The following is a 136639-nucleotide window of genomic DNA, read 5'->3' on the forward strand; positions in this document are numbered from 1 at the left end:
CAAAAACTTGGCTGAATCGCAGCTCCGTTGCACGCACACACAAAATAGCATGGGATGGGGCTTAGAAGTTAGCGTTGGCGGATCAGAAGGAGCTATATCTGCAGTTGTGCTGAGTTGCTTGTTGGCATTATTTTTTTTCGCCATTCGAGTTTGCCTTTGGTATGTTCATTATTTTTATCTCTCTTGCAATGAATGCAAAACTACCAAACGAAACAAAAACAGCAACAAAACGGCAAACTAAGGACGCAGGAGCATGGACTACGGACAGAGGACACAGGACTCCGAGCTTCGGACTCCGGACTCAGGACCAAGGATCAGGCACACAAATATGCAAAACAGTTGGAGGATTCATGGCGCTCAAAATCTAGGCGTAAAGTGTGAATAACGCGTGGAAAATGTGAATGAGCCGAAGGCGCTTTTCAGCTGGAGCCCAAAGAAAATCCTGGAGAGAGTGGGCAATGCAATCAGCGGAATTGTAATTTGGCCCAAAAGTGGGCAAGTTCCAGCAGCGCAATTTGCGGTTTCTCCACGCTGAAGACAAAGAAGAAATGTGGCCAAGGAAAAAAGAGCCCGGGAAGTAAACAACTTCCGTTGGATAATGGAAAATACCATGCGGATCGGTGCGTTTTTGAAGCTTACACAAAACAAATGATGATAACTAACCGTGATTAACTTTAATAAACAATATTAAATTAAATATGGACTTTAGGAGAGCATACAAAAATATAAGCATAAAATATAATTCAGTAAAAATGTATTTGTAGAGTATACCACTTTCTAAAAATGCTATATTATTTTTTAAATTATATTTTTCTGTGTATTTCTGTTCTCTATCATCACCAAGATTTCCTCCATTCTTGATGGCAGCTATGTCATGTTAAATGCGCTGCAAAATTGCATTAACTACGCACGCTTGTCACTTTCTGATAAGGGAATTAAATTTTGCGGTTTTACGCCGGCGGCAGCACACAAACCAAACTGAAGCCCTTCGGTCTGCGTCCTTTCCCGCCAGTCCCGCCAATCCCCATGATTTCCCTTCTGGCATTGGCCGTGTTTATGGCCAGCATGTCAGCGGAGCTGTCAACACTGAAAGCGAGACATGGCCATAGCCATCGCAGTCATCATCCTTTCATCCTTTCCCTTAGCTTGAATTCAATTTTCTCGTCTTGGCTGCCTGGAACAAAAAGATATTGTGTCTTACTTTGCCAATGAGGGGGTCCTTTAAGATCCCAGATTTGGATATAAAGTTTTGGTTATTAAGGTGAATAAAGGTATTTTTATAATTTCATAATTATTTTATCCTATAGAATATAGGTAATTTAAAAATCAAAAAATATTGATACACCCAGAAAAAAAAATTACCTTGATTTAAGTCCACGCTCCTTAAATTAAGGAACGATGGACTAAAAATGGCTAAATAAGGCTATACATGGACTTAAAAGTCCTGTTACATGGACTTAGATCCATTTTTAGTCCATGTAGACTTAAAATGCATATGGGATGAAAACTTTTAAGTCCATGTATAGCCTTATTTAGCCATTTTAAAGCCATTATTCCTTAAATCAAGGTCAATGGACCTAAATTAAGGAATTTTTTTTTTCTGAGTGTAGTTATAAGACATCAATTTGAAATCTTCCTAAAATAAAAATTGATTTAAATTTTATATAGATTAAAAAAATTTGTGATACCTTTAAGCAGTTTAAGTTCCGTTTTCTCGTTCGCCTGTTAAATTTAAAGTAGGGTTAAAACTCTGATTTCCCATACGATTTCAAGATTTTAACCCCACTTTAAATTTAACAAACGGATGAGAAAACGGCCCTAAGTCTTTAAATAACCAAAAGAAATATCTTTATAGAGATGTGGCAGACCTCTCCCAACAGCGAACGCATCGAGGCCATCGGATGGCATTTACGTGGCGATTGAAACAGCAGTTCCAATTCCGATTTCCCGTCCAAGCGGATTTACATAGAAACGCAATTGCGCAAGTTGGTCGACGGTGAGTGGATAATTACCGCAGAACACAGGCGCTATAGGAAAACCGCATCGTTCCGGCCTCGGGAATAAGTGGGCCATAAAGTAAAGTTTTTTCCACACTCGCTCCGGAAAAGTTCTCGTTGTGCGGAATTAATGTGCATATGGCACGCACAAATGTCAAAGGAAAGGGTGAGGAGATAAAAAATGAGAAATAGCTGGGATGGGCAGCCAAAGGAATCTATACCGAAGGCATTAAAAAAATAAAAGTCGTTGCAGCACTGCGCCAAAGTTTAATGATATTCTGATTAATTTGATTAATTGCCGTTGCTCATAAATCATCAAATTCAGTATGCGGCATATTATTGGTTCCACACAAACTCACACACTCGCACTGACATGAAGGATATCAACGATTTCCCCCGAGCCTGACCCGAAGAAATCTGCTCGGTGGGACACCGCTTGACAAATGGCATTTTGTTGCCTTGGCATGCCGCTGAGCTTGGGCTAAATATTTTCGTAATTACATTTCCACGTCGAGTAATTAATTTTGTCTCGCCCTGGCTGGCTTTCTCCATCCCAGTCCCCTCAGTTTTCCCTTGATTTCCCGATTTTCTCTCGCCATGCTGTTGACATTTGCCATTATATGTTGCATACTTTTGTGTGCTTTTTCTTCGCTTTTCTTCGAGTGTCACAGAGCCTTTCTCCGGGATTAGTTGCACCCCTCGCCATATTATTATTATTATTATGTTTCATTATTTTATGGGCCATCTTGTCACACTTTTCATGTAATTCTCCCCGACTTAAATCTGTTTTATTGCCAAGTTCAGGTTTGGTCTTTGGGGACCGCACACGTAGACCCGGTCACATAAAAACTTTTCTGGCTACTTAAGCCGTTCGCAAGCCGAAATTGTGGCCTAAATTATGCAACAAGGTGGCCGTAAAAACGGACAACCGTCCGGGGCATGTCAAACGGGGCGTATGTGTAATTAAGCATGAAACCTGGGCAATGAAATTGAAGATAAGGGGTCTTAATGCAAAAAGTAAGGCCATTTACAAAGTTTAATTTTATTTAAAGGAGAGGGTGGAAGTTGGAAAAGTCCTGTAAAAGAAAAATAAAAAAATATGGTAACTTCTAAATCTTTTTTAAAAATATATAACAAAAGAAAATCATGCGTGTAAAAATGAAAACATATCAGACAACCTTTTTTTTTGGTTTAGATTAATTAGCTACTTTGACTTTGAATAAATAGACAATAATTTGTCAGCATTAAAATGTTTAAGAGCAAGGGATAAAATCTGATCAATTTTACTTTCTACCTAATTTAAACTCCCTTTCGTTCACCTCATATGCGACAACATAATTTGCTGTTAATGTACTTGGAACTCGGCTCCTGTCCAGCTGAAGCTGACAACTCTGCCACAACACAGGTGCAACCGACCTACACAGACTGGCTGACATTTTTAAGGTCCAGGCGACACATAATTAACCCAATTAGAATGTGTGTGTGTCAACGCTAAGCTAAATTTATGTGAATTTTTAATTATGCTCGGACGGCAAGAGGTGTCGTCGGTTGTCCACTGGCAACCGCAGACCAAACACCAAACAGCAAACAACGGACAACAAACGGCAGGAGCAGCAGCAGCCAGGAAAAAGCAGGACAAACGACCTGAACCCAACGTTGGTTAAATGAAAAACGTAGTAAACTGTGCGCAAAACACCTGAGGATTCACCATGGCGACCGACAATGAGTGGCCAAGTGGCGTCTGCTGTTCCAGCTCCTGAATAGAGCTCCTGATTCCCGCTCCTGCCGCAGGATCTCATTGCAATTGCTGTTGTTTTTGTAGTCGAGCAGCTTTGCCATTTCCGGGCGTGCCTTTTGTTAGCCACGTTTACCTTTTGGCCATTGTTGTTGTCGTTGCACCTAGAAAAATCAGATAAATTTAGAATTTTAATAGACCATAGTTACTTTTAGAGTTTCCTATGTTTAATTTTTATTATTATTTTTAAACTATTTTATGTTTAATTGATACGGATTTTTCATAAATTACTTTATTAAATGAGTTAACTTAACTGAATATTTGTAAGTTAAATGTTATATACTTTTATATGAGTTCAAATCACTTACTGCATCTAAAAAAAATATAATTATAATAAATAGATATTTAAAAAATCATATATTTATTAAATATATTAAAATAAATAACAACAAATTTAAATTTTAAACATTTATAGGTTTTTGAGTTTAATGAGAAAACCTCTTCTCCGTATTTATTTATACAATTATATTTTTTTCCCCAGTGTATATGAACTGCTACTGGTGCTGTTGTTGGTTTAACTGCATAGTGCCGGGTGACTTTTTGTGTGCAGCAACCGCAACTAGGAAGCACACGCTTCCCTTCCGAGTCCCGTTCTCCATCCCCTATCCCCCGGAAAACCCAACCCCCAAAAGTCAGCGGCTGGCAAAAGTTTTAAGCAAATGTTGCCAAAGTGTTTAACATTTTGTACGGTGTCAGTCGCTTCCTGTTTGTGCGAGAGTGTGTGTCTGCGTGCCAAGGCACCACGGGGACTTTGGCCAGGAGCAAGGACCAAAAGTCTCCGGCAAAAGTCCAAACAGGCAAATGAACTCCACCTGGAGTCGGGGGCAGCAAACTGGTTAAACGTGTGGATAAATGTAAATTAAACTGAGCCTAGAACGGGGACACAAAACTCACAGGAGTCGGTCCCTGAGGTGGAAACAGATTGCATATTGGCAGGCTACAACGGCCTGAAAAGGAGTTGGTTTAATTTAAGGTCCGATTTGAAGCAAATTGGGCATGCACTAGAATGCCAAGGGAAGTGAATATTCCATGCAATTTGTAAGAAATTGTAGTAATTTAAAATCGGATTAAGATATTTTACTCTTTATAGTCAAATTATGAAAAGCATTTACATTGTTATTACCTGGAATATTTTTACAATAGAGGATCTCAAACATATTAAGGTTTTTTTATTTTTAATACTTGGCTATAGTCATTTCTTATAGTTAAGTTCACAGGATGTTTGCCTGAAATAATTGATTTTATTTGTAGGTGTATTAGGAATTTAACATCAGTTGTTTGTGCTGTGGCTTTTTAGTTACTAAAAAACATTTGGGGCAACCCTCTGGTTGACTAAATTTGGGTAGTATGAGCCTGAATAATTTACAACTTCCGTTCAATCTTGTCGCCGCTCCAGTGGCAAGTGTTTGGTCATAATTCTGGTCATCCGGGTGCTGGATTTTGATTACCAGGTTATGGAATTTCATTAAAAAGTTGCATAGGAATCGGAAATGGGGGAATAAGGTTTTGCTTTAAGCCAAATTCTTGGTGCTTGCGTGTGCTGGGCAAATGAAAAGCAGACGATTCGAAATAAAATTTTATGAGGACAAAAGCCAGAGCATTAATTTCTATCAGGAAAGTCAAAAAGGTTGAGTGTCTGCTGGCCGAGAAAGGAGACAAAGGCCAAGCCATGGAAGAGGTGAGGGTTGCCCTCCTCTCATGCTGTTTCCTCTCCTTCTTTTCTGTTTTATTTTGGTTCAAGGATAATCATCCGACATCGCGTGCTGTTGAAATTTAAGGAGTGTATGTGATTTTTATCATGCAAACAGCCGGAAAAAAGGACCTCCCTGCGACACCCACCCAGCGACCCTCACTCAAAGGAACGTGCTAAATGAGTAAGGTAAATGAAATTACCTGACCGAACACACCTCAAAAACAGCAGCAGCAGCGATGAGGTGGGTGGCGAGTGTCCAGCTGTGTCCTGGATGTCCTGCGTGCGTGTGCCCAACAGCGGAAATTACAAATTTGTCCGCCGCTAATGGATTTCCATTCGGAATTGCTTTCACCTCTCTCTCCTCCGCCACTTTAAAGCAGCAAGTTAAATAATTGTAGGATTTCAATTTTTAAGTCTCCTCTGGCGGATGCAGCTGCTCTGCTGTTGCTGCCACCCTGAAATTAGCTGCAGAATTTATGCGAATTGTGGCGCGAAATTTTGGCGAAAATTAAATTTTTGCCTGCTGTTGTCAACGTGGCGCGTCGTCATCGTCCTTGCCACAAAACGCTAACGACTACAAAATTGCAAGAAAATTACCCGTTAATGTCCAACATTTATGTCTGCCTCCCAAGACGCTCAACGAGGTGGAGGCGTCTGTTCTGTTTTGGCCTGCCCTGCTAGATGTGGTCTAGTCTACACAGGGAAAAATAATTGAATCTGTTGAGGAATTTTTAAATAATAATAGCAATGTAGTATGAAATTAAATCTATATTTATTTACCTCGATGATTAGCAGTATAGTTAAATATGGATATGGAGTATAGAAATCTAAAATGAAATATATACAAAGAAAATTCTTTTTTCTATATATTGATAGGGAAAAATCTGATATCTTTTTTTTATTTATTTATTTGGGATCTCTGGCATATCAATAATATTTTAAATATTTTCTAATTGATCTTCTTAGATTTTATGTTCTCTGTAGTAGGAGCAGTTGGCTCTTGGTGGCTTCCAAGTCAGGGCCGCGTAATCGTGGCGGAATTTCGGGCGCAAATGCTTCTGGGGAGAGAGAAAAATAAAATAACTGGCAAAACTATTATGGCCCTTGTGCTTATTACTTGCTGACATGCAAACACTTGCGCTCTCGCTCGCTCCTGCAGGGTCCTTATTTTTCCTGTAGCCAGAGTGCTATCATGTCCTGGCGAGCGGATGGGCGGTTGGGCTGTTCGGCGCTCCAAGGACAAGGACAATGTAGGAAATGTAGCAAAACTCAGCAACTTCAACGCCAACTCACGTGTGGGGGCGGCAAACTTTAAGTAGACCTGCATTAAATATTCAACGTATTTTGGCATTTAATTTGCAGCACACAATAAATAATAACATGACACATAGCAGCCCCAATTTATAAGCACAAATCGAATATCAACAGTAACAGTTGCTGTTGCAACGGCACGGAATAAAAGTAACTAAAAATTGCTTTTCAACAAAACTTGGCGAACCTGACACACATGTCGAAGAGTCATTAATAATGAAGGTGGAAGACGTCGTTGCTGGAGGGCTGGGGATTACATACATGCCAGAATCAAGTGGTCCAAAAGAGCACAATGAAAGGCGACGGGCCAAAAGTCAACCCCGGGATGTCAAACTAAATTTATGCACCCACACGCCATCGAGGAATGCGGGACAGCTAAAAGTGTTTTGTAGTTCGAGCCCCGCATATAATTTACCAACCCCCTGCGGAGCACAAAACACAATACTACCCCTCCTGATGGAGGTCCTGAAATTTGTGGCTCTGCCTGCAACTAATTTCAATATCATCAAAAATTAATTCCACTAATTCGATTAGGGGAATTTCTCTTTAAGAGGAAGTGAGCTCGGGAATTCATTAATTCCGGGCAAATTTTTTCTTGGTTCAACCTAAGATATTGCTCCACTTGTATGAGGTGGCAATGGCGTGTTGGGATAGTCTGAGATCTGGTAATATATGGTGATGGGATAATTGTAATTGGCACGCCTATTTCCACACGTCTATGTGATAGTAATACTTAAGATACATTTTTTGGTTTTCTTTTTAAATTATATTATTAAACCATTCAATAAACTTCTATGACTTTTCTTTACTTTTTTGTTTGTATTGTATGTATTTTTTTTATTTTGTATATAAATTTAATAAGAAATTTTAGGTAAAAGAGTAAAATCTAAAAAAACTTTTCTCGTTATTTGTAGGTATTTCCCATTCATACATTCTATATTTTTCATTTAAGTAAATATTCTCAAGCAATTAGCTTTTATTTCATCAATGTAAACGCTTTAATTGAGTTTTCTATTTGAGTTGACTTTTCTGTTTGTTCACTCCTCAAAATGTACACACTCATACTGGGGGAAATCCAATTGTTCTTATAAATGTACATGCAACCAAGACGAAGCCACAATACCGTAATCGCATTTTTAGAGCTCCACATTTAATTAGGTCTCAGAATAAACTCGATTCGAGATGAGGAACCCAAAAATGGCACATTACGCACCGCATTTGAGAAACATTTTTAACGAAAATTAAATCTCCAGACAAAGAGTGGCGTATCCTTCGGCATTTCCCCTCGTTCGGATTGTTCCTCCGGCTTTTTATGTAAGTATTTTTTATTTAATTTCGCTTTATGGCCTCAGCCGCACCTTATTTCATTCGTTCAGCTCGCATTGTGCAAATAAAGAAATGCTCATGTGTGAACAGGGAAAGCCAGGGATATTTCTTTGGAGAGGGTGCTGGGGGAAGCCCAACATATTCAGGATGAAGCGCCAAAAGTCACGAAACGCGCTCTTGCCTTACACTAATTGTCTTTACTGTGCGTGCGTGAGGGGTGGCAGAATGTCTGGGGTTTGCATATATTTTACGGTTGTTTAGCTACACGTATCCCGCATACGGCAGTTGCCGTTTATAGCCGTCATTTCCGCCGGATCCCACGGAACAATCCGCATTGCCCACCCCTCAGCCACAGAGTTTACTTCAAAAATTTGTCGGCTAAATGAAATGCAAATTATTTTTTTGAGAAGGCCCCTTCCTTTTCCCCTTTCTCCTGAACACCTGAGCAAATATTCAAGCTTCGTATATATCGTGCATTATGCTATTTGCATTATTCTCTTAATGATCAAAAATAAACTTTTAATAAGATTTGTGATTTGCACTTCCGTTTGCGCTGACTCAGAACAAAAGTGTTCACTTACACATCAAGCTAATTTTAGTTGAACGTACATATCTAATAATTAATCTAATATTTCAAGATTAAAAATAAATTTATTACACACTTAGTATTCTTACTTATTATAAAATATATTTAATATTTATAAATATTTTTATATTGCAGCAGCAATCGATGCTTGATAAATTCTACGCTTAATATCTATAATTCTACTGAAAACTTTAGTTCCTCTCAGTGCACATATGAATTCAATTTTCTGAAGCATTAAGGTTGTGACACGCACTGTCTGTATTTAGGACATGCCAATCAAAAGTCTCCAACTGTGACTAGCACTGCAGGAAGACCCGCATAAGTGCAGGAGAAGTCAGAAGCGGAGTCATTGTCATTTCTCCGTTTGCTGGCTTGTCATTCCCACTTCCACTCCATTCTTTTACCGACTCCGGCGAATTCCCAATGCCAATTAAATGCGGCTTTCACATTGTCATCCGGCCAAGACTTTCCATATGACAATGCCCCGGGTAACCGTAATGAGCCGGCCAGGAGGCAAGGACACCCCCTGCGGTTCCGCCCGGCAGGCAGTCGCATGTCCTGCCAAAGTAAATTAATTGCTGAGAGAGACCCTTGATCCGGCGACCTGCTCCTGTTCTCGTTTCGCTACACGTGCAACTTATGTGCAAATTAACATTATCATCAACAAGGACTGCTCGCTGGCTCGTGTCCTCCGCCTTGGCAAAACACTTGCACTCGTCCTGCGTAGATTAATCGGACTGATTAACCACACGCAGCTAGCCAGCAGGAATATTTAGGGTAACTGAAACTGGAAGTAGAACTGTAACTGGAACCGGAACGGAAACAGGAGCCAAACCCGCTGACCCCTCTCATTGTCCTGCCTATTCATTATGCAATTATTTCGAATGACTTTCGTAAGTGATATTTCCTTGGCTTTCGTGCCGTTAGAAAAATGCATTCATCAAGGCAAACGGGAATACATTTAGGCCAAATGGGTTTACTGCTGAGCCTGCTGAGATGGATGGGTGGGAGGATTAATAAATTAGATCAGAAAAAAAGAACATGGAATTAATGTGAATAAGACATTTTGCTAAACAACTCCAACTTTATAATTGAAAATAACAAACATTTATTTATAAATGTTATTAAAAAATATTTGTTCTTGGTTTTATTTAAAACATTAAAATTGGTAACGAAGAAATAAAAATAAAATAAACCGATTTAGCTATAACTTGCATTTGACTTTGAAATTCAACCTTTGTTTATTTAGTTCTCTGATAAAGTTTAGGTATATTGAAACATAAATCTAAAATCGATCCAGAACTTCTCTAAATTTATCATATAAACAGAATTTTTTTTTTGAAACGCGCGCAACTAGATACCAATAAAAAATCAGCGCACAAGCTTTTTCGAAAAGATTTAATATCCACTTAGTCATTTGGAAAATATGATTATCGCGCTATTGAAGAGGCCATATATCACCGCCAAGTATAATTTACAGCCATAACAATTAAGTCTTAAAAATGCTTCGCATATTTCAGGGCACGACATGAATTACAGTTGGCCAATTTACAGCCGAATTCTCTTGACGCCATGCCCAAGAAGTACGAAAGGTAGCAGCACAAACAAACCGCTCTTTCAGTATCCCGGTGAGAATTTCTGGCCCACGGGCTGGCCAAGAAGTCACGGCCCACGAAATCCCTTTGGGGCAGAGTGCGGTGAATTGGCCGAGGCTTTGTTCCGAACGTATTAATTGAGGCAGATAAAAGACAGATTTATTGTACGTGCTCAAATGGATCGTACTGCAAGAGGTTCAAAGGTTTTTGGATGTAAGGGGGACTCCATTGACCTTAATTGGAAAAATCTTGTAATTGGCGGAAGATTAAAATTACATTTTTATTTAAGGGGGCACATATGTTAGGTTACGATATTTCAAAAATTTTAAAAAGTGCACTTAGTTATACTGATTAAGAGAAAAACCTTTAAGTGACTTTCAAAGCATTTTTTATAAAAATAAAATACATATTACATATATTACAATGATTCTTATTATTATGGTGGTTTAAGAAATTGTTCATTAGCACCTTCCTAAAATTATTATCCTAATGCTCATTGCATTTTCTTTCATTGTTTGAGGAAGTTTAATGTAATTAACGGCAACTGGCTAGAGCAACAATAAACAACAACAATTAGGCCAGCATAGGCAAAATAAATAGAATCAAGACAACTAAATAAATTCTAGGGAATGTGCATAAAAAATTATTGGCCGCACGCATCAAGGCACAGACAAAAATACTGTGCGTTTCGACATCTTACGGAATCTTAGGCGAAATGAGCTTCGAAAAATGAATTTTTAATTAAGTTAAATTTTTTCATTATTAAAACTCATTAAATATGATAGTTTCGTTCTCTGGATTATTAAAAATATAGATACCTATTTTTAAGGTATTTTTTAATGATATAAGTCACCTTTTGCAATACTTACTGTTTGCCTTTTATTTTGCATAGTCAGTCGCTTTTTTGCTGTTCGCCTGTTTGGCAATGAACCAAAAATACGTTTTTGGCCAGCAGACACTACAATAAGACCAAAAACAACAACTGATTTGTACAGGTGCGAAAAGTCTGTGATCATTCGGAGGTGAGGCGAACTCTGCGATCGCGTCATCTCATCGATTGCCCTTTGGTGGCGCCTGCTGGCGACTCTCAAGATTTCCCCCAAAAAAGAGAGGAAGACGATCTTATTTACGTCTTAGCCCGTTCGATGTTCTACGAAATGGATAATAATTGGAAGGGGAGAATCAGTCGAAAGTGTGTTTTGTATTTCTTGGCCTCTTATTCCGCAGGCCCCTGCTCAATTTGCTTTGTCTGCTTGTATACTGCTCAGTGTTTCTTCGTTAATTTTAGGCTATGAGATATTACTTGTGTATCTAGTATTTTTGAGTACATTAAAAAGACTTATTTTTTAAATCTTAATAAACCTTAATAAGTTTATTAATGAAATATTACAACAATGGGTATTGTTTAGTTCATATAAATAGTACAAATAGATTAGCTCGCTTATTTCGGGTTTTGTTGTTTCCCCAATTTAAATTTGGATTTTCCCAACGTTCAAGTTTTCTTTTAGCTTGAGTATATTTTGAATCAATAACAGCGGCGGATGCTCATTGTTGTTGCAACTTGTAATTGGACAGGGACGGTAATATAAAAATAATTTCCTCTCGATTTTATGAACAGAAGCAAAATGTATATATGGTATATATAATTTGATTAAATCAAACGAATGAGCATATAATCACTCGTAATTGAGTCACATAATTTGGTTTAAGATTTAATGAGACGAAAATATTTATTTTAAAGTTGAATTCTGCCAATATAATATAATAAGCATAATTAAATATTGCAGTTCATGTGCAAATATGCAGATATATTATTATTGTCGATGGAAACTAGAGCACATAATTACTTTTAATTGGTAATTTAATACATTTATGTAGTTTAAATTCATGTGTTTAGCAGCAGAAAGCGATATCATTATGCGGTTATTCCACTACATCGTTCGGATCATTCATTAGTACAATTTTTTCTCAGCCCATACGATTTTACGTAGGTGCGAGCAAGATCCGATTTACAGTAGCTCTAATAAATGAGCAAAATTGTACTTTTTAGATTCAATTTTGCTCATACAAAAAAAAATAAAATGGTGGCCTTCGGTTTTTAAAATTTTGCTCATTAATTGCTCATTGCAGCTGACATATATCTGTCTTGCTCGCACCTACGTAAAATCGTATAGGCTGAGAAAAAATTGTTCTAATGAATGAGCCGACAAATGTAGTGGAATAACCGCATTATGAAAATTATGAAAAGAAAAATCACAAAAATCTAGAAATACCCAACATTTTTTATCTATTTTTTAAAAATATTAGAATTGTGAATTAAATTTTTTAAAAATAAATGTTGGTTTCTTATGGGCAATGAAGTCACCAGAGTTCCTTTCATCTTCTACTTATCTGCAATTACAAATATTAACTTGATTGAGATTGTTCAACGCACGCACCGTTTGGCCACGCCCACAGTGTGTCAAACACGCTAATTTACTGTTACATTATTTATACACACATACACACACTCTCTTGCCAACATTGGCACACACTCACAAACATACAAACCATGGCTATGTAGAAGCGATAAAACTGAAAGGTTGTCACTTTGGCAGCGTTAGGCAGTCGCTCGTGTTGGTTGGGATAGGCAATGGTGTTGGTAACTGGATGGTGAGGGGTGACCAAGGGGTGGTGGTGCAGGCAGGGGGCGATACAGAAGGCGGGAGGCAAGGAAGAACAACGAAGAACTCGGCGAATGGGACAACAGGGCGCATGAGCGATGCGAGTTGGCAACATGTATGGCGAATGCAACATGTTGACAAGGTGGAATGTGAGTTAACAAGGATTCGAAAAATATAAATAAATATATAAGAAATCATGGATTTTTTATCTTAAAAAAAACGAAATACTTTATTTATTACATATACGTAGGTAGTAATTAACGCTTTCATAAATCTTTGAGGACAAATCTATAACTTACTTCCTTTTTATAATTATGATAATGAAAGGTCGACAAAACATAATTATACAACATAATAATATAAAAAATATTTTTATTTAACACTATAATTAAACAATATATAATTTAGGTATAGAAAGTTTTTGTTCCATTTGGACTACATTGTATACCAATTATCATCAATTAAATATAAAATTCCATTTTATACTTATGTTACGAACTACAATTTGTATTATTTATTTTTAGGTAAAAAAAAAAGTGTATCTACAATTAAAAAATCGAATGTTACAATTTGTCGATTTAATATTAGGAAATCCAAACAATAAAACTTAATTAAAAACATTTAATTTAAGGTTATTTATGTAAATTAGTTTACTTAATAAGATTACATTTTGGTTATTAAAAAAATTGTAAAATATTGATGACTTCAAAGGCTCACTGCGAATAGCATCCACAAATTTTCCCGCCAATTGCAGGCCAAGCCGAAGTATCTACAAACAAACACTCGCTCACACACAGACACACTCTCTAACAACCCCGAAAAGCCACAAAGCAAACAGAGCGGGTGGGGATGGGGATGGTGGGTGGCATGGGTCGGGAGCAGGGGGCATCCATTCGTCTGACGTTTGGTCGTAAGGCGTAAAATCTGCAAAGCTCAACACTGAGACCAAAAGCCGGTTTCCCCACCCCCAACCCTTCGACACACTTCCCTCCCCACTGTTATTTACATTTTGTTTTGCCGGCTTTCCCGTACGAAGCAAAATCCGACAGATAGCCGAACCAAAACGAGCGGAAAATCCGAAAGATACACGAGCCTTTGGCCCACGATTCGGGGCTGGCTTTATTTTCCGATTCGATTCCCATCCACCGATTCAGTTGGCAACGGCCCGCACGCTGAAACGGTCATATGCGCTTTTCAGCCCGCTAAAAGGAATTCAAGAAAAATCTCTGTGTGTTTTTGAATATTTTTCTTAAAATTTGGAATCTCGAGTGCCGCGTGTGTTATTTTGAGTTATCGCGATCGCGGCTAAGTGCAATTAGTGCCACAAATTTAGTGCAATGAATTGGGAAATTTCTTCCACTGGCCAGGCGCATCATTAGCAAATGAATTAACAAAAAGATATTATTAGTGCTGTTGTGAGTGCGAATTTTTAAGTGTTCAAATTCCAGTTGCTCTAAGGTAATTTCCCCGAATATCTTGTACTCTAGCGTCAGACCGCAGAAATATGTCCCCAAAAAATAACAGAACGTCGCGCATGTTAATTAAGACATGGCATAAAAAAAGAAATGCCGAATGGCAGTGGGGCCAATGCCAATCCATCCATCACTCAATTGCCAGTTCAGCTACGGATTTTCTGGGTTCTCCCCCCATAAAACTCTGATTTTCGATTATTTTTTTAGCAGCTTCGAAGCCAAATGTGCATTAATTTTAATTTGAAACTCAAGAGAGTCGAGTGCACATGTGTTTCATTATTTTTTAATTTTGCGTTAGGCGATAAATAATCAGCTGGCTGGCAGTGCGATAAATATTTATGCAAGTGGACTCAATTGTCTAAACAGATGCCGTAGACAATCTCAACCGAAGCGATCCCCGGCACTTAATAAAATCTGTGGAACATCAGAACATATCAGACTTTCAATCCGGTACCCGTCAACTCCGTTTCCTCTTTGGCCGATTTCAGTTTCGATTTGTTTGTTTATCTTGATGCAATTTGTCCGGCCACGCCTCTCAATTAAATCGCAGCCCCAAAAGTTATTCCTCTGGGGATGGGATCCTTTGTTTTGATGTTATCAGCTGAGACTTTACCGTTGTTGCATGTTGGCTAACAGAATAATTGACAAAACAAATCATTTACGTGGCAAAAGTTTTCGGCCCTCCCCGCATTTCTGCACCCCCTTAACCCCAGTCATCGCTTAAATTGCACACGGCGGCAAGACACGCAACATGTTTGATGACAAAAAAGAAACAAAATAAAAACACGAAAATTGTGCAACATTCGGGGGCACAGAGAATTTCGCGCTGCAATATAAATAACAGCATAATAACTAGACGGCCGGTCTGTCTGAGTGGAGAGATAAATGAGCATAATAAGTAGAAAGCGCACATAGGATGGGATCATTCCCATACTCATGTATGCGCCGAAAACAATGAATTATTTCACCAAAATAGTTTTAGTCTATAAACATTTTTTTACGAATAGAGAATTTAATTTTAACAGATCAGAAAACAATTTCAAAACAAGAATCAAAGACAAAATAAAAATACGTGAATAACATTTAGAACCAAATAACACAAATAACTTGTGTTTCTTAATTTGTAATCGTTTAAATTACTAGGAATTAAAATTCTAATATGAGATGATTAATTATTTTCTTATTATTAATTTCTTTTCTTCTTCAATATTACTTACCTTATATGGAAATCGGTTTAATTGCAAAAGGTTTCTTTAAAAAATATTAAAATAAATGAACGAGTAGCTAGCCCAAAAAGTCACAAACTAATCCCAAAATCGAATTCGGTAATCAAACCAAATGCAAACTTGTATTTAACCGCAAGTTAAATCATATTATGGGCTGTCAAACCGCAAAAGAGCCCAATTCTGCGGGGAAACAGATTGTGGGTTTTCCGGGGTTAATGTTTGGCTTGTGGCTCACAGTCGATTGCCTGATTTACGGACCAGCCCGCATACGAAAGGCTCATTGCAATAGTCAACATGTTAACATGTTGTTAAACACACGGTGGTAAATCGGAATGAGGGCTGAAATTATTTTTACGGCCCGTTTTCGGCTAGAAATCCCCACATTTATGGCTATTCGATTTTAGGTTATTGCCACGCCGCGTTGAATAGTGCGATGATATGGGGGAGTCCTTCCTGCTGGCAGGCAAACAGCGCCTGGTGCTTTTCGGTTTATTAAAAACGTATTACTCCCTATTGAACGCCTCGCCATAGGCAATGGTTTTATGGCTATTCCTTACACATTTTCACATGCACAGCATAACAAGTAGATAAAACTACATGAAAATAGTAACAAAGCGTTGTCCTTGGCAATCCGAAAGTGACGATTGCTCAAACAAATGCTGGGCCATATAGTTTTTAGCTCCGGTGGATTCTCATTCAAGTATACGCTTAGTTTATGTTCCGGTGATTGGCGTGTGAACAATTTTATAGCATTTTAATTGCTCCAACTTTCGATTGCCTCACTGGTCACATGTGCTCAGCTCCTGAAACTTATTCATCTCGATCGTGTTTATTTATGTGCGTCTAATTTATGCGAGTAGTTTTACTTAGGTTCGATTTCATCGACCTTGCTCCTCCGAAATTGTGATAATATTATAAAAATTTCAACAACTTCGTCGTCGTCACCTAGGCTGAAGTTTTCTAAAGCACTGCGTAGAAGTGAATAGTATAAACAAAATTTGTATACTCTTAAGGAAGGGGAAAATTCATGGGAAATTTAGAAAATAGTTTTATATAGAATGTTAGCCTCAGAGATCAGATTAAAATATTTATCGTTTCATATATTATTATGAGTACTAAATAAAAGTTGTTACAGTGCTCTTCAGCTTTCCAGTGCAGAGTTCACCTGCAAATATTTGGCAGCTGACGCATCAAAGGCCACAGCCGTATTAACTTTTCACCTAAACAGCCAAAAACCACAAAACTATTTAGCGCTTTCTGTAGTCAAAATGAAAATCACTGTTTATTGGGGGGTCGGAAGGAAAATTCCGAGCATATTAAAGCCATCTGCCCGGGGGCGCTGCATCTGCAACTGCAATTCGCAGGTGTTGAGATGCCTCCTAATTTATGAGCTGTGCATAGTGGGTTAATGTAACAGCAAATGGCCCATTGCGATTTGAGTTAAACAAGATGGCCCACCCCCCACCCAAAGCCACAAGGTCGCCTGACTGGGCTTAGATTGCAGGGGGTGGTGGATTCCAGTGGGCTGCATTTACATGCTCCATTTGGCTGAAACGAGGAAGCGAGTTTAAAGTAAAAGAGTTCAATTAGAGCTTACGGAGCACGAATACAGGAAACGAAAAACCAAGAGAAATCGGTCGATAATTTCATTGCTCCGGCTTCCCACCTGATTAGCATTCCTTTGTGGGACAGATGTCTGCGATTATTTATCTAAAGCGAAAAAAACAGCTCTACCCATTTTAAGTTTTGTTTAAATATTTAAACGCTTTAAAATGAATCTTGAGTCCCTTAAGTCCAAAAAATGAAGCAAAAATGTTTAATGATTTTTTGAAAGGCTTATATTTAGTAACTTTATTTGGCAAATAAGTAGAACAAAACCTTTGGAAACAAACAGTAATTTTAGTTTAAAGATCATACTCATAAAAATATTTTAATATTTAAAAACCCTAATAAATTTGTGTGTTTCGAATGAAAAACTTAATAATTTCTCTTCATCTTTAAATTAATATTAAATAGCTTTTATTTCAAAACGAGCCAAAAATGCCAAGCCATAAATCATATTTGTTATAAATTTATCGTAAATGGGAAAAATATTTATTTTTACGAAAACGTATTAGGTCTATAAAAAAGTTGTCAGCCACTAACTTTCCGCCATTAAATCTTTAAATTTGCCTACAATTAATTACAAACTAATCGGATAAACTTGTAATGTATTCAATAAATTAGACTGAATAAATATTCCTATTAAGGGAGCTGAAACTGTGCAACTATGCGAATTCAATGAGCTTGTAATAAACCGCTGAAATATTACGCATACGCCGGGGACGCATAAATAAGTAAGCAGAACGAAGTATTTTCCGATCTGATTGATGCCTTCCTGCCGGAAAATCGTTTTGGCCAATGGCGTGAAATTCACTTTCGTTCGCTTTTGGACTCTGTTGTTTTGGCCTTTTTGTAGATGCCATGCACATTTGCAGGCTTTTGTTTTGGGGCTTACGTGTTTGAATTCATGTGCCACGGGATTTTATTGATTCCAGGCTTGAGTCACTGCCAAGAAAAAAAAGACAAGGAGTTGTTGAGTGGGTGAAAGCCAAGGCAAAACACAGCAAAATAATTAGCTAGGGAGCTCGTAATGTTGGGCCATAAATCCAGAGTCTGGCATTTCGTGTCAAGGCTCGTCGGCGAATCGATTGATAAATTAATCAGAATTAGTCCTTGAAAAGCCGTACTAAATATTTATAGCATTCGAATTAGCTGCGCCCAGGAATAATCGACTGTAAGTGCTTCGTTGGAAAATTTTCAATTTCAATTGTAATTTTAAATGTCCCAAGGGATGGTGTAACATGGAGAACCTTTAAAGCTTAGCCTAAACAATACTCGCTATATATACTATATCTGTGTCCTCCGCCCAACAACGAAGCCACTTAAGCCCTAACTTTGGATGTAGCTGACAAATGAAGACTGACATTCGCCAAACAATTGAGCTGCGGAAAAAATAAGAAATGAAGAGAGCTGAAAAACAGAAAAACCAAATTATTCCGCTTACAACTTGTCGCGACTGCTGAGTTTTCAAAAGCAACTTGTTGTCACAAGGCAGCAGATTTCCGCGCTTCCATTTTTTTCGACTCCGTGCTAAACGTGAAAGATTTAAAATAAAACCACTTAGCCGCTGAGCTCCATTTGCAACAATTGTTTGAGCCTCGCGAGCCATGATAAAGTGTCCTCAGAGACATCAGTTACGGAAAAGGGCGCGGGGAATCCCCGAGTTTACGTCAACTGCATGAATTTTCGGGGGAAGAAACATTTTTGAATAATTTATGCACTTGGCGGTTTTAGGGTGACAAATATATGCTTGGGTGCGTCGTTGTGTGTTATCATTAATGGTATAAAATTAATTTATTGTTAATATTAACTATAGAATTAAAAACAATTTTTTTTATGTTTTCCATGTCTAATGATTATTTAATTCAGATATTTCAGTGTTTCTGGATAATTCAAGAAAAGGTCTGAAAAATTGACCAAGTTTTCTAAGTTTATTCATAAATTACTCAGTGTCCGAATTTCCGGCAAAAATAATTTTGTTATTCTTACATTGTTAATAATTGCGTTACTAAATCTTGAATTTCCCCATTTACTTATTTCCTCTTCAATAAATTCGTACTGTTCCTGTAATTACTTAAACCCTTCAAGTAAGTTTCCGAACTCACAACTATCCAAAGTCCATTCTTGTTCATGGGATGCGTAAATCCTTCGAGGGAACTCACCCGTGCCGGAATAAAATTTATAAGAATTCCGCTGGCTAGCCAGGCGTATCCGCCTCAATTTAAACAATTAATGTCAATCTGCGCCGAGGGTGAATAATTTTTGTCTGCTCCAGATACATTTATAGTGAGGAAATTATATTAAAAAGTGTGTTCATTTGATTTCATTTGATTCGATCCCATAGAGAATAAAATCTATTTACCCAACGTTTATTTTATGCGAGTGTAAATACTAGAAAAACCATGACGGCGTGTGTTTTGTTTATATATTTTCAAAAAGCCAAACATAAATAGGAAAGGGTGTGGGGAAAATCTTTGAACTGTGTTACAGAGGGAGGTGGTCGAAAATAGAGTGAGGCGAAAAAATCGGATGCTTTTGAGAACTACCTGGGGCGCAACTAAGTGGCATCTATTTTGGTGATGTTGGCCTATGTTTTTTTTTTGTTCATTATTAACTGAAAGCTGACAGTTGGACATGTAATTGTATATAATTGAAAATGAAAAGCCTCACATAGAATCACACTCAAATGCCGAATGCACACCTGCAATCTCGCACACACATAGCCATTCGGGCGATTTGAATGTCAGACTGGCAAGTTTTCAGCTTTTCAGCATCGTTCGTTGTCTGGCGGAAATTTCAACGTGTTCGGGATGTCAACATTTCCCCGGCCACTTTCCCCCGATCACCATTTTCCTACCATTCAAATGCAGAAAATGCAACAAGTTGCCAGCCAGCCAACAAAATGGCGGAAACGTGTTGCTGTCGGCGTTGACTGGAAAATCAAAGCTCCCCTGGTGGATTCATGAATTATGGAATGCATATTTAAACGCAACTTTAAACTTTTTTATTGCCACGAGGAGGAGCGACGACGAGGAGGACATCCTAATTGTGGAAAACTTTCGCACACGCTTCATATCCTGGCAGCCGGTCCACGTCGCACGTCGCTGTTCATTGACTTTGGCAGCGTACAAGGATGCAGGACACACAGTGCGACTTTGTTTTTAATACACTCGACTCGACTTGCCTCGACTCCAGCTGCATCGATCGGCGGGACAAACAAGGCCCGTCGCCTGTCTGGTCCTGCCGCAGTTCATTACTCCGTCGGCCGGCTATCCTGGTCCTTTCTTTACACAGAAGAAAAAGGGAGATTGTGCTAGTTTCGATTTTACCTTAAAATTTTTAAGAAGGGGATTCCTATACGCACATATTATTGTTTAAAAAATTTGTAAAGTTAGGGGAATGATAGGTCATATTCTGATGAAAACCGATTTGATTTTATAGTTAGACAAACTTTTAAACATAAATAAATATTGTTAGAATTTTGATAATATTCTAAAGGTGAAGACGATTTTTTAAATAATTTTCCATAATGAAAATCTTATAAAAATATGATGAATAAAAAATATTCCCATCATATTCAATATTTATTGATTATAATCAACAAAAAAATATTGCATTTTTCTTAAATCTATGTTCTTTTTTTTAATTAAAAAAACAAATAATAAATATTAAAATTTTGTCGACTGCATCCTTTCCTGGCTCGCTGCTGTCCCGTGACTCCTTGCTTTTTTGTTAGCCGCTGTCGATGGTTTACGTGGAGCCATGACAAAGATTATCAATAACAAGTCCAAGGAAGATATACACATGCGTTATCCCTGCAACGGATATTGGCTTCGCCACAAGCTGGCATGGCTTCTCTTGCCACTGTCCATCGAATGTCCTGTAATGCCTGTTCGCCACATCCATATCAATTGTGTCCTCACGCCTTTGTTTGCTCGCTGCAAGTAAGCAGTGCTGCTCCGTTTAAATATTCAAGAACTTTATGTGGAATTATCGTTTCCATACATCGAAAATTATTACGAAAATACTATACTTAAATTTTCTTATTGGGCTAAATATTTCCGCTACAAATAAAATTAAATTAATTAAAAAAACATTTTTTTTATTATCTGAATTTATTAAATAAACTTTATTTTCCTATTTTCAATTTGAGTAAAATCGTTTTGTCCTATATTCCTTTGTTTTTCCATGAACAGCCAAAACCAATATCAACATCAACGCACAAATGATTTTTTTTTGTTGGCAGAATGAAATACTCAACGTTCGACCATCCTCCGTTCGCCACTCGTATTCGCATCATAATTTGCAATGTGTTTTCTGGCAGGAAGTTGCCGCCGAAAATATGCTGAGAAAATTGAGGAGAGATGCGGAGGGTGAAAAGGTGTCCGAGCTTGTCATATCCTGTTGGCAGCGCCGACAGAGGTTCAGGTGGAGCATCCTCTCCACCGGAAGTGTGAAATATTTTTACCAGCCCCACCGCCAAACTCACCTGAATTTACCTTCTGCTTATGTGGAATGGAATTTTTGCGCTGGAGCGTATTTTATTGGCATTTTGTATGAAATTTGTGGCCAGGCCAGCTAGGAATTCTTTCAGCAATTTTCGTATTAAATTTTTCGACTTTCCCGACGGCCACGATTTCCCTGGAAATCTCGCAATTAAGCTTAAAATCCCCACGAAAAAATACTCAAATTCGCGTTGTTCGCCGTGCGTATAATTGATTTAGCCAAATTGTTAACCGCATGAAACTAGGCAAATTGCGCAAGCCTCTATTGGAGGACCCAGTCCAAAAATCAGGCCCAAATCGAGCTGTAAGTCCGCCGGGGAACCTTTTAATTTCACGCATGCAGTGCATAAATTTAGCATTTTACCATTTGCATTTACATTTGGCATGGGGCATGATTATGCGACACTTGTCAATGGATTTGCATGGCATAGCAGTTGTCCTCTTTTCGGTATTGGCCATTCTGCAGTTTTCCACTTCGATTCGGTGGGAGGATAATCAGGGGATAATCCCGCTCGCATCCCGAAATTCTAGTTGCGGTTGGGGATTTGAAATTAAAGGGAATTCAAGGGAAATTCGGACTAACTTTATTATATGGAAATTATTTGTGAGATCTTCCGAATGATTTTGTTTATTGGCGAAAAATGTATTTGGAATTGGAAAATCAGAATGATTTCTTCTGAATCTTTAAAGTTTAGAATCTAAACTTTAGATGTTCTATGGAAAATGTATTAATCTTGTTGGGAAAAGTTTTTTATGGAACATTCAAATAGGAATCAAAGGGAATTTAACTTAGAGGCATTGTAAAAATGATGAAAAAGAATGTAGGAAAACTTTTTAATTAAAAGATTTGTTGGTTAGAAATTTTTTTTTGCTTTATTAAACAAATTTGATTTATTTATTATAAACATTTTATCTTTCATTTTGAACTGCATTATTTCGTACAATGTAGTAGGGCAATTGTAACTGAACATGCCGAGCATTCCACGCCTGTCAACGCTTCTTCACTCAGCGGCTTTTTCTTAGACGCAATCTAGCGCCAAAAGTGCAAATTCTAGAGGTGCAGTTCTAGATGCTAGCCAAATGTTGCTGCTAATTAAATTGACTTCGTAGGTCTCTCTTTACCTTGCTCCTCTCTGTTTTGATTGCTGGCCGCGGCGTTTGTTCAAAATGTGGGTCAATTATGCGATTCGTCGCGTCACAGACAAAACCAGGATGGTTGGGGGGTGAAAAACATCCATCAGAGGCCATTGAAATGTGCGGGAGGATGGGCAGAGCACAATTCGCACAGCAGGTTGTCTTATGTAATTATTTGTCAAATTCACACTGGGCAGTGCGACAGTGCGGGGCCATCCACTAACGAGCCACTGACACACGGTAACCGCAAAGCCACCGAAACCACCCACCTCAAACACCCCAACAGCCCAGCCCCCCATCGTTTCCCCGGGCAATCAATCAACAGCTGGCTCATTATGACAATCGAAGTATACTATAGATAGAATTGATCGAAAACGAAGCGAAACGAAAATGAAAATATGATGTAGCGTAGCCCAGTTTATATATATGATTGGACCTGGCAAATTGCTTAGTCAACCGGTCCGGGGATCAGAACTTCCGGCCGTGTCCGGCAATAGGAAATAATTATCTAATATTTGTGACAAATGCGGGTGCAGATAAGATTAAAGTTGCCATGCGTATTGAATTTTCCGCAATCGCCGAAAAGTATGCAGCCCTCCAGTTGGTAAATCCCATCGCATTACCATACCACCTTTCAGCATCCATAAACATTAATCTCCAATCCATTATGGTCCACATATAATTCACTCGAAATCGACCTATTTAGCTTTTTACAAACGGTTTTTTTTTGGGTTGATTAATATTACACTCTTTATTGATAAATTATGTGTTAATATAAATAGTGTTTTTAATTTTTTTCTCTTCTCTTTCGTTAAAAACAATTTGGCAAAGTGTATGCATTTATTTACTATAAATATCAGTATATCATTTAACGTCATAGTAGAGGCTAATTGTGCATTTAGTATACATTAAATCAATTCCAGGCAAATGCATTGAGTGGGAAGACCATTGATCAGACGCACATTCACACGTAACACTAAATACTATATATAAATGACATTTTATTTTTTCGTCTTGCCATATTCCCCGATTCCCCGTCCGATTGTTCAGATATTGGCCATAGGCGGGGCCTTGCCTGGGTTTTGCTCCCGCCCAGATAAGAGCTATCTGGTTTCTGTTATAGTGACTGTGTTTGGGGCGCTGAAGGCTTTAAATCGCCTAGATTTATTTACAATTAATTTTATTTGATTTGTCATACATTTCTCCGGCCCAAGTTCCTTTTGCATGAGACCTCAGACCCCAACTTATGTGCAAATACAGGAAAAACAATAGTTTTCTAAATTTTTTTATATATATTAATGTTTATGTTTTTGTTGCGATAATAAAGGTTTCTGGTACATAAGTAATATAGTTAAAGGTTCTAAACTCAAACATTAGAAAATTAAATTTTCTTTTTATCATTAAAAGGCAATTATTTTTATGTTACCCATGGTTATAAATTTTTTAGTGTAATTAATTGCTTCTGGTTTTTTTTATAAAATTACTGTGGCAGTATCTAAAAGTGTAGCTAAAGCAAATTAAATTTATTTTTAAGTTGGACAGTTATTCAACATTTATTTTTCCCGTGTATGCACAATATCATACTTATGTGTTTATGTGTATATCTCTCTCTATCTGTGATCTGCCCCCCCGGAGACCCGCGCCAACCCGCAGCCCCCTTGCTAATAGCTGTTGCTGTTGTTTTTGTGGCTGCTGCTCCCCCACATATGACAATAAAAACAAAAATACGCTCACTCATTCACACACTCATGCCGTCGCACTCACACCCTAAAGACACACACTCACACTATCGGTAACAGTAAACCCAACAAAGCGAATGAATATGAAAATTTTGCACAGAATTTTGCGCTTTGTTCTCCTCCAGTTTTTGATGTTCTTCTCTGTGTTTTTTTTTTCCGTTTGGTGGGTTCAAAGTTTTACAGCAGTTCGCACTTGTGTCGCTTGGGGCCTCGAACCACCGGACATAGAACCGATCGGATGGCCTCATCGAAGACTGTCTTCAGACCCTTTTGGGTCAGAGCCGAGCACTCCAGATATTTGACCGCAGCGATTTCCTTGGCCATCGCCAATCCCTGGGGATAGGTGATCGGCGTCAGTTTCTTATCCTTCAGCTTCTCGATCGTCTGCTTGTCGTCGCGAAGATCCAGCTTGGTTCCAACCAGGATTATTGGAACACTCGGGCAGTGATGGCGAACCTCGGGGAACCACTTGGCCCGCACATTCTCAAAGGAGGCCGGATTAACCAGTGAAAAGCAGATGAGGAACACGTCCGTCTGGGGATAGGACAGGGGCCTCAGGCGATCGTAATCCTCCTGACCCGCAGTATCCCAGAGTCCCAGGTTGATGGGCTTGGCATCCACCATCACATTGGCCGAGTAGTTGTCGAATACGGTGGGTATATACTCGCCGGGAAAGGCGTTGGTCGTATAGCTGATCAGCAGGCAGGTCTTACCCACCGCTCCGTCGCCCACAACCACACACTTGATGGCCTGCATGATGTATGCTGGATTAGAATGGATACGGTAATCGATGAATTCAGCCGCTCAAGAGGTCTTCGTATCTTCTCCAGTAGATCAGCTGGTTTTCAGTAGCTCAACTGGTTTTATGTATGTTTTTTGTGTAGGTAGTTAATTATAATGACTCTGTGGTACTTATTAAATTCAGTAGGTCAGCCAGTTTTTTAATGTGTTTTATATTTATTGTTTAATGTTATATATTGAAAAGGGGTTTTTGGTAGCTGCTTTCAGTGAGGATTTATTTCAGTTCCTCTTCCAAAATGACTATTTTGATTGTAGTTGTTTGGGCGTAATTACTGAGTTAAATACAAACTTTAGTCATTAGTTTTTGTTTTTTATTTTTTTTTTTTTCTGAATTCCGTTTGGCAGCTAGTTTTTCTGATTCTATAGCTTTTGGTTCTCGCGTTGGCGTTTCTGCTTTTATTATTTTGTTTTTTTTTGGCGATTATACAATAATTTGCTCACGCACAAATACAAATGCTGTCCATACACACACACACGGGTACAATGAGAGACATGCGAATTTAAAGTCCACTTCAAACTTCAGTTTTATTTGATTTATCACGAGAGTTTTTCAATCAATATTCTTAATTGAAAGCAGAACTGTGACGGCGTGCTTCCTGTTTGTCGGTATGGTATTTATGAATTAATTGAACCCGCATATGTGGATTTTCTAAGGCAGATACGGAAAAACACGCCCAAACGCTGTGAAATCTTCGCGGCGAGTGAAGAAAATTTCTGCCTCTGCTGGCAGTTGTTGTACTTGTTTTTTCACTGTAGTTTCCTCTCCCAACTTGTTTGAGGGCCACCCGACGTGTGGCTGTCTCGCTTGCTCGCATGCGCCAGCCGCTTGAGCCAAGTACTTTGCGCATACGCTCTCCCACACAAAGAGCGAGAGAGAGCACCACAGTGGCCTCCCACTAAATTAGTCACAGTGAGTCACTCCGGCGGTGACGTTAGTCGTGGCAATCCAGAGAGCAGTATTAGAGAGAACGAGAGAGAGAGATCGTGTGGGAGGGGGAGGCACTCTCTTCACTTGACCTTGCTTTGGTCTTTTTTGTAAATTTTCTATATTTGTTCGCCGATTTTCCATGAATTTCCCTGCCATCGCTTGTTGTTTTGAGCCAATTTCCACGCGACCAGTTTCAGAGATGGGCATTACCCAACTTAGGTACTCACTTTCTTTGGCTTATCTTGGTACAATAAACTTTTAGTGCCGCACCAAAAATAATAACACCGTTGATATAACGAGATAAATATTATTTATATCATTTATATGGGTGAATAACTGATATTGTGACGCAAGTTTTAAATAAAATTATAATTTTATAATTATAAACCATTTGTAAAAAAAAAAAATTATTTTTTTTTATTTATTAGTTTATAGTTGGACATTTTCAAGTAATGATTTTCACTCCATACTTCATACTTTACCCTATGAATGATAAATAAATCACTCGTCTATCACTAACCACCGTACGCAAGGGATATTTGCTGCCATTGACTGTTTTAATGGACCACAAAATTGCGTGTGTTGGCAAAAACCAAAACCCAAGGAACAACAAACAAATAACAACGGCAAACAACGCCAAATATCGACAGTAAAAACCGAAAACCAAAAACAGAACCCAAACAAAATCCGCCGCATCCGCATTCAGTTAAAAGCGATAGTCGAAAAATTTCGTATTTGTGTTTTGGCTTCCGCCTGTATCACCCCCCTGTGCCACGCCCATTTTTTGCATGGATTTTCACATTGAAAAGTTTAAAGAGCCGCCGGCGAATATTTTCGCGTTTAAGTTAATTTCTCGCACTGCTGATGTTGCTGCTGTAATTGGATAATTAAATAGGCGCCACAAAATTTGCTCTTCAGCAATTCGAATAGCCCGGCATGAATATGAATTTCAATAATATACATTTCAAAAAGTTTTTAATGGAATTTATTGTAAAAAATCGGCAACAATTAAATCGCCAATGAAGTCCGTTCAAGTGGAATAAATGTTTCTGTTTGTGCGTGGGTGAATCATTCGATTTCGTATTCGATTCCAAGTGGGTGGGAGGTGCAAGGTTATCTGCCGATCAGGGGTTATAAAAAAATCTAGGTTGGTATTTCAAAAGGGGAATAACAGACTATTTTCAAATTAATTATCAAATTACAGAGGAATTTATGATTTACCAATCGAAAGCTTTAATTACGTAGAAATGCGATAAGTACTAAAATTGTGGAGGCACTAATGTACCATTTTATGTAAGAGATATCGATGACAAAGCAAATCTCAAATTATTATTGCTATGAAAATGATAGCTGCTCGAAAGTCCGAAATAAAACAATTTATTTATTGTAGTGTATTTATATTTTCCATTCCTTTCTTATTGGTCAATGGCATTGTGGGTCATCGAAGGATATTTTCCAGTTAACAAGTGTTTTAAGGTGCATCCGCCACACCTCTAACATCCCATATTTTAGTTCTCACATAATTTTGGCTGCACTCATTTTCTGCTGTTTTTTCTTCCAATGCGATTTGGCATTACCGCTCCGGATGGTCTTGGACTTTTCAGAGACCTTTCGGAGACTGCGAGAACTGCGGGTACTTGGAGTACTGGGCATCCGCCGCACAGTGGTTTGCTGGGCTGATAGCAAATCAATAGTTAGTCTTATCGCAGAGTTGCTGGATTGACCGAATCGGGCCGTCAGATAGGAGGTCTCCTCGAACAAGCTCTTCTCCTCGGGACTAAGCGCCTGCCAGGCCTGGGCGGCTTCTCCAATCAGAGTCATCGCAGGTATTTCGGTATCATCGCACAATAGACGGTATTCCCGCAGAAAGTTGTACGGGGCGGAGTGGCTGATGAACACTGGCGATTTGGAACCAGTGCAATATTCGTTGACCATGGCGAAGCGAGGGAATGGACACAATTTTGATATAAATGGCGAGATCTTAAATTTAAATTTTACTTGAAATTTCGCAGAACGGTGTTATAGATCGAATCTTTAAGAATACTTGATTAAGACAGTTGCACACTGATGAAGATTTGGATGGCTGATCGCGTTGTAAAGTGTATTATTTCACAAACACTGGTAGAGTTCAGTGTAGTTAAATGTGTGTGTATGTGTGCACTGTGAGGAAATCGGTTAACAAAAATCTATGCCCTATTTCTATAAAAAAATTAAAATACAATACGCCACATTTAAAAATTTTTTAAAAATGAAAACTTAAAATATTTTTGGTATGGCCCAGTTTGTTAGTTATCACTTTTATTTAGAACTCTCCATGCGTGTTTACTGCTGCGAGTCTGTGTAGTAACTGAAGGATTTTATAGACAAGCTCTAATGACACAATTCGAAAATAAATTTTGGGCTACTTAGATCTGGAAATAACACTTTCAAATCGTATAAGTATAGACACATCTTAACGTTCAAAACAATCGCAATATATAATAATAGACCGGTTTATATTATGTTTAAATTCCAACGCATTAATAGAATTTCTTAACAGACGTTAAAATATATAATTTCAAACATTTGATATATTTTGGTTCGCTATAATGGTGATAAATGGTTGCAATAAACAATTTCAATTGCGAAAGTAAGAGTAAAAATTAAGCGAACTTGCATTGAATTGCAATGATAAACGTTGGCATATTCAGGCCTTTATCCGCATATCCTTATTACGACGTGTCCATTACGGAGTGGAAAATTGTGCAAATAATTAAAGCTAAAGAGCGATACATATGACAGGGAGTGCAACAATTATTTGATTACTGTCGCCGGGACTGCCAGTTGCCTGTTCAGTTCCCTTTGCTTTATAATTGGCGGAGTGATATATATATATACGTATTACGTACACCCACCCCCCAGTAATCGATCCAGGAATTCCATAGGAACAGCTTGCAGGCCATTATGCAGCGAGTTATTCATAATTGTTGTTGCTGCCCAAGTGGCAGGGAAATGCATAACAAACTGAAAAATATTCAAGCCATTTTTATTGCCACACCAGACGGACCGCACAACAGATATATATATATGTATGTACAATGTACATATAGGGACTGGCGATAATGAATGAATGCGCGCTAAAGAACCGCAGCCTGAACCGAAAAGAGCGAAATAAAACAAATACTGAAACTGCAACTGCAACTGCGAACAGAGGCTACAATAACAATAAATTAAACACTTTAACGGTCGTGCGAGGAGCGGCTGAATATAATATCCCGAAATCGCATTAAATTATAACATTACAAACGAACCAAATTATGTTAGAGTGGTGTAAGTTTAAATTGTGTAGCCGACTTTTAGGGTGGATTTCATTAATCTCAAACTGTAAAATTATAGCAACGAAATAATGTAGTTATTATACAATTTAATCAAATATAACTTTGTTTCCTATAATTGATTTAGTATTATATAGTTAATCTTCTGTATATTAAATTATATAAAATTATTTGATATTGAAGCTAAGCAGTCAATGATTTTCTTAGTTCTTGTAAGCAAGAATTCTAGAAATGATCGGGCCTATCGAATTAATTTACGTGTACATTCCTCGATTCCACGGTTTATAATATAATTAATAAAGTAATATAAGGGAAGGAGAATTTTTGTTGTACTTATTCCTTTTTTTTTTTTGGTTCCAGTTGAATTATTGACTACATCTTATTTCTTAGCTTATGCTGAAAATAATTAAAACAATAATTGTTCTTCCTTAGCAATCAAATATCTAAAAAGTTCGATACTCACGGATGTACACTCCAGATACTGACCGTATCCACTTTAAGTGATCGCTGACCCGGATGTGTATCGATGGATAACCACCGGAACAGTTGTCGGGCCTAAGGTGTATAACCCCGATCAGGGTGGGAGTGCCGTCGATCAGGGCCACAGCGCCGCCAAAGTCACCGTCACAAACACCCTTGCCGCCTTCGCCGGAGGTGCACATTTCATGAGTCTCCAAAGGGGGGTAATACTTGGCGCACTCCCTATTCGTTATGACCTTCACTATCGTGCAACGCATCCAATCGGGCAGCTCCCCATCAGATTTTGCATTTCCCCATCCACATATCACGGTCCTTCCTCCCGCGAAGCGTTCCAAAGCATTTGCGGAGCGTGGCACGCGTAACCGATTCAAGCGATAGTCGAACTTCTGATACGGAACCTTGACCAAGGCAATATGGCGCTTTTTGTCATAGTGAAAATAAAAGTTTTGCTTGTAGACCCTCAAAATGTCATAGCCCCAGTACGCTCTCTTTGAGCCGAGGTGGACCTCAATATACTGATACATAAGGACACCCCTGACTGTGAGGATCCATTGGTTCGAAATTATTGTGCCGGCCCCAAACTCAAGTGCAGACAATTGAGTTCTGGCATAGACGATCCCAACGAGGAACACGATCGTATAAGGTCTGGCTGGATAGCCACCGGCGATCCTGGGTTTAATTTTCGGTTTTGCACTGAACGACAAGATAATGAACGATAAAATTAGTAATGTCACGACGAGCCTCATCGCCAATCAGTATAACTCTGGACATATAACTTTGACTACAAACTAAGTTATGATATTCTTGGGTTTTTACTACCAACTGGGGGTGTAACGAACCAATTTATATGGAATGTTCCGTGTGGCCAATAATATTTTTAACGGTTTACTTTGTGTAAAGCTCACTTTTTTAATTTTTTATATTTTAGGATCCAATTTTGATGTTTTTTTATAAGAAACTATTTAATTTATAATATTTTTTATTAGTAAATCAATTAAGCTTTTTACATCTATAAAATTTATAATTTTAGCATAAATATAATTTTAACAGAATTAATTAACTTTTAAGTTTTGTTTAGTTTCTTATATTAATACTTAAGCAGAAATTGTTTACCTTCGTAATGGTATTTGCTTAAATTATTTGACTATTTATTATTTATCAATAAAAAGTTGAATATCTGGAGGTAATTAATATTATTCTGTTCGCTTCTCGTAATTGTAAAGTTCGAATTCCTTGGCGATTTAATTGCTTAAATACTTTTCCGATTTCCCGTTTCACTTTATTCGCTTGCAAATTTAATTTATTTAATGAGCAGCGCAATAAAACGCATTTACTGTCAAGTGATAAAATGGTATTCCAGCTTCGAAGCCCCATGTTTTCTTTTTTTCCCGCCGCCCCTGGCATATTTTTCATTTATATGTGGTCCACATGTCAGTAGCATTTTCCACCCATTTCCACAGCCTGTTGACATGCAGCAATTATTAACTTTTGTGCGGCTGCTGCCATGGCGCCGTGTGTTTGTTATTAATTTCTTGTTATTTATGCAAATAGTTGGCACTTAATACGCGTGCAAATATATTTAAATATTTGTTTCTGTTTTTCACTCACTCTCTTGCAAATTGCTTTGTGCATTGCGATAAATTAACAGCAAACAAAAAGCAACAATGATCGGCTGGTGACACGTTCTCCGCTTATCGATAATTTCGAGTTCCTTTATGGAATGTTAAACTTTTGAGCATGGACAAAGTATGAATTTCAGACCATGGAAGTACCGAAAGTTGGACTCGTTCGAGTCTGGTCTGGTCCGAGTTCCATAAACTCGGCAGAGTTATCGCCAGCAGACGTGAAGTCATCTCTGGGCACATTCTGATGCACTGTGAAAAAAAATTAGCATCTAAAAAAATATTACAGCTTTTAATAAAATTAAGGAATTTTAGGAATTAATATATAATATTTTAGGACATAGTTTCCTTCATTTTCTATGAACTATAAGTTGCGAATTTAAAATTCAAAGCTTACACATTTTCCTACTTTTGTTTATCACTATTCTACATATTTCTCTCAGTGCATGCATATGCATTGCCTGCTTTTCGGATCGGATTCAGTTTGGCTCGACGGGGGTCACGTCTGCGGGTCCTTGTTGGCCCGGTCTGCCATGTCCTGGCCCGACTTCGTCCTGTTTGACTGCTTATGAATAAAGTTGTTTGCTGGCTTGTCAATACACACATGGCATCATCATCATTCCTCCTCCGTTACCGCCCTCCCACCCCCTTTCAATTGGGGTTATTTGTCGCTCTATCTGGCCCCGAATCGGAGGGTGTGGGACCCCCTTTGTTGACTTTTCGGCTTTCAATGGGCCACGACGTCTATTCATTTTTTGTGCTGCGCTATTAGGGTTGCCATCAACACCCCTCCATTTGCCCCGAGCAATTTGAAATGAAAAGTTGTCTGCCGTATAAACATATGTAGAGATGGAAAAAGAAAACACAAGATGATACGGCGAGGTAGGCAGTAAATAGCAACAGGCGTGGTGACGAAATGTGTCCTTTGACATTTGATCGCTCGCCTCCGATAATCCTGACAGCATCGCATCGTTGGCTCTTCAACAACTCCGCCAGCTTAATGGCTTGCTGCATAATTTATAGCACATCGAGGTCCCATCAAAACGCTTTAACACGAACCGGGTGGCGAAAAAAAGACGGCTAAAATACTTGGAAAAGCTGCGGCGAAATGTAGTCCACAGAGTCGTTGACTTTAAGCCGTAGACAATGCGGGGCATTAGGCATCCATCCCGATCCTGAGCGGATGCAGCAAAAGTAATTAAACACTTTGTGGATGGGTCCATTAACTGGCCTATAAAGGTCATTCGTTAAAAATCGAGGTAACTTAAAGCCCAAATTAATAAAAATAATAATACCTGATGGCTAACAATATAATACTATATATTATATACTATACACAAGAAAAGAAATTGATACCACATAAGATCAAATCGATCACAGTTTCTTATCATGTTTTTTTTTTGGGTGTATCGAAGACCTTATGTGCACTTTTAGTCTTTAATTAGTTTTACTTTAGTTGCTTTTATTTTTTTTTTGAGAGCATTAAATCTCCGTCTTCTCCGGACTTCAACTCCTGTTTGTGTGCTTTTCCCTCACTCAATTACAAAGTTCAGCTCACATGTGCCCACAAGGAGTCGCCTCCTGTGTTGGCATCCTGGAGTTCTGCCTGCGACGACTTTTACTCACACACTTGCCACGAAGCGTCTTAATTTACTTTTGCGCTCAGGCGTCTGGAAAATAAAAGTGCCAACGGTGCCTGAGCCTTTGTCCTGGGCCTAAAGAAAAACTAGCGGGAAAATAGTGTGAAACGAGAGAACTACGGCAATTTCCTGCACATTTTCTAGCGGTTGAACTTGGGCTGTCGACTTGCTCCGTAGTGCAGTTAATTATAATTAAGCCGAGTTAACTAACCACTTGCTGGCACTTGGGAGAAACTCTACAGCCCCCCGTTCAAGTCCACAGGATTAAGCGCAGACACCTTAAATATATGTCAGCTAACGTTATGGCTGTCTTAATTAAAGTTGCGTTCATTAAAATGCCGACAGCCCCGAAAAGTAGGCCACCAAAACTGTTGCATATTCAAACATTTATTCAATACGCCTTCACCAGGGATTGTTACTTCCTGTGGTGGTTACAATTGTTGTGGGATTTTCACAGTGACGAACATCAGACTTCAAGGAAGCTGCAATGCCGTGCACTGAGGAAAATTATACAAAAAAATTACTAAAAAACTAACTAAGAAATTTAATACAAATTCTGTTCTCTAAATTTAGAGCCAGATTTCTCCCAGTTTTATTTGTAAATCTGTTAGAATTCAAATGTACGTAAGTCAAGCGAAAAGGAACTTATTTATTTAAATTCAATCTTATCAACACGGAACATCTTCCGTTTTTGTTCTCTGTGCTTTTGCCATCGGCGTTGTTCCTTCATTTGCAAGGACAATGCGACACAAAAATAGAAACCGTTGAATGAGTGAATGAATGCCTGAATGGGTGAATGAATGGATGGAAACCAGACAGAAGACTGGCAGGGCAGGCAGGAATGCCATTATAATAAATAAAGAGCCTTTCACTCATAACTGGCGCACAATGCAGCCAAAGCCATGAATATCCCAACTCCTTGTTACCCCTTTTCTGGTTCCTCCGTTTGATTTATGCCAAACAATGCGAAAAGGCTTTTAATAAAACTGATGGGAAAAGCTGTAGATACCGATCAATGAATATTTACCAACTGTATGCAGCTGCCGGCAATGTAATAGACTTCCGACGAATGTGAATGACTCGTTTTTCTAAATACTAAAATAAGGATAGAATACTGGGATTCACAGTTTATTATATCATTTTATTGGGATTACTACATCAGTTTAATAAGCTGTTAATTTGTTAATGATTTATATGCTTTTACAAGAACTTTTGTATCATCATCTAAATTCATGTAGCATTATATAAATTCACTAAAAGTCAGTTTTTAAATTTATAGTTATTTTTGCTGAAAATCATAGTTCATTCTGATTTTTTTCTGCATATCAGCCATTTCTCCCCCTATATTAGATTCAAGTTAAAGCGCCAAAAGCTTTCACAATTAACACCAACTGGCGCGCCCATAAATCCGCAATAAATTCCTAAGGGTTGGGGATTGCATAAAAATCACATTAACAATTTGCTAGTACACGAGTATTTTATTTTTATGGCTGCATGTTTTATTTTTATTTCATGCACGTCTTTTGTACATTTTAATGCCCTTTAACACCCACACACCCCATCACCCCCTCCCACGCACACTATGCAAAGGAGCCGCACACGCACACATTGAACACACATGTTGCCACAATGGTGTTGGTGGGTAGGAGTGAGAGGGCCGGAGTGTCAGACAAGGAGGCACTGCACTGTTGCCATCGAAAGCGCAATAAAAACGCTTAATTTTTCACTTTTACACGAGCGAGAGCAAAGTTTCTTTGTTGTTGTTGTTGCCACGTCGCTATCTCTTCTTCTTTTTATCCCTCTGCCTGCTTTTTTTGAAGCAAGGATAATGGGTGTGAAACTGGGAGAGTCCTTGTATGTATGTGCAGGCCATTTGAAAGTTATTTAATTTAATAACAAGCTCAAAACATGTTTCCAGTAAAAGAAAATGAGCATAAATATGAAGAGGTAATCGTGAAGGAAGTATATCTATAGATTATAATATAACCAAACCTTTGCGTCGTTTAACCAACCATCTTAAAGCAGATTAAAGTATTAACCGATGAAAAAGTTTTTTTTAATTAAAAAGGCATTTTTGCATTTTAATTGGCAGGCGCTAAGATAAAAATTCCCAAAAACAGCGCGAAAACGCAGAACCCGAGCCCACAAATAAATGAAACACAAATACGACCGTTGATATCCATTTGATTTTTAAGCCTGACGACAAACAAAAAAATATGCAAAAGCGAATGCGATTTTTATTTATTGTACGATGCGCTTTTCTCTTATTTTGCAGATTTTTTAACGATACCGCACAATCTGCAGCCGCTCACATATTTGGATTCGTTAAAAAGTGAAAAATCTGTTGCGGAGGGAAAACAATCGGACTGCAAATCCAATAAGCCGTCGACAAAAGCCCCGTCTAAGCCACAAAAAATAGAAGGAAAGGGAAATTAAACGCAGCATCGAAAACGAGGACAACAGAAGGGTTTTCGCCAGGATTGCGTTCTTGTATTTTGGACACACGTGCGCCGCGGCTGCGCCCGTGCCCGTGTCCTTGGCAGGACCTGTGACGTCGCCAGTAGGCTCCGGGTCCTCGACAGCCACCATGAAGCTCTCCAAGCTGTCCAACCAGACCAACTCGCAGGACCCGCAGGCGGTCAACTCGCGCATCTTTGTGGGCAATCTGAATACCTTCCAGTGCTCCAAAACGGACGTGGAGCGCATGTTTCAGATCTACGGCCGCCTCGCGGGTAAGTCCTTGTCATCCGACAACCAGCCTCCTAACTCTACTGACTCTCCTCTTATATCCCCCAGGCATATCCATGCATAAGGGCTATGCCTTTGTGCAGTTCACCACCCCATTCGATGCCCGAAATGCCTGTCACGGCGAGGATGGCAAGACGGTCCTTAGCCAGACATTAGGTAAGGATTTATATCTTTGACCCCGAGGGGTGCGTGTCCTGGATGTCCAGTGAAATCACATGAATGACACCTGTTTCTGAATATTTATTTTAATTTGTGGTGTTTTGACTGTCGGAATTTTTATGGTTAATACGTATGCAAACTTAGTTTCAGTTAATTTAGGGAAATTTTACAAAAACTTCAGACAAAATATACCCTGGAAGAACAAATTTTGTTTTGAAATAATCGAATTCGGTGTCCCAGTTTGAAGGTCTCAATTTAAAATAAATTTTACTTGGAAATAACATTTATTGGCCTTCAATTCAATTCTGGAAATTAAGTAAGGTTTTTTTTGGTAATTTTAAAAACTCTGGATAGATCTATGTCATAGTTTTATTAATATTGAAATATTGAAATATTATTATTGAAAATATTATTCAATAAAAATTTTTTTTTTTTTTAATCTTAAACAGAAGTTTATAGCTATATTTATTAGAATTGTTAGCCTTTAAAATTCCCACTACTTGTAGTTAAAAGTCAGCTTAAATCCGTGCAAAAAATCGGCGTGTGCCTTAAAATCCCCGCTAACGAAGGCTGCTGCTTTGCATAGACATTCCAGACCTTAACCCTCGTCCTCGCCTGGGCCAAAGTTGCATGTCCGTGGGATATCGCCAGTTACGTGGGTCTTCTGAAAGGAGTTCCGGGGGGGCAGAGGGATTCGTCAGGTTAATGGCCGCCGGCAGCGGAAGCGTTGCACTAAAATCGAACAAACGCGCGAAAAAAGCCACAAAGGCGCCGTGAGGGCGAAGGAAGGTGGTGCGGATGGGTCGGTTTGTCCTGGCTTATGGCTTACATAGTTGGCAATAGTAATGAAGGAGCCCCGACGATCCTGGCATGTGTAGTGGCCATATCTCCAGGCACCCTCCGCACTAATGTCTGAGTATTTCGACGGGCGGAAGTCGCTGCCGGCCGCAAAAACTTAAAGTGCGGCCGACATAAATCTTGGCACGATACTTTTAATGAAATTTCAATGTTGTGCCAGCAGACAGTCGACTGTCTTGTGTATCTGCCTTTGCCCCGACTATCTGAATATATCTGACTATCCGACTATCTGACAGTCTAGCAGTCGTTCGGCGTTTAATGAAATAATTCAACGCCAGTTGCAGCTGCCATGTTGACGGTTCTGCGAGGCTTCTCTTCTTCCCTTTTTCATATTTTTTTCTTCTTCCTCCAGTGCGTATGTCTCGTGTGGAGAACAAGTTAATGCACTTAGTGCTCTGTGTCAGCTGATGATGCTTCTGCTGCTGGCGGCAACGCTGCGGATGCTTCATATTCATACGCCCCGTTCGCCGGCGAACGAAATGGAAAATACGCAGATCTCATGAAAAAATACTACCGCTTATGCAAATGCGAATTGCTAAATGTGGAATGCTAATTCCACTGATTAGGAAAAGGAGAGCCAACAACGAAGTGGCCGGCGTAATATTTCATTGCTACGCGCCATTGACTTTGAAGCGCTGGGAAATGCGGCCAGGCCAACTAAAGCGATTTACACTGGGGGAAAAGGGGGGTTGGCTGGCTGGAACTTGTGCAAATCCTTCTTACGCTTTTATCCTTAATCTTAATTATAGCCTGCCAGCCCAACAGTCGGACAGTGAGGCGGGAAAAGGAAAGCACAAATAACAGAAAGAAAGCCAAGAAGAAAATAGAGCAGCTGAAAAAGGAAATCTCAAAGCCATCACGCCCGCTTTTCTGTTTTTTTTTTTGTAAAAACCAAACCCACCAATTTGTAGATAGCTCTTGGTTCCCATGAATTTTCCTCCTTCTATTTTGTTGTTTTTTTGTAAGGGATTGGAGGCGCAGCCGTCGCACTTCAAACTTTGTCATGAATTATGATGAACGAGCGTGGGCTGCAAATGGATGTCCTTTCCCCTAATCCTGGCTTCCTGCAAATAGCTATGCATATAAAAACAGCCTCTGTCGCACCCTTTTCATTGCAAATTCAAATGCGGTTACCATTTAAGAAAATATTTGTATACTCTAATTAAATAAAACGGGCAGAACTTTTTAAATCATTTAGAATATATAAAGTCTTTAAAGTCTTTAAAATCTCAGTATCTTTTTAATTTTTTAAGCGCTTCTGTCGCAAAATCGTTCGCTTAAAGTCTTTTAAAATATTTTTTTTAAAAATTTAATAAAGAAAGCATATTTCTAGTAGATACTTTTTAATATAATTTTGTTTAAACTTATTATACCCGTTACTCGTAGAGTAAAAGGGTATACTAGATTCGTGCAAAAGTATGTAACAGGTAGAAGGAAGCGTTTCCGACCCTATAAACTATATATATTCTTGATCAGGATCACTAGCCGAGTCGATCTAGCCATGTCCGTCTGTCCGTCTGTCCGTCTGTCTGTCCGTCTGTCTGTCTGTATGAACGCTGAGATCTCGGAAACTATAAAAGCTAGAAGATTAACATTTTGCATGCAGATTCTTGGAGTTCCTACGCAGAGCAAGTTTGTTTCAAAAGGGTGCCACGCCCCCTCTAACGCCCACAATCGCTTAGATACGATTTTAAAAATTTCAATATTTCGGAAAAGTAAAAATGCAGTTTTATGGTGTTTATCAATACCTATCGAAAAGTAGAAGAAATTTTTTAAATCGGACCATTCGTTAAAAAGTTACGGCGGATCAAAGTTTTTATCTCCACCTCCTTCGCACTTCCTTTAGCTGAGTAACGGGTATCTGAAAGTCGGGGCACCCGACTATAGCGTTCTCTCTTGTTGTTATTTATTTTCAATATTTTTAAATTTTTCTAAGCTTATTTCCCCCTATATCTATACCATCGGCATAATTCGTTTTTATGCTTTAACAAGAACTGACACTGCAGCGCACTTTTATTAAGACTAATGATTGGGTTCCAGCGAGATTGAATTAACCGAGGAATGCAGTTGGCCAATGGACATGCACATAGGAAAAAAACAAAATTTTTAATCACTCACAGCTCGTCTATTCATTTGCCTAATGAAAGGAGTGAGGGGTGATAAAGGACTGCCTTTGAGGTCCCGGGCTCTTTGTATACTGCTTAGACAATGGCTTCAAAGGACACTGAATTTTTGTACTTATTTATATTTTCGGGATATAAAGCAGATTGCCTTTTATCATTAAGAATTTCCCATTCCCTTAATATCTTTTGCAGATGTCAACATGGTGGCCGAACCGAAAGCGCATCAGATCGGAAGAAAACGGCAGAATGTGAGCAAGACCGGAAACGATTGGTAAGTCTCAGGCAGAATAACCAAAGACTTTATCCCGGAATTCCCGACAATATTTGGCTCATTTCAATTTAATCTAAAAGTTAACTTTGCTCAATTTAACGCCGCCATGTGGCATTCACTTAGAATTTATTTACATATCATTTAACGGTTGGGGTTTTCGGGTGTTTTGTTTCGGAGTTTTCTGGGCTCCGCAACGCACAACAAATAAATAAATAAATAAGAAAGCATTCATCAGGCGATGGGGTCGCCCTTTGTTTCAATGCCCGTCCTGCATAAAATATTTGGCTGTCAACGGCTAGCCGTTGGGTTTTTTGCACCCAACCGGAATACTTCAGGCCAAGTTTTCGTCTCCATTTCTCCATTTACTTTCCGCTTTTCGCTTTTCGCCGGCGAGGGTCAGTTTGGTGTTCGAGTGCTGCGTCAACACACACAGTATATGTGGGTATCCGTATCCTGTGGATCCTGTGAGTGACAGTTGCAATGTATGCCATAATGTCCTGGCGCTGACATGTGCACTTGTTTGTCTTTGTCGTGGCGCGACGGCCTTAATGATGACTGAGCGACATTCACAATTTATTTGGGCCTTGAGCTCCAGATCCATCTGAATCCCCGCCACTCGTGTGGAAATATTTAATTTAAGCTTAATGACGCCGAAACGAAATGCGTTGCGCGTTGGCTTTAAAAGGACATCGAGCAGGCGGAGGAAACCCAACTGACAGCGACTTGATTGTAATTAAAACGCAAACATGTCAGCCCCCCGCCGTCTATCGAAAACCATATATCCAGGTGCTCTCGTGTTTGTCATTAAACGGCTGCTCACCTTTTCCCCCATCATCCTCCCCCCCTTTGACCACACACAAACTGACCGAAAAAGCCGCAATTGTTGCCCACTCACCCTCCCCCATCATTTGACCACAATTGGTTGGCTTCATCGGAGTGGGGTTCGTCCTGTTTCGGCATTTGTATCAATCACTGGCAACATAACCCAACGGGAGGGCCGGCACACAAACACAATTGCCAAATGACAATTCAAGCGGCGGCAATGGCAGCCTAAACAAATATTGACAGACTGATGGGCGGGTTGAGGAACTGACGGACTGACAGTGCGGTCGGGCAACAGTTGGCAGGTTGTTCATTTCGGGTTAATGAGAGGGTGTTTGAATTGAGGGGAGCATTTTTGTTAGGTAGGAATTATTGGCTAAGAATTAAATAACATTTTATTTGGTATCGAAGATTGGGAAATATATTTAAAGCATAGCTCGCAAATAACTGTTGACCGATTCGTCCGGTCCCCAAATAACTGTTTTTCTCTGAGACTTTGAGCAAACAATCAGAGAGCAACCGATTGAATTGTTCGTACTGAAATTTTGCTCGCACTCAGCCGACGAGCAGTTTTTTCGGCTTTCTTTTGCTCGGCTCGCTTACAGACCGATTGCTCCTGAACGACGTTTCAAAAAGTCTTTTGTGCATGTGTTAACGTTAACGTGCTTGGGCGATATTGCTCTCCCTTTCACTCGCACGTACTTTCAAAGGGAATACATTGTATAGTTGTATTAGTGAAAAGACTTTTTGCGATGACTTTTTCAGTCAATCGGTCTTTTAATAAGTCTCCCTGTGCGAGCAACATTCGTATCTCTCATTGAACGAGGTTCGTAACAGAGCGTCTCACGAACAGCTCAACGTAAAAGGCTCAACCGAAAACCAAAACGAAAGGAAACGAAGTGTGCTGCGCAGAGAGAGAACGAGGTGCATGCTATTTTTCGGTTGTTCTCGGGAGTAGAGCGTAAGGAAAAAAACGGTTAACAGTTATTTGCATGCTTTGATTTAAAGTAAAGAACTTGGAACAATAAAATTTAAAAGTAAATTTTAAATCGTCATTTTCTTTTCAACTTTTTATTTTTACTTTTTGTAATTATACAGGGTATACACAATTCGTTGCGTTTGCACGAGAAGAACTAAACTTTTTCCTGTACTTTTGGAAGCCTGACGTTGCTGACACTTCAATTAGCGAGCAAATATTTACTGAGCAGATTACAGCGTCTAAATTGCCATTTATTTCCTTAATAGAGTGACAAACAAAATTGATTATTAAGGAACTCAAATATTTCGATATTAAATTAGGAAATATTAAACTAGGAAATTAATTAATATATTTAATAATATATATACTATTTTTCCTTATGCAGGGACTACTTCTACGACAGCTACTGCTCCTCGGCGCTGTTGCGGGGCAGCGGCGGTGGTGGTGGGGGCGGTTCGAACGGAGTGCGGGCCAAGAAGCGAAAGCGCCTTATGACCAACGGCGGCGGTCTGGCGGTGGCCGTGCAACAGCAACAACAGCAGCACGGCCAGCATCATCACAGTGCGGCCGCAGTGGCCGCTGCAGCGGCGGCAGCAGTCCATCAGCAGCAGCAGCAGGCGCAGCACCAGCAGCAGCAACACCACCAGCAACAGCAGCAGCAGCACCAGCAGCAGGTGGCCGCCGTTGCCATGGCGGCCATGGCCAATTTGTTGCCGCAACAGCAGTTGCTGCTGCATCAGCAGAATCTGCTCTCGAATGCGGCGGTGGCTACAACGGCAACGGCGGCGCCGGGATCCCTCCACTGGTCGCAATACAAACAGGAGCAGCAGCACCACCCCCATGCGCATCCGCACCACCCGCACCACCAGCAGCCGTTCGGATTCCAGTTGAAGAGCAGCGTGGCTGTCCAGGCGACGACATCGCCGCAAAATGCAAAGTCTGCAATAATTGCTAATCAAACGGCGCTCGGCGAGCCATATCCGGTTGGAGCTGCCGCCGCCTTCGCCACCCATCAGCATCAGCAGCAGCAACATCAGCAACAGCAACATCAGCAACCGTTGCTGCAGCCGTTGACTCTGGCATTGTCCCCACAGCAACCGCAGCCTCATCAGGCGGCAACGCCACTACAATTGCACAGCCAATTGATGCAGCAACATCAACAGCAGCAGCAGCAGCAACAACAGCAGCAACAGCAGCAGCAGCAGCAGCTACAACAGCAGCAACATGCTCAGGAGCAATTAAGTTTGCATCAGCAATGGGGACCATTCAAAGTCTACAGTGAGTATTGACTCTAGTTTGCTCGGGAGGATGCTGGAAAAGCTGAGGGATAAAGACAGAAAAGTATATTTTAATGATTGTCTGTGGTTTCACCTTGGGAGTTGCCAAAAAATAGCAGTAAGCTTTTAAGGGGCAGTAAAATAGTGGTTGTACTTCCTCATTTTACCTCAATTCTTAGGGTCAGTAATAGTAATATAACAGAAGGAAGATAATAAAATTTAGTAAAAATTAAATTAAAATCGTAATGGATTTTTTCTAAAATATTTTTTTTTTATTAAAAATGATTTAAAATTGAGATCATCATGGGAAATTTAAAAATTATTTTATTTATTATTTAGTTTTTTATAGAGAAGTTTTGAGCAAACTTAGTTTTTTATTTTATAGGGCAGTTTATATTTTCTGAGTCCATTTTTCTCTCAAATTTTCTTTACAAATTATTTTATTCAATATTTTTTGTATATTTATTATTTTGTTTTTTATTTTATTGGGCAGTTTATATTTTCTGAGGTCATTTTTCTCTCACCTCTAAACTTTATAGCCTTACGATTAAAGTCTAGTTTTCCTGTTTTGAAGTGTCAAAAACAAAGGTTTTTGAAAATGAGAAATGTGTCAACGTGAAGCGCGTGGCCCAGCTCTCATCGTCTTCCTCTCAGCCATTGCAACCTTACTCGGTGTCGTCCAGGGTCAACGGCAGGTTATGTCCTTGCCCCTGGAGGAGGCCCCGCCGCAGCAGCGTCTGCCGCCGGATTATGTGAAGGGAGTGCTCAGCCTGAAGAGCAGTCTGCTGGCCAATAAGCCCGCCTTGGGTTACGGCTCTAATCAGCAGGTGGAGAACGGCATTCGATCCGGCGGGAGGTATACACCCCAGCTGGATGTGCAGCAGCAGCCGCAGAATCCGCAGAGCCAGCAGCCCCTGCAGGAGATTCAGGTTGAGCCCGTTGCCAATCTGAGGCCATCTGCTCATCTAGCTCACCGACCCCCTATTCACTCCCAGATGCCGCCGGCCAAGTTGAGTCGCTATAACCAGGAGTTTCCCGCAGCCCACCTGTTCCAGCCGCCCTTTGTGCCGCTGCCCAAAAAGCAGGAGTCGCAGGATGCCCCGCCGACGGCCGAGCAACTGGAGTTGCTGCAACAGTTGTCCGAGTTTTTTGGCCAGCGGCAGCAGTGGCAACAACAGGTGCAACCGCAGGAGACCGTCAACTGTGCTCAGATGGATCAGAATGAGGGCAAGGGACAGTGCGAAGCTGAAGTGACTACCGACTGTTGTGATACCACGAGGGAACCCAATAAAAATGAGGACGAGGATTCGGTTACTGTGGATGTGAAGAACAAGGAACCGGAAGAGAGCACCACCACAGCCCAGCCGAAGCCTCCAGTGGCCCCGAAAACAAAACCAACCAAGCCAAGTGTCACCAAGACCACCACCCACAAACCCCTGACGACGCGTACTACCAAATCAACTACCAGAAAACTGCCCTGCTGCACTAAGCCACGTAATCAGGGCATTGCAGAGGCGCCCAATGTCATTAGCTTTTCGCTAAATATCCAAAATGATAATGCCGAGCAGGCAAAGTCCCTGCAACAGCTACCTCGAACTGGTCGACATGTGATTCAGCCCGATTTACGCATCAATGCCATCACAAACTTACTGAGATATCGCAGAAAAATAGCTCAGGGTGCAGTTAGCACCTATCCCAAACCCTTTTCCCCTTTAAAGGATCAAGAATTGCAGGATCAAAAGAGTCGAATGAAACGAAAAAGAGACAAGATCCTGGACAAAAAGCAGCTACTTCAGGCTGAGCTTAAAATTTGGCCCATTAGCATACGATCGAATTTGGTGGAACGCTTACACTGAGTTATAAATAAATATATATTTTTTAAAGCGTTGAGATAAATAAATATTTTAGAAAATATTTTGGAAAATATTTTAGAAAATATTTATTTACTAAACTAATTGTTCGATTGCGGGGGTGCCACAGATCGCTTTTTTTTTAAATCAGTTTTATAGGTGTCTAAAAGTATGCAACAATATATTTTAAGGTCGTAAGTTAAATGTATTCAGTTGGGAAGATGACTATTATTTTTCGCAGAATACTTTCAGTCATTTATTTTTTCATTTGAAGTATGAATTAAAGCAAACATAAATATTTGGAAGCATAATTTAGGTTATTAAAAAATAAATAATGAAGGCTTACTTTTTCCAGACCTTTTTCGACTGCCTTCCCAATATTTTCAACATATGCTCAACCCCCTTCCAATTCCTTTTGCATATTCGCAGGCAATCCGGACACATTAATCTGCGGCAATTGCCGGGAATCCTTTGGCGAGCTGTCTGAGTTATTGGACCACAAGAAAAGTTATTGCAAGCTGAGGTTCACATGCAAGTGCCAGGATGTTGCCTTTGCGGCAAGTGCAAGTAAGTAAGGGCGCTCCCCTTTTCGAGGGAGTGGCGACTTGTCTGTCTGTCGGCTGGCAATTAATTTATGATTGTTAAACACTTTTTGCCCTTGCCCCGGCCAAAAGTGTTTGTCTAAGGCTGCTCTCTCTGTTTGCCAGTCAGCAACATCTGCCGGCCCGGGCGGCAGGATCAGGATGTCTGCGGATATTCATGTCCTGCGGCTGCTTGCAAATGCATTTAAAATTGAGTTATTTATGCGCCAGAGCCTCCGATGCCTGTCCTTGTGCAAATTCCAACTTAAATAACTAATTAATTCTCGCATGTTTCGCCCCTCTCTCTGGATATTCAGAGACTCCGCCGACGAGCGCCAAATTGCTGTGCGCCGTTTGCAAGGATGCGTTCGCCAATCCTTGGGATTTGATGGTCCACGCACAGGCCGCCCACATGGTTAACATTTACGAGCTGGGCGATGATGAGGGCAACCCCACTGCCGCCGCAGCAGCCATCACCACCGACAACAACAATATTGCAACGGCAGCCGTGGAGAATGGACATGCAATCGCTGATGAGACTGCCGCAAAGCAGCAGATGCCGCAAATGCAACCGGCCTCATCAACACTTAACAAGGAGCCCAATAACAATAATAAAATTAGCAACAACAATACAGAGGCCACCAACAACAACAATGGCCACATGTCGCCCTCGGGAACAGGCATCATTATGGCATCTTCTGGCTCATCGGCATCGGCCGACAATGGAACGGCCAGCGACATGGAGACCAACTGCCAGCTGGACATCAAGTTCAGCCCCAGTGCCAGTCCCAAGGAGGTGGGTGATATGGCTGACCCCTCACCGCCTGGCAGAGACTCCCACTCCCTAATGATTCTCTTGCAGGATCAGCACAGGGACGATCTCTCGCTGGACGGGCGCATGTCGAGCAGCTCCCAGCAGACCCATCACTCGGATGAGCTGAACGTCAAGTTGCTGAACGGCTCCGTCTCCTCGAGGGGCAGTTCGCCTGGGCTGGAGGCGGATGAGCCGCCGGCCACCAGGGCTTGTATTGTCCGCACTCTGAGCATTGTGAGTATGGAAGATCCTTGGAAGATTGCTTACATAAACTTGTATGTGGGGTGATATAATGTAGAGTCTCTATTGGTTTTCTAACACTGTTTGGTATAAAAATATTGGCTTAGCCATTAAAAAAACACAAGGTTCTTGAAATCGTTTATAAAGGTGCTTAAAAGTATGCAACACTATTTATTAATCCGAAAATGCAATGTATTTATTTTATCTATGGTTATACTAGAAGTCTCTATTGCATTTCTAAAACACTTTGGTATAAAAATATTGGTTTAGCCATTAAAAAAATGTGTTCAATTGTATGCAACCCTATTTTTTAGTCCGGAAATCCAATGAATTAATTTTATCTGTAGTGATACTAAAAGTGTCTATTGGATTTCTAATACACTTTGGTATGAAAATATTGGCTTAGCCATTACAAAAACACAAGGTTCTTGGAATATTTGATAAAGGTGCTTAAAAGTATGCAACACTGAACCGGAAGTCCGAAGTAGGAATTAAGTTACAAAACTTATTGTATTTTACTGCATACTTTTAAACACCTTTTTAAGTGGTTTTAAAACCTTAGTAAATTCTTTTTCACTCTCCCATATTAAATTGTTTAAAAAATATTAAAATTTATAGATATCTAATACATCTTCATCTCCGTATCCTTCCATTTACAGGAGGCAACCGGCCCAGCCGCTGCGCAAACTGCCAACGCTTTGAGCTTGATGTCGAACAGCTTGAGCCTGGCCCTCGCACCGCAATAGGTCCAAGGTCAAGAGGAGCTCCTGGAAAGGACAAGCGGGCTCAGAAGACTCCTTTTGGAGTGGTGTTTTGTGCTATCGTCATCCGATACAAGTGCAATTTCTTCAGTATTTTTGTAACAGACTAATCCCGGCGGGAAGTTAATAAGTCAGAGGGAAGCGAAGGGGAACGAATAACGTAAATTACAGCAAACATATCATTTTAAATTAGCCATAGATATGACAAGCGAGCAGCTAAATATATAGTGTACTACGGTAGCTATAACAATTACAGCCCATGTGTACGTTTATATGTAATGTAATGTATTTGTATTCGTAATTGTAATTGTAACTGTAATTGTAAACGCCTTTGTGTTTGTGTTGTTTGCATGTCCTTTGGGTTTTGCGTTTCAAACGGGAGAGTATTTATTTATTGGGTTTCAAAACTGCATAAGTGAACGTATAGGTAAAAAATATGGAAAGCTTAAGCTGTCAACGCCTGTCGGCAGTGCGAATTGAACGGTAATCGAGCTTTGTATATAGTTAATACCAATTGCAAGGATACAATTTACGGAATTATAAGATCATTGTTATTAACCGGACGTTTGTCCGGCGGCGGCTTTAACCGATGTTTATATTTTCGATATAATTTACGGAACAAATTAATCGTAGTCGGTAGCAAATTAACCCACGCAAATTGTATATCAAAAGTAGCATAGTGACAACAGGTGTTTCAAAAACAAATTCGGAGAAACTTGCTATACATTATCATCTAGAACCATAATCAAATATGCGTAATATTAATAGCGACTGTATTCTGAAATAACTATATCAAAAGTAGCTGCTATGTAAATAGGTTAATCAACGTATTATGTACTTACCAAGCAAACAATTTGTAAACAGTAACAACATTCAATTCAATGTCCTCCAGCTAAAGTATATAAACCAACAAATGAAATGTATTATGCAAAATGAGAATACCAAATATATATTAATATATATAAAACGATACTTATTTCACCCAGTCTTTTAATGGTTTTTGGAAAAACGGAAAATCTATACTAAAGTAAGTTCTTTAAATCACAGTCTCATTTTGGGCCAGGTATAAGAAATTCTATTTCGCAGCTCATTAAAATAAATGATCGCCAGACTTTGCCAGACAGAGAAGTGTGTAAATGTTTACGGCTGGCAAAAGGAACAGGTAACAGCAAGTGCAAGGACAATGCCAACATTGTTGAAGGCAGAGTCACAATAATGAAAAGCCCCAACAAAGGCTGAGTTAAGGTGGGCCACTCACTCTCCCCCTCCTTTTCCGTTCCCGTTTTGGTGGCAGTTTCCCAGGACCTCCGAAAAATTTAGACACAATGCCCCGAATGCAGTTGACTTTATTAAAATGCGCACCCAAAATGGTCGCATCATGTTGCCTTTTTTTGTTGTGTCCTTGCCGCTGGCCACTGCGATTTTTCACTACTCTGAATAACGGATACTTAAAATTGACAAACATTTTGGTAGTCGAAAGTTTTTTAAAAATGCTAGAATCACCTTTGAAAAAGTTTTTAAAATTAACATATTAATTTAAAATTTTTGATTTTCTCTTTATTGTTCTTTATGGCTTTAAATCAGCAACATACTTGAACTAACATTAATCAGCATTGGAGATTAAAATATTTTTACTTTTTGGGGTCTTTAAAACGGCTATTTAATTTTAGAATGGTTTCTCTGATAAATTAAAATATCAAGAATTTGTTTGGATAATCTCTTCTTAGAAATTTTTCTCCTAATCGGAGAATTAATATTTTTAATTCGGATATTTAAAAATTATTTAAAATTGGTTTCTAAGGAAAAAATGAATGAAAAAATTACAATTGGAATAGATTACGGGGTATTAAGATAAGTCTAGCCATTTTTTTCTACATATTCAATAGTAAAAGAAGCAGCTGTAAAACTGTTAAGAAATTTACAAAATTGTAATGGCCTCAATTTTTAAAATGAAAAAAATAGGTGCTTCATTTTATACATATAAAATATAATAAGTCAACCTACTAACTTATTTAGCATAAAAAAAATATGATAGTATAAACCCTTGATTTAACAGTTAGAGTATATCCAAGTCACTAGTAAAAATCCGGCAGCTTTTCCGTTGCGGCCTCGTGTTTAACCTGAGGATTTAACTCGACATTGTCGGCGTCTGCAGCCGTTTGCCATTTTGTTTCGAGGTCGAGTTAAGCGCCTGCAGTCAAGTGGCGTCGAGCGGAGGCCGGGATTTAAAATGCATTAGCCCGTTTCGCCGGGAAGTTGCCGTTTTCAATTTGGCCATGGCCATTCGGCTGCACCTGCCGCGGTGGCAAGTTGCAGATGATGAGGATGAGGATGTGGTGACCCGGGGCTTGGCGAGCTTAAAGTGCGCGCTGGCTAATTAGAATGCCCCGCCTAGTGCAGGCTCAAAGGTAACATTTAACCGAGGCAATGGGTCAAAGTTGACAATTACGTTGGCGGGATGTTAAGGGCAAACCCCCCCCGGGACTCCAGGGCTCCAGAGCGAGCTTGCAAATTACGCCAGCTTAGCGAAATGAAGTAATTGAAACGCCACAGCCGAAAAATACGTGGAAGTGGTATGCATGCCGCAGTCACAATTCTCCGGGGCTCTCCGAATTACCGACTTCCCAGGGCAGCCGCACCCCGCTGAACGGAGGGTATATAAAAGCAGTAGTCTTGCGTGCGCACCGCTGACTTGGTCAACGCATCTCCAGGACGACGGACCGGATGTCGACGGACAGCACACAACCCCATACGCCCAGTCACGAGGTGGCGGTCCGTCCGCCGCCCTCGGCCGCCAACCAGTGGAAGCGGGCCGCTTTGATGGCCCGCATGGCGCCGGCATTCCGGGAAACCGTATCCGATGACAGCGAGGACGAGGTGGACACCAAGAAGCAGATCAAATACGGCAGCGGCTTCCAGGCGGCCAAGGCCATCATACACGAGTACTGCGACTACACGACCATCCATGGCATCCGGTATCTGGGCGAGAAGAAGCGACCCTGGCTGGAGCGCCTCTTCTGGATCAGTGTACTCGTGCTATCCGTTTTCACCTGCGTCAAGCTGACCCTGAATATCTGGGACAAGTGGAACAACAATCCGGTGATTGTCAGTTTCGCCGAGAAGTCGACGCCCGTGTGGGAGATTCCCTTTCCCGCCGTCACAGTTTGTCCAGAGACCAAAACACGACGTGCGATATTCAACTTTACGGATTCGTATCATCAAGTGCGGGATTTCGGCAATAATGTCAGTGGCATTTCGGACCTTACCGATAAGCAGTAAGTTTTGGGTTGCGAGATCTTGATTGGACTGGGTTTATATGGTATTTTTTCCTCTTCATAGAAAGGGACTTTATGGCGCTGTATCGCAGGTTTGCGAACCCCACTTGCATGATGTAACGCTGGGTAATAAAACCAGGAGGGGCATGGAGATCATCGACGCCCTGACTGAGGTGTCGCCCCATTTCGATGACACCTATCTGAATTGCAAGTGGCGAAATACACCTATTAAGTGCAATGAGATATTTCACAAATTCGTGACGGAGGATGGCGTCTGCTTCAGTTTTAATTCTCTCAGTCCGGCTGAGATCTTTAGGGCAGAGGGGTAAGACTTCCTATTTAGCTTACGAAAAAGTAGAAATCTGATTTAGAAGACCCGTTCCAGCATTATACCCGACTTTATATTCCGTGAGGAGAACCGCCTGTCCATGGACTGGAATGTGGAGGACGGTTATAGCGCCAGTGCGGATACTTCACCGTATCCAAATCGAGTTCTGGGTCCCGGAGCTCGAGCTGGTCTTTATCTATTTATGGGTGGAGCGGAAATCGATTTCGACGACATGTGCCGTGGTCCCGTTCAGGGTTTCAAGGTGAGGGTCTCATAAATATCCCTCAACCAGTGAGTAATTAAAAAGTAATTATAATTATCATTAGATTCTACTACACACCCCTGGAGATGTGGCCCAGGTGTCCAAGCAGTACTTCCGCATTCCCTTCGACCAGGAAGTGCTCATCTCCATTCGCCCCAAAATCATTACCACCTCGGATGGTCTGAAGCACTACGAGCCCAATCGAAGGCAGTGTTATTTCCAAAAGGAAAGGGAACTGCGTTACTTTAACATCTACTCGCAGAGTAATTGCGAATTGGAGTGCCTGGCTAACTTCACCTTGACCAAATGTGGTTGTGTTAAGTTCTCTATGCCACGTAAGTTGATTCCACACTGTCCATGGGGATTTATTTAATTAGTTTTTTATACCCTTGTTTTCAGGTAATGTTAATATGCCTGTTTGTGGTGATGCCAGCTTAAAGTGCTATAACCAAGCGGAGGACGAGCTGCTGCTCAGGGAATTCACCCAGGGTTTGGTTAACGCTGGGGAGAACACTCGGGGCGAAACTGAGTGCAACTGCCTGCCGTCTTGCACTTCGATCGCCTACGAGGCTGAGATTTCGCAGGCTGACTTCGATTACAAGACGGTGATCAATACTGATACGCCGGAGGGAAAAGCGGAACAGGAAAAGAGAAAGGGGTAAGTTAAAGAGATTGGAAAGGGTTTTAGGGTGGAAAATTGTAGCCTATTAAGTAAAAAGTATTTTACCTACATATTTAACATTTTGGGCTAATAGCAATTTATTATGAAAATTTAAAAAAGTTAACTTTTCCCTTTTTTAAATAAATTTATTAGTTTTGCCAGGAAAGTTGCCTTACTATTTTTCTAATTTTGACTAAAAAAATCGTATATTTTAGCATGAAAATGTCCCGAGTGTCGATCTTCTTCAAGGAGGCGCAGTTCTTGACCTCTCGGCGCTCAGAGCTCTATGGTACCACCGACTTTCTTGCCAATTGTGGCGGTCTACTTGGCCTCTTCATGGGCGTTTCCATGCTGAGCATTGTGGAGCTGATCTACTTCTGTACGGTGCGTCTTATTTCCAACTTAAGGATGCGCCGCAAAACCCGCAAGGAACTGCTGAAGGCGGTCAACAAGGACGCCTAATCGAAGGACCTCCATTCGGCAGGGGCCATAAATAATACAGAGTGCTGAACCGAAAGCCAAAGTTGAGCTGACTCTGCTGCTCTGTGTTTGTGTTGCGTTAAATGTTAAATCTGCAAACAATGAAAATAAAGTTGTACTCAGCACTAGACGGCAAATGCAGTCCTCTGTCTGTTCCGATACGACCCGCATATACTGCCGAATCTCTTCTCTGTGTGTGTGCATTTGAAATGGAATCAATTATTTTATTGTGTGATTTGCTGCTGCCTTCGATGCGTTGCGATTCGATTCCGAAAGTCAATAGACAAGATAGTCGTCGAAGAGTCGCAGACAAAGTCAAAGGGAAGCTACGAGCTACGCATCTCATCTTCCAGCTCATATGTTATGCAGGGCCAATCCTTTGATTCTGCCATCCTGGATATCCTGGCAGTGGCATCCTGGAAGGGGGCAGGATACCTTGGCTGGGCAAACAACGAGGCAATCTCAGCACTCCTCCGTTCAAGTTGTGCGTGCGGCTCTAATGGAAATCCAATTGAATTAAGTTAATTATGTTGGCAAATATTTAAACAATAGCAGCAATTTATGCACACCCAACCCTGGAGCTCTGGCTTTGCCAAGTAGGCTTTAAAACGTAGCCATGGCTGTCATTTAGTTTAATTCAATTGTCTGTGTGCATTATGAACGCCGGGGATTTTCCACCAACATTTGCGCAACAGTTGTGCTGAGTTTATTACGGCAACAAGTGTCGAAAAGTGTCGAAATATGGCAAATAAAGTTGACACATTTGCATATGCCTAATAAAATTTTCATACTACGCGGCGAGTGCATCGCACATTGCACATTCCCCATCGGGCACGGAATCGCAGTCCACATCCGTGTCCGCACTTTGGCACTTTCCATCTCCACTGGCTGCCTTTTGTGGGCCTCTTTTTACGTTCCGTGCCTGCCAATTTGATTCACATATAAAAATGAATTTATGACAATTTCCGGCTGATGGCTGCCAAGGCTGTCTCGAGGGCTTTATTGATTTCGCAAAGACCGAGGGTGGTTTCAATAATATCCAAGAATTTTTTAAAAACCTTAATTGGTTGCTCGGGCTTTGGGAAGAGAACTCATGTATGTGAAAGCCTGGGTTATGTACGAAAAACTAGTTAAATAATTAAAAAAAATGAACAACTACAATTGAACTTTAAATTAGTTTCTTACTGTAAAATGTTATTTATAAAAGTATTAAAAATTCTTGAAATATAAAATGACAACTTTTTTTAGTATTTACTCACTTGAATTAAGTTTTAATATCATATATTTTATTTGAGCTTCATATAATATCCCTTCTCCCAGATTTTAGTCCGAAAAAAAATAAATAAATGTAAGTAAATGGTTTATTTTTAACCCTGCTCTCCTTGTTGAGTTTAAAAAAATATTTTACCATCTCTCGTTTAAAGGATGACCCTCTACTTTATACAAGTACATTACATATACACATTACGACTGTATCATAAACTCGCTGCAGACGCCGATAATGTGACATCTCGACTATTAAGCAGTAAAAGCAACTCAAAGTCGGGGCAGGCAATGTCAGTAATCAATTTGCAAGTAATTTCTGCCCTGTTCCGGTTGAGTTTTCCTGCCTTTGTGCCGTGATGGGAGACATGAATAAGTCCGGGATAACATGACACTTGACATTGAGCCGGAGGTCGGTGGGGAATCCGAGGCTCGCGAGCAATATCAATAAAAAGTTTTCTTCGCTTTTTGCTGAAATTGCACGCAGAAAAAAAGTACAAATTGTAATTAAACTTTTGCACAATGCAACTCAAACTGTCCGCAGTGTCTGGCAGGAGCAACAAAAAAGCGTCAGCTGCATAGCAACAGCAAATAACAAAGTAAAAGACGGACTGCATTGGCCAATCGTTTGATTTGCACGGAAAGGCTTTGAATTTCCGGTTTCCTGTTTCCGGTCTGCGAGCCCACAGCGAAAACTACCTGCGAATATCAAATAATATCAGAGATACAGTCTTGGTTTATAACGTGTTATTTTTTGTCTTGATGTATATTTTATAAATTATGACAAAAGTTTCTCAAAAAGTTTAAAAATTAAATGCACAAATTAAACAACCGAAATCAAATGAAGAAATTGTACTTAATAATATTAAATTAATTTTATTCTGATAATATCTTTTATAATTAAGAACAAAATTGAACTGATGAAATTGTATTCATACTGGGCCCACATCCTTACAGATTTTGTTAAAGTGTCATTTACTAATGTTTAAGAAAATGTACAATCTTCATTTAGTTAAAAACTATTTAAAAAAAAAACTGTTATTAGAACTGAGATCCCCTCTAGTTTCGGCTGCACCATTCAGGCCTTTGCAATTTATGGCCAGAAGGAAGGAGGAAGTGGCCGCCAGGCAGCCATGTTTGTTTGTATTTATGTCGGTTTGCCGAGCAGCGTTTTGCGGCATTCAGACATTCAAATGCAGAGTGACTTCAGCACGCGGCTGTCATGTCAAGTGGTGGCCCACCTGGAGGGGAGTGGAGTGGAGTGGAGTAGAAAGGATGACGACTGCTGCCTCGAACTGATTGCTTAAGCGGAAATGACTTGAATGCCTTCCCTATCGCCACGTCACACGGGGCGTATGTGGAATTTCGCACTCGATTGCCTTGGAGGCGAAGTTTTGTGTAACGCGATTAGCGGTTTGCGCTCAAAGTTGTTTTGTTTGCTGTTGTGTCTAAGTCCTGGAAAGTCCTGTGGAGCAACACCTGAACCGTGATCCCGGTATCCCGAAACCCCGGCATCGATTGCAGTAATTGCAGTTGTAGCGCGTCTAAAACTTCAACCGTAGTTGGAAAAGTCATTAAAAACTTGTGCCCAACTTTGGATACGAATTAGAATTTTTGATTAAATTGCTTGGCAGGCAAACGCGAGAGACACAAATTCCTGGCAATTTACTGCGACAGGATGGGACAAGACAATTAATGAAAAATGCATAAGCCAAATGGCGAATCAATGTATATCGTGACACCAATTGCGAATTAACACCCTCATATACTCTCACATATAGCCTCATTGTCACGCAGGATTCGCTGCGGCATTGGCATGGAATTTGTATGCAAACCGCGCACTAAATTAGATTCTTTTTTACTGCAGCCACATCCTCGTCCGCTTGATGATGTGGCGATGACAGGGTCTCCGGGTTTATTTTCCTGCTCTTCCAGCTTCTGGCGATAAAATGCGTAAGCTCGTTAAAATTGCACGCGACGCGCCTTTTATAATAATAGCAATCGATGGCTGATGTCGCAGGAAGCCGAATAGCTGAAGGATATTGATGGTGGATTCTCAATGTGGTTCGTGGTAAATCCGAGAGTGGAGCAGCGCAAACATAAAATCATTGATGGTAAGTGGGTCGTAAGAAATAAACAGTTTTCGCAGATTTTTAGCTGGCAACCTGTTGTAGTTTATTTTTATCATAAAAAATAATATTTCTTGGAATCATAATAAATTCTTAAATATCTTTAGAATTAAAAAAATTCTATTATTTTACAGTGCGACAGACAAGCTTATTGTTCTAATACCATTCCAAGGATAAAGTCCCATTCTCGAACCTGCAACGGACATTCTTTATGCATGATTCCCAGCCTAATTCCACTACCAAAGGTCCTAACAATTGAAACCGGAGTCCCTACATTGCCATTCATATTCAGCCTTATAATTGCTTTTGCCTGGGACCTGCCTCCAAAAGCTCTGCACTCAGAGAAAATAATATAAATTAGATTCAGTGGCGCACGTTCTCGAGCTTATTATGCATTACCTAATGAAAACTGGGCCAGGACCAAAGGAGGCGGCGGGCCAACAGAACCGGCAGCCGCGTAAGCAAATAATAAATAAATAAATAAACGAAAAGCGCAAATAACATTTGAGAGCCAGATTTAATTTCTAACGTTGAGTGCGCATATTAAAACAGGCGGGATGGGGAGGTAAATGGGGATGGGGATGGGTCTGGCGGATTGTGGCTAGGGATTTTCCGGGTGAAAAGGGGCGGCAGCAGACAAAAGGCGGAGGAAAACCTTGCTGCGAGCAACAAACAAAGATGATGCGGATATCGCCGAGCCGGGTCTGGTGTCGGTGTATCTGTGTGTCTGTGGATATTATATGGAAGTGGATATGGAAGTGCAGCGGAAATGCGGGATTCCGGGACCATGGGATCCCCGAATTCCGAGTCTGCGGGGCCCGAGAATATAAAAATAAACAATCAAAGCGGGCGGCAGAAGGCGTAATAGAAGTTGGCGTGAGTAAACAATGAATTACGGAATCATGAAAGCAAATTGACTTTAATGCAAAAATCAAATATTTACACAGCGCGGATGCGGGACAAGGACAATCGGTGGGGGGTGAAGTGGAGTGAAGTGAAATAGGAAAGGCGAAAAAGAGGAGGCAATGCAATTGCAATCCATAGCCGAAAGAGACGGCAACAGACAGTCCCAGAGACAAAGGCAAACAAACAAACAAACCGAATGGAAGAAAGAACGCATACAAATCGAGGTTATGTTAGACGTTCTGGCTGCGAACTCTTTCCTCTATTCCCAAAAATTTGTTTCGGCACTTAAATGCCAATGCACACAATCCCGGAATACACACTCGTATGCAAGCTCAGATAGAGCTACACAAGAAAAAATCAACTAAAAGGAGTTTGGGAGCTTGAAAAGAAGATAAGTGGGACTTTTTCGCCTTTAATTTAAGGATTCAAAGTGCATAAAATGTAGTAATATTATATTTTCATGCATAAATCCAATATAAATAAAACTGAATATCATAAATTTAGGTATTTTACACGAATTTCTGGATATTTTGTTTCTCTGTATAAAAAGTAAGTAAAATCTGTTGGAGCAGAGGGTCAACCGGGGCTTAAGAGGCGGGTCAGCTTTTGTGCGGCATTGGTCTGCGGCGCTTCCGGTTTTCGAGTGTACGTTATTAGCTCACTGGGCGTGGATGCGGTCCGGCACGGTCAGAATTTTACGATTTCATTCATTTTTGTGGCTGCCATTTGACGCCGCAAAATATGCAACAAAATTTTATTTGCCAGAAATAAGAACCCGAGACCTTGGCTGGCTCTGAAAATAAAATTATAGAAACTATTGTGTAATGCTTTGGAAGTTAGAGTGCCAAACACTTTAAGGTATTTGCTCCTCATCGCAATTTCCCAAAGAATTTTCTCAATTAGAATACTCGCTGGAGAATACGACTCGATTGTAATAAAGCACGTAACAGACTAAGGGAAAAAGTGTTAACGTGGTCATATAAAAAAAAACCGGAATAGAGTGCGGTGGGTGAAAGAGGAAACATCACACAAATCTGAAAACCATAAAAGTGTCGCTTTCAATTGTTACCCCAACTTCGGACTACAGGCGACAATCGAAGCCAACAAGTGAAATTGAAACGTTCAGTGGATAGTGTGGAGTCCTGGCAGCAGATACGCTGCATGAGGGGTGGGGATAAAAAGGAAACAGGATGGATGAGGGTGCTCTAGAAACTCGCAAACACAAATTGACGATGATGTAGTGTGTGTGCCTGCTACTGTGGGGCAGGATGCTCAGCGAGATTTTTTTCACATTCCGAGTTGGGTTATAAGATTTTTGAAGGGATTTTTTGGCGTCAACTAAAATAGTTTTAAATATATTTATTTCAAATAAAAGATTTTGTTTTGCAATAAAATAAAAATTTAATTTGAAAAGCATTAACGATAATCTTCATTTAAAAAATAAATTATTTGTATTTTAATTAAACTATGTTTTAAGGTATTTAAAATAAACTTCCCTAGTATTATTAACTCTTAGCTATGAGGACTCTTCATTGATAAGAGTATCACAGGTCCCCTGTGATTTGTTTTTGCAACCCCCACACTCATAAAAAAAAATCCAAGAATTTCCTTAAAATCTAGAAAATTCTTTCTTGAATTTTTGCCAAAGGCGACCTCACCGTTGTTTCAAGAAATGGTTTTTTTGAAAGGCACCATTAAAACCAGAAAAAATATTTCTTGTTTTAAGAAATTATATTTCTTAAAACAAGAAAGGGTTTTTTAGAAAGCCACCATAAAAACAAGAAAAAATATTTCTTAAAACAAGAAAGGCGATTCTTGTTTCAAAGGTGGTTTGTTTCTTGTTTTAAGAAATTAAATTTCTTAAAACAAGAAAGGGTTTTTTAGAAAGCCACTTTTTAAACAAGAAAAATTCTTTCTTGTTTAAATTTCCTTTCAAGAAATTTTATTTCTTGATTTAAGAAATAATATTTCTTGAAAGGAAGTTTAATATTAACACTGAAACCCTAAAAATAAAATGTAACTTGGTTTTTTCTTTTGCATATTATATTTATTTACATTTAAAACATTTAACACTTAACATTTAAACATTTTTAAATAACACATTTTTGACTCAAGAAAACATTGTTATTACCCAAGGTCTGTTGAACTTCATATGACCTAAGGTGATCCATTTTCTTCGCCTTTCCTCATCTAGAAAAAAAGAGTTATTGGGATATATCATTAATCATTGATAGATTTGTTTTTAGATAAACAACTTTTTTGAAATAATGTAATGCTAATAATAGCCAAAATACAAACACGTTGGTCAGACGACCGAGAGAGAGGAGCAAGACAGGTAGAAAATGAAGGGTTGAAAATCGAATTTCAGAGAGAGAGAGAGGCACGGATGAGACACGTACATACATACATATATATTTACATACAGTCCTTTGCGCGAAGGGAGACCGAATGTAAGCAGGGCAGATCATGTCATTTTTAAGAAGGAGCAGAGAGAACTCGCGACGCGTAGGTCAAGCGAGCGAGAGAGAGGAGCAGAATATGAAAGGGTTGAAAATCGGGTTTCAGATCGGGTGAGCCGCAAGTATGCCGAAAGTATGTCAAACAAATACAACATATTTTTCTTACCTTAGAATGTTTTAAAACAAAATTACAGCTTCGCCAAACAAATTATTTGGCTGATGCAACTGCAGGTATTTTCACTCTGAAAAATAAATAAAATGCGAGTAATAGGATAAAGTTATTATAGAACTCTACACCCACAAATTTATATACAAATGTATGTATGTACGTAGCTCTTAGCTAAAAAACAATTCAACTGAATTGGTATACGCTTGGTAAAGAGATTTGAAATTTATCCTTTAATTACATACATACAATTGTACGCCCGCTACACAAAAAATTATATATTTACATACCTTTGAATATTTGGAAAAAGGCTTCACCTCTTATCCGCTTGAAAATCACGTCCATCACTCACGAATTTTTTTCACAACTGACGCTCGGGGGATCAGAGAAGTCGGTAGCCGGGTAGGCCTTCGTCCCACTTCGTTTTTCTTGTCGTTAACATTCGGCAGCCGAAGGAAGTCAATGGCTACTTTCCTATATTCTAGGGTCATTTCATCCATATATTCAAAGGTGATTTTGTCCTAAAATACGTACAAAAATGTTTTGGCTGCGACGGCAAAACAGACATATGAGATTTTCATTTTTCTATTTTTAAGAAAAATTCTTTCTTGAATTTTTTCCATCAAGAAAGGTTTTCTGTATTCAAACGCAAATTTTCTAATAACAAGAAATTTTTTTTCTATTTTCAAAGGTAGGCCGATTTAATGGCGAGATTTCCAAAATTTAGAAATTAATTTTTATGAGTGCATACTTTATTACTTTCTGAACTGAACTGAGAATGATGCCGTCGATGATTGACACCACGCCCGGCAATAAATTTTTAATTTTCAATGCTCCCCGTTAGACTGATGGTCTGATAGCCTGACGAACCCATCCCCACATCCACGTCCTTGCCTCCAGTGAGCTTGTTAAATTCAAATTAGAACGATGCCGGCAACTGCGCTCTATGCGAGGAGTTGCCGCTGACAGCGAAGATAAATGACAGAGAACTGCGATCGCAACAAATTAACCTTGTTAGAGGCTGCAGCACAGGCAAAGTCGAGACCAGGACATAACCCCGGAGCAGTGGAAACGGCAAGGACTCCGGCCCGAGGACACCAGTTACAAGTGTATGTAATTTTTTATCGTCTGCGACTTTCGACTCCTCTCCCACTGACGACGACTGACTTATGAATGGCGTGTGCCAGTTGAGTTGAGACGACGCACTTAGAGAAAATATCTTGCTTTATTTTAGAAATTCCTTAGAAGTTTATTGTTCAAAATATAGTGTACAAATATACTCGATGAAGAACATTTTTAACATTCTTTTATATTTCCCTTTCATAAAGAGAAATAATAATGCATAGCTAAAAAATGATCAAATTTTACAAAATATTTTGTATACATTTAAGCTGGTAAAAAAAAACCAATATTAAAATAAATTAAAATAGTTTAAGTATGAAATAATCTGATTAAATATTTTGTGATATTTAAACTGCTACAAAAGGAAAAATATTTTCCTATAATAATAGAATTTATTATTTAACACATGGGACCTTAAAATCTTTTAGATTTTCGCATTAATCTATATAAACCATTGTCTTAAGATGTGGTGACTACACAATGTGTTCTTGAGTTTTGTAAAGTGTAAAGGATACTACTGCCACTGCTGTGAGTCGATAAATCAGTTTGTGTATCAAATTGAATTCACTAGCGTGCACTTGACACCAGCCCACGCACATTTATCAGCCGAATCAGGCGAATCCTGCGGAGCATGAACTTTAATTCGGCCGTGCGGGTTGAGGAACCGCAAAATTTTAATCTCAACTGAGAGCTCACGAAAACAAGAACCATCGGTGGCGTGCATTATAAATTATTCATTAGGAAAACGCAACCGCGACACGCCCACTTTTTTCTGGCCAAGTAAATGAACGCCTGCCGCTGACGGACGCTCGTTTGCACCTAATTTGATTTTTAGTCGCTGCTTCTTTTGGTGGCGAGTCTGCGGTTGGTTCTCTTGGCATTCCTTCCCCCTTTTTTCCACTCTGAAAACCATCTCACAGATACAAACACACACACACCCCCACAAAGAAGGAGTATGCAGCGCTTTCCATCGCCGCATCCTGTTTTCTTTTCATTCATTCCAGCGGCTGGCTGTCGAAAAAATGTCTGTTATGTGGCTACAGAATTTTGCAGTAATTAATGGCAACTGTTTGATTAAAAAATTCCATAGCAGCTCTCTATGCAAGGATGTGTGTGGGTTTAGTTCTAGTTTTTCCTCCCCCTAAACCGTTTTCCATCACCAACCGCGGTCAAAAGCAGCGATGCTGAATAAATCTATGCAAATTCCAGAGATGTCTTAAAAAGTTTTTGGGTCTGAACAAAAATAAGATTGAATGGGACAATATTTTAGTTTTGAAGCTATATTTAAAAACTCAAAAAACAGTCATAAAATATTTAAATATTATATATTTATTTAACAAATGATACATGAGAACAATGTCATTTAATGTAACTCCACAAAAATTTAAACTTTTTCTGTGTTTAATCTAGAGTAGGATGTGTTTTTGTTCCACTACTGGTCTTAAAATAACGCTTTTGACAGCTATAACTATTGCCGCAGTGAGTTGCACACCATTTAATGTTAAAATACTGTAAGCCTATTTTGCAGGGCTTTAATGTCGGCCAAGTGGCGAAGGACATTACTATGCTGGACAAACTGGCGGGTCACCATCATATTGTTCTTATCATAAGTCTAGTCTTATGCGTACTCATACTAATTGTTCTCATGGCTGCAGTATATGCAGCTGTTCGCCATCATCTCTTGATTTTAAACATGGTGTGTCTCAGTAAAATTATTTTTTATCGCTATTCTTAATATTTAATCGAATTTATAGTCGCTTGTTTCTTTGATTGTGAAATGTGTATGCAAGGGAATCATTGTAATCGTGTGTGTAGTTACTGAAAACAACCTAGAAAATACAGCCGCCCACTTTTGGTTCTTTTTATGTTGGATATTTACGGTATTTAATGTTATTGGTTTTTTAATAGGTTTTTTAATCAATTATTGTTTCTAATCAGAACAGATACTCTGTATGATCGCGAATATGTGTTTCTCTATGCGTGTAAAAGAAAACTCGGACGAAGCCAACTAAGATTTCCCTACACTGAGAAAAAAAACAGTCTAAAATTAAGAGAAATATTCTTAAATTAAGAACGTTTGGTCATGGGAATGAGTCAAGTTCGATTGTTCTTATATTAAGACAGAATGTTCTTAAATGCAGAACACTTATTGTAGACCAAAAAATCTAAAATCAAGAAAAATTGATCTTCATCTAAGAACACATTTTATTAATTTAAGATGTCAATGGTATAGAATTAAGACTAAATATTCTGAACCTAAGAGTATTGTAAACAAGGAAGTGATCTTCTTTTAAGATTAAAAATACTTTATTTAAGAATATAAATTCATTTATTTATTTCATAACATTCTCAACAATAAGAAATTAATTTCTACAACAATATTCAGTCATACAAGTTGCTTCTGAGATTAATTAAGTGTATCATTACACTTTAAGGTACATACTTCAGTTGTAAGTCTTTCTTTTTAATAACGTAAAAGTAGATTTTTTCAGTAAATTTTAACTTAAATTTTTAGCAAAAAACTATGGCTCTATGCATTTCGAATGATAATAAAATACTCGCATGTTAGTTTGATAAGTTTTTCAGTTCGTTAAGTAGATGAGCGATACGTGGCGACTTAAGATCATATTCAGTTGATATTTCATAAAAGTATTTTTGGATAAATAGCCATGGTTGCTGACAGGCGGAAGGATATTTTAAATTAAGCACTTGAAATATTTGAAAGCAAATATCCAAACTATCCAAAAATGAATCAAGTTTGTATAACATTTTTTCAAAGTAAACAAAGAAACTTTTAATGCAATCATCAGCTAATCCAACGACCACTAAAAAAGGTTGAACGGTCATACCGACAGAGTAGAATTTTGATATTATTTTAGCTATTTTAATATCTATGTCACTGTGAGTGTCAGCCCGTATAATGAAACACTCCTGGGAATCCATAATTGTTGTCTTTTTGAATTGCTTGCCCGACTCGTTCACAAAGCGAGCTGATGGAGGCAGTAAAGTAGTCAGCAATGTTGTATAAATATAATCCTGAATGTCTATAAAGATATAAAACGGTTATATTTACGTGGTAAAATAATACTTGGCAATTTATACTTACTTGGATCGAACGAACTTTCACCTCTCTTAAATAACTCTTTAAAGCATTTATTTGAAAGAGATTTTTTATACACAGCCGCAATGTGGGTTTTAAAAGAGTCCCACTTTGCTAAAAGCAAGTGACTTTTGGACGGGTACATAATGTTGAAATCAATTGAGATCTAAAAAAAAGGCAATATTTAATAATTGAGTATTTTATATAAAAAAAACATTAGCGTACCAATTCTGGAGCCCTTGCATGAGATAGTTTTGACCACGACTTAAAAAATTCTTCCCATTCCATTTGGCGTAAGTCGTTCTGCCGCATTGTAAACGTCTTTTGCCATTTGTCTTTTATTTCCTCCCAGTTAGAGGATGATCGGTTTAAATATCCTTTCAACGTATTTCCCACAGACACATCTACTTCACTCATTTGATCTAATGAGGGTTTTTGGGTTACATGTTGGATTTCCATCTTACTACGTTTATGATTTCTATTCTTGAACTTGGAAAATAGTTTTCCGCCACAATTAGATTTGCCACTTCTTGGTATAAAGTAGTAATCCTAGAAAATATAAATGAATTTAAAAATATATGAATTTAATACATAAATCTATATCAAACATACCATCATTTCTTTCTCCTTCGGGAATATTGAGACAATATCATTAGTTATGTTTGCCATGTCAAACGGTTTTAATATAACATTAGTTGCAATGGCATCTTCTAAAATTATATTTATTAAAATGTCTCTTTTTTCCTTAGTCAAGCAGTTGTTTGCTTCATAGAAGTTTAAGATTTGTCTTCCTCGAGATGTTTCCATAATTAAGTTTTTCAAGTCCTACATTTAAAGCACATATATTATTAAAAAACTTGGCTTAAATCTCTATAATACCTTATAATTAATGGATTTTCTGCTGTTGATACTTTGGTCTTCTTCGATTTTGACAGGCTCATTTTGTTTGAGTGGAGGCTCAACAGAGTTTTCGTTGGCTTCATACTTAAAAGAAATAAGAGTTAAAAATGTATGCCAATTGTTTTTTTTGTAAATTAAGATACTTACAAAAGTTTTTCTCCACTCAAACAGTTCTTCCCTGAAAATTAAACGCGGACCCAGTGGTGGAATTGCTTCCTTAATATCGTCCCTGTCCATGTATTTTAAACAATCAAATGTTATATTTGCATCTAAGGAATAAAAATTAGCTTAACTTTAATCAGCGGAGCAACAAAGGGAGAAGAAAAAAAATGTGAGCGTACATATGTAAATACTAATACACACACTGTCGCAACTGGAGTGTTTTCCTTTCTTCACATTCTTTTCATTTATTTTGTTTATATCACCTATGGGCTATGCAGTTTTTTCGGCCGCTGCGCTGATAGCTTTTCGACGCTGTTAAGCAGAGAAACGTGGATGTCGAAACGCTAACAGCGCAGCGGCAGAAAAACTGCGTAGCCCATGGGTCGGGAGTGCTGCTTCTGCTGGCCACGACTGGTTTATATGTTTTTCTTACCAATCAAGTATTGCATTAAATGTTCCATACCGAGTTCTTTCATTAAATTAGATAGCTTAACTTTGTCTGAGTCCTCGGGTAAGGCCGGACTTAGGCACATAACCTCAAAAGTTGAGCACGGTACCGGGTCAGCTGTATTCTTTTGATCCTTCACCTCCTCAATGTTTTCTTCAGGCTCCGAATCCGAAAGGATTATACGCTTTCTTTTAGCTTTAGCCGGCATTTTAACACGCACTGTTTTTTCAACAATTTTTTCGATTTCACAACCAGTCGTGCACGCGAACAATTGGGAATGGTTCAGTGTGACCATTCCGTTAAATCATCGATATCTATTAAGACATCGATGTTAAAAATATAACTAGTTTAAGGCAAATAAAAAAAGGGGGACATTTTTTAATTAATATTTTATTAGCATTTGTTTATTGGTGTACACTTTTTATTGAAGCGCGTTACTAGTAAATTACGATAATAGGATCCGATATTCGATAATTTTATCGAAACTTTTGTGTTTTGTTTTGATTATCGTACACACATATACAACGAAAACATTAAAGACGGAAACAATAAACAAGCTTGATATCAACGAAATTTAAGAAACGAAGACGTTACTTGCAGGCATTAGAAATTCAAAATTTAAAGGTACGCCCAATTTCTGCCCTCGGTACGCAAGAAATCATGTAAAGTTTTTATTGTTTTTATTTTATTTTAGAGAATATTATTACTTACCTTGGAACATCATGTACGCTTGCTTCAGGTGCTCAAACAAATTTTCCAGCGGAAAACTTTTAATTCATCATTTAAAGTATGATCACTTTATAACATTGACTGATTTTCCAATACAATGTATTGTTCCAAATTGCAATCAGCTGCACTCAAACTTTTCAGCACTTCAAAGGCATTTGGATACCCAGCATAAGAATCAACCCGACGTTGATAACAATTCACCATATATGAAGGGAGCAAGGACCGCAGATCAACCAAATGATATCTTTGAAAATGATACCTCCATATCATTTGAAAGCATTGAAAATGTAAGTACTGATGCTTATGACGAGGTTAATATCATAACTGATTTGGAGAAAGACGCGTTAATGTTTTCCATTGATTTATTATCTCGAAATCAGATGCCAAGAAAATATGTGACAGAGATTCAAGGAATGATAACAGCCCTTTGCTTTAAAATGGCCAAAGCGATTCGGCAATGTATTAATCAAGGCAAGCAACAAAACATGGATAATATCTTGAAATTTTGCGAGTCACCGTTTGCCAAAATTGGAACCGAATATAAACTTTTTAAAATGTTAAAGGAGCAGCAATTATATGAGGAACCAAAGTCCTTTATCATTAACCAAAGACTGGCAGCAATTAATGTACAAGGAAATCCTACCTTAGACACAAAAACCGACGAGATCTTTGTAATGCCACTACAATTTATGATTAGGTCTATATTCAAGAATTCAAATCTTTTGTCGCAAACTTTGCAAAATGCTAAAAATTATGCGTCCAATAGTGCACTGACTAACTTAGCGAGCGGTGAACTATTTAAATCCAAATTATCAAAATTTGGGACAAGTTTAGTTGTTCCTTATGTCCTTTATTTGGACGATTTTCAAATAAATAACCCCCTGGGATCCCACACATATTCCATTTGCGGTTGTTACTTGAATTTTCCAACGATGCCCCAGCACCTGTTATCGAAATTGGATTTTATTTTTCACGCAGCTTTTGTATCCACAGAAAATCTTAAGGAAATTGGGAATGAAAATTGCTTTTATAATTTGGTAGAGGAACTTAAATTGCTAGAAAATGGAATGGAATTTTCTATAGACGGACAAGACAAAAAAATACATTTTCTACTTATCCTAATTGTAGGAGATAATTTGGCAGTAAACAGTGTATTAGGGTATGTTCAGTCCTTCAATGCAACAAAGTATTGTAGATCTTGTACACGAACCAAAACCCAAATGAGATACGACGTTATTCAAAAAGGACGATTTTTGAGAAACAACGAGAACTATCGACAGATGTTGTCAGAGCAAAACTTTCAAGAAACCGGCATTAAAAATTCCTGCGTTTTTGAAAACTTGGATTACTTTAACGTTCCCGATAATTTTTGCTTCGATATAATGCACGATGTTTATGAAGGAGTCTGCAACTACGATCTCTGTCACATTTTACTATCTCTTATAAATGAAAATATCATTACACTCGATCAACTAAATACAAGAAAGCGTTTATTCCAATATGGCGAAATTAATGTTGGAAACATTTCAACGAATATTGAAATAAGAAGACTAAAATCTTGTAATTTACGGATGACTGCCAGTGAGCTAATGTGTTTTGTTCATTTTTTGCCATTAATGATCGGTGACTTGGTTCCACCCAGAAATAAACACTGGAGAATTTTAATAACATTGCTGGATATAATTGACTTACTCGGAAAATCTACTTTTGAAACAGAGGACCTAATAAAACTAAAAATGTTAATTAAAAAGCATCACGGAGGCTACATAAAGTTGTACGGAAGTTTAAAGCCGAAGCACCATTTTATGGTGCATTATCCCAGAGCTATTCGTATGTGCGGTCCACTAAAATATTTGTGGTGCATGCGATTCGAAGCTAAGCACAAGGAAGCCAAAATGTATTTTCAAAATATTACATCGCGGGTTAATCCCCCTCATACCTTGGCAATTAAGTCAGGTAATAAATTTTGTCAATTTTTACTAAGACTCGAGAATTCTGTTGAAACACTGTTTGTCATAAAAAACACATTACCACTTAACCACGACATTGAAAGTTGCTTAAGTAAAATTGATTGTCCGTTTAATTTACATAATGCTCAGTTAAGCAACTCAATAATATATAAAGGTATGGATTATAAAAGCAACAATTACTTAGTTAAAAACGAAAACCCTGACCAAATATTTAAAATATTTTTGTTTGTCTTGGAAAATGAATGTATTTATGTTGTGAGCAGAGTTGTTAGTTTAAATGCATTTAATTGTCATTTCCAATCTTATGAAGTTGGCGCGGCAACAGATAAATTTGAAATTCTAAGCATTGATAAATTTCTCAGCCCTCCTTTACATGTACACCCAATAAACAATGGAAAATCGTATATTAGAATTAAGCGTATTTAAGTAAATTAACATTTTAAGATTTGTAATGTATTATGACTGTATCAACCTTTTAAAATCTCAAGAACTCAAAATAGAATCGTATTTTAAAAACCATGATTTTTTGTCTAAATAAATGTTACTTCTTTGCTTTTCTTTATTATATTAAATTGGTTTTTTAAATTAATTTTCTCTCGTAGATTATTGGACAAAAAATGTATAATTTTTGTAGTTCATAAATACAATATATATTTTTTAATTTTAGGACAACAGTTTCTTAATCTTAGAATAAAATTGCCTTATTTTAGGAATGTTTGCTCTTTTTTTAAGTACGTTTGTTCTTATTGTAAGAACAAAATTTAAGAACCAAAATTTCTTAATTTAAGAACTTTGTTCTTAAATTTAGACTGGGTTTTTTCCCTCAGTGTACTTTTTGACACTTACATTTTTTGTGTTTTTCCACATGAGTATATTGTCAAAATAAAAATTCAAAATTATTTCCCTTTCAAATAAAATGTGCTTTTGCCCCACCCTTGGTCTTAAAATCGGTCTTCTGATTCTAATACCTATTACCGCAGTGAGTTAGCTTCCTAATTCTTTGGTCAGTTAATTCTAGCAATATTCTGCAGGGATGTAATGCTGCTCAAATAGCAAAAGACGTTGCTGTGTGGAATATTGTGAAGGGTTATCATCATACAATTCTCATTATAAGCCTAACTATGTCCGTGGTTATCCTGCTGGCCCTTATTGTGCTAACATATGCGACGATCTGTACAAAGGTGCGGATACTTTATGCGGTGCTTATAGATGATGTTATCTGTGATTCTTCATCATAAATACATATTTTCTTGAATTTTCAGATGCTTTCTGTTTTTGTGGTAAACTGCGTGGTAAAGCTGATCCTTCTATTCGTGTGCATATCCACTGAAATGAAACCGGAAAAGACGGCAGCCCATACCTGGTTCATGATATGCTGGTTTGTTTCGGTATGTGTGGACTTTGGAACCACTTCTTTATTTATATTGATCCCCTCTTCCTAATGAGAACAGTTTTTCTGTATGGCCTCCATTATTTTGTATTGCATCCGATTACATGTGCTAGCTAACGATGCCGACTTTGCCGCCTAAACAGGGATTGTAGTATTCCATGTGTAAACAATGTATAAGATAACATTATTTTATTTGTAAAAAATCGTTGCATCTCCGATTGTAGTGCCACTTTAGAGCTTGAACAATGTTGGGGAGCGTTTCCGTGCCCGATTATCAAGCGGATCAGGGGGAAAATCAAACGGACCGGCAAACCCTTTCATGGAATCTAAAGATATGTATCGCTGTGATCCTTCCCCTGTGGACGCTCGCCATTGTAAGTAAATACAAAGCGATAGAAAAAAAATAAATTGAAGAAAACCCTCTATCTGCAGGGTCTAAACTTTGTAAACATTTATACATACCATCTCCACCTGACAAGTAATGAGGCTTGCTGGAAGTGTTTATTCAAGACCTATATGGTCATCGGGATCGTTACTTCGGTTTCCATTCTACCAGTGCTCTGTTTTATCTTGCCATTGGTGTTTTTACAAAAAGCCCGCGGAATTCGCGTTGTGAGTGTGGATTATTTAGATATTATTATTTATTAAATAATCATATATTTCAGTACGTGCCCTGCCTTCTTGTATGCACGTTTATGGGTTTTATGGTGGCTGTAGTGATAAACCATGAATATCCACTTATCAATGATGTATTGCGGGTGTGGAAAAATAAGAAGAGTCTGACATTCATCGAAAACAATGTGAGAGTTTTATTTTTTTAATTTTTTTTTAAAATTTATCTCTGCTTTTTCAGTATAAATGCTGTGGAGTTATGGGACCCGATGACTATTATGTTTCTACAAGGAATGTTCCAATGTCCTGCTTCAAGGATCACACTGGTAGCCCTGAAGACCTGTACACGACTGGCTGCTCAACAAGGTCCTTTATTTCGCCAGGAATGCCCTTCAGCGAGCTGGCCTCTGGAATAGTTAGAGTAAGCACTTTACTCTAAGATCCCAATCAAAATATAAATTCTCTTTTAGTTAGCATTGGCCCTGTCCTTGACTGTATACTTGTTTATCATGAAACGGAAATGCTGAATAAAAAAACAGGAGGTTATTCTGAAGGAAATTGGAAATATGTAACCAAATAAATAGTTTTTTTTTTATTTTTAAAAGTAGTTATACCTGTGGAAGCAGTGTCATTCTAGGAAAACTTAATTCTCGTCACTTTTTCGGATATTATTCAGATATGAATAGGGGATCGCCGGGGGACGCTAGTTCTTCAGAGTCGTCACTCAATATGAGTAGTCGCAAGCTGAGGATCTGCAAGTATGTGATCTACGTTTTATGGGTGATCAATTTCGTAGGTAATATCATAGAAGCTCAGGAAAAACTACTAAGGAAAATGGCCAACCCACAGCTTTTAACCTTTGCTGACATTTATATGTATTATCTCAGGCTGAGGAAGTACATGGATTGCTGGAAGTGTTTCTTTAGGTCCTATATGTATGTCGCGCTAACTTTATCTGTTCTGAAGATTCCACTGCTGATCGTGGCACTACCCTTGGTATATCTTCACCTATCCAGCGAAATTCGTATTGTGAGTTATAATAAAATATTTAGTAGTGGCACTGTGATTGTGTTTTATATCTGCAGTATGCAACGGTGCTGTTCCTAGCCACTTGGTTGCAGATGATGTTGACTTTTTTGTTAGCACAGGAGTACCAGGCTTCAGGCGACGTACTTCGACTATGGATAAATCATAAGAGTTTGGAGTTCTTCGAAGTCCACGTAAGAGTTATGAAATCAAACATATCTAAGTACTTAAAGAAGTTGTTGAAGAAGGAAGGTCTTTAAAATAAATGAATTTTACATTTAAAATTTTTTAATATACCATAGCAATATAAATATTAAAATATACCATATTAATAATTTATTTATTTATTCTCTCTTTTTTATTATTAATAGTCCAAGTGCTGCGGCGTGGTTGGACCGGACGACTACAAGTTGAAAGAAATGAAGATACCCAGATCCTGCTACAAGGGTGGCTCCTTAAGGCAGGAGGATCTGTACCAAGCTGGTTGCTCCACGCGCTCCATAAAGCCACCGATTGTGCCCATCCCCCAGGTGATCTCCGTGATATTCCAGGTGAGTCCAGCGCTCTTGCTCTCTGCCTAAATACAAGTATTTCCAAATTTCCAAAAGTACGTATTGGTCCTAGCGATTGTAATCTACCTGGTAATCATGATTCGAAACCGGGCCCATCGTCGCACTGTATGGTCCGTGCGTCGCACCGAATTGTTTGGCTCTGCAGAGGCCGCGGAACTGCGAACTAATCCTGAGGATTCGAAGAGAAGCGAACTTGAGGGTTACTTCACAGTTCCACGTAGAATCTAAGCAGCAGCAGCAACAGAGGAGGATTTCATGTGGTATTCAATTTCGGATTCGGTTTGCCCTGGGAATGGGTATTGGCACTGGCGGGCGAGACAAATTGGATGCTGCCGGCTCTCGTCATATTTCACGGACTGCAATCAATAACGATAAACACTTGAGTCGCAAATCCAGAATCGAGAATCAAATGTCCAGGATCCTGTCCGATGGCATGCATATGGATGAGCCAATAAAGAAATCAACAAAGCATGTCCGACGATTGAAAAAGTATTGCAAATGCCGGGACAGCCGGCAATTCGGACACGGAATCGGGCAACAATCCAATCCGGAGTACGAACAATATGCAAATGCAGCTAAGCAGAAAATATTCAAGGACGATCCAACCCCCGAGTTTATTTTCACTTTATGTCCCTCGCCTCGCGCATAAATTTTATTGTTGTCAACATTAAATTCAAGTCGTGGAAAACAATTTTGCAGCATTTGAAAATCCATAAAATATGCATACAAAATTGTCCGGCGGAACGACCAACTTTATGGCTAAATAGTTTGCCCCGGCCCACATCGTTAATGCCTTTTTTATGCGTGTGTTTGGGTGGCGTTGGCAAAACTTTTTAGCCGCCGTAACAATAACGGCAGCAACAACCACACTCTGGTCAAGCTGCTGAAACACCCCTCCACCCAAACGAAAAGTTTATGGAGGGGGATATAAAGATGGAGTCGGGGCGCCAAAGGGTCATGTGGCTCATTAAACTTTGGCCAACAATTTTTTGTTGCACCCCACCGACAAAGACAAACAGAAAGTTTTGCACTAAATATTTGCGCCCTCGCAAAAAAAACAGAGTTCCTAGAGGAGAGAGCAGAATGCCAGGGGTATTTGAGGTGAGTGGCCATGGTTTCAAAAGGGATTCGGAATGGGTTGGAAATTTCTTGGCACACATACGCCCCATTAAACGCTAGACAAATGGAAAGCTTAGAGCAACAAAAGGAGTGAAAGTGTTACTTTAAGTTGTGCTTACAAAAACTTTTCATATGTATGGGTAGTATTTAAGTAAATACGATGAAATAATTAAAACTATTTATGAGACTATTAAAAATCGGTTGTTAATCTTCGTAAATCCTAAAATCACACTTCTAAAATAACATTTTTACTGAACCTAAATTTAATTTATAATTTTGAAAGGGTTGGCTCCTTTAATTCTTGACCTTTTGAAGGGTCTTAAATTTTGTTATCTAACCCAACATTTTCAAGCTATAGAAAATCCATAACAAGGTATAGTAAATCATTTTGATTAGTATACAATTTTTAAATTAAGTTGAATTGAAATTAAGCTGTTATTCATGCCATCTGGTATACTTTTCCCCCTGAACACACTGAAACATTTTTAAAACACGACAAGACCATTGTGGCTCCCATTCGCATATCATTTACCCCAGTAATTACTGGTAATTATAATTACTTAAAAAGCAAGTTCGTGTTTTACGCAGTTACAAACAGACTGTATTTATTTCGTACGGACAAATCAACAAAGTGTCAACAAAGGTTGGGATATCACACCCTAGTATCCCCAGTGGGAGCCGAATCCATCGAAGCTGGCATGAGCGACCACGGCGGCGGGCGAGTACTTGACGAAGGCGGCGGGGGCAGCGGCCACCACGGGAGCGGAGTAAACTGGAGCCGGAGCGGAGTAGACGGTCTTGGCCAGAACGGGAGCTGGTGCGGCATAAACGGTCTTGGCCACAACTGGAGCTGGGGCAGCATACACCTGAGCGGGGGCAGCATAAACGGCCTTGGCCACGGGAGCGGAGTAGACAGTCTTGGCCACAACGGGAGCAGGAGCGGCATAAACGGGAGCTGGGGCAGCGGCGTAGAAGGACTTGGTGATCACGGGAGCCGGGGCCGAGTACAGGGTCTTGGGGGTGTAGACGTTGTTCGTGATGCGGGAGTCCGACTTGCTGACACTCGAGTAGGGAGTGACCACGTTCTTGGAGTAGGTGGACACGGTGCCGCCGAAAGAGCGCACCACATTCTGCTGGGTGGTTCCGACGGCATCGTAATGCGGCTGAGCCACCTTGGCCACCACGGGAATGGAGGCGGCGGCATAGGTGGCTGCCGGAGCAAGGAAACCAGCGCTGGCCACGCCCACCAGAGCGCAGAAGGACAACAGGACGTACTTGAAAGCCATGGCTAGGATTTGGTTGGAAGTTTTTTAAACTCGAAACAGAAACTGATGTGGGTTGTGAGCTGCAGTGGCTACTGATGCTAAACTCTTGCCAATCGGCTGTTTTTATAGCCAAAAACAGCGCAAATGCCTTGCCAAATTTCACGGTCGCTGGTAAATTATTATGTGCTCGTATGACAGATTGACTTAGGCCTAAGCCTCTAAAAAAACTGGTTCAATGGGTCGACAAATGACTGCGCTCTTTTCTCTCCCTCTTTTTCCGTGCTCCGTCTCTGTCTGCAGCTTAATTGGAGGCCAGCTCAAGTGCCCCACACCCTGGGTATCAAGAAAGTGAATTATTTTGAATACTCACTCGTACTATCAGCAGCTCATAAATTTTCCAGCGACAGGGGGAAAAGTTGTATTTTGCTCGGCGTGTTTTTCCATTAAATTGAGTTCCACTCGAGCAGCAAATATGGGGCCAACCCCTCGATAAGGGGATGTTCCTTATTTTCCGTATTCCTTGTTGCTGTCAACTTTATCAGCAGGGGGTGTCAGCGGTTTTTTTTTTGGGAGTGGTGGCAGTCAGTTGTTTATGATTTTTATTTGTTTTTATTCGAAGGGGGAGCTAAGAAGTTTTGGTGCCCTTCAAGAAGGAAGATGTGAAGTTGAAATTAATGGTCAGGAGTCTAAAAGTTGTAGAAGATCAGAAATCCATAACAAAAAGAAGGCTGAATATTGACTAAGACATAAATATATTTATATTTTTGTGACACCCAAAACTTTGGCACTAAATTACGATGAAAAGGGCATCTAACACTTCGTCTTGTTTGCAGTTTTTCCCCTATTGTTTTGTTTTCTTTTTCCTTCGGCCAAGTTTGGAAAATGAATTTTCCTGCTTTTTCTGCTGCTTACGGGCGCATGATGAATATTTATTGAAATTACCAAAGTTGACGCTGCTCCAAATTGAATTGTGTTGCCAACTTGGGATGCTTCTAGCTGCCACAAATTCTGCTCTCTTTTTCCTCCTTCTATTTGCGTATTATTTTTTTGGCAAATTGTTATTAATTTTACACCGGGGGCCCTGAGCGCTTTTTCACCTGAGTACGAAACCTAATTACCGCGCTTAATTTATGCTTGCAAATTGGCTTTCAAGCGGTTACGCAGGTGAACTGCCATCGCATTGTGGGCAGTTCAATTGCCAAAAAATCACCAAAAAATCGACAGAAATCACGAAAAACTATACGAAACTGGCACGCGTCCGATGCGTATAAAAGCCGCAACATTTTGGCCAAATCAGCATCAGTCGCAGTCCAGTCAGCCTGCTTTCAACTTCAGTCTTCCGAACCGTCCAGTCATCCCAACCAATCACCATGGCCTTCCGCTACCTCATCCCTCTGTGCGCCCTGGTGGCCTACGCCAATGCCGGTCTCTTGGCCAGCCATGTGGCCATTGCCAATCCCTCGGTGGATGCCGTCGCCTCCACCCAGCAGAACGTGGTGAGGTCCTTTGCCGGCACCGTGTCCAGCTACTCGAAGGCGGTGGACACCCCGTACTCCAGCGTGAGGAAGAGCGACACTAGGATCCAGAACAATGTCTATACTCCGGCTATTGCCAAGACCACTTATGCTGCTGCTGCTGCTCCTGCTGCTCTGTACACTCAGGCCACTCCCATTGTGGCCAAGACTCTGGTCCATGCCCCAGCTCCCGTCGTGGAGAAGCATGTCTACGCTGCTCCAGCTCCAGTTTTGGCCAAGACTCTGTACGCCGCTCCTGCTCCAGTTGTGGCCAAGACTGTGTATTCCGCTCCAGCTGCGGTTTATACTGCTCCCGCTCCAGTTGTAGCCAAGACCGTTTACTCCGCTCCCGCTCCAGTTTATGCTGCTCCAGCTCCAGTTGTAGCCAAGACCGTTTACTCCGCTCCCGCTCCAGTTTATTCCGCTCCCGCTCCTGTTTTGGCCAAGACCGTGTCCTATGCCGCTCCAGTGGCCACCACCAACGTGAACCACGGACCCGCCGCCACCACCTACACCCACAATGCCCCCGCTCTGGGCGTCTCCAGCTATGGCAGCTCCCAGACGGTCCACTACTCCCCCGCCAAGAGTGTGTCGCACATGAGCTTCGATGGATTCGGAACCCACTGGGGTTTCTAAGTTAAAAGACTTGGCCTCTTGGCTCGAGCAGTTGTTAATGTTTGTTGGTCAATAAAGACGGAGATCGATTGTTGCAAATTAAACATGATCAGTGAGCAGTGTAGACCTTCCCGGGGAACAATGGGCCAAGACTGGTTTCTGCCACATCATCATCATCATCGCCGTTGAGGCGGCCTTCAATGAGGTCTCACTTTGAGTGGGGGTGGGGTAATCCGATTTGTGATAAGCCGCCGCGGGGGCGTGGCACTTCGTGTTTTATGGCTCTTTAATTGGATTTAATATTTTTCGCACACCTTTCCCCCGAACCACTTTCAGCCGGAGAAATAACCTCTGGCCCACTTGTGCACTTGTTATAATTGTTGTCAGTTAATTAACGGATATTTATGCTCGCATAACCGCAGCGCCGCATAAATGGCTTACACACAAATAGCCCCCCGAAGCTTAGTCTTGACATTTGCCTAGAGTGGCTGTGGATATGTGGTACTCTAATGGGGCCCCAGTTTAATGGGTTCAATTGGAACCATTGACAGGCGGCAAAGAGGGAGAGATCAGCAGATCAAACGCGTGTTGTGACAGTGATATTTTAGCGGTGTGGATTGAACAACGCTCGTGTTGTGTAATGAAAGATATATGATACAAAGATTGTGAGGTAATAAATAAATAAAAAAAAGGGCTCACCATAAGGTGAGTTAATAAGAATCACTGAATCACTGGTTTATATTGCTGTAACATTTTTAAGGATTTTTGTTTTTAAATTAAACAAGCACCTCGACTATCAGATACCCGTTACTCAGTTAAAGCGACTGCTTGCACTGCTTGAATTACATTATTTTCTCATAACTTTTTACCGAATGGACTGATTTGGAAAATTTCTTATCTCAGCGTTCATACGAACAGATAGACAGACAGACTTTATAGGGTCTTTATACTTTTTCAAGAATACAATATATCTTTTTACTCAACAAGTAATGGGTATATGAATTCTTTCAAGGTGAGTTTATTTACAAGTGCCATTTAAAATTTATTTTCGATCCAACACAAACAACTCTATTGGCTACTTTTGTTCGCCTTTTAAAGACATGACACTAATGAGACATGCAATGGAGCTGATTAATTCCCTCCAGACCAACTGACAGGCCAGACAATAACAATCAAATTAAATGAAAACGTGTCCAAAAAGCGTAGAACGAGGTCCCTGTCTTGGAATTTTTGCCAGACAAATTAGCTGCATTTGTTGTTCCTGCTCGGAGCTTTGATTTGCGATTTGATTGCGCATACGCCCCATGCCACATGCCAAAATGTGCCAGATTGTCCTCGTCTGAGTTGACAATTAGTCAATAATTTATTTCAATTTCATTTCGCATGCCAAGCACACTCACACACCATCCCATTCCCCCAACCCCAAAAATGAAAGCCTAACTGCACTTTAATTACATTTACATTTCGGCTTAAGATTGAGATTGTCGCTTTAGTTTTTGCCACAAAACGAGACTGACAAGGTCCACCCAGCAATTGTTGCAATGCAATTTAGGTAAGCGAATTTTCATGATTTAAATAACAGCATTATGTGCGGCAGATTGTGTGTGTGGCTGAAAAACTGCAGACAATGTGGGTTTGCCGTTCGGTATTTTGTGTTTCGTCCGACTGGCTGGCCGTGTGTCCTGCTATAATTAAATTATGGCTGGACATAAGACGCATAATAGGTCATAAATCAAATTTACCTATCCCACGGGTCCATGCCGGGCATGACACTCCAGACGCCGTCACAGACACAGACTCCTATAGCCATAGATGCACTGCAACAAATGTACAGGTATTATCTTAAATCTAAAAAATTCATAAATTAAAAATTAAAATTAAATTGAAATTTTAGTTGTTAAAATTCTGATACCAAAATAAAGGTTCAAGTTGTATTTAAATAATTATAATAAATACAGAAAACTTCCTATTTTTCCTTTTCTTTTTCAGTGTAAATTTCTTTCTGTGCAACAAGGACGCACTGTATCCTGTATCCCCCTTCCCCGTCTTTTGATGGACATTATGACGACTCTGTCTCGGCAAACAATTAGACAATTGATGCATCTGCTCTGGCTGTTGTGCCCGTCCGTTTGAATTTACATTTGTGCCAGCATTTCTATTGCAACTTTGACTCCACGGAACCACAAAAGGGCCGTCCCGTGGTCCCGATTCTGTTTCTGTTTCCGTAACAGCGACTATAACTGCCGGACTGTGACTGCATTTAATGTGTCTTCTGTCAGGGACAGCCGCACTTTGCATGCAATGCAATTGAAACATTTGGGCAGCAGAAAATGCAAATTTGTTGCCTTGTTTTCGACCTACGGGTTTCGATGTTCTTTTTTTATTTGTGTGGAGAATTATTGGTTATTTAAGCTCTCACCTTATATCTAAAAATGAAAAAAAGAAGTGAAAGCTCAAGTTAAGCTACATTCCCTGTAAATTACGCAAAAATTCAAATTTTTATAGGTTTTTTTATATTAAAGAAGGAAAATAAAAGGACAACTTACAAATAGCATACCAACTCGTGCAGAAGTAGAAGAAAAGAAAACAGACCCACCATCGCGATATGTCATAGAAGCAGACAAAGAAAAAGTCCGCCCGCTCCCCACGATTTTCATTCCGCCCAACTGATACGCATTCTGAGATGGATTAAAATTTAATTTTTAATTTAAAGACTGTTTGTATTCTATTTGCTCCGCGTGGCGAAACAAATAGGTGCAGCTGGGGGTGCGGAAATGAAAGCAGCTTTAAGTTCGCTTTTTTCTGTTGATTTATCATCACTTTATGCAAATTGACCGCTTACCTTTGAGCTTTATCACAGAGAACATCTGTAAAACAGTTCAAATGAGGGGTTTTCTATTTTTCCCATTTTCCAGGGATTTTCCAGTTTTCCCCACTTTACCAACCCCGTCTTTTGCTGCCACGTGCAATGTCAATGCCAAGCGATTAACATTCAATTAGCTTTTGGCTCCATCAATGATTTTATCTCAGCCAGGAGGTCCTGTTGCTGCGGCTGGTTTGAGTGTAAATTGTGGCAAATTATCATTAGCCTGTTTTGGGGTCCCCACAAGAAGAGGACTCCGGCAACGACATCTTCAAAAGGTTTTTATGACATCGGCAGCTGTCGTTGACAGATTATTGTGGCGATTATTTTAGCAGAGAGGCAGGACACACAGGGCAGATACCAGATACCAGATACAAGATACAAGACGGCAGACAACAAACAGGATTCAGGGACGGGGGGCTTTTGTGCGTTCAACTGGAAATTGTCAACACTGTTGTTGGCATTGCTGGTGGCCGCTTTGTCGACCCTGTTACTCCGACACATGTGGCAGGACTCCAAGGATCTGCGTCCTGCCGCCACTTAAACATCTTGCGGCTTAGCACTTGTAAATAACAAGCAGTAGTTGGAAAAGTTGTCACATTTTTATAAACACCACAGACCAAGTAATGGGTTATGAATCATATGATATGACAATTTAGTTACACTTGGGGTATATTCGTGTTTTTAAAGAAATATTCTTAACGTCCAAATTCTAAGAATTAATTAAACTGTATAAATACTTTATTTTACTTTCGTGCTAAGTATAACCCAGCCATCAAAAATGGTTACAAATCAACATTGGGTATCAAAATTAACCAGTTTTTACTTTTTCTAACTCTGGACATGATAAATTTGTCACCAGTATTTCGATATTTTATACAATTTCCCTTAGGATGTGCAATTGCCCACCCATACTATTCAAGATCGCAGTGCTGTTATCAATTGTTACGACCATAGTGAGTTGGATATCTTGGTGCTCGTTGAACAAATACGCATGACCAAATCCGCAGGCGTTAACTAGCATGGAAATGTATACTAATAGCGAATCCAAGCAGGCTATCCAAACCGTCAACTTAGTGGTCTGCTTCATAGTACTCGTGGCCCTGGCAATGGGAATTTACGGAGCGATTATGAGCCATATCTTCATTATAAAGACGGTAGGTCCTATCCACGTTCTGCCGAATCAATAACACTCATATTTTCAGATGCTTTCAGCTGATGATTATTTTGGTGCTGTTCAGCTTATTTAAAATAGTTACGTGGATAGTGTGTGCGAATCTGTCGACAACTCTGTCTACTGTCGTCATTCATATTTGGTTCCAGGTTAACACGGCGTCTTCGGTATTAAAAAGTCGAATATTTAAATTATCTATTTCTATAATTTAAAAATCTCTACTACACAGATAATCTGTACGGTTTTAACTGTTAATCTCTGGATGCGTTTGCATGAGCAAACGAGGGAGTTTCAATTGGGCTATTAGTAAGTGGACAAATAAAGAGGTTTTAAAATTCGTAATTCATAAAAATATCTTATTATTTTTTGGTTTGTCTTTATAATAAAGGTTTTGTTATTTAATAATTATATTAAAATAAAGTGTTAATTTTTTTTTAAGTATGGAATAATTAAATTAATAGCAAAAAGGAACGCCATGATTTATTTCCCCATTTTACCACTTTAATCTTGAAACTTCCTCGCTGAAACTGAAACTGACCTCAAAGTGCTGATGAAGTTGTTTATACCAGCAGGCGTGGCAATTTGTGGGTTGTGTGGGTAATCAAATTACATGCGGAATTATGGACACCCGCAGGACGATAATGGCAGCCAATAAAGATGGCAATGACAATGACAAGATAAGCGCGGCCGGGAGCAGAAGAGGCTGTGACCCCCGCCGGGGTCATCGGTTGGCTCCTTTGCGTAGCTTTAAATGAAATTTAACGATGCCCACAAATAATGATACTTTGCATTTTAAAACACTTTGCCAGTCGGTCAGAGGGCAGAAGCCAGAAGTCGGGGTCCCAGAGTTCCGAGTTCCGAGTCCGATGCTCATTACACGCATTTCACTTGACACTTTTATTGGCAACCGAAACGGAAAAGCGGGTCATTTTATGGCCAAGAACGGATGCCGATAAGGGCATTAAATTTGTTTCAGCCATAAAGTCGCTGGCCACATCACTCAGCATTTGGCCAATTACGCAAATAAAAGTGCACACCCTCCTGGAAAAAAGCGGAACGTGTCAAAGTGCTGGAAATTGCAGCGGTTTTCAGGTTTTCAAGGATGTGAAGTGGCTCATTAGAGGTGTGTGTGCGCTGCCCCGAAGGTTTTTCGTCGGCAAATTGTGTGGAAAAACGCTCCCTCTAAACTGGCACTCTTACACAAAAATGCTGAAAGCCTTTGGCTAAGAACAAAGGCCTTCTAATTTAAGTGCGAACAAAGATATGAATGCTGAAATTTATTTTTTAATCCCCGACTGGCATAATTAAAGGCGAGGCCTGATCGGCCCGCGGCGATTCTCATCGGATTCTGGGCAGGAATTTCGACTGTCGCCAAGCGTTTGGGGGCCATAACAGCATGTCGTCGACGTTGTCGTTATCCTTGTCGTCCAGGCGCATGTCCTGCGGCTGATTAAAATCTATTAGAGTCAAAGAGATGTAAGACACTGAGCGGGCGAAGGATGTGGATGTGGATGCTCTTCATGCCAGTGGGTGGCCAACCCACTTTGGCCAATGACTTGCCATGTAAATGTCGACGGCGACGGCTACGCAATTGAAATGCATGCGGCGGAAACTTCCAACTTGTCAGAGAAGGGTATTCAGGGCGTTTTTCCTAAATCAAATGTTTTGGGATTAAAGAAAAATGTTTGGAATTCGAGAAATTAATGAATAGTGCTTCAAACAATTTATTAATTTTAGTACTGTTTTATTTATTTAAAATAGTGATAGCATAATATTTATAAAAGTTTAAAATTTAAGTAAATTTAAATATTTACTAAAAAAAATATTTTAAAATAATTGCTGGCCCTTTAAATATTTTAAAAATATATAGGAAAGTTGTGTAATCCTAGGTTGATTTACCTTTAAGAATTATTATTATTCCAAATTAGGGTATTCGAAATGCAATCATTCCTCAAACTTATTTTCCCCATACCAAATGTCCCAGCACTTGTTGTTGTCAAAAGTCGCACACAAAAACTTTGCAGTGCAAAGTTTTCAACGGAAATTGTGCAGCTGTTTTGTGTGTGGACTTGAGCGTCTCGTTGGCCTGCCCTTAAATATACTTGTAAAAGCAAATTTGTTAAAATATTCATTTAATGGCTGCCACGCCCCCGATCTGGCGAACGCCTCCCACTATCGGCATGTGCAGGGCGGTGCTTTCAATATGATTTTTCATGATTAAAGCGCGTGCCGGGTACGTTTTTATCGGCCGAAAGACATTTGCCCAACGATGCCGGAGTTCGATAGGAATTTTCTTATAAATTGTCGCCCCCAACAAATGTGTCCGCACCCCGACAGTGGGGGCAAAAAATACCCACACACACGCCGTCGTAATAAAGTGATTTTAAAGGGCACTTTCCCGCACTTCCCTTTCGCTTCGATGGGTATGCGTAAAATTTCCATTTGTGCCAGGCACTCAACTTTATTGAACTTGAAGTGGAGACTGCGATAATGTTTGTCTGATAGAGCGACGGCGGAGGAGGCGGCACATGTGTGCTGCTCCAAGATGTCCTGGCTTTACAATTCATTAAAATTTCATATAAACGGAATGAACAATGGCCAGCGAACGTAATCCATTTTGCAGCTGCAACCGAACAGAGAGAGAAATGTTGGACTCCAGGAACATTTTATATCTAAAATGTAGGTTTGTTCTTTAAAAGTGTGAATTTGGTTTAACTAAAAGGTTTTAAAATTTAACAAATGTTTTCAAATTAAAAAAAATTTAAGTACTTATTAAATTTTTTTTTAATATTATTGTTAAAAAAATATTTTATTAGCTCCTGCTTTAATATCTTAAAATAAATTTTTGAATCTAAATTACAGAATTGTAGACCAAAATGATTGTGTTACCAAAGACACACAAATATAATACTTAAAAATTGATAGAAAGTTTAATTTAGGCATTCCACTATTTTTTTATATTTTTTAACATTTGTATAAGCAATCATATTATTTAAACTATATTTTATTTTTTGAAGAAAGTGTCTTGTTTTCCCAGTGCAATGTTATTAACTGCTAGTTACAAATGCGCCACAATAACGGTATTAAATGCACTGCGAAAGCGTCAAGTCATAAACAGCTCATCAGTCCTGAGCGAGCGAAATGGGAAAGTAACCAGCCAACCAACCGCTCCCATTCCGCCCCAGCGGTAATTATGCGCAACGCGCGACGCCGCTGCAAAAGTTGTGCTATCACAACTCATTGTCTCGGCGGGCAGGAAGTGCAGGAAGTGGCAGCAACAGCAGCCGGCGGCAAAACATGCCACCAAAGGGGGCGAAAGCGAATGCCTTTGCCTTTTGACGCTGATAATGCAATTTCCGTGAGCCCCCCTTTCATACCCGCCCCTGGCGTAATTTACAGCCGTGCAATGTTTCATTTTTGTTGCGTCCTTCGGGTCGTCCTTAAAGCCAGAGCTCAGACAACTCGGATAGCTCAGCCAACGGGGCTAGTTGCGGCTATTTATCTACATAAAGTTAATTGAAAACATTCAAATGCCAGGACGGCTGCGTGATGTGTCAACATCTTCTGATGCCGCATAATCCCATTCCATCCAAAGGAGCCATTCCGAACACCTATCCCTTAACCAGTGTGATGAAATGATCAGGCTTTTCGAATAAAGGATATCCTGCATAGAAAAATTTATTTTCTTTCTGAACTTACTTTTCATTACTAAATAACGAATTAATCAGAATTTAAAAGAGGTTTTCTTTGAAAAGATTTTCTTTCGATTAATACTATGAACATGGAACCTTTAATTTTCGTCGTTTTTAAATTTAAATAATTTTGTAATCATTTTGGAGCTTTCTTAGATCTTTGTTGTAGAACTTATAAAAAGTAGGTATATTGTGATTTTGGACATTATAAAATCATAAGCCTCGTTGATAGATATTTCTGGCACAATTTGTAAAAAAATATATAAATTTCACATTTTTTAGATATAAAATTTTTCTAGGATTTCCCCTAGTAAACCGCAATATACCCTTGTAATCCCCGAATACCGCGTGCTGTAACAATGAACAATGAAATGAAGGCATTGCGCTTTTTCCCTGTTTTCCTCGCCATCGTCGTCTTTATTACAAATTGGTTTTGTGCACTCACCACTCGCATGTTTCGTGCGCAATTTGCACCACCGAAATGAATATGGAGCGAGGGCAAAACTCTCGACAAATGTCCAGAAAAAATAAATTGCAGAACACGAAAAGGTGAGCGGAGGGGCGGAAACGTGTCCAGCTCGCCACGTTAACGAAGTGAAATCGAAAGTTTGACTGCGGTCAGCGTGGGGCATTGTCATTGTCTATCGCTTTGCTATATCACTATATCCCGGCCCCGATTTCGGCTCGTATCTCCCCTGCTGACTGTCAGATTGAATGGTTTATGTGTGACACCTTTGACCGGTCACCGAGGTGTTTTTCTGGCCGACGTTGCCCACAGCCAGACGATATAAATTAAAATTCACCTGCAAGCAAGGGGAACTTCAGGCATCGGCTTAAAATCACAGACGGACATTTGTTACCATATGGGAACTGATAACCAGGAGAGGAATTTGATTCTTATATTTTAAAATTTGGAATTTTAACAATTTATAAAAACATAGTAATAGAAACTTTGTTTTCTTTTAATATTTAACTGTTTTGTTTTTGATAGCATGTGCTATTTTATAAATAAGCTTTTTCTTTTCAAATATATTTAAGTAGTTCCAATATATTCTAAAAATTATTTTGAATCATTTTTTTTTTCTTTAAAAATGTTCCTTCCAAAAATTCTACAATCCGTATTCTTCAATTTCCGATCAATCACCAAATTAAATATTCCATTCAATTTAAAAATACTTTAGACCAATATCACACTGACTCAGTTTTTCAAACTCGATTATGCCGGCTTGGCCTAACACCAAAAATCCTGTTGCCTGATTTCCGGGTTCCTTTATTTGCCCAGCAGAAGTCACGTGGCATTCATAATTCTTAAAATGACGCCATCAGAAATTATGTAGCAATGCTAAGTGCACCCAAACAGCTGTCCCCCACTTTTCCAGGGGGACTCTACGTGACCAGCATTTGTCGTTTGCCAAGCGCTGGGATTTTCCCACTTTTTTTTGGATGGACAGTAGGGTAACAATGGGGAATTGATTTCGGGTTTTGGCCAAGTGCAAGCTGATTATGGAATTAAAACATATTTCTGCGCTGCGAGCTTAAAACTTTAAGTGGCAAAGGTTGTCGCTGCGTTCTTAGTACGTGACATTCTTTTGCTTTCCGAGTTTATAACGTGACAAGTTTTCCAGTCTTGCGCTTACTCGCCGCACACCCATTTTCATTTTCATTGTGCGGTGGAAAAATAACTTTTCATGTGCACGAGTGTGTGGGCAAAGGGGAAATGAATAAGCAAACGAAACTACAAAGAAGTTAACTACAAAAGCGGTCTGCGAAAGTGAACTTGGGTTACAAAGGAGAACGGATCGCAGGAGTTTGGAGGGCAGGAAAAACGCAGATAAATAACATTGAATGTGAAAACACAAGGGAAAAGGAAAAAATAAACAATACGCCTTTTGAAATGCTAAACGTGCCGCACTCTCACACACTCTCACACGCTCCGAAAAGTCTAGAGCCAGCAGCGTTTTTCACACATTTCACAAGGACGCTTCGCAGGACTCGTGTTCGTGTATTTTTATTAGCACACCCACACAACCGTATCCGTGAGATACTCCGCCATCAGTTTATCTTGTTACTTGCTCAGTGCCAAAAACATTTATCTTGTCGTATTTATTTTGTAGCACATTAATTTCGCCTCGTGTTTCATTTCAAATTGACTTATTTGCATTCGGTTTAATTTGTTCGTACATCAATACCAACCCGAAAAAAATGGACAAATATGGGGATGTTGTGGCTAACACAGCCACAGGTGTTGCAAGTGTCGGGTTTTTGATTGATGGATGTCCCAACATGGCAAACCAAATTATGAGATTTATTCTGAAAAGTTTTTCGATATGCAGGGGGATGTAATGATTTTTTTTAACAGCCTGCGAAAAACAATCTGTTTTAGGGGTTAATAACTAAGAAGGGGATTTATTCTTAAGGCTTGATTGGCACTCTCCTTGATTTCATTAGGTATTCTGAACATTTTGAAGAAGTAGGTTATTAAACTTATGAAAAAATCAATATGGAGTTTTCCTAGTAAATTGAAATGTCAAATAATTGCCCATATTGTACGTGAATAAGAGCGATTCCATTTAAGCCACTTAAATGAATAGATATTTGCCAATGCCCAAGTGAAATGCGAACTTCAACTAACGAATTCAAAAGCCAAATGAAATGATATTAGCCACACGGCCGCAATTCGCTTCATGGACCAGCGACGACAGACAAAATGCATTTTTCATAAAGCAGACAGCCATGGAATGGGGCACACATGCCTGTTGTTCCCGGTTCGGAGTTTTCCGGTAGTTTTCATGAGGGGAGGACTACCTGTAGACGTCTATCGACAGCCAGAGGCTGTGTCAGGTTGGAAAATGGGGAAATGGCCGAGAGCGCAAAATGTCAATCGAAATTGCGATTGCGTTAAAACTCTATAAATACGAGAGTAACATGCAACAACGGAGTGCGGCCAAAGGACATGCCGATATGGCAACAACACAATCTAATCCGGTTATTGCATTTTAAATGTGCAACACGCTCCCGCCCCGGGGGCGTGGCATGCCATGATTTCGCATTAAATTATTTGCCAGCCAATTACTGCCGCCTGACATTGAAGCCCCAGTTCGGTTTGGCTGGGTTATTCATCGGATCACTCGTGTGATGCCGGCAAGTATCTGGGATTGCGCCTCGTAATGCGCTTATCAGGAGGCCAACAAGCGCCAGCAAGCCGACTCTTTTCAAATTTTAATGTAATTTAACAGCATATTAAACAGCAGAAGTCTGCGGCGGCAAAACCACAATGGCATTATGCATGCGAGGGTCTGAAGTTGCCTGCGAGTCCTGCAACAGTTGTTAGTCCTTGCCGCAAAATTTCAGTGTGGCACACTTGGCAAACTTGCAGATGAAGATAGCAGCTGCCACCGGGCATGGTGCCAAGGTAAATACACGGTGGAAATTGTATTGGCAGTTGTTTAATTTTAAATTCAAATATTTAACATCGGATTTCAGGGTTAAAATAAAATATTAAATATATGATTTTCTTCTTAAATAGTTTACCATTACACGGAATCAATACAGATAAACCCTCCAAGCAGCAGCTTCCTAGGTCTAAAATGCGGCTGCCTTTAAAATAGTTCGGTACAATTCTTGTTCTACTGATCTTGAGAAAACCGAACACAAATATAGTCTAGTGTACGGCTACTTTGACGCTGCAGACATATCGCATATCCGAAGGCTGCACGATTCCGAAACATACGATTCGACTCGAAATTCCTGTCCTCCTGACGGAGGAGTATAATTTTAGGGAGCTGCCAAAAATATCCCGGGAGCCGGTAAAAAATCACTTAAGAGCATATGTCAGCAAGCAAATGTCGGCCAATGGCGAATGCAACGATGGCCTGAAGGAAGAACCTTTCCAGGATGGATCCAGGGAGGCGGGATATTTTCGGGATCTGAAAAAATAGATTTGTAAGAAATTTATTTATAATTTGATCTGTTTTTTTCACGTTTTTAGCTCTCAAGATTCATGAACTCGCAGAATGGCTAATCAATTGCGCGCACATTGAACACAAATCAAATTGCAAACTTGCCGCGTCCAACGATTTTTGCAAAAACTTTTCCGGGCTACCCTGCCCCACGCCTCACCAGTTTCCATTGGCTCCATCCTATTCGAGATCAACTTTTGCTCAATTTGATTTTTCAACAAAATAGGAAGAACTTTTCGCCTTTTTACCTGCCCTTTTGTGTGCGTCTACTTTTGCTTGTCGTTAAACAAACTTATCCAATAAAACTTTTGTCAACATTGATTTAAGGCTAAAGAGGGTGCATATTACGGGCAAGTATGGGTGGAGTGGGGCGGATTGAAAAATCATTTGACATTTCGTTTGCTTTTACCATAAGTCAAAAAATGTTAAGCCCCACAGAGATGAAAAAAGTGTTATCAGGTGCTCTAAATACTTGGAGGAAAGTTGAACCAGCAAAGTGATGGATATAAAGTTGTAAGAAATCTTTAAGGTAACTCATGAATAAATATATTTTTTTATAATCGATTTTTTATGATTTTAAAAGGAAGGATGAAATAATTCTTTGGTTCTATTCATGAGAAATATTAAAAGAGACTTTTTGGAAGTACCAAAGATATTAAATTAACGATTAATATTAAGATTACAATTTTTATTCCATCAACCTCTGTTAAAATCTCTGAAGTTCCGTAACACCCGAGATTATTCTTTTTTCAAGACTTTGTGAACCAGAATCCTCCCCCCTATTCAGCACACCTGGCAGTTCTGGTGTAAACACACCCTCTGACCCACTCACAAACACCCAAGCACACTGTTCCGTACTTAGAATGTGGGCTTAAGTCAGTTTTTGTCTTGTCCTCGAGCAAACAAACGGAAAGTGTTGGCCAGGCCGCATAAGTAGAACAGTCCGAGGCAAAAGTTTTGCTTGCAACGTGATATCCTTGTTGCTTTTGTGGAAATGCATTTACAGTTTGCTGACTGTGGCAGCTTCTCTTTATCCACTTCTACTTAAGACTTTAATAGTTGCAAAAGTTTTCAACGCGCGCGGTCTTAAGTAGCTGTTCTTCGGGGGAAGTGCTTAAAATGACTGTAAAACTGCCAACATAAATCTGGCCACAACATCTTTTATGTTGCCACTAGCCAGAAGTTAATGCCAGCCACGTAAGATGAAGATTTAAGGAATCGAAAAGCAAAAGCAGACTGGGGAATCTCGGCAAGATTAAAAAGTTCTGCAGACAAGCAACAAATTGACGCGTATCTTTTGCATATTGAATAAAAGTCAAATTGTGTTTGGCATATTAAGCGGGAATCATTCGGCAATGCCGATGGAAAATCGAAAGCAAATCCCAGGCCACCCAAAAAAAGGAAATACCGCCCCGTCCGTCTGGCGGAGAAAAGTGATTTTTCTTGTTGGACTTACGGCTTAGCGTGGCAGCAATTTCCACTGCAGATTCAGCGATTCTGGCCAATAACTTCGTTTCTCGACTTGACAATGCCACATCAAAGCTTTGAATTTAAAGCGAAATTAGTTGTTCACAAATTGGGTAACTTAATATTGTTTTCTATTAAAATTACCCGTTACTATTTACTCTATTATAATATTTGCGCCACTTTGTCTGGCTTAATTCTATTGACATTTAATTACTAGTATTATATGGCAACAATCGCCTCATTGAAAATATTTTAAATAAATATTTCTTCTCTCTTTGCTGTAATTCAAGCTTATGGAATATATGCGAGCCATCGAAATGAGCCGAAACCGCATTATTTTGTCAAATGGTGAGCTAAACGAGGTGAGCAATTGAAGTTTACATTGTACAATACAAAATTATCAAATATATTTAATCCCCAAAAAGTCATTAAAAATCACTTTTGGGTTTAAATAAATATTGAGTTTAATCCAAGAATAATAATAGTTACTTTTACTGATATACCCAGAAAATTCTATGTTAATGGAAAGGTATTTCTGTTTGACTTCTGATATTTTTTTTTATTTATTTAGAACAAAGATATCAACCCTCCGTGCATCAATGCCATCCTCGCACAAGGCAATAAATATTCCGAATATCCCATATAGACATGCCAAATTTACAAGTGGTCAGTGGCAGGGACGCTAATGAGCCAAACGCAATGCAAATTGATAGCCCTTTTTTGACAGACACGCCCCTTTTTTCGCACCGCCCACGCGAACAGTTTGCTGTGGCTTAAGGGATTAGCATCGTTATGCCCACTTTATTTGTTTATATATGCACGGTCGTTGGAGTATGGAATTCCATGTAATTGTTTTTAATTTCCATGCATTTATAATTCAGTATACTCGCGGCCTTATGAAAAGCTCATTTGGTTATGAGTGTCCTGGGTCCTTAAGTCCCGTCTACTTCAAAGTGTTAACGAGCTGGGAGGCTGCCGTAATTATGCAAATTTTTAATGAGTGTGAAAACGGTTGGCATGGGAGCAACAAGTGTTCGCGTCTTGGTCCTTGGGCCAGTCCCTATCCATCTACATCCACATCCACCCACTGAAATGGCGGCTAATTCCATTTGACCCAGAAGCCCCATGGCAATCCATTTACATGGCTTCAACTACCTCGTCGCTTCCTGAATCCTTGCCACTCCGATTCCGATGCCAATCCACCCACCCATTTTCCCCTTATAATCCTCCTTCTGTGTGAGAGCTCTGAGCTCAGTTGACTGCTGGCATTTGGTCTTTAGATTTATACAGATTTTGTCGAACAAAACATGAATTTGCACTTTTACACACATATGTGAATGAAATGACTGAAAGAGAGAGCGGCGAAAGCCGATTTGGTGCCATTCAGCTGAAGCGGACCTCCCGCAATACGGTTAAGCCCTTTAGACCATGCTTCGCATATGGTCGAGAGCTACATTTAACTCGTTTAAGAGGGTAAAGATAATAAAAACATCAGCGCAAAAATACCAAGTAAATGTTAATTTACATGTGAAAGTGTGGAAACTTTAAAGACGCAAAATAATATAATTTCAAATATAATATGGGATCATCTAAGATGTGAAAATTAATGTACATATTTATATTGATCAAAAATGTATTTGCTACATACCCATAACCAACATACTATATACTGCGCTCAGGAATAAAATAATTTGGACCCTTGGATCTGAAACGAAGGTTTAAATTACTACTGAATAATAGGCTAGGGGTAAGCACCTCTCAAATTACATATCCTTCTCAAATTACACAACAATTCTTGTAGAATGAGGAAAATCTGAAGAATTGTGATATAAGAAATGTTTAGATGAGGCTTAACAAAAATATATCACAAATAAAATGACTAACCCGCAATACTAATTAGTTTCGTTCAGCTGGGCGAAAAGTTATCGCGTCTCCATGAATCCGTCCTGGAGAGTTAAATTCCTTTAGTGAGCAAAAAAGACTTCGTCCTTCAGTCTATCACTGCACTTGCCATTGGCCAGCACCTGCTTGCAGCCACATGCCCTTAGATGATTATTCATCGGTTCCCGGAATACACTCGGTAGCTGCCTAAATCCACACTCCGCAGTCAGGCGGGCGGAAATTGCGAGTGCAACATATACGTATATTGGAACCGTTCAGCCTGCAAATATGCTATATCTCTACTGTATCAAAGGAGACGCTGCAGGACATTTCCGCGATTTACTTGGCCAGCACTAGAAGAACAAGAACTGTACGAAACTATTTTAGAGGCAGCTGCCTTTTAGGCAAAGAAAGCTGTTGCACGCAGAACCGATCTCGACTGACTGCCGATGGTCGGAGTTCACCGAATTATATAGCAGCAGAATTTCAAAATAAAGAGCACGGAACCGCAGACGTTTGGCTCATTCCCGCGAGGGAAATAAAAAACCAATTTCAAATGAGCGATTAGAAAATGCTGAATATACTGTATCAGTTATTGGAGAATGACGCCCAAGGGAATTAGTCAAGAATATTTTACCCACAGGAACAATATTTGTGTGCCGAAAAAATTCCGTCTATCGGAATTAGAGTTTCATAGTGCTCAACACTAGTTGAGTAAGTTTTATAGTACGATCTTGACTTTAACCTTTGCATGACATCATCTTCGATCACAATATACTTTTTTTCTGTAGTTGTAATTTGTTAACATCCAACAATAATAAAATAAGGGCAACCAAAATATTTAGAAATGTTTATGTTATTTAAACGGATCAATATTTTTTACAAATTCTCTCAGTGCAAAATAAAATAATAATAATTATTTTTCTTTTTTGTTAATTTCTCAAGTTCATTGATATCGAAATTAAGTCTTTTAAATATCAGAACCAAAACCGAGCGGCTTCAGTCGAGATTAGCACTTTGCCGAAAATGAATCTGCGTCTAAATAATTTCGGTTTACTTCTTGTATTTATAATGTTTAAGAAATCAAAAGCAATTATTCCCAACTGTGATTATTCCGATACCGTGGACATATCCCATTTCCAAAGTATAAATGACTCCTACAAGTACAATGATCTAGAAATTCCTGCCCACCTCACTGGAAAATATAACTTCATGCAACTTGCAGACGGATCAAAAAAAACTGTGCAGAGTCATTTGAGAGGATGCGTCTGCAAACTAAAACCCTGCATCCGATTTTGCTGCCCCCGTAAGAAAATGTTACCTAATGGCCACTGCAGCGATGGCCTAGAAGAGGAACTTCAACGGGTCAATCCCTACCTCAACATCACCCTTCAGGACGGATCTGTAAAGACACATTACCTCCTCAGCGACATGATCGTGTTAAGGAATGAGTTTCGGTATTGCGAGAGGGGGTTTATAGTGCGCGAAAATCAATACAAACTTTTTGAGGTTCGATATTTGACCTAACTTCAGTTACGAAATTTAATCGGATTTCTTTAGAACGGAAGCATTGTTCTTAGATCCCCAACCAACTGGACACTGAACAAAGAGTGGTACTGTCTCTATCCCCATCGGTTTTATTCGGAATACCCGAACTCCATTTGGATTCTTGAGCATATATACATACCGGAATCGATGCCCGCGGTACCCCAAGGTAAGAAATTTTCTGGCCAAAGAATTTTTTTTATTTTATCCTTTTCCAGTCGGCACAATTTCTATGATGGGCTGTATTCTAACGATCGGAGTTTATCTCTGTATAGAGAAACTGCGGAATCTGCTCGGAAAATGCTTTATCAGCTTTGTATTTTGCAAATTCATGCAGTATTTTATTTGGGCAGGTGGTGATTTAAAGTTATGGAGGAACATTTGCTCTCTGGCAGGTCGGATTTCGAATTGAGTACGTTATACAGTGGAATAATATCAAAAATGTCCTCCCACAGGCTACACTAACTACTTTTTCGCAGTGGCCTCTCATCTTTGGCTCTCTGTTATGAGCCATCATATTTGGAAAGGCTTACAGTCGGTGAATCGCAATGAACATCGATATCGGTTCCTGGCCTACTCTGCTTATAGTTGGGGCATATCTGCTGTTCTGACCGGAGTTACAGTTCTAATGGATTGGATTTGGGAAGGTAGACCCGACAAGATAAATTGGATGCCTGGTGTTGGACTTTACCGATGCTGGATAAACAGTGGGTTTAAAGCCGATAAGCCGAAGACCAGTAGTAACTCTTTTCTTTTGTTCACAGCTTATGACTGGTCTGCAATGATATACCTATATGGGCCGATGCTGATCCTAAGTATGTTTAATATAATCACATTTATCATGACGGTAAATCATATAAGGAAGGTGAAGAATAACCTTAAGAAGATCACGCATCGGCAGGAGAAGTCCCCGGATAAGAATAGGTAAGTGTTTGGACCTTACAACTTTCTAACCAAGAATATTTTACAGCTAACTCCATTTTCAAATCAAAGATTTGTACTATATTTGCGGCTCTCTATAATGATGGGCGTTACTGGGATTTCGGAGGTAATAACCTACCTCGTGAACCGCCGCACTTTTTGGCGACGTATCCTCCGCGTAGCAAACTTTTTCCATTTAAGTTTTGGTATAATCGTCTTTGTGCTATTTATCCTTAAGCGTAGTACGCTTCAGCTCCTAATGGAGAGGTAAGTGTTCTTCCATTAAAAGACACCCAATTTATAGTAATCTTATGGTTATCCTGTCAGAATTCGGTGCCCAAGGAATGAACAGCCTGCGGTCGATCAAAGAACCAAAGTACTCTTTTAGTTCTGCCAAAGAAAGCAAAAGTTTTTAAAAGATAAATTATAATTTTGACTCTTTTATAAAAAAAAAAAGTGTAAACAGTAACGTGCCATCATAATCATCTTTAAATTTGTGTATTTATTTAATCTATAAAAATATTTTATGAATTAAAAATTTAAATTTTCATCAAAATACTACCATTCAACGTGAAAATGTGTGTATGCTAACTGCCTTTTTCAATTTAGGACTCCGAATACCTTCTCCTGCCTCACAATTCAAGCCTGGTGTCAGAATGCAAATGCATATTTTTAAGCCCTGCGGCAGCTTTTTCGCAAACAGATTGTAAACAAATAAATGACACACAGATACTCGCACGTTCAGTGGTCAGTGTCCAGAGATTCCAGGCTGAAATTCATTCAATACTTTATTTCACATGCACTCTACTTCACTTTTGAGCCACGTGAAATTCAGTCTGCTGAACTGAAACCTTTTTCGCACTTAAGTGGTTAAATTGGCTGTGATAAATTGTTGCCGAGTCAAAGTTGTTGGCGCTGCGGGGCACCTCAAGTCACATATGTATGGTCGTACGGGTGGGCGGTCTGAGTGGGTGGTGCGTGGTTTTGTGGGCGGAAAGTGCGTGATAAGTCCGCAAGGACGCAACAGTGAGAGGCTGACACTCTCTCATCTGCTTATTCATTGAGTGCCTGCCGCTGACAGTAATCATAACGCAGTCATCAGCTCGTGATATTACTGCCGCCTGACATATGACATCTGGGAAACGGGAAATGTGAAATGGGGGACTGGGGACCAAGGAAAAGGAATGTGGACTATTAATATGCCAGTGTGTGGAGGCTTCTATGCAGTGAGAAACTCCACTTCATTTTTGATTTTATCAAATTATTTGTTCATGCGTCACTGCCACAAAAAAATCAAAATTTAAAGATAAGAAAATGAGCCCCACCAGAATTAAAATAATTATTATTTTAAGGAACACTCAAAATAAAGTTTGAAAGATTTAATTTAAAGAAGATATATATTTATTTTAGAATTTTTCTTTCGAAATCTGAATTTTAACAAACTAAATGTTATACATTTGAGATGAAAAAAATTCAATTCCTATAACATTTTTTTCTCTGTGCACTAATAGTACTAATATTATCCAAACCCCAGCTTATAATGGGTGGTTCCTAATGGGTGATGGTTAATGGGGTGGTGGTTAAGAGGTGGAATAACTGCTGGCTAATGGGCGGAGGGCGTGCCTGAGACTGATGGAAACCTTTTAGCTGCAGTAGCCAAATTAAATGTCTAGCCAAGTATCGTTCCTTTTGATTAGCCGTGATGAGTTGTATTAAGTGAGGGATTCTCCCACCTTGAAGTCTCAAAACATGTTCAAAGCACACAGAGTGAGCTGTGCCAGTAAGCAAATTTTCACGCTTATCGCAAAAGTCACATCAGACAATCTTGATGTGCATATCATTTTTATGGGCAATTCATGCAAAATGCTTCCTGTAGCCAACAACACCAAGAAAAAACACAAAGCCAACGTCGAAAGTGGCGAGAAATGTGTTGGCATACCCGCCTTTTTAATACCCTTTGGCTTTCAAAATATTTAATGGAAAAATTAATTTTTCTAAAATATTTCCGTTCTGCTAATTTGTTTTATTATTATAATCATAATTATCATATATAAAATAAGAAAATTAGACGGTTTTTATTAAAGAAATATGACTAAGAAAGTTCTAGAAAATTAATTTTTATTCTGCACCTAATTACGGATCCTTTTTTAATTTCTGGTCATAAAAAGATAATTACTTACTTTGTTTTAATGTTCTGAAGTATTTTCCTTGCAGGATTTCAAGCTGTCCTGTTAGTCCTTTCAGTCTAAGTCCTCTACTGCAGTTGTCGTCGCTTTCCATGTATGTTTGAGCCTCGTTTCTTCCTCTAACTTGCTGGCTGACCGAGTGTTTTTGCAATTTACAGGAAAAACTACACTGCGTTTCAAAAATATAAAGTGTTTAGCAGTTCTTTTATAGTAAAATGAAATGATTAGTTACTAGGAAAATAACTGAGTTAAGTTGAATAATCGTTAAGAATTAAGACTGAATATTACAGAATTTAAGTCTTTTAATAATGTTTGTTTGAAACAATAAAATACCGTTTTGCCTACATTTGTCAAAATTAAAACTCTAAATTTAAATTTTAAAAGAACAATGAAGTCATATTGTTCTTTACTAATACCAATTCTTATATGAATTCAACGTTTTTCAATGGGCTAACAATTCTGAAACGTACTGTACCCATGTGTGTATATGTATCTAACTATCTTTCGTTTTTTTTTTGTGAACTTGTATCTGCCGTCGAGGCAAACAATGGAAATGCAAATTGTTGCAATGTCTTTGTTTTAATTTTTTCCCCAGGAGCGCATATTCGGCAGGCCTGTGAAAGGATTTGTATCCTACCGCCATTTGTCGGTCTACGATTTTTTCCCTTTTTTTCCTTGTATGTTTGTTTGCTGTTTTCCGTTTTTGCGTAACACTCGGACTGTTGGCTTTGTAGTTCGCTTACTTTTCATTGTCACCGGCGACGCTGTCATCAAATTTTTTGTTCATTTGCATACGCGAGACAGTGGTGTTGGATGTTGGTCACGTGGCCACCGGCCACTGGCCATTGCACTCGACTCCGACCGGAGAGTCCTTGTACTTGGCGTACTCGTGACATTGACGTATGAATGCCTGAATACCTGGGCCTCATAAATACATTCACACTCGACGGTCAACTTGGGAGTGCTGGTGGTTCTGGTGGTTCCGTCCGAGTTCAACGGCCCACAAAACCCCCAATAAAACTGGCTTCATTAGCCGCCATTAGCCGGCTTTGTCTTCGTTTGCCTCAAAGTGAAATTGTGCAGAAAAATAGAAATAGCCGGAGCAGGAGGCAAAAAACGAAGCTGGACACATGGCCCTCTTGCCTCTTGAATGCGTGTGGAGTGTCATTAAAGTTTCATCAACGCCGCAAAATGAAAATGGAACTCAACAAACTCCGCTCGGTTTCCAGGAACACCCCAGTTTGCCAACTCCCCGAGGGCAGGGATATATGTATATTCAAGATACAAGGGATATACTTAAGGGGAATAAGGGGGAATGAAGGGAAGGCCTGCTGATATTGTCATTACATGCTTGGGGGATATTTCTGTGGCGTAACCAAGGCAAATGTACTTTTGACAGTCCAACTGCTGAAACTCCTGAACTGAAACCTAAAAGGGTTGACCAACCCTCGCCGGTGACCCCGGCAACCGCAATGGACAAAAGACAAAAGATTTGTTTGCTCGCCGGGACAACAGCTGCTGATGCCCCCGAGTCGTTCGTCCTTCGTCCTTTGTTATCCACTCTACCCCCACACAATTGCCCCAAATTGGTTTGTTTAATAGTTTCGAATCTTGTTCTCGGCCCAGCAGCAATAAATGTTGTGTAAGTATTTAAATATTTATCAGTCAAAAATCTCGCACTAGTATCTTGTATCGCACAGATGACGCACTTATCCATGGGATCCCACCCCCCACTGGGTATTGGTAATTTTCGCCTTGGCCAATCAAGTTGTCTTGCTTAGCAAGAATTCTAAGCTAACACTTACTTTGCCAAGATTAAGACTAAGAATTAATAGAATGATAAGAAAATTAAAAAAAAGAAAAGAACAATTTTCCTAACCACCACTAAAAACCATTTAAATAAATTATTTTTTTAAAAGCAAAAATATTATTATCTGTATGTGTATGGCAACATGTTGCCAAGTCTTTGAGCAACATTTTGTGGAACTTATGTAGCAAACAATATTAGGATAATAAATAAATTAGGATAAAAATATAATTTGACAACAATGGAAATACAAAAAAATTATAATAATTTTTAAACTTAAATAACTAAATAAAGAATAAACCAAAAATGGATGACAAATAAAATAGGTTCAATTTTAAATTTCTAATTTAAAGTAATTAAAATCCAGAATGCAATACACAAATATAGTATAGTGGGCTTATCTTAACTTATCCGGAGATTTAACTATCGCTTGGTTTATTTTCTGTCAAACAAGGGGGTCTTGACATCGATAAGATTAGCTGGAATTTAAGGCCCCCATGAGATTAGCACTGCCCCTCGAACAGTCGTAAACCTGGGAGCGGATAGATGCAGGTGAGATTGCGATAAGGTGCGATTACCATAGACACAAGAGGACGGCGCTTTCGTTCAGTTGGAACCATGATCTTGACCACCACATTCGTGTGCTTCTGCCTGGCCTCGGCCTTCAATTATTTCAGGACCCGTAGGCAGAGGTCGCTGATCAAGAATCTCAAAGGACCCTTCACCTGGCCGCTGATGGGGGCAATGCACAAGCTGTTGTTCCTGAAGCCAAAAAGTTCGTTATTTTGCTAGCTAATATTAGAAAATTAAATTTCTAAATAATTTTGGAAGATTTCTTTAAGCGCAGCACCGAATATTTGGCTAAATATGGTTCCTTCAGCCGTTGTTGGGTCTTCCATCGCCTGTTTATTGCACTGGCTGATCTGGAGCTCAGCAGACAGCTTCTGGAAAGCGAATCGCATCTGGAAACGGGCTACGAACTGATGAAGGATTGGCTGGGAGGAGGTGTTCTTATGTGTCAGCCGGATCAGTGGCAAAGGCGACATTGTCTAATCAGTGGGCTCTTTGACAAGGGAAACTCCGAACAGCTGATGAAATTATGTCGCCAGCAAACGGAGAAACTGCAACAAAAGTTGGTGGAACGAGCGGATCAAAAAGTGTTTGATGTCTGGGAAATAATATCTCGCAATGTGTTGGAGTTAATAGTTACGACCACTTGTGGTGCAAAACCCACGGAGGAATATTCCAAGAACCTCGGAGAGTAAGAGTCTATAGAAATCACCTCAGTTCCTTATGATCACCACTTTCCTTAACTTTTATAGATTGTCGGAGCTTTATAGAAAACGTTTTCTCAGCCTGCAGTCTGCCAACAGATTCAACTATTGGCTCAGTTCTCCTTTTATGAGAAGACATCAGAACCGTTTGATAAAAAGACTGAACGAGGAACACAAGGATCTCATAGCCAGTCACCAAAAGCAAGAGAACTTAAAGATGGGTGATGGTTTTCCTGGCATGGATCATATAAAAGCACTACCTCTGAAGTATCATGAATCCCTGTTGCAAATTCTTCTGGAAAGCAAAGATCCAAGTCTTACAGTTGAAGAAATCTACGGGGAGCTGAATACGTGTAATTACTTGGGTTACCTCCTCTGTAGTTCAGCACTCTGCTTCACCCTCGTCACTATTGCAAGAAATCCATCGGTGCAACAAAGGTGTTTGGAAGAATTAAAGCTAGCTCAGATCAAGGATCAAGGATGGAACTTGGAAAAACTTCCTTATCTAGAAGCTGTCCTGCAGGAAACCATGAGACTTTACCCGCCACAAGTCATTGTTGGCCGGCAGCTCAAGAACGATTTTCCCTACAGTGCGTATGAGTGATATTCTTATCAGCCCGAAACCTTCATTCATGATAATTTTTTCCACAGCACACAGTATTGTAGGAGATGGAGTTTTACCCTTCGGCTCAGAGATCTATATAAATCTCCACGAACTGCAGCGAAATGAAAATCGTTATCCGAAAGCTAATCACTTTAAAGCGGATCGATTTTTAGACTCTCCTCCGGAACTCCTGAGTTTTAGTCTTGGGCCGCGTTGCTGTCCAGCTAGAAAATTTAGTATAAACCTACTTAAAACCTTTCTGGCCCCTATTTTAACCGACTTCGAACTATTACCCTATGGCGATGAGCTGCGCTTGGACTTGCGACTAATTTTGGGATCATCCAATGGATTTCAGTTGGCTTTGAAGCCGCGGTAAAAATATCGAATAATTTGTTCATATTGCAAAATATATATATAAAAACAAAAAAAGTCCTTTCTCTCAGTTAAACGTACAAAATTCACATAAAAACGTTTGTATTGCTCTTTGCTTGAATACCCGGAAATAATTTCTATAAAATATTATTCCAAGTGAATTAAACCAGTCTTGTCCGTAGAAGCTATAACAATTTAATATTAAAAGTCCTGAAATATCCCTAAAGCTTATGTGCTATTGCGCTTGCGCATTCCCAGTTGGAATCCTGTATCCGATCGCAAGACGATGTTCACGACGCACTCCACCCTTTGACCCATCGGCAGGAGTTCGTACTCCCTCACAATCTTGGCCAGCATCATCTTCATCTCCAGCTGGGCGAACTTCTGACCTATGCAATTACGTGGTCCGGCACTGAAAGGTATCATTTTAAAGGGCGGAACTCGATTTCCGTCTTCATGTCGCTCCGGAATGAAATCATCTGGATTGGGATAGGTCTCTGGTTGCCGATGGACTCCAAAGATTCCGATTATTATCTCTGAGCCGGCAGGAATTACTCCATCGCCGTACTTAGAGTTAGCTAAAGAATATTGCATGATGAGAAACAATGGCACTTAAAGATTATAAGACACCTACTGTATTTAAAGTCAGTCTGCAGTTTGCGTCCCACGATGGGTACAGGTGGATACATCCTCAGCGACTCCTTGATGACGCATTCCATGTACTTCAGCTCTCCGAGATCCCGAATGCTGACGGGTCGGCTACGATCGGTGCCCAGGACCCGCAGAATCTCCTCCAGCATCTTTTCCTGCACTTCCGAATGTCTCGAGAGCTCATGCAGGCAGAAGGACAAGGCACTGGTGGTGGTATCGTGGCCCTCGAACATGAAGGTGTCCACCTCTTCGCGGATCTCATCGTTGTTCAGAGGTCTGCCATCAACAGTGGCCATCAGCAGGACATCCAGCAAGGCCATCCGCCGTTTAGAACCCACATCATTATCTCCAGTGTCCCTTAACCTTTGTTGCTTCTGCTCATCCTCCAAAGCCCGACGACGCTGCTCGATCACCTTGATGGTAAAGTCCTGCATTGTGCGGATGAGCTGCGTCTGACGCCATTTCAGGTGGGGATGGGTGAGTGTAAACAGCAGCTCCACCTGCAGGTAAGCCGACATGAATCGCCAGCTTAACAGAGCAGTGCATCTAAGAGGGTTAAGGATATATTTATATTTATTTTATATTTTAGAACTATTTACTACTCACTCATTGACTGCCTCTGCATAGGGAGTGCTTTCGTTGGCCTGGGCATATATTTTCGTGCCCATGGCTGTTTCGGCTATGATGTCCAAAGCGGCTGCACAAATGTTTCGGTAAACATCGAATGTCTCACCATTAGCCTTCTGCGCCAATCGTTGGACACAAATGTTTGACTGCTGATCGAATACCTCAACGAACTGCTCAAGGATCGAGAAATGGAAGGTGGGCGTGATGATCTTGCGGCGCTGGTGCCACACCTTTCCATCGCTGAGGAGTAATCCGTTACCCAGCCACTGTCCAAGTACTTTGTACACCGGATGCTTCACCAGATGCTCCTGGCTGCTTAGCAGCTGCTCATTCAGCTCCGCATCGCCACTCATTATCAGCAGGCGATTAAACACCCATACTCGCTGGAGGTGACCATATCGGGTCACGTACTCCCTGCCCAACTTCAGGAAGGCTGAAATTATTAAAATAACAAGCTCAAAGTATAGTTAAAGAAAAAAAAAAATAAAATAAATATTTGCACCAAGCTAAAAAATAATTAAATTGTTTGTTTCTCTGTTCTGGAATTCGCATTGATAAGAATTCATTTCTTCTTATAACCACTGGTCATTCATAAATGGTTTAGCGATAATGCACTAGATTCCCAAGTAATCTGCCCACAATGTTTGTTTATTGAAAACAGAAGTATTATTAGCCTAAGATTAAGGTTTTTTTTGGTTTACTGTTTGACTTAACCCAATCTAAATTTAGCATAAGTAGTACCAATAAAATATGGCGATAGTATTCAAGCAACTTCTAATTTTCCGTTAATAAAATTCATCAAATTAAGTTAGTTTTAGAAAAAATTCTATTCTTTATTGAATAATGTTATTCAAACCGGTTTATTTATAATATTTACTAGAGAGTGCAAAACTAGAATCATGCAATAAAAATATGCACAACTATACCCATAAGTATTGTCCAACGTTATATAGTAAAACTTGTTCCATTAACATGTCATTCGCTTTACAACCTAGTTGAATTGAATACTCGTAATTCCTTATCAGTAGCGTAAAAACAGAAACAGTCACGAACAGCTTTCAGAGCTGAGTTACTTAAATTCAAAACTGATGAATAGCAAGTAAAACCTATTACAGTAATTATATTAATGGAAGTCAAATCAAAATAATTTTATACATTTAATAATAAAAAAAGAAATGGATTTTTAGCTAAATTATATAGTTCAAGTTTTTATCAAACGAACAATTAAATGTAAATCTAAACAAATAATATGTAAATAAACAAATCCAAATGTATCAATTGGAGAAACATTAATCATAAATCATAATATTCAATCGGCATGTTATATTTCTTTACAATTTTAATGTTAAAAAAAAAAAAACTTTGATGATATTTAAAATGGTATAACATAACTTTTTCGATCAATTTACTTACTTTTGGGGTTCATCCGCAGCATGAGTTGAAGGGCGCCAATGAGCGGCGGACACACGGGTCCAGGCAAGTTGGCCACCTTCCGCCGGCGATCGGCCTGGCCAAGATGTATGATCCAGCCCGCCGCCAAGAGCAACACAACCAGCAGGAACAGCAACATTTTGCACTCTGAACGGTCGATTATTCCAACGAAGCCGATGCGAACGATCCGAGCGATCCGAGAGCGGCATTCTTACGAGTATATCTAATCGGCTTCAGATTCAAATGTAACTCAAAGTGCATGTAGAGTAGCATTATAGCGATAATTGCGCTAATCTGCGTAGACTATTTGAAGCCAGCGTGTTAAGTGGGTGGGTTTATTAAGTACTTGTATTGCTAGTAATTATTCCCAGCCCATCGGCAAGATAACGAGGAGCCCTGCAGGCGATTGACACTCTGCCCTGGGGCACAAACTTGCTTGTTTTTTTTTTTAAAGTAATTTCCGTTAGAGACATTCGTGCGGAAATTAAAACATTTGACCCAACTCCCGCGCAGAAAGTGCATGAATGGCTAGATGGACAGATAGATGGCTGGACTGGCGACTCGTCAGCTGGCCAAGGGATGCCTTCGAAAAAACTAATTAACACCGACTTCCTGGGCCGGGCAACTTTGACTTTGTAATGGCATTTTATTATTTTAAATACTCACAATATCCACAGCAGAACGAGTGCGAGCATGCAGACGAAAAGTGTTTTTAAATGTAGACAGAATGGGGATTTTCAATTTTCACAATGACTTTTATAAATAAAATGCTTGGTCATACATATCTCGCATTTCGTTTCACTTCTGTTGCTCTGCGCGGCACAGAAAGATTTTCCGCATTAATTTTGCATATTAAAAATGCAATTTGTTGCGTTAATTGCAGCATGTGAAATGTATCGGACAATGCGAGTGGTATGCGGGTTCCTCCACCCAACGAAAAAAAAAACGAAACCCTGCCCTTTTCCACGCCAGCGGAGCAGCCAAGTCTCGTTGATAGCAAGTGCAAACAAGCGGACAACGAGGCGTATGCGTAATGCAAGAGAGTGGGTGATAAATGGGTGGGTGGTGGAGGGGGTTTCCACTGGCCACCGCTGGACATTAAAATTATTTTAAAGGCGGCCAGAGAGAATCTGATATTTTGTGCAAACAAAGAAGACAACAAAAAGTGAATATGGTAAATAATTACGAGTGAAATTTCGGCAGTTTAAACTTGAAGGGAAGACAATGAATCAGAGGTTTCTTAAATTATTTGTTTATTTACAAATGTATACTTTTACGTACTATACTATATACCTACTACACCTTTAGTACCTAATAAAAAAAATTCTATTAGGTCTTCAGCTTAAAATATTATTGGTAAAATATATAAAAAGCATTGTAACTGTTCCAACTGCGGAATTTAAGCCCCAACTTCGTGAAGCTCCATTTTTAGAAAGTATTGGCTTCTGCAATTGATGTATCGGTCTGGAGGGCGGATATTTCTCAATGGTCTTCTCGGCAATCGCTCGTATTCCCGTCCACGACTCTTCAGCCAGGTGGCGAATTTCCCTGGGTGGCGGGAAAAACTTGTATTCCACATGATCTTGGCCAGTTCCCGACATCTCGAAAACAAAGGACAGAGGGAAGCCCACGTGGTATGCATAATCCATGCTGGTGCCCCCAAATGCTCCGGCATATTGAGCCGCCTGACGGGGCTTTATAACAGTCCCCGTACTAAGGAATATCCTATCGGCTGCGAACCTGGCGATCTCATCGTGTTCCTCATGATTGGGCACTGGCGATCTATAGATAAAATAAATAATCAATTTAATATTTTTTAAATAAATACATGATTTAATTAAGACAGACTTTCAACTCACGTATCATAAACCCAGGGATAGAAAACAGAACGATTTGCCGTGTGCAGAGAGAGATACATGACAGCCCGCTTACTTTCCACCAGATTATGCATTATGTCGCGCACTGTTCGTGCCTCCACCTCTGAGAATGGAGAACTACCCGCGTAATTGTCATCACAGGGATGCTTTAGCTCCGGAAAACCCACTCCCCATCCGACTTCAAAGTTCCGGTTGAGATTTGTGCCAAAACAGTCGCCGCCATTTGGGGTCCTTGTGTTTCTCCAATAGCGATCTTTACTGCGGGAGTACTCATACCCATCCGGATTCGCCAGCGGAATAATGTGCCAATCGTAATCGGCTAGGAGATCGGCGTTCTCTGCGAATTCCACTACCAGTTTATTTATTGCATACAAAGCGACGGCGGGGGTCATCCACTCGCGGGAGTGCAGGGCGGCATCCACAAATATCACCCTCTTTCCAGGTCGTTGATCTCCGTTCGTTATCATGGCGACTTTCAGGGCTCGATTCTCGTAGGTTCGGCCCACATCCTTAATGGTCACCCGATCACTATAGGTTACTGCCAACTGATCCAGATACTGCATCACTCCATCGTAACTGAGGTAGTCACCCAGCTGAAGTTGGCGAGAGAAACGCCGGCGAATGTTTCTCGTCTCCGCCAGCGGATTTAGAATCACAACGAACAGGCAGATCGCGCACACAGTTCTCCACATCTTGCCGGAGAGCCAATCGACAGAGCACTAACTCTGATCGACCAGTATGCGGTTATATATAGCTTTAGAGCGATAGCATTTCGAAGGGCTTCTATGGGGTATAGGAATGTCTCTTACTCTTGCAAAAAATTATATTCTGGAGAAACCAATGAGTTTTAAGAGCACAGATATTAAATAAATCATAACAAAAATAAAACGTGCTTGTATAATTTTACATTATTTGTCTTTTATTTTTATGTTACAAAATTATTCAATTAAAGTACCGTATTATTTAAAAATAGTAGTAATAATAATCATCGTGTTTTATTTAATGGGTAGCTCTGTAATGTTTAGTAAAATTTAAGGAATTTGAAAATGCTTATATGTATATAGATTGCAATCACATATTTTGAGTGTAACAGAGCATGCAAAATAAAGAGAACAAGCGTATGCTTGATGGAGCTATCTCTCTTATATTATAGCTCTTTTATCGTATTAACAATGGCTTACGTTTTTAATAATTAATGAGAAATATACACAGCCACAATAAGCAGAAAGCACTTAAAAGGGGATTTAATTTGGCTGCACCTGAAGGTTTGATTTTTATTGAATCGGATGTTTTGAATTCAGCACTTTGTAAATCTATAAATTCAAAATCATCGTATTCGTCTTCCTCATTTAGGCATTTGCATTTTTCTTCTTCGGGAGCATTGCATTTATATTTAATGGCTCCTACGACCAGATTAAATACTCCACTCCAACCCACAAAGACACGTTCGTCTATAAAGATTCTTGGGTTTCCTTTAAATTCTTTTGCTTCGAAGACCTCGAGCGCAAAGGTGAGTGGAAATCCCTGTAGATAGGCGTAATCCAAACTGCTACCACCCAATCTTTGGTATTCGTTTGGAGGAATGTGCAGATACAGGGGTCTCGTATCTTCAAATATATTTGCACTGGCATATTCTGCTATCATCTTGAATATCTTGATTTCTGTCGGGGGCATTCTAAATAAATTTAAAGATTTTGTGAGAATAACAGAAAGTAATTAGGATTGGAAATATAAATACTTTCATATTTACTTACGTTTCGAGGGGCGAAGGATAAAGGATAGACGGGCGGCTTTTGGTTTGAAGTGTAATGTAGAGAAAATGCTGATTTTGTTCATAAAGTCTTTTCATTAAACTCGCAATAATATTTGATTCGCGTTCGGAAAATGAAATGTTCCCTGGAAACTGCTGACTAAAGGGTGAAATATTCTCTTGAGATAACTTATGCCAGTTTGAGTTGAAGTTGCGATTCAGATTGGTACCAGAGCTAAATTTATTTGGTGAGCGATTCTTTTTCCAGAAATGAGACAGTGGGTGTTGAGAGTATTCATAGCCATCCGGATTGACCATGGGCAGGATGTACCAGTCGAATCGTTCTAGTAACATTTTATTCTCTTCGTAATTTAACACCAACTCATGAATAATTTTGAGCGCCACTGAGGTTGTCATCCACTCGTTTCCTTGGATGGCCGCATCCAGTAGAATCACTTTCTTAGGACCAACGCAGTCATAGTCCTGTGGCGCAGTTATTTTCACCATATACACGTATCGAAACTCGTAGGTCTTTGTCAATTTTTGAAGCTCTACATTTTTGAAGGAGTTGCTAAGGGTTTGAAGGTACCAGCTCATTTCGTCGTAGGTATAGAAGCCATCCAATTTTAGGATGGGTGTTTGGGAATTAAAATAATCCGCGGAGGCTGTCACTGCGAAAAGTAAAAGCACTGGTCGCCACATATTGCTAATTCAAACTGACTTTCTACTGGAGATTTTATTCATTCCAAAGTCTTCTAAATTTCATTCCAGATAATATTATTTGGGATTTTCGCTTACGCACTTTTAAATTTATGTCTTGAAGATACATGATATTTCATGAGTCAAAATAATTAAATTAAAAATAATATTCATTGTAAGCAATTATGTAAATAGTGTTCTTAGAATTTGGTTAAACACTAAAATAATAATAAAACCGTACAACTCTACGAGTAATGGGTATACACATATTATTGCTATCATAGGCTTTAAGTTCTACGACAAAAAAAATTTTATTAAAATAAAAAAGAGTAGGTATGGTCTCTTAATTTCCAGCTCTCTTGATATCTAAACGTCTCTTAAGTTAAATTCTCTTTGGTATAATGATTCACGCAAAAGCTACGAATTTTAAAATCGCATAGAACTGCATTATTAGGGGAGTGTAGGGTAAGGTGACGAACGATTCGTTTTTTGAATGTAACTTTTGTAAAAATCAATATTTTTCAAAAGTGTAAACGCAGAAAGTTGCTTACATCTACTGAACATATCCCTGTAAAATTCGAAATTCGAAATTCCAATGCAGCTAAATCCCACAGCGTTTGGCGTGAACCCTACTTTTTTTGCACTTTCAAAAGTTGTAGGGTAATGTGACGAACGATTTGTTCTTTAATGTAACTTCTCCAAAAATCAATATTTTTTAAAAGTGTAAAAGCAGAAAGTTGCTTACATTTACTGAGCATATTTCTAAAAAAAAATTTGGTTTCGAAATTTCAACGTAGCCAAATCCCACAGCGTTTGGTGTAAACCATCCTTTTTACAAACAAAAAAATACATTTTTTTATATATTATTTACGGAAAGGTTATTTTCGATACGGAAAAGAAAAAAGTAATAAGGTAATACCCAAACTTACAAAAAAAAAATGGTCAAAGTGCAAATTTTTTTAAAATTAAATTAAACGGACTTCACTATTTAAAACAACAATAAAACTGCAGCAGTAAATGTTATCTGGTATTATTATATTTTTTTTACAAATAATCAACGATAACAGTTAAAATTCTTGAATAAAAAAAGTTCGTCACAATACCCTACAAAAAGTTCGTCACGATACCCTACAAGGTAGACTTGGAGCAAAAACGGTGTCACTCTCAAACGGCGCAAAAGAAAAAAACGCGAGGTACCAAAAACTGTTGATAAAGATCTCATGTATACGTGCATATATTTGCCTGATTTTATTTTCCAATCATCTTTGCTCTGGCACTGCTGAAACACAAGTAAATTGAATGGGTTTGCTAGTTTGCGCACCACATTTTTAGCGAAAATTACCTCACGAACAAATTACGGGACTTCTTATTAATATTACTGTAAATACATTGTCGACATGATAAGGGGAGACGACTACATTTATTTGGAATTTTTGTCGTGACGTCATATATGAGATTCGACGAGTTCGTCACATTACCCTACTCGTCAAATTACCCTACACTCCCCTATTTAATAAGAGTTGGCAGAATAAAACTGACGGGCATTTCAAAATTCTTTGGAAAGGCCATCCAAATAGAGTTAATATTTTCAAGGGCCAAGGAAAGCCAAAGAATGCAGATGGTTAAGCAAGTTTACCCCATTTTCTTTTTTAGCATTTTGCACCATGACTTTATCTTGCTTTGCGGCTTTGCCATTTTGCGGTTTAAGGGGCCATTAAAAAATGTAATTATGTTGATAAATACGTCTTACTGGGCATTTTGCATTTTTATTTTGCCAACTTCGCTGTGGACGATGTCCTGGCGATGGAAAGTGGGAAAACTTTAACCGCAACAGCTAAATAAAAACAACAACTAGCGGCTCGGCCTTTCTTCATCTCTTGCTTTTTGTTAGCTGTTTCAACTTTTTAGCCAACAAATTTACTAGCCATGGTGGGGCAAATATTTTATCATTGCGCCTTTTAGCACTCAAGTGGCGGACAGAAGCGGTGGTCTAAAAGGGAAAGAAGGGAAGGCAGAGGTCCTCCAGGATCCCGGACTAAGCGCAGTTTATGGCTTCATTTTTGCAAATTTCTGTCTTTTGCTCAGTTTTTCAATTCAGAAGTTCACTCCAGAAGTTGCTGGCCCTTTTCTGGTAATCATTTTGGTCATTACTTTGATGGCCAGCTAATGAAGCTATCATTTAGAGAAAATATTGAGAAAAAAAGGACACAGAGGACTCAAATTGATTATTGACTCTGGGCATTTGAGAGTTTTTGATTTACTTCCGGCTTCCTGAGAGTTTTCTTTTCGTTTGCAAACTTAATGAGCCTGCAAAAATCTGATTTCAATTTGCCGATTACAGTTGTCAATATGCATAATTTACGAGACTGAGGATGGGGAAAATCTTATTAGTTCATAAGCCACGCCAGTGGATGGTCCTTCGTCCTTACAAATGCTCCCGGGTCCGGGTCCTTTGGTTGCCATGCGAGTCACGTAGCTTTCATGTCCGATTTTTAAGTTTGCGCTGCACAAATCACAAAACTCCTCTGCATCTACATCCCGCTGCAGACGATGGGAAGGAACCAAGGATCACGGACTGGTGTAAGGACCAAAGCTAATGTCCTACTTGGGGCTATTTGTTGGCTGCACTTTGTGTGGATTTTTTATGATTTGTTTACGCTGCCTCCGAACGTGAGTGATAAGCAGAGAGTGAACCGCAGGCAGGACAACTAAATCGAGCCTTTGAAGCCATTGACCAAATGCAACGGACATGATGGTTATTATTATATTTTATTCATAAATATATTTTTAGATTTTAAATCAAACCAGCTATGAACTTAAGCCTGTAAGCCTTTGGAAAACTTTATTACAACCATTATAAGGCAAAGTAGTCTACAAATTTAAGTTGTTTTTCCTAATTTGACACGAATTTCATAAATAAATAAATTCTCTAAAAATGTAGGTAAGCTCTATTAAATGGGTTAAAATATTTACTAGTATACTTTAATAGTGTAAAAAAGTAGCCTTTTCTCAGTTTTTTTTAACGATAGCTATTAACGATACTCTTTTTTATTCCTGGTACAAAAATATCATCAGTTCAAAGAATTAAATGAAAATAGGTAATTTTCGGATGCTTCAAAAATTTAACTAAAATGTAGAGAACTTTACAAAACCCATAATTTTTGTTCAACTTATCTTCACTAAGCACCTAGAATCCGTAGTGGGTACCGAAACCATCGAAGGTCATGTGGGAGACGGTCTCCGCGGGGGAATAGTGGATGACGGCGGGCTGGTGACTGTAGTGGGCGGGCTGGTGGTAAACCGAGGGAGCCTCCACATGGGCAGGTTGGTGGTAGACCGAGGGGCTCTGCACCTGAGCGGGCTGATGGTAGACCGAAGGGGTCTCCACATGGGCAGCCTGATGGTAGACCGAAGGGGTCTGGACATGAGCTGCCTGGTGATAAACCGGCGATGCCTGGGTGAACAGGTGGGAGGGTTCCTGCTGAGTGCTGTGGCTGTGATAGACAGGAGCTGGGATCGAGACTGGAACTGGAGCCGGGGCATAGCTGAAGGTCTTGGCCACCGCCGGCTGGTAGACATTGTTGCTGATCCGGGTGTCCTGCTTGTGGACCTGCGAATAGGGCGTGGCCACCGATTTGGCATAGTGGGAGACGGTGCCGTCGAAGCTCCTCACCACATTCTGCTGGGTGTGGGCCACCGCGTGCTCATCGCCCACATAGCTGATGCTCGGCTGGGCAATTAATCCCGCCCAAGTGGGAGCCAGGAGGAGCAGCAGGCTGGAGGCAACGCTGAGGAACTGGAAGTGAGCCATGTCGATGGGAGCAATGGGAACAACTGTGCTGGATAAGTCCAATGTTGGGCCATATATAGAAGACCTGACCACCGCAATGCCAATTACTCATAATCGGGCGCACTCCACTGAAACTTGTTTGCCGTCTGGCTTTGCGTGACTTTCAGAAATCCATTTCTCTATCCCGCGATCGTGGCAAATCAATTTACAATTGCCCAGCTCCAAGTGACAGCCGCAGAAGGCGGGGGCGGGCATATAAACTGAGGAAGGGCGTGTCGTCGACCCAGTTAAAAGAGGCCAAGACTTGGCCTATCGCCATTGCATAATGCCCGGAATAAGCTAAGGTCTGTGCACTTGCCGCACTTGCTCCACATTCCATGGATTCGAGTTCGGATACGGATTCAACTTGGATTCGGCTTGAGTGGCGGCGATGGCAACTTACAATTCACCGCTGAAGGGCCATCAAGTGGCCCAAACATATTGCGGCCAGCGCAATTTATGGCCCATCGGAGATGCATTAACGGCGCTGCCAAATTGTTAATGCACTTTCAGTTCCAGTTCCATCCGCTCTTCAAGCCTCTCGAACGGAGTGTTACGGTGGTACCATAAAGATATGCACGCAAATGGCGATATTTGTATCTTCACGCATTCAGAGTGACAACCATGAAGCATAATGAGCCATCAATGATACAACTTGTATACCTACATGCCAAATAATTATAACTATAATTATAAAAAAAATAAATAAATAATCAAAAGTAATTTATAATTATCTAAAATTAAGGAGAATCAGAAAAGCTAGTCATTAAGTAGTTGTTTTAACCGCAATTGAAAGTTTTTATTTGTAGTCAGAAGCTTAAAAATTTCTTATAATTTTTTATATAGGAAATTTTAGATATTAAAATTTTCTTAATATTTTTCTTTTTACAAAAGCCGGAAATAAGTAACAAACTTTATACAACAAACTCTTCTCTCTCGAAAAACTGTGTATTTTTTATAAAAGTAACTTAAAATTGTAAAAATTCAAATTGAAATAATTAAATAATAAGAATTTCAACATTGTCACAGATGTTTAACTGCATTTTTTCATCGATCTGAATTCAAGTTCCCCATTATAGTCCCCTGTCTCTTGAGTGGAAGGACACTCAACTTAAAGTTGCCTTATTGATGCGATTCTTTGATTCTTTGGCTGGTCCGTAAAATCGTTCAACTCACAATTGAGTCATAATGCAATTGGCAAACGTCAAGCAAATGTTGTTAACTTGCCGAAAGAGACAGAGAATGGGGAAGGGAGATGGATGGGTGGATGGTTGGATATATAGATGGACCGGATGTCCGGTTGGCAAGTGTTGGGGACATTGTTGCCACGATTGTCGAAGGAGAATGACACACACTCGCACTCACTATCGCAAATAGCATGAACATCTCGGCGCCAAATGTGATTACGATTACGGCGATTGCGGGCCAAGTTGAGAAAGTCACCTTTGTTGGCTCCATATCTTTATTGCGGGGATTAAGGAGTGTGTGCTTGTGTGTCCATTATGGTCCTTATGAAATTCGGCACATAAATTGTATTATTGCATTTATGCTTGATTTTATTTCTCTCCCGCTTTCCACTCCGCTTTTCTGTGCTGATTGTGCTTGAGTGTTGAATTGGCTTTCGCATTATATTTTTTCCTGTTTTTTCGTTTTTGGCCTTAAGTGGATTCGTCTTCGTTTACGTCTGCATTGTCGTCTGACTGAACTTAACGTTTTATTGTAGCGACAGGAATCACATGTGAGTGCTTACATTTCAACGGTTTCCTTTGCCCTTTCAACTCATGCGCCAACGCAATTTGAACTTCAATTAGCTGCATTTGGCCATGGCTAATAAACGCTGCCTTCGTCTTGGCTCCTCGTGCTGATATACAATTACAAATGACGCGTCAGGGCCAGGCCGAAAGTCAATTACCAGAGAGCACGGGAAAAAATCCTATTACTCGTGGCCTATTTTAGATAATTTCGATATAATTCTTACTACTTGCAATTATTTTTATTTTGGTGGATATACAGAAATTTCTAGAATTTTTAACATTATACAATTTAATGCACTTTAAGTGTAAATTTTAATAACATTTATAATAACTTTTTTCATTTCCGAATACTTTTTTCTTTAAAATATTTATGTATTCAAAATGTAAGACCAAATTTAACAGAAAATTTCTATTTTTCGCCGTGTACTTAAGTGCAAAAACAAAGAAAAGTAGCTTGAAAGCCCGCGCCTCGATGGCTAATTGGAATTGAAACATAAATTAAGCGTCCAATTCGAAGGCGAAGACGGCAGAATGCAACTAAAACTTTACGACTTCTTCACTTTGGCCAATTCCGAGCTCAACTTCCGCATTCACATGCCGTTCTGCACTTTTACGTTTTGTCGTAATCCCCGCCAATTACGATACTACTAGCTTTCCACTTTCCCACTTGACCCCCGGCTGTTGCATCCACATTGACAGCTTAGATTAAGTGTTGACTATAAATTGGCACGGTTAGTTGGCGGTTGTATTTATGAGGCCAGTGCAGTTGCCTTTTGGCAGCTCGAAATAATTTAGTGGCAATTACAAGTGACCAACGATAGTTTCACATATGTTCTGTGGGTCATTTGATCACATTTCAGCTTCGATATTAAATCCTGCTTTTATTTTGGTGAAACAAGTTAATGTTAAAGTTAAGTTGAAGTTAAGTTAAAGTTATTATAAAAAATAAGATAAATGTAAATCATTGTTTTGTTGAATTTCGTATCATTATTAGTTTAATAAATTTTTATTAGCAATTTAATTTAATTTATTTTTCTACAGAATATTTAAAGAACTCCAAATAAATATATTATTTATCATACTCCCTGATAAAACGAAGCCACTTGCACACGGGTTAAATTCCAGCATGAATGCTGGGGTTCTGAGGTTCCTTGGTGTTATATTGCCAATCAGCTGCGGAAACCACCCACTTCCACCCCCGAGGTCAGCCCATTTCGCCCCCCTTCGAATGCTCCTCGGCTCTCCGTGCTTTATGGCACAAAGGGGACTTGGCTTCAATTTTCTTTATATTACAGCTTGATTTAATTTGACGTGAGACTTGCTCTTGGGCCCTGTTCTTGACCAGACCGAAATTACACAGAAATGGAATCATGCGATGCGGGGGGAAAGTCGGACTGGAATCTGATTCTGAAGTGAAACGATTGCAGGTTACATTCGGGGAAATTCAAATGTCGCTTAATGAAAATATGAACAATTGGAAAAAGCAAATGTCATTTGCCAGCTGCCAGGAGCAGCGACTTAAGAAGGGTGGCTGATCTGCCCGATTGATATAATTTCATTAAGCAACCTTACCACCCCCCAAACAAAAACATTTTCAATGTAGTGCCACGCCCACTGACCACCGCCCACCCACTGTGACACCGGCGAGGGAAAACTTTTGGTGCAAAAAAGGAATAAAAAGTAACGGAAAGCGCTCGCTTAATAACAAATGGAAAGCGGAAAACGAGAGGGCAGTACTGCTGGACAGAGAAAAAAAGAAGGAAAATGATAATGAAAATGAAAATGCATAAACAGAAATCGTTGACAAGGCGGGTGGGGGGGAATGGGAATGTTCGGGGTGCTTAGATGTAGGACGGCTGCGTGGAAAACTCATTAAAACTTTTTCACAGCCCATTTAAAAGCAATTTGTAAATTGTAAAACTTGCACTTGGCCCGCGCAAAGTCGGTGAAAAATTGTAATAATTATTATTTATATTTTCGGGCCAAGCATAACCCATATTTCAGACGAAATGTAGGATAAGCATCTTAATACACTTAAATGTTTGTAATTAGTAGATTACATTAGATGCATTTGTAAAATGACTTAAATATTAAATATAAAGGTATAAAATAAAAAGAGCCACAACAAAATACATACAAAAATGCTACAAAATTTAAAGTTATTACATTTAAGGTTTTTTAAAAATAATTGAACAGTTAAGGCAACATTTTAATTAAGCCTTTAATGTTTTAGGACAATCATTCCTTGCCAGTTACGAAGCCTTTAAAAAAAATCCCACAAAGTCAATGGTGAGCTCAACAATCTGCCAGTTCCCATTTCCGTCGCATCCCTTCAGCCTGGAAAATAAGGGGTCGTCGCAATCACTTTGAGCCCGTGGAAAGGCTCACAATCGCAGACATTAAATCAAATTTCCGCACAATTCCGGCAACGGGGTATGAGAAAAATTGTGTTAGCTGCGGTTGGCTTTTCTCCGCAGCCTTCTGCTTATTTTACTTCCACTACCGCTGCTGCCATAGCGCCACTTAAATATTCAAAGCGAAAAGTTGCCCTAAACCTTTGCGTCTTGGCTGAATTTCCCCTGTTTTTCGTGTTTTCTTTTCTTTATTATTCAAACGCCGCTTTTCATGTGCAGTGCCGAAAAATTCCCACAGGATGCAGTCAAAGGCAATGGGGGACGAAAGGTTAGGGGTGAGATGGTGGGTGGGTGGATGAATTGTAATACACATGTGCAGTCCTTTAAACGTTTTTATAAGGTTCATCTCGCATTTACCGCCATGACTCGGCTTATGGGGGAAATCTAGGTGAATCCCTAGAGATATTCGTCCTTTTTTGGTTAAATTAAGGCAACGGGAGTTCTCACAGTAGTGCAAATATTAAATGTAAATAAATTATGTAACCATTTAAAAGAACCGCCATTTGTTTAAGAGTTGCCAGCTTAGCAGAAAATTTGCTAGTGGTTTGAGTCTGAGATAAGAGTGCTGGAAAATAGTTTTGTTTTGGCTTCAGGCATTATTTAGCGTGTTTTGCACAATAGAGCTGCCAGCTTATCTGGTTTTTGTCAAAACTGAACCGCTTGAAAACTTGAAATTAAATATTTTCAAAAATAGTTTTTTAATGTTTGTTATGTTCAATATTTTTCTTAGATTTTTAACCAAAAACTATCGATTATATATTAATACTTATTAGTTAACTGTTTAATCTGTAACTTATTTTACCTTTTAACAACAACGAAAGCTGAATATTTAATGAATTTAAAAAATAAGTTTATATTTTTAAGAGACGGAAATAATAGCTTAATAGCTATCTTAGCTATTTATGCGGTGGCATTTGGCTAGTGTTTCGGCGCGAGAGTTGGCAACACTGCCACACTGTCAAATTCCAGTAATTATTCTCCTCTGCCGCTGTTGTTCAATTGCGAAATCCTGCGCCCGCTTTAGCCCACAAGCCCTGCATATATTTGCCCGATCCGCGAGCAGGCGGAGATCCGTGAAAAGCCATACGTTTTGAAAGCTAACCGAGCAGTGCGAAAACGTGTCCGGAAAAGCCAAAGGCCAGGCGGCAGCGAGTGCGAAAGAGAGAGCGAGAGCAGGTGACAGCGACACCGACAAGATTTCCCCGTCCCCCCTCCGCCGCTCAACCCCCGTTTTCGACTGTTTTTTTTGCACGGCACGGGGAAAACCGAAGGAAAAACGAGATTTTCAATTGATTTGCAACGCAGTCCGGCCGGAAAATGCTAATAAACCTTAAGGTGAAGACCTTAGATGCGCGCACCCACGAATTCAGCATCGACAATGAGGTAATGTTTTGAGGTTGTGTGAGTCCAGTGTCCAGAGGCTTCTCTACTTACCAACCACCCCACCCCGCCCATTTTTCCAGCTCACGATCCGCCAGTTCAAGGACCAGATAGCCGAGAAGACCAACATCGCGGCGGAGAACCAGCGCATCATCTACCAGGGACGCGTTTTGGCCGATGAGAAGCAGGTGAAGGAGTACGGTGAGTCATGCCCCCGGGAGCACCCCTTATATATTCTATATCAACCATTACTTATCATAACTTTTACTTAGATGTCGATGGCAAAGTGCTCCATGTGGCCGAGCGTCCGCCCTTCTCGCAACGCGGCGCCAACTCCCGCAACAATGACGAACCCATGCGCCCCTTCCGCAATGTGGCACGTCCTCCGCCGCCCGGAATGCGCACTTCCCCGTATTTCCGCGCTTTGGACGGCATGCTGGTGGGCACCATGGCCATACCAGTGAACAATGGTCCCGTGGCAGGGGTAAATCTCTGGGAATAATCCCTTTTTAAACTCTGTTACTGAAACTTTCCTTAATCCACAACAGACTCGCCCCACCCCGAATCGCTACCCGAACTCCTCGTCCTTCTGCATCAATCGCATCACCGTCGCCCTGCACATGATCGATTGCGCCGACAATATAGCCGCCTATCTGGAGAATCCCGCCGTGGGTCTGAACAATCAGTCGCTGGACATTTTGCAGCGCGGTCGCTGGTCCATGGAGTCCACCGTCGTGGAGGTGGGCGTTTCCTCCACAGATCTGCCGCGCAACAATAACATAATTGACATGGTCCAAGATGCCGTGACCGCAGCTCTTTCGCGCACCGGAGCCCGCAACTATACGGTGGTGCAGCTGCCCACTGTTTATACCAATGAGAATGGGGAGACGAGTCAGCAGAGAACGGGAGAGGCGGGTACCAGCGAAGGGGCAGGAGCCGCAGGAGCTGCCAGTGACGCCAGCGGGGAGACAACCGCCGCGACTGTTATCATTGAGGATGTGATCGAAACCGACGATGAGGCTGCCGACGGAGCCTCAGATCGCTCGGCAACGCCTACTCCGGAGCCCGAGGCGGAGGGAGCAGTTGGTGGCCAGCCGGTGGCAGCTGCCGAGACTCCCAGCTCCTCGAATGGAGCTGCCAACGATGCTGCAGCCGGTGGCGAGGGAGGAAACAACTCGGGACCCAGGCGACGCACTCGTCCGCAGGTCTTGGCCCAAGTTATACAGCACTATCGTGGTGTGCAGACCCGTTTGGCACCCTTTGTGGATCGCTACTATGAGATCCTTCAGAATGATCCGACTTTCGAGGAGAGTGTGAGTCTTTCAACCATGTTTCTTGTTAACTTTTAGATATTAAAAGGTCGCATTACTTATTTTTAGGACACTGCTGGTCGCGAGAATGCCCAGCGCATCTTTGACCGCGTCTCGGAGGCTTTCCACTACCTCTCCCACGCCCAGCATGCCATTTCCGATTTGATGCTGGATTTGTCGCAGCCGGGACCGCGTGTGCTCACCTGTCGACCCATTCTGGTCGAGCAGAGCGGCTACATACGCTCGAATAACATTTTCACGCCCAACTTTTTGGCTCCGCCACCGGGTCTGCTTAACGAGCCTTTCCGCGGTAGAGCTCCCGGTTCTGCTGCCGCTGCTGGCACACAAACACCCACCACGGCAGGAACTCCCAGTGCTGTGGGCCCGCCGCAGGCCAGCAATCTGCAGGCGGCCACCGATGCCAGCCGGAGTGCGGCGGCCATGGCGGAGATAGCCAGTCGGGCGGCTGGAGCGGCTGCTGAGATGGCTGCCGGTGCAGCCAGTGCCGCGGCCGCAGCTGCTCGTGGTTTGGCCAGTGACCACGTCGAGGATCCCGTCGATGAGCCCATGGTGGCGCCGAATGCAGCTATCGGGACGCCACAAGGTCAGCAGCAACCACGTCTCGAAATGGGTAAGTTACGAATTCGATTGAATCTTCTTTATTACCTTGGTCGTTTGGAAGGCAATTATCTTTTCTGTTCAAGTACTGAATCACCCTATATATTGCCCCATTATTTGTTGACGATTTTCTAGATCACGATCACGATCAAGATCAAAACGAAACTCCTGAAAGAGAGATGCGAGCAGCGCCTAGGCTGCGTGTCTATGTGCCAGTGACCCTGCCACCGCCCAGTACGTTTTGGTTGTTTGGTTAAACGCAACTCATCTCAGTCATGGCAGACTAACCATTTCATTCACTGCATTTACGTTTCACTCACTCTGTTAGTTTGTTTTGTTTACTGACCAAAATCTTTAACCAGCTTAATCTCTGCAAGCACTCATCTTGTTATAAATAACTATACTAACTCCCGCCGTTTTGCAGATCCCCAACTGGAGATGGCTCGCAGTATTCTGGCAATGGTCAATGGTCAACGGCCGAACGATGTTCATGTGGAGTTCAATGCGCCCAATGTCATGTCGATTAACTTGCCCGTGCATGTGATGACCGCAGTGCGTCAGGCACCTGCTCCAGGTGCACAGGCCACGGAAACTGCGGCACCTTCGGCTCCCACTGAAGAATCATCACCCGAAAGTGCTCCTGCTGCCGGTGACTCTCCCAATGCCGCCTCCACTTCGAGTGGAACGCGCAGTGCAGACCAGAGGGCCAACACTTTGCCCACAACCTCCACACAAACGCGCTCGACTTCAAGGCCACAGATTCAGATTGGCGGCAACAACAACTGGGGCGGACGCATTGCGCCCACACACACGGCATTCGACCGCTTCCTGCCTTGCAATAGTCATCACATCCGGGAGCCAGAGCCGCTGCCCCATAGCAACAATGCCAGCGGTGCAAGCGCCAACCGCGGCACCGGCACAGCGGCTGTAGGAGGAGCTGCCGCCGTCGTCTCGCCCACAGCCGCCGTAGGAACTCGTCCTGGTGAGTACTGTTTCTTAGCAGGAGCTGCTATCAAACCACTTCATATCCACGACCCTCACCCTGACCCACTTAGCACACCAACCCATTTCATCCGCACACTCACCAACCAGAGATGGAGAACCAGTCGAATCAGGCTTGATCTGGCCTATCTAGCAGTCTCGTAAAACTTAAATTCAATCTAAAAAATATATATTAAATACCAGACTTCTTGAAAATTATAAAATTGCTAGGAATTTCCCGCAATTATTTTTTGTTTTGTGAAATTCCCGTTCAATGAAACACAAACATGAGTTTGCTCTAAAAGACTTGTATGAAATTCCTAGCACTTATTAATATTTTATTTTTATATCCTTGCAGAGGGTTTTATGATTTCAGTCAGAATTTTGCAACGCAGTAAAGCAGACGTTTCCGACCCTACCAAGTATATAATACCTTGTATTTTTGTAAACAATGTTTTTTATATATTTCTGAATTTCGGATAAAATTAAAAAAAAGTCGGACTACTATATCATATAGCTGCCATAGGAACGATCGGAAAATTAATGGGAAAATAGTAGGAATTAAATTATAGCTTCTATGGTTTTTATTGTATTCTCTGCTACTCTAGGATATGATTTTTTTTAAATTAAATTTTACAAAAATCGGGCAACGTTATTATATAGCTGCCATAGGAAGGTCAGAAAAATAATGTCAAAATAATAGCAAATTTAACATTTTTGCGATTTGTAAATTAATAGGAATGATCTGCAAGGGTATTAAAGCTTCGGCTGGCCGAAAATAGCTTATTTTCTTGTTATAGTAACATTGCTCTTAAACAGAGCTCTAGGGAATGCCTAGCCTCCAGCTATTCGACTGGCGACTGGCCTCCATCTCTGACATTAATATCCATTTTATCCATGTCATCATCTAGTCACCACTGGTCGCATCCAGCGCGGCAGTGCCACCGTCCGCCCGATGTGGTCGTCGCGTCGTCAGCGACCCGCCAGCGAGCAACTGAGCAGCCTTCGTCCGGCAGCCTGGGCGCAGGCGCATTCGCAGACCCAGACCCCCCATATCCAAGCCGCCCACGTTGGTGGTGGCAGCACCAATGGGGCCGGAATCGGAGCCGGAGCCGGGAGAGTGCGGCCCACGGGAGGATCGCCCATCAGTCGCGATCGGCTGGCGGCTCGAACGGCCCTCGTTGGTGGTGGCAGCACCAACGCAGGCCTGACCTCCACCCGTCGGGGGCGACTCGCGACCGCCACCGGTCGCCTGTCCAGACAATTTCCCACCCTACTCGCTAATTTTTTGCTTAATAATCTGAGAAATAATGCGCAAACAGCTTCGGCAGGCAGCGCCGTCGCCACCGCCGCCGTGGGAGCTTCATCCACCACGTCGTCAGGAGAGGCTGCCACAGCGGCTTCTACCACCTCGTCTGCGCCACCGCAAGCAGTTCTCTCGACAGCCACACCTTCTCCAGGCGGTGGAGATTCGGGCAACCTGCGTTCGCAGCTGCGCAGCTTCCTCAACGACAGTCTCTTTGTCGGCGTGCCCATCAACGAGCAGACGATTCCGGGAGCCATTGGTCGCGCTTTGGAGTGGTTCGGCGAGAGCCTGGTCTACCTGCCGCAGTACGAGCGCCCGGAGTACAACTCCCGCGACTCGGTGTGCAACATCCTGCGCGTCAGCCTTCGCTTGATCATCGAGCTGTGCAGTGCGGCTCCCGGCGGATCGGATGGCGCCCAGTTCGAGCAGAGCCTGAAGCAGATATGCGACCAGTTCCGCAAGCGGCTCTACAGCGTCCTCTTTCTGTGTCTCGGCAGCGCCAATGCAGAGCTCTACTGGCGCCAGCTAATGCGTCTTCTGTGTGCGCCCATGCGATCCAGTAAGTACGACCTATCCGACGAAATATTCACCTGGGCAAATAATTAAAATAACGAAAGAAAACCCTAAGAAATGGAAATAGAACTAACAATTTTCTACATCCTTTTTATACCCGTTACTCGTAGAGTAAAACGATTTTAAAATGTGTCTGGCGGTCACATCTTTTAAGATTTTAAAAATAAATAAAAACAATTTTATGGGGTTTAAAAATAATATCGAAATGTAGAAGACATTTTTCAAGTCGGACCACTCATTAAAAAGTTATGCTCAATCAAAGTTTTATATCTCAATCTCTATAGCGTTCTCTCTTGTTTTTTACTATTATTGACTGAAATATTTCTAATTTCAGATTTCCAAAATGAAGCCCTGCAGTTCCTGTGCATCTACATAGACCCCACAATCCCCGCACAGACGGACACCGTGGATGCCCAACAGTTTCTGGTCCTTCGCAGCGTTCAGGCAGCCCCTCCCACAGATGCCGCAGAAGTAGGTCTCCTCACTATGATTGCTATCCAGAAACTTATGCATTAATAGGCATTTATTTCGCCACCGCCTCTTGCCTTTAACCCCAAGCAGCAGCAGCCGCAGCAGCAAACTCTGGACACGGATGTGGAGATGGCTGAAGTGGCCACCAGCAGCAGCAGCAGCAGCACACCCGCAGAAGCCCAACTGCCCGCCGTGCTGGTGGGCTCGGAGCCCTGGCACATGAGTTTCCCCAATGACTGGTTGCCTGTGATAACGCGCGACCTGCAGACCCAGACTGAGGTAGGTCCTTCCATGATTCATTCCTTAACTTAACACTAATATAATTGTTTGAATCCTACAGCAGAATGGCCGCCCCCAGCCGCCCTTCTCCGATGCCTACATCTCGGGCATGTCCGCCAAGAGGCGTAAGATTATTCAGTCAGAGAAACCGACGGCCAGCGTGGAGTGCCTCATCGCCAACGGAGTGCAGAGGGCCATCCAGAGCGCCGGCTTGGGGGGAACCAGTGGTAGTGCTTCAAGTTCCTCGATCAGTGTGGATGCCGTAATCGGATCCATTGCTCACGATTCCGCCATCCAGGCCTCCTACACGGATGCGGTGCGGAATAGTGTAAAGGAGCGCATCAAGCAGGATGCGGATTTCAAGTCCAGCAAGTATCCGCAGATCGCCAAGTTCGCCGAGCAAAAGTAGGAGGCCGATGGAAGCCACCTTGTGCTTGTTGTACATTTTACTTTAAAGAATTGTATTTAATTTAGTTAAAGGCTAAGTTCTGTTTAAATCGAGAAGACGACGAAGATTGCGACAACACCAACACACGGAGAGGACCTTTAGCAAATGCTTCAACCTATATAGAATAATAATATGCAACTGATATGTATCCACACACCACACACTAAGGGACACAACACAGAGCCCGAGCAAAAGCGCTTTTTCGGCTGCGACAACGGAGCAAAATAAACACACTTATTAACTGAAACAATGGCGATTGGAAATGGATTGAATGGAGGGACCACACAGCGAGTGGAATGCTTTCAATTGTCCCAAATGGCGGTGGCGTCCCCTCGTCGCGTGACGTGGTGGAGGAAAAGCAGATCCGAGCCGTGACGACAGCCGAATTCCAAATTCCAGCCAAATATTTTGGCCGGCGCCAATTCCCCATTGACGTGGGCCGATGGCACATGATTGCTGGATGACCGATGACGAATGTGCAGATCATCTCAAGTGGATAACCCTTCAGCAGAAGCACTACAGGAGGCATATCCAAAACATCTTACATCTAGCATCCCAATTCAATTTTACCGTCATCGAAATTCCAAGCCTACGCTACTCTTGTTATTGTTGTCGTCCGCAATCGAAACACGAAAATGTGTCACATGAAAATGTTGAAAATATTTATGTGCAAAAAAAAGAAATACCTAGAATTGGCAAAACATGAATAAAAATAATAATTCATACTGCCGCTTTTCATTAATATTTATTCGAAATGATAGGATGCTAAAAATAACTTGGCTACGTAATCGAAGTATATTTTTATACCTCCAGTTATGGATTACAGTGCGGTTCAAAAATGTAGTTTCGAAAGATCAATCATTAATCCGAACTATTTTTAATAAAGTTTAATTGGGGAATTAATAATAATTTGAGTACCTTTCTTTTTATTTAATATTGTTTCGTCGCTTTTTGGTTAAAATATTGAAACTTTATAAAAAAATAACGTATCTAAAAGTACACATCTTAAATCTACCCTGAAAAAGATTCAAACCAAACTATTTTTGAAGGCTATAAGCATCCTACTGTTTTAGTTCCAAAGTAAGTTACTTTAAGTAACCCAATCGGTAATCCTTATTTCTCGAATGGTTTCACTTGAAAATGTCTTTACATTTTTTTTAAATATTTTAGAAATTTCTATATTTTTTAAAATATGATTAACAAAATTCCTTCCCCCTTACATTTATAGACCGTACTGTATGTAATAAAGTTAATCTTTCCGACGGCCCTAAACATAACATAATCGTGCCAAGGTTTCTCGGGAGCTGGCAGTCTGCATGGAAAATGGAGACGGATGCGGTGGATGGGCAACAGAAGCCACTCGGCTGCCGCCCCCCGATGATCCCGATGATTAATTGCATCCAGAACTGCAGACGAGATGAGCAGACATCGTTGGCACGCGCAATCCGGGGAATTTGCGGAATTTGTGGCGAGCGCATTTAAGGCGCCCAGTGCTTAATTATGCATGCGGGCCCAGAACTTGGAGATAAATTAAGGCAGCGGACTTTGATGCATGGCTCCTGCTCCCGGCTGCCTGTCGCTCCCTGTCCTGAAACTCTGAATCGCTGTGGCGCCAATGGAAAATTTTCATTTGGCCCAATCTCAATTGGGCTGCGGAGATCCTTAAACAAGCCGGTTCCATTCAAACGCTGCCAACGATCCGAAAAGTCATAATTAAAAACATTTCTCGGCGAGGCGAGTGCCAGATGTCTATGTAAAGGACAATTTATCGGGAGTGCGGCGCACACATATGTAAGTACCAACATGTGTCCATGGCAGTATAATGATGCCCCATACATAGAACTAGGTTCCGAAGAACTTGAAGGGGGCACATCGAGCTATCGAGATTGAGTTGCAGATACAGATGGAGATGGAGATTGAGATTGATGCCTGGCGCCGAAAGAACAGGAACACATGTAATTGAGTGTTGCGGACAATTATAGCCAGATCTCCAGTAGCCAATTGGTCAAAAGACTCTCGTAAAAAGAGAGCAATGAGATCGGTAGAGAGTAAGCCAGCAGCAGCAGCAGCAGCAGAAGCTGAAGCAGCGACGCCGGCAGCAACAGCAACAGCAGCAGAAAGCAACATACACGAATCCTCCGCTAGCAGTCTCATCCATCTTGTTCTGGAGTAAAGACGTTCAATATACTCGTATAGAGAGACTCTCGCGGTGTATGAAATCGACAATTAAACAACAAACACAAATTTTTTAGAAGATTAATTCCGTAGAACGGCGATCTACATATATACAAACGGGTCAAGAGGTCTAGCCAGATTGGGAGGGGAGGAGAGAATCTCCAGATCGCTATCCCATCGATACGATCGACCCAACCAACCAACCGATCTTCGAGTAGTTGTTGTTGTGCGCGTGTGTTTGAAAAAAAAAACCGAAAACCGAATATCGAAAACCGAAAAACTAGAGACTGAAATCCGATGCCAGCGGTTTATAGTATCTACAAAATCCTGCTGGAAAACCGAGCTGCAATGGAAACCCCCGCACGCACGCATATGTGCGCCTAGTGGGTTATTCCGAATTCCGAGTTTTCCGTGTTTTTCGGAGCTGCCTGCTCTAAACAGTTGGTAATCCGCCGCCCAAGCGAATGCAACGTGTCCCTAGAAACCCGTGATTTGTGAACTGTGAACCGAACAGATTATTGATAAAACAAAGTGTCCATTTAGCTCCCGCCAAAGAATTGTGAAATTCCAATTATTGAGTGACCGATCGATCGATCAATCGGCAAAATGACCTCCCTCGTCTACACCGTCTTCCACCTGGCGACGCTCCAATGTTCCGTGCGACCGGAGATCTCGCCCTGCACCTGCGAAACGGGCAAGGCCTGGAACCATGTGGAGCTCTCCTGCGAGAAACTGGAATCCTTCAATGCCGTCGTCGACAGCCTGGCCAATAAGCTCGGAACGGAGACCATGATAGACCTCAAGATCACCTACTCTCACCTCGACGACCTGGAAATGCGATCGTTTACGGATATGAACTTCAATTTGTACAAGCTACGGATGCAGTGGAACGGCCTAAAGTGAGTTGACTCATGGTTTCCGTTATATTTTCTTGAGAGAAGGAGCAAACTCGCTCAATAAGGGGTTTTATTATCTGAATTCAATTACTGAGTCACTATTTTACAAAAATTAGTTCAACATGGGCTTATTTGTATTTTATAGATTACAAATGTTATGAATAAATCACTTTGTTGGTAGGTTTTCCTAAAATCTGGTTGTTTTTTGAGTCTCCCAAGTATAATATAATCTATGGCTAATATTTTTTATTTTTTGATACACTTATTTGGTTTCTAGGGTATTTACATTTTTTGTAAGATTTGCCAATAAAAAAGGAAGAAAATAGTTATCAAGCTAAGATTTTACCACTACATATTCGATGTGTTTTAAAATTTCTTGTTAGCCTGTAGCGATTTCTGCAGACTGAGGTGGGTAAATTATTTATTGAGGAAATTTCCCTGCCATAGATTCAATCAAAATATCTTTGCAGGGGAGTTCAAGGTTAGTAGCCGAGTTCCGCAGAAAGGCAGAATTTTCCGCTCGGCCGGCTATCAATTTAGGTTCCTTAAACCCAATAAAAAACCAAGCGAAAAATAATAATGCAAAATGTACACAAATTTCAATACGCTTATGTAAATTCACGAAAAAAAACGGGCTTCTCAGATCGGATCCCCAGGTCTTGTTTACAGCCATATATGTAGATACTAAAACAATAACAATGTCGTTTGTTTACGTCAAAGAGCCCAGTGCCGCCTCATTATCTATGGCTCAATTGGGCAAATTGCGAAGGAGATGCAATGGAATGGATGTGGAGCTGCTGCCGCTGCAGTCGCATCTTAATTGCCGCCCAGATGATTTAATTTTTCAATTAGAAAGTAGCATTGAATTGCTGCAAATTGCCAACGGACTCGGGATTCGATATACTCTTACGCTACTAATTTAATCACAAGTCTCTGCCGAAGCTAAGTTATTGTTTTTGTTGTTATTGAATTGATAATCTTATCAGCAGTGTGCATGTATTGACGGGGAGGATCCTATATACATCACCTTATAAGCTGACTGTATACAACGTATACTTGATGCGTACACAAAATTGATAATTGCAGTTTGTTGAAGGCATCTTTTCAACGGCGCCTGCACGTTTTCTCACTCGGACTCTGAATGAATTTCAATTGTCGCATTGTCTTCTATATATTGGCAATTATAAATAAGAAAAATATAAATAAATGCCGCCGATCTAGCGATCTCTCCCCGGTGTAGAAATAACATTCGAGCCTATTTCATAAGCGCCTGCCGCGGGTTCATTGATATTTGAATCTGTTGTCTTATAGCAAGAGAGTCTCGAATCAAAGCCCGAATGAGTCAGGATTCTTTGTGCCCAAAGAAATTCATTCAGAGAAAGGAATTTGAAAAACAGAAAAGTCATTGTTGAATACAAAATTTGAGTATAGACCTTTTTTTAAAGGCATGATCAGAATTTAAAAAAATTTTGTTATAGATATTATAATACCATATGTTATTGTTAGTACTAGATTGGTTCTTGTTTATAACAAGCTCGGCATTTTTTATATACTTATCTTTATTGTTTCCTAGAATTTATTGGGAATTTATTAGGTTGACTTTTATTGAAAACACGCTCTTGTGAATATATTTGCTAGCCATTTATCAAAAAAAATTCTAAAGAAAACATGAACTTTTATAGTTTTATAACATTAGTTGAATTCCTAGAAAGTGCCGTGTGATTTCTGGGAAATTTATTTTTCAAATTGCTTTTCTGAAGATTTAACTATTCGATTTATCATCTTTCGAATGCAATTTGTGTGTTTGTGTGCAAGACGAAATGATTTAATTACCCGACTTGATCGAATCAGTGTTGTGCACCATCTCCCCGACCGCCGATCTCCCCCAGAACCGCGAATCGAGAATCGAGAATCCAGCGGAGAGCGCGTGCCTCTGATGCCACTGCCTCCGATTCTGGCTGCTCGGGGAACGCTTTTTACATTGATGTCAATTTATAACAATTGACCTATTGCCTTAATATCGCGCTTTGACCAAATCATGCCAACCCAGCCAGGAAAAGTACCGCTACCACACATGTGAATTTATTTGCACTGAGAGAAATTTTAAAATTAAAATACATATTTTAATAAGAAACTATTAAATTAGATTAGGAAGTAATAAACATTAGATTACTTTGTGGCGCCATCACGGTGCTATCACTTTCTAGAACGCTGACTTGGAATTTCCGAAAAGTGAATGATTTTGTTGAATCACAGAACTCTCTTCCGGCAAAATTTTGGGGGTTTCGGTGTCATTCCCGCGAAATCTTCCTCCGATCTTAGTTGGAAATCAGAAATATTTCCGGTTTTTATTCCAATAAAACAGAAAGGAAATTTAATATCAAACAAATGTTTTTTCTACGAAAATATTGTATGCTTTAAAAGAACGAAATTTCAATCTAGTCCAAGAAAATTTTTTAAATCTCCTCACATTTCTGATAAGAATTGTGTTGATTTTTTTTTGAATAAGCGTTCAATGTCTTTTATGAGTGGCGCCAAAATAACAATAAACTCAAGTTTATGATCTCTTTTAACGCCGCTCTAAATCTAGTAATCAAGTGTGGGCAACACCGATGAATGGACGGACATAAGGACTTCTGGGGGATCGGATCTTCAAGAATAGAGTACTGTATGTAGAGTACTGGCCTTTTCGATAGATTTATGGCTTTGGTCTTGTGCTTCGCCCGGGCGATAAGAAGGTCTCATGCTCGGGGTTTACTATATGTCCATTATATGTTCAATAACTCGCAGATTTGTTTGAGGCTATTATTGCATTACTCTTGTTATTACCAGCATTATCAGACTGCAGTCACAGCCCTGAGAAGTGTGTGAAAAAAGTGTTGACGGCTTCACTCGTTGGCTGGCTGGTCATTAATTATGATAACTACGCGTACATAATTTATTGGGTGGAATATTACTAGCCGCTCTGTCTGCTCCCAAAGGGGAGATAGTGTTGCCGATGGAAACGGATTATTCAATATTCCGTCAACATAGTAAACAAAAACAGAGAATTCAATAGCCGAATGCTTGTTTTTGTTTTCGATTTTTGGGGTAAATATGGTAAATATATGGCATACGACTCTCCGTTCTCTCCGTGTTCCGTGGTCTTTGGTCCGGGGTCAGTCAAGAGCGAAGCAGGCAGTCCAATTGAATTTCATTATTACGCTCAATCAATGATCAAGGGGCCAGTTTAGGTCGTGTGACAATTATACCGCTGACGTTAAGGAATTGTGGATACATCGCGCATACCGATCCATCTATCTCGATATCTATGTGCTCAAGTTCAACGGGCTCATTATGGATACAGTATCTAAAGAGGAGTAGCTACCAGCTTCACTCATTACATAATCAAGGCCTGACAAGCCCAGCTCGCAGATAAAGTAGCACTCCTCCCCGGAGCCGGCAATCAATCAAGATCGTCTGGCTAAAAATAGAGCCTGCCAATCAATCTGCTGCACTGGCCACTGTCCATCCATCCCACATCCCATCCACATGCCAATAACGGGCGCCAAGGATGCACTTGGCACGCCATCCAGCCCAGTTCCCATCATGAATCTGCTGTTCTCGGGGGCCGTTTGGCGCCTCGACGGCGACAACTTAATAGCCACCTGCAGACGTCGATAAAGATACTGCTGCCTGATCAGGTGCAACGGAGTGGGGGTTTCGGGGGCTTCGTACCCCTGATAAGGCTGCGTCATCAGGTCCAAAGATAGGCCAGGGATGCGAAACTTGATATGGGCCCATTCAAAACTAATTACAGATTGGCTTGAATCGCTGTCATGGCGTGAATCACATTTAAGGGGCATTGCTCTCTCCCTCGCTCTATTGTGGAAACCATTCATAAAATCAAACGTTCATTCAAAGTTGGAGTTACGCCGGGAGAAATCTTATCATGTTCTTTGGGAATTTCTATATACAATATTAAGATTTAATTCCCACATTTTTTAGATTAAATGGTTTTGTTTATATTCTAATGAATATACGCAAGAGCTGAATATATGTCATCAGCGAAAAAGATAACATTATAAATAATTAATGTTTCCGGAGTAATAAAATAAAATACTTTAGTGGAACATAAAAGAGCTGTTTAACTGTACTCAAACGTAAAATCCTTTTAAGGTTTATGAACTCTTTAGTTTATATTTATTGGAAATATAAACCGAAGATTACCCCTTTTTAGATATTCCGATATTAATGTGTAGTACACATTGTGTACATCAAATATGTCTATAATATTAAAAATATTTAACACTCGATCCTTACTAAAATCGGACTAATCTTTAGCTAATTTATAAACTCCTTTAATAAGAAACTCTTCTTTTCCGATAGCCATATATCTGCATATCTCCGATCCGGATCTCTCCTTCTAATAACACGAAATTGTAATGGATTTGTTTTGTTGTCGCTATTTATAGATCGCTGCCCGAGGTGCCGTTCCGCGGGTTATCGAATGTCACCTACCTAAGCATCGGCGACAACGAACTCGACGAGATCCCGAAGCACGCTTTGAGCCACATGCCGAGCCTGAGGACCCTGGACATCGGGCGGTGCAACATACGGGCGGTGCAGCAGGAGGACTTCCGGGGCATCCAGCGGGTGACGAATCTGATCCTGGTGAGCAACATCCTGCAGCGCCTGGACAAGGGATCCTTCCCGAAGAGCCTGCTCATCCTGCATCTGGGTAGAAATCAGTTGGAGTCGCTGAATGGATCGCTTCACGATCTGGACAACCTGGAGTCGCTGTTCATCAATGCGAATAATATCACTTCGCTGGACGGGGAGTTGCCCGATAACAGTCAGTTGCGTCTGCTGATGGCCCACAATAATCGGTTGGAGCGACTGCCCGCCAACATGGCCGGAATGCACAGCCTGGAGACGGTGCACATCCACTGCAACCAACTGCGATCCTTCGATCGCGTCCTCCGCAACGCCGTCAACCTGTCCGAGGTCATGGCCGAGAACAATGAGCTGGAGTACCTGGCCAAGGATGAGTTCGCCTCCTGCTCCAAGGTGGAGACCCTGCAGATGGGCTGTAACCACATCAAGTCGCTCAATTCCTCGCTGCTGCCCATTCTCAAGCTGAAGGTGGCCAACTTCTCGTTCAACGACATCGAGGAGTTCTCGATGGCCGAACTGCATGGTCTGCGTTCGCTGAAGACCCTCCAGCTGTCCAACAATCGCATCCAACGCCTGCTGCCCGATCCCCGGGGAGTTCAGGATCTGATCCTCATCAATCTGGACCTGGATAACAACAGAATCGATTCCCTGAACGGGGCTCTGGCCGGTCTGGCGAATCTCCGGATACTCAATCTGGCCGGGAACCGATTGGAGCACCTGCAGGTGGGCGATTTCGACGGCATGATCCGCTTGGACATCCTCGACCTCACCGGAAATCAGCTGGCGGAGCTGAAGCCTCTGGAAATGGTGAGTACTTACATTGGATTAACCATTTAACTTACTAAAGGGCTTTACTTTTCAATAGACCTTATTACCCAGCCTGAAGATCCTCAAGGTGGCGTATAATAATATCACCAAACTTGAGCAGGACTTCAAGGGGCTGCCCGTGCTGTGCCAGGCCAACTTGACCAACAACCAGATCTCGACCATCTCAAGCGAACTCGTCACCAACACGCGCTGCAAGAATCACAATGTTCCCGGCAAACTGGAGATACATCTAGATGGTAAGGCATTATTTACATTACATATGGGTATTCTTGTAACTAGTGATAAAAATTAATAGTTTCGAATTTTTAAATTTTTTCTTTCAAAAAATAATTTTTTTTTTTGCTAAACTGTAAATAAGTAAATGTATATATTAATCACCTATAATGCCAATTTTCTTATCGAAGTCATTTATTGCATTCTAGTTTAATATCTTATAATGATCTTAATTATGATTTATAATATGAATACGATATTCTGAAGTTAAAAAAGTATTATTTTTATCGAAACTTCGGTAATGTGGTGCACCCAGAGAAATGTGGGACTATTTTTTAGGTAACGTATGACCTAAAAAATTTAAATAGACTAAAATGTCAGATTTAGGTAATGGGTTACCTAAAAATATTAGCATGTGGACTATCTTCCTACTTTTTAGGTAAAGCTAAAAAGATTTTTAAGGCCATCGTAACCTTAAAATTGGTCCATAAGACCTAAAATTTAGGAATAATTTGAAGTCGATTTTTACTCACAATTTAATACAAATATTGGTCCCTAATATTAATAAGCAAATTATTCATTTTTTATAAGTTTAATATAAAACAAATTTATTCGACTTTTCTTAAAGCTAGTGATGGAAAAGATTCAATATAAAAAATCAATACCTATGTGGACTATTTTCCTACTTTTAAGGTAATAGTGCCCTATTCTAAAAATAGAATTAGCCTGTGCCCTTAGAAGCAGGCTTTGGTTTTGCCGCAGGGCTTTTAAGTAGGTCCGTAGACCAGAGGCTAGCCTATTGGACTCTCGCGCAGAAGACCCGGGATCGATTCCCACCAAGGACCAAATAAAATGATTATTTTTTCAGAAAGATAAAATATTTACTTATCCGAATAAAACAATATAAGCAATTAAAATAAGCAAATATGTTACTATCAATGGTAAAAATGTTAGCTTACTTAAAAATACCTAATATTTAGGTAATTCTGACCTAAAAATCTAGTTCACTAGCCATTTTTTGAGGTAACCATTACCAGAAATAAATTCAAGACTGCGTACAAAATATAGTCCACATGGACAACATTTTAGGTAATGCATGGCCTTGGCGCGTTTTTCTGGCCATGTTTCCTAAAATTTTAGGTAATTAGGCCCCTTTTTAGTCTATTTTGTTTTCTGGGTGTGTATACAAAAAAATCATGTTCCCGTAAAATCGATATGGCAATGTAAATTTCAAGTCATGCAAAACCCATTTCGTTTTTACATGAAATACTCTTTTCGACCAGGTCAAATTTACCTGGTCGCATATCAAATCGATCTACGTTTTATACTTTTCTACGCTCCTAATAAAATTTATAATACCCCTAAAGTTAAAATTTATCTACTATTATAATAAAATTCAAATTGGCAACATTTCATATCATTAAGACATCGGTAACAAAATATTCTCTAACCTCATCCCATCTTTTTCCAGACAATCCCATAATGTGTGATGTGCGCCTGAACGAATTGTGTCGCCTGATGGCGGTCCAGGAGGCCCGAATCCGCGGACGCTCCCAGTGCTTCGAGAACGACCAGGAGGTGTGCACGGTACTCCCAATGCTGTACAAGGTGGACCTGCCCATTATGGTGACCAATCTGAAGTTGGGTGGTCGCGAGGACGCCAAACCGGTGATGCAGATGCTGGTGCCCTCGCTGATCAAGGCGAATGACGAGCTGCTGCCGCCAATCATTGCCACGCTGGGCAATCCAGTGCTCATTGGCACCACGCTGGTCAGTCCGGTGCTGTCGCCGCTGCCACCACCACTCTTGCTGAGCACCACCACCACCCAGGCACCACCGCTGCCACCTCCCGTGGAGCCGGAAGTGGAGAAGAACGAGTCCACGACAGCGTTTCCGGTGACCACCAGCAGCACAGAGGAAACCACGACCACTACGACCACCACAGAGACGAGCAGCAGTCAGGTGGCTGCCACCGAGGTGATAACCACCACTGCACCCACCACCACGACCACCAGCACCACGACGCCGAAGCCCAATGAGACGCTGCCCGTGATTGTGGAGCTCCAGGAGCCCAATCCGCCGGCCACTCCGCTCAACCAGACGGAGGATGGCGTGGCTCAGGATGAGTCGGCTGCCCTGGTTCCGCCAGAGGTTCAGGATCCCTCCCTGCAGCAGGAGCTGGAAAGGGAGAGGGAGCGGGAAAGGGAGAGGGAGCTGGAAAGGGAGCGTGATCTGGACCACGAGGCGGTGGCCAAGACCGAGTACGAGACGGTCGAGTATATACCCAATCTGGTGCAGCCGCCGGTGGTGGGCAGTGATGCACTCACTCACTCGCCGCCCAGCAAGGCGAACGCCTTGGAGGAGGACTCCGAGTCCGTGCACTCCAACTCCGTGCACGCCGAGTATCCGCACGCGGCGCAGAGCCTGCAGATACCGGAGGAACCGCCGGAGGAGTGAGTCCCCTAGGCTCCTCGGGGGGAGGGGATTCCCCCAAAGCAAACATATTATTTTACTGTAAATCGCTGACGGTGGACGGAGGAGGCGGAATCGATGGAGACCGGAAGGAGCGGAGGGAGCGAGCTTCGTATGATTTGTATGCCTTAAGTTAACTTAGTTATTATGTTTTATTTAAGCCATCGCTAAATCGAAAAGTTTGTTGCACCGGACGCTTTTTTGTTGAGTTTTTTCCAGGGACCGTAAATAATCGTTATTTGAGATTTTTATTTTAAAGGGCCTACTGGGATTTGTACAAGTTTAAATCAACAATTTAACTGGTTTTTTAATTTAATTTGTTAATTTGCATGCATATACTTTGTGGACAAGAGTAAAAAGAACGTTTTTTTTACGTTTAAAACAAAATATCACAGTAGTAGTTTTAAAATAAAAATCTCAAATAACGAGTACTTACGGTCCCTAGTTTTTTCGTCGATTTTACGCGAATTTCGATCGGATTTCGGGGGCTCAAGCGACCCAGGAAAATCAGGACAAACGTACGAGGACAGTCTTATGATTTAAGCTTATTTGTTGGGGGCTCAATTTCGCATATGTGTGTGTTTTGGTCGCTTTACGGTTTTTAATTTCAGAGAATTATATTCGAAATGGAAACCAGTTTATATACGATAATTTATGTGAATCAAAGTAAGAGCCCTGAAATTGAAAACCGAAAATCAACCGATGGAGACGGAAAGGTGGCGATATCGAATATGCAACTGCAAATACACATAATCTATATTTAATAACTGTATACACGTACGAGCGTTGAACATCTACAAGTAGGTACTTAGAGTTAAACGACAGCAACAACAAAACGCAGCTAATGTTAATAACGAAAAGCACTCACTCACATGAAAACACCCAAAAACCACCCACACCAGCACATCCGTATCCGTACACATGAATAAACGAATACAAAAGAAAAAAAACGAGAAAAAAATATTGTTATCCGTTCGTTAACAAAATGAGAAAATAGATTTTAGAGTGTAATTATATAAAAATCAAAATGGTATTCTAAATAAAATCGTAAATAAAAATTGAATTTATATTTGTTTTATTTTATTGTCACGTTTCGGGATTTCTTTGGCTTTCAAAAAGGGCTCATTCTACGTGAAACTATAGAGGATCGACAAATAACAAGCCTTATTTTTTATTTTTTTTTATCTCTTAATATAGCTTTGTTTTGGAAATTTATGCAGCACTTAAAAATCGTTTGAGTTATTTTTTTAATTGGTATGCAACTTTGTGGTCTAGCTTAATATCTTTTAAAAATTATTTTTAAATAATATTTAAATTTAAAATTAACCATTTTTTAAGTTACATTTAAAATTTAAAAATTCTGTACGGCGGAATAAATGTTACAACTTTATCAAATCTTCACAAAGTGGGTAAAAAAATGCTTGTAGTTAAAATGTTTACTAGTAAAGGAAATTAAATTATAAACTCAACTTCTAAAAATGACCTCGAGCCCGCTAACGTACTCAATAGTAAACATAGGTCGATTAAATCACTAATTAGGAAACAATTTTAGTTCAGCAATTTCCGGTAGTTGTGTTATACCACTCCTACTTAATAAAATAATTAAAACTGAAAAAGTGTGATCACCACGGTTTCTTTATTGCATGCTTGAATTGGTTCTGGGAACTAACACTTTAAGAGGTGAGCTGAGAGCAAATGACCATGTTCTTTGGGAAGGCGGTGTAGTAGGTGGTCAGGGTGTTGACAGCATCGCTCACACAGACGACGGCATTCGGTCCGGTTTTGGGAATCTTTTCGGCCAGTGCGATAGCACTTTCAACTTGCTCCTTGAGGGACCACACCTTGCCCGCAGTCTTCACAACGCAACTGCTGGAGACCTTGGGCTCCTCGTCTTCCACCGAGGCGCACGTTTTCGACTTGAGATTGACGATATCGTCGCAGGTTTTGACGATCTTGAGGTTAGCGTTGATCAGATTGGTCACATCCTGGCTGGCGGTGGCGCCACAGGACTCCACGTCCGCGTTAAACTGCAACGCACTGTCCTCAATGCCGCCCACCCACTTGAGGACGCAGTTGAATCCCTTGATGCTGCGCAGGGTGGCCTCCAGAATCCTGTAAGTTAGCCCGAGCGCACTAAAAGCTTCTATTTTCACATCGCTATCGGTGTTTTCGTTGGGGGAAGGCACCAATGCATTAACCTAAAATTGGATTTTTTGAAGTTTTTAGGTGAAAAACCTTTATTTTCTAGCTGCAAACTTACGCAGAGCAGGCCAACAGCTAAGGCTAGAATGGTATACTTCATGTTGTCGTTGTTTTCAATCAACTATTAGCCACCGATTCCGATGTGGGCCTTTTATATTTGTGAATTAAAACCAAATTAAACTTTGAGCTAGTCACATTGACGCCCTGATAACGTGCAAAGCTAATTGATCAATTAAATGTCGAGTTTATCTATCGTAATATTCAAAAAACCCACTAACACAAAACACGCACTTATTAACAGATAAGGATGGGCCTTAAATAGATTTTTTAGCAACCTGATATGTGCAGCTTAAAATATTTATATTTGCGCGTACTTTTCTGGGGAAATTAATTTTAAACAAGACTTTTATTTCAGCAAGAAACTTTCAAATTTTCAAACCAGTGGAGTTGCCAGACCACTTTTTCAGTGGTTTCCGGTGTCTGTACAGAAATGTTAAGATTAACGTTAACGGTCTAGCTGCGGTTGGTGTCTCCGCTAAGTTAAACGGTCTAGGCCTAGCAAGGACACACCTTAACATTAGCGGGGACACCCATCGCAGTCTTTGGTGAGACCGTTTGTGTTAATTTTAACGATAGTGGCTGTAAACAAAATGTTTCTCGAAAAAAAATCGTTTTAGATATCAGGCTATATTTTAACAGATTAAAGATGTTCCATACACTGGAAAGGAGTTCCAAATCGCTTGATCAGCGTTGAAATCATTCAATACAGTTAATAAACTATTCTTTCCCCTTTTGTTTTTAAATTTGATAAAATTAAAATATCGATAGATTTTTGTATACTTTTAGTATATTTGAAAAAGTAAATATGGTATTTCTTCGGCCGGACGGTATTAATTAATCGCTGAGGCCGCGGTCCTACTACAGCGCAGAGTGCAAAAAAAGAAGAAAGAAATAATAATTCGTGTTTTGTGTGCAGAGTGCAAAGGGTAAATAGGCTGTAAAATCATCTCGGCCGTCGCAGTCGAGTGCCCGAAAAGTCGAAAAAGTGCCAGGATCTTGGATACCCGTTTCGTGCGCGCAGCTCCGCTGTTTTTCCTTTGTTGACGTCGCATTGTCGTCATCGTCATCTTGTGACCGTGTCTATTCGAGTCCGAAAAAAGAAAGAAAAGAAAGTCGTAAAATATAGAAAAGAAAACTAGTTGGGGAGGAGGAGTCGCACACACACAGGCACACAGACACACACACGGAGCCCCCCACTCACACACACACTCACGCAGCCACACAGGCGAACTGCAGTGAAGCAACAAAAGCAACAATAAACACAGCAACATTGCAGGTGAGCGAAAGAGTAAGTGGGAGGGGGCAACAAACATATTTCTCTTTCTCTCTCTCTCTGGGGATTACTTTTTACAATAATCAAATTTAATTTTCGTAATTAAATATCCCCTGCCCAAATGTAATTCCCCCGCTAACAGTTTAAACTATGTTTATTGATAACGCTTCTTTGGCTTTGACTTTTGTGTTGTTTGTTGTTTTAATTTGATAAGTGCCGTTAGCCGGTCGAATGATTAGTCATAGTGATTCCAGGGTTGCCAGGGGCGTGGGTGGAAACGGGTTTATGCTTGCAACGGGGGGCGTATGAGTAATGAATGAAGTTTCAGTTTCGCAC

General features: G+C 40.3%; 21 protein-coding genes and 3 long non-coding RNA genes across 58 annotated transcripts in view; 12 read left to right on the plus strand and 12 right to left on the minus strand.

Moving 5' to 3' along the window:
• Nucleotides 1-14127: 14127 nt before the first annotated feature.
• LOC108065801 (uncharacterized) lies at nucleotides 14128-47882 on the plus strand. Of its 2 annotated transcripts, XM_070215269.1 has the most exons (9): nucleotides 14128-14424; nucleotides 35705-36161; nucleotides 36226-36333; nucleotides 39510-39588; nucleotides 41775-42667; nucleotides 44946-45083; nucleotides 45415-45893; nucleotides 45960-46145; nucleotides 46811-47882. In XM_070215269.1, the coding sequence occupies exons 2-9, from the start codon at nucleotides 36017-36019 to the stop codon at nucleotides 46895-46897; spliced, it is 2115 nt and encodes a 704-aa protein (XP_070071370.1). In that variant the 5' UTR covers nucleotides 14128-14424; nucleotides 35705-36016; the 3' UTR covers nucleotides 46898-47882. The 2 variants fall into 2 exon arrangements, with proteins under 2 accessions (XP_070071370.1, XP_044250511.1); XM_044394576.2 differs by having other exon boundaries at nucleotides 45415-46145.
• On the minus strand, nucleotides 17360-19027 carry LOC108065805 (uncharacterized). The gene is made up of 3 exons (XR_011418800.1): nucleotides 18711-19027; nucleotides 18162-18648; nucleotides 17360-17374 (listed from the first exon to the last, which is right to left on the minus strand). It is a non-coding gene; the product is annotated as an uncharacterized lncRNA (long non-coding RNA).
• Nucleotides 23626-25547, minus strand: Rac2. The gene has a single exon (XM_017153975.3). The coding sequence runs from the start codon at nucleotides 25398-25400 to the stop codon at nucleotides 24822-24824; it is 579 nt and encodes a 192-aa protein (XP_017009464.1). The 5' UTR covers nucleotides 25401-25547; the 3' UTR covers nucleotides 23626-24821.
• Nucleotides 25687-28718, minus strand: LOC108065804 (uncharacterized). The gene has a single exon (XM_017153976.3). The coding sequence runs from the start codon at nucleotides 28306-28308 to the stop codon at nucleotides 27889-27891; it is 420 nt and encodes a 139-aa protein (XP_017009465.2). The 5' UTR covers nucleotides 28309-28718; the 3' UTR covers nucleotides 25687-27888.
• Nucleotides 29960-30954, minus strand: sphinx2. Its single transcript, XM_017153974.3, has 2 exons — nucleotides 30151-30954; nucleotides 29960-30083 (listed from the first exon to the last, which is right to left on the minus strand). Exons 1-2 carry the CDS (start codon nucleotides 30911-30913, stop codon nucleotides 30079-30081), a joined length of 768 nt encoding a protein of 255 aa, XP_017009463.2. The 5' UTR covers nucleotides 30914-30954; the 3' UTR covers nucleotides 29960-30078.
• On the plus strand, nucleotides 43219-44551 carry LOC123003060 (transcription factor SPT20 homolog). Of its 2 annotated transcripts, XM_070215659.1 has the most exons (2): nucleotides 43219-43595; nucleotides 43662-44551. In XM_070215659.1, exons 1-2 carry the CDS (start codon nucleotides 43272-43274, stop codon nucleotides 44520-44522), a joined length of 1185 nt encoding a protein of 394 aa, XP_070071760.1. In that variant the 5' UTR covers nucleotides 43219-43271; the 3' UTR covers nucleotides 44523-44551. The 2 variants fall into 2 exon arrangements, with proteins under 2 accessions (XP_070071760.1, XP_044250364.1); XM_044394429.2 differs by having other exon boundaries at nucleotides 43219-44551.
• Nucleotides 47883-49618: 1736 nt separating the features above from the next.
• On the plus strand, nucleotides 49619-52055 carry ppk26 (pickpocket 26). The gene is made up of 6 exons (XM_017153901.2): nucleotides 49619-50187; nucleotides 50252-50512; nucleotides 50573-50777; nucleotides 50842-51112; nucleotides 51177-51435; nucleotides 51654-52055. Exons 1-6 carry the CDS (start codon nucleotides 49637-49639, stop codon nucleotides 51898-51900), a joined length of 1794 nt encoding a protein of 597 aa, XP_017009390.1. The 5' UTR covers nucleotides 49619-49636; the 3' UTR covers nucleotides 51901-52055.
• Nucleotides 52056-58150: 6095 nt separating this feature from the next.
• On the minus strand, nucleotides 58151-59289 carry LOC138913103 (uncharacterized). The gene is made up of 3 exons (XR_011418689.1): nucleotides 59132-59289; nucleotides 58842-58917; nucleotides 58151-58406 (listed from the first exon to the last, which is right to left on the minus strand). It is a non-coding gene; the product is annotated as an uncharacterized lncRNA (long non-coding RNA).
• A 2020-nt stretch (nucleotides 59290-61309) lies between these two features.
• Nucleotides 61310-62034, plus strand: LOC108065775 (uncharacterized). The gene is made up of 4 exons (XM_017153915.3): nucleotides 61310-61442; nucleotides 61492-61659; nucleotides 61718-61843; nucleotides 61907-62034. The coding sequence occupies exons 1-4, from the start codon at nucleotides 61380-61382 to the stop codon at nucleotides 61973-61975; spliced, it is 426 nt and encodes a 141-aa protein (XP_017009404.2). The 5' UTR covers nucleotides 61310-61379; the 3' UTR covers nucleotides 61976-62034.
• A 355-nt stretch (nucleotides 62035-62389) lies between these two features.
• Nucleotides 62390-63503, minus strand: LOC138913178 (uncharacterized). The gene is made up of 3 exons (XR_011418829.1): nucleotides 63289-63503; nucleotides 63070-63229; nucleotides 62390-63007 (listed from the first exon to the last, which is right to left on the minus strand). It is a non-coding gene; the product is annotated as an uncharacterized lncRNA (long non-coding RNA).
• Nucleotides 63504-68109: 4606 nt separating this feature from the next.
• On the plus strand, nucleotides 68110-71563 carry LOC108065774 (uncharacterized). Of its 11 annotated transcripts, none has more exons than XR_011418613.1 (10): nucleotides 68312-68453; nucleotides 68535-68660; nucleotides 68724-68824; nucleotides 68887-69036; nucleotides 69095-69274; nucleotides 69328-69468; nucleotides 69516-69695; nucleotides 69745-69816; nucleotides 69880-70066; nucleotides 70124-70264. XR_011418613.1 is itself a non-coding variant. In XM_017153914.3 (5 exons), exons 1-4 carry the CDS (start codon nucleotides 68189-68191, stop codon nucleotides 68799-68801), a joined length of 435 nt encoding a protein of 144 aa, XP_017009403.1. In that variant the 5' UTR covers nucleotides 68110-68188; the 3' UTR covers nucleotides 68802-68824; nucleotides 68887-69028. The 11 variants fall into 11 exon arrangements, 6 of the variants coding, with proteins under 6 accessions (XP_017009403.1, XP_070071369.1, XP_070071368.1 ...); XR_011418612.1 differs by having other exon boundaries at nucleotides 69883-70066; XR_011418611.1 differs by having other exon boundaries at nucleotides 69745-70066.
• A 1049-nt stretch (nucleotides 71564-72612) lies between these two features.
• LOC108065794 (cuticle protein 76) lies at nucleotides 72613-73896 on the minus strand. The gene has a single exon (XM_017153940.3). It carries the CDS (start codon nucleotides 73275-73277, stop codon nucleotides 72651-72653), a length of 627 nt encoding a protein of 208 aa, XP_017009429.2. The 5' UTR covers nucleotides 73278-73896; the 3' UTR covers nucleotides 72613-72650.
• Nucleotides 73897-74572: 676 nt separating this feature from the next.
• On the plus strand, nucleotides 74573-75456 carry LOC108065791 (cuticle protein 76). 2 transcript variants are annotated; one of them, XM_044394582.1, is made up of 3 exons: nucleotides 74573-74858; nucleotides 74934-75222; nucleotides 75325-75456. In XM_044394582.1, exons 1-3 carry the CDS (start codon nucleotides 74627-74629, stop codon nucleotides 75404-75406), a joined length of 603 nt encoding a protein of 200 aa, XP_044250517.1. In that variant the 5' UTR covers nucleotides 74573-74626; the 3' UTR covers nucleotides 75407-75456. The 2 variants fall into 2 exon arrangements, with proteins under 2 accessions (XP_044250517.1, XP_017009424.2); XM_017153935.2 differs by having other exon boundaries at nucleotides 74573-75456.
• A 3388-nt stretch (nucleotides 75457-78844) lies between these two features.
• LOC108065793 (uncharacterized) lies at nucleotides 78845-79789 on the plus strand. Of its 6 annotated transcripts, none has more exons than XM_070214931.1 (5): nucleotides 78845-78871; nucleotides 79141-79240; nucleotides 79304-79405; nucleotides 79464-79589; nucleotides 79652-79789. In XM_070214931.1, exons 2-5 carry the CDS (start codon nucleotides 79142-79144, stop codon nucleotides 79727-79729), a joined length of 405 nt encoding a protein of 134 aa, XP_070071032.1. In that variant the 5' UTR covers nucleotides 78845-78871; nucleotide 79141; the 3' UTR covers nucleotides 79730-79789. The 6 variants fall into 6 exon arrangements, with proteins under 6 accessions (XP_070071032.1, XP_070071033.1, XP_017009427.2 ...); XM_070214930.1 differs by lacking the exon at nucleotides 78845-78871 and adding an exon at nucleotides 78901-78918 and having other exon boundaries at nucleotides 79141-79204; nucleotides 79259-79405; XM_070214932.1 differs by lacking the exon at nucleotides 78845-78871 and having other exon boundaries at nucleotides 78878-79204.
• An 11658-nt stretch (nucleotides 79790-91447) lies between these two features.
• On the plus strand, nucleotides 91448-93275 carry mthl6 (methuselah-like 6). The gene is made up of 7 exons (XM_017153889.2): nucleotides 91448-91930; nucleotides 91982-92135; nucleotides 92185-92361; nucleotides 92422-92673; nucleotides 92731-92890; nucleotides 92960-93154; nucleotides 93215-93275. Exons 1-7 carry the CDS (start codon nucleotides 91448-91450, stop codon nucleotides 93273-93275), a joined length of 1482 nt encoding a protein of 493 aa, XP_017009378.2.
• Nucleotides 93276-97304: 4029 nt separating this feature from the next.
• On the plus strand, nucleotides 97305-99159 carry Cyp316a1 (Cytochrome P450 316a1). Of its 3 annotated transcripts, none has more exons than XM_070215496.1 (5): nucleotides 97305-97432; nucleotides 97558-97655; nucleotides 97712-98141; nucleotides 98203-98744; nucleotides 98806-99159. In XM_070215496.1, the coding sequence occupies exons 2-5, from the start codon at nucleotides 97616-97618 to the stop codon at nucleotides 99132-99134; spliced, it is 1341 nt and encodes a 446-aa protein (XP_070071597.1). In that variant the 5' UTR covers nucleotides 97305-97432; nucleotides 97558-97615; the 3' UTR covers nucleotides 99135-99159. The 3 variants fall into 3 exon arrangements, with proteins under 3 accessions (XP_070071597.1, XP_070071598.1, XP_017009422.2); XM_070215497.1 differs by having other exon boundaries at nucleotides 97318-97448; XM_017153933.3 differs by lacking the exon at nucleotides 97305-97432 and having other exon boundaries at nucleotides 97499-97655.
• A 143-nt stretch (nucleotides 99160-99302) lies between these two features.
• Nucleotides 99303-101978, minus strand: Cyp4d8 (Cytochrome P450 4d8). Its single transcript, XM_017153898.3, has 4 exons — nucleotides 101822-101978; nucleotides 100388-100841; nucleotides 99765-100327; nucleotides 99303-99708 (listed from the first exon to the last, which is right to left on the minus strand). Exons 1-4 carry the CDS (start codon nucleotides 101976-101978, stop codon nucleotides 99359-99361), a joined length of 1524 nt encoding a protein of 507 aa, XP_017009387.2. The 3' UTR covers nucleotides 99303-99358.
• Nucleotides 101979-103075: 1097 nt separating this feature from the next.
• On the minus strand, nucleotides 103076-104419 carry LOC108065776 (carboxypeptidase B1). The gene is made up of 2 exons (XM_017153917.3): nucleotides 103699-104419; nucleotides 103076-103621 (listed from the first exon to the last, which is right to left on the minus strand). The coding sequence occupies exons 1-2, from the start codon at nucleotides 104406-104408 to the stop codon at nucleotides 103177-103179; spliced, it is 1155 nt and encodes a 384-aa protein (XP_017009406.2). The 5' UTR covers nucleotides 104409-104419; the 3' UTR covers nucleotides 103076-103176.
• Nucleotides 104420-104990: 571 nt separating this feature from the next.
• On the minus strand, nucleotides 104991-106168 carry LOC108065752 (carboxypeptidase B1-like). The gene is made up of 3 exons (XM_044394460.1): nucleotides 105471-106168; nucleotides 105124-105391; nucleotides 104991-105029 (listed from the first exon to the last, which is right to left on the minus strand). Exons 1-3 carry the CDS (start codon nucleotides 106166-106168, stop codon nucleotides 104991-104993), a joined length of 1005 nt encoding a protein of 334 aa, XP_044250395.1.
• Nucleotides 106169-109338: 3170 nt separating this feature from the next.
• LOC108065786 (pupal cuticle protein G1A) lies at nucleotides 109339-109987 on the minus strand. The gene has a single exon (XM_017153930.3). It carries the CDS (start codon nucleotides 109974-109976, stop codon nucleotides 109353-109355), a length of 624 nt encoding a protein of 207 aa, XP_017009419.2. The 5' UTR covers nucleotides 109977-109987; the 3' UTR covers nucleotides 109339-109352.
• Nucleotides 109988-115095: 5108 nt separating this feature from the next.
• On the plus strand, nucleotides 115096-122253 carry LOC108065796 (large proline-rich protein BAG6). 11 transcript variants are annotated; one of them, XM_070214445.1, is made up of 11 exons: nucleotides 115096-115545; nucleotides 115626-115743; nucleotides 115815-116026; nucleotides 116091-116855; nucleotides 116922-117483; nucleotides 117606-117704; nucleotides 117895-118452; nucleotides 119363-120316; nucleotides 120665-120801; nucleotides 120850-121080; nucleotides 121142-122253. In XM_070214445.1, exons 1-11 carry the CDS (start codon nucleotides 115480-115482, stop codon nucleotides 121487-121489), a joined length of 4050 nt encoding a protein of 1349 aa, XP_070070546.1. In that variant the 5' UTR covers nucleotides 115096-115479; the 3' UTR covers nucleotides 121490-122253. The 11 variants fall into 11 exon arrangements, with proteins under 11 accessions (XP_070070546.1, XP_017009435.2, XP_017009438.2 ...); XM_017153946.3 differs by having other exon boundaries at nucleotides 120892-121080; XM_017153949.3 differs by having other exon boundaries at nucleotides 119774-120316; nucleotides 120892-121080.
• A 956-nt stretch (nucleotides 122254-123209) lies between these two features.
• Nucleotides 123210-133831, plus strand: ltl (larval translucida). The gene is made up of 4 exons (XM_017153952.3): nucleotides 123210-124602; nucleotides 129054-130062; nucleotides 130121-130319; nucleotides 131768-133831. The coding sequence occupies exons 1-4, from the start codon at nucleotides 124310-124312 to the stop codon at nucleotides 132751-132753; spliced, it is 2487 nt and encodes an 828-aa protein (XP_017009441.2). The 5' UTR covers nucleotides 123210-124309; the 3' UTR covers nucleotides 132754-133831.
• A 610-nt stretch (nucleotides 133832-134441) lies between these two features.
• LOC123003110 (uncharacterized) lies at nucleotides 134442-135070 on the minus strand. Its single transcript, XM_044394658.1, has 2 exons — nucleotides 135029-135070; nucleotides 134442-134966 (listed from the first exon to the last, which is right to left on the minus strand). Exons 1-2 carry the CDS (start codon nucleotides 135068-135070, stop codon nucleotides 134442-134444), a joined length of 567 nt encoding a protein of 188 aa, XP_044250593.1.
• Nucleotides 135071-135876: 806 nt separating this feature from the next.
• Nucleotides 135877-136639, plus strand: part of lqf (epsin homolog lqf) — a 9622-nt gene continuing 8859 nt past the window's right edge. For 3 of the 5 annotated variants that reach the window (XM_070214224.1, XM_017154030.3, XM_070214226.1), the window contains exon 1: nucleotides 135878-136306. Coding sequence is in view for 1 of the 5 variants with exons in the window: in XM_070214225.1 (XP_070070326.1) it covers nucleotide 136318 (1 nt within the window). In the remaining 4 variants the exon portion in view is untranslated. Of the gene's footprint in view, nucleotides 136319-136639 lie in introns of all 5 variants that reach the window. The other 2 variants (XM_017154031.3, XM_070214225.1) reach the window with 2 other exon arrangements.

The sequence above is a fragment of the Drosophila takahashii genome, chromosome 3L (assembly GCF_030179915.1).
Source record: "Drosophila takahashii strain IR98-3 E-12201 chromosome 3L, DtakHiC1v2, whole genome shotgun sequence".
Taxonomy (NCBI): domain Eukaryota; kingdom Metazoa; phylum Arthropoda; class Insecta; order Diptera; family Drosophilidae; genus Drosophila; species Drosophila takahashii.

What these genes read in the sequence shown, in the direction of transcription:
- LOC108065776 (XM_017153917.3), bottom strand. Translation starts at nt 104,408, where the DNA reads ATGTGGAGAACTGTGTGCGCGATCTGCCTGTTCGTTGTGATTCTAAAT. An exon ending in TATCCCTGGGTTTATGATAC is followed by an intron (nt 103,622 to 103,698) that starts GTGAGTTGAAAG and finishes TTTTATCTATAG; the next exon opens with ATCGCCAGTGCCCAATCATG.
- LOC108065786 (XM_017153930.3), bottom strand. Translation starts at nt 109,976, where the DNA reads ATGGCTCACTTCCAGTTCCTCAGCGTTGCCTCCAGCCTGCTGCTCCTC.
- ltl (XM_017153952.3), top strand. Translation starts at nt 124,310, where the DNA reads ATGACCTCCCTCGTCTACACCGTCTTCCACCTGGCGACGCTCCAATGT. An exon ending in AGCTGAAGCCTCTGGAAATG is followed by an intron (nt 130,063 to 130,120) that starts GTGAGTACTTAC and finishes ACTTTTCAATAG; the next exon opens with ACCTTATTACCCAGCCTGAA. An exon ending in ACTGGAGATACATCTAGATG is followed by an intron (nt 130,320 to 131,767) that starts GTAAGGCATTAT and finishes ATCTTTTTCCAG; the next exon opens with ACAATCCCATAATGTGTGAT.
- LOC123003110 (XM_044394658.1), bottom strand. Translation starts at nt 135,070, where the DNA reads ATGAAGTATACCATTCTAGCCTTAGCTGTTGGCCTGCTCTGC. An exon ending in TAGCTGTTGGCCTGCTCTGC is followed by an intron (nt 134,967 to 135,028) that starts GTAAGTTTGCAG and finishes ATCCAATTTTAG; the next exon opens with GTTAATGCATTGGTGCCTTC.
- LOC108065796 (XM_070214445.1), top strand. Translation starts at nt 115,480, where the DNA reads ATGCTAATAAACCTTAAGGTGAAGACCTTAGATGCGCGCACCCACGAA. An exon ending in ATCCGACTTTCGAGGAGAGT is followed by an intron (nt 116,856 to 116,921) that starts GTGAGTCTTTCA and finishes ACTTATTTTTAG; the next exon opens with GACACTGCTGGTCGCGAGAA. An exon ending in GCAACCACGTCTCGAAATGG is followed by an intron (nt 117,484 to 117,605) that starts GTAAGTTACGAA and finishes ACGATTTTCTAG; the next exon opens with ATCACGATCACGATCAAGAT.
- LOC108065804 (XM_017153976.3), bottom strand. Translation starts at nt 28,308, where the DNA reads ATGGTCAACGAATATTGCACTGGTTCCAAATCGCCAGTGTTCATCAGC.
- LOC108065775 (XM_017153915.3), top strand. Translation starts at nt 61,380, where the DNA reads ATGTGTTTTTGTTCCACTACTGGTCTTAAAATAACGCTTTTGACAGCT. An exon ending in CAGCTATAACTATTGCCGCA is followed by an intron (nt 61,443 to 61,491) that starts GTGAGTTGCACA and finishes CCTATTTTGCAG; the next exon opens with GGCTTTAATGTCGGCCAAGT. An exon ending in ATCTCTTGATTTTAAACATG is followed by an intron (nt 61,660 to 61,717) that starts GTGTGTCTCAGT and finishes TCGAATTTATAG; the next exon opens with TCGCTTGTTTCTTTGATTGT.
- LOC108065794 (XM_017153940.3), bottom strand. Translation starts at nt 73,277, where the DNA reads ATGGCTTTCAAGTACGTCCTGTTGTCCTTCTGCGCTCTGGTGGGCGTG.
- LOC108065752 (XM_044394460.1), bottom strand. Translation starts at nt 106,168, where the DNA reads ATGTGGCGACCAGTGCTTTTACTTTTCGCAGTGACAGCCTCCGCGGAT. An exon ending in TATCCTTCGCCCCTCGAAAC is followed by an intron (nt 105,392 to 105,470) that starts GTAAGTAAATAT and finishes AAATTTATTTAG; the next exon opens with AATGCCCCCGACAGAAATCA. An exon ending in GTGGAGTATTTAATCTGGTC is followed by an intron (nt 105,030 to 105,123) that starts GTAGGAGCCATT and finishes TTGAATTTATAG; the next exon opens with ATTTACAAAGTGCTGAATTC.
- Cyp4d8 (XM_017153898.3), bottom strand. Translation starts at nt 101,978, where the DNA reads ATGTTGCTGTTCCTGCTGGTTGTGTTGCTCTTGGCGGCGGGCTGGATC. An exon ending in GCTGCGGATGAACCCCAAAA is followed by an intron (nt 100,842 to 101,821) that starts GTAAGTAAATTG and finishes TAATAATTTCAG; the next exon opens with CCTTCCTGAAGTTGGGCAGG. An exon ending in TATGCAGAGGCAGTCAATGA is followed by an intron (nt 100,328 to 100,387) that starts GTGAGTAGTAAA and finishes TAACCCTCTTAG; the next exon opens with ATGCACTGCTCTGTTAAGCT.
- LOC108065801 (XM_044394576.2), top strand. Translation starts at nt 36,017, where the DNA reads ATGAAGCTCTCCAAGCTGTCCAACCAGACCAACTCGCAGGACCCGCAG. An exon ending in TGCCTTTGCGGCAAGTGCAA is followed by an intron (nt 45,084 to 45,414) that starts GTAAGTAAGGGC and finishes CTGGATATTCAG; the next exon opens with AGACTCCGCCGACGAGCGCC. An exon ending in TTGTCCGCACTCTGAGCATT is followed by an intron (nt 46,146 to 46,810) that starts GTGAGTATGGAA and finishes TTCCATTTACAG; the next exon opens with GAGGCAACCGGCCCAGCCGC.
- LOC108065791 (XM_017153935.2), top strand. Translation starts at nt 74,627, where the DNA reads ATGGCCTTCCGCTACCTCATCCCTCTGTGCGCCCTGGTGGCCTACGCC.
- LOC108065774 (XM_017153910.3), top strand. Translation starts at nt 69,953, where the DNA reads ATGAATAGGGGATCGCCGGGGGACGCTAGTTCTTCAGAGTCGTCACTC. An exon ending in TATCCAGCGAAATTCGTATT is followed by an intron (nt 70,304 to 70,359) that starts GTGAGTTATAAT and finishes TTATATCTGCAG; the next exon opens with TATGCAACGGTGCTGTTCCT. An exon ending in TGGAGTTCTTCGAAGTCCAC is followed by an intron (nt 70,495 to 70,671) that starts GTAAGAGTTATG and finishes TATTATTAATAG; the next exon opens with TCCAAGTGCTGCGGCGTGGT.
- sphinx2 (XM_017153974.3), bottom strand. Translation starts at nt 30,913, where the DNA reads ATGAGGCTCGTCGTGACATTACTAATTTTATCGTTCATTATCTTGTCG.
- LOC123003060 (XM_044394429.2), top strand. Translation starts at nt 43,272, where the DNA reads ATGTGTCAACGTGAAGCGCGTGGCCCAGCTCTCATCGTCTTCCTCTCA.
- Rac2 (XM_017153975.3), bottom strand. Translation starts at nt 25,400, where the DNA reads ATGCAGGCCATCAAGTGTGTGGTTGTGGGCGACGGAGCGGTGGGTAAG.
- ppk26 (XM_017153901.2), top strand. Translation starts at nt 49,637, where the DNA reads ATGTCGACGGACAGCACACAACCCCATACGCCCAGTCACGAGGTGGCG. An exon ending in GAGATCTTTAGGGCAGAGGG is followed by an intron (nt 50,513 to 50,572) that starts GTAAGACTTCCT and finishes GACCCGTTCCAG; the next exon opens with CATTATACCCGACTTTATAT. An exon ending in TGTTAAGTTCTCTATGCCAC is followed by an intron (nt 51,113 to 51,176) that starts GTAAGTTGATTC and finishes CCTTGTTTTCAG; the next exon opens with GTAATGTTAATATGCCTGTT.
- mthl6 (XM_017153889.2), top strand. Translation starts at nt 91,448, where the DNA reads ATGAATCTGCGTCTAAATAATTTCGGTTTACTTCTTGTATTTATAATG. An exon ending in TTACCGATGCTGGATAAACA is followed by an intron (nt 92,674 to 92,730) that starts GTGGGTTTAAAG and finishes TTTTGTTCACAG; the next exon opens with CTTATGACTGGTCTGCAATG. An exon ending in CTTCAGCTCCTAATGGAGAG is followed by an intron (nt 93,155 to 93,214) that starts GTAAGTGTTCTT and finishes TTATCCTGTCAG; the next exon opens with AATTCGGTGCCCAAGGAATG.
- LOC108065793 (XM_017153937.3), top strand. Translation starts at nt 79,142, where the DNA reads ATGTGCAATTGCCCACCCATACTATTCAAGATCGCAGTGCTGTTATCA. An exon ending in TATCAATTGTTACGACCATA is followed by an intron (nt 79,205 to 79,258) that starts GTGAGTTGGATA and finishes CCAAATCCGCAG; the next exon opens with GCGTTAACTAGCATGGAAAT. An exon ending in AGGTTAACACGGCGTCTTCG is followed by an intron (nt 79,590 to 79,651) that starts GTATTAAAAAGT and finishes TCTACTACACAG; the next exon opens with ATAATCTGTACGGTTTTAAC.
- Cyp316a1 (XM_017153933.3), top strand. Translation starts at nt 97,499, where the DNA reads ATGATCTTGACCACCACATTCGTGTGCTTCTGCCTGGCCTCGGCCTTC. An exon ending in TATTCCAAGAACCTCGGAGA is followed by an intron (nt 98,142 to 98,202) that starts GTAAGAGTCTAT and finishes TAACTTTTATAG; the next exon opens with ATTGTCGGAGCTTTATAGAA. An exon ending in CAAGAACGATTTTCCCTACA is followed by an intron (nt 98,745 to 98,805) that starts GTGCGTATGAGT and finishes TTTTTTCCACAG; the next exon opens with CACACAGTATTGTAGGAGAT.